The 122,660-nt window shown below is 38.1% G+C and overlaps 4 protein-coding genes across 20 annotated transcripts; 2 read left to right on the top strand and 2 right to left on the bottom strand.

The window, feature by feature from the left end:
- The first annotated feature begins 4,029 nt into the window (after positions 1-4,029).
- LOC130565792 (RAC-alpha serine/threonine-protein kinase) lies at positions 4,030-23,122 on the top strand. 5 transcript variants are annotated; one of them, XM_057352861.1, is made up of 14 exons: positions 4,030-4,202; positions 9,998-10,121; positions 14,208-14,336; positions 14,479-14,590; positions 15,307-15,427; positions 15,946-16,077; positions 16,235-16,300; positions 16,680-16,748; positions 16,919-17,044; positions 17,410-17,538; positions 20,231-20,445; positions 20,574-20,661; positions 20,742-20,844; positions 21,117-23,122. In XM_057352861.1, exons 2-14 carry the CDS (start codon positions 10,076-10,078, stop codon positions 21,194-21,196), a joined length of 1,416 nt encoding a protein of 471 aa, XP_057208844.1. In that variant the 5' UTR covers positions 4,030-4,202; positions 9,998-10,075; the 3' UTR covers positions 21,197-23,122. The 5 variants fall into 5 exon arrangements, with proteins under 5 accessions (XP_057208844.1, XP_057208847.1, XP_057208845.1 ...); XM_057352862.1 differs by lacking the exon at positions 4,030-4,202 and adding an exon at positions 7,533-7,736; XM_057352860.1 differs by lacking the exon at positions 4,030-4,202 and adding an exon at positions 7,533-7,740.
- A 675-nt stretch (positions 23,123-23,797) lies between these two features.
- On the top strand, positions 23,798-43,015 carry cep170bb (centrosomal protein 170Bb). Of its 5 annotated transcripts, none has more exons than XM_057353224.1 (20): positions 23,798-24,042; positions 25,699-25,813; positions 25,983-26,072; positions 27,053-27,133; positions 27,766-27,822; positions 29,486-29,600; positions 30,960-31,076; positions 31,177-31,677; positions 31,795-32,894; positions 33,276-33,452; positions 33,583-33,700; positions 33,787-35,448; positions 35,553-35,784; positions 35,876-36,035; positions 36,295-36,333; positions 37,075-37,206; positions 38,534-38,622; positions 39,054-39,147; positions 39,236-39,287; positions 39,359-43,015. In XM_057353224.1, exons 2-20 carry the CDS (start codon positions 25,709-25,711, stop codon positions 39,523-39,525), a joined length of 5,088 nt encoding a protein of 1,695 aa, XP_057209207.1. In that variant the 5' UTR covers positions 23,798-24,042; positions 25,699-25,708; the 3' UTR covers positions 39,526-43,015. The 5 variants fall into 5 exon arrangements, with proteins under 5 accessions (XP_057209207.1, XP_057209205.1, XP_057209210.1 ...); XM_057353222.1 differs by having other exon boundaries at positions 25,679-25,813; XM_057353225.1 differs by lacking the exon at positions 36,295-36,333 and having other exon boundaries at positions 23,799-24,042; positions 25,679-25,813.
- A 3,542-nt stretch (positions 43,016-46,557) lies between these two features.
- LOC130565604 (pleckstrin homology domain-containing family G member 3) lies at positions 46,558-101,639 on the bottom strand. 8 transcript variants are annotated; one of them, XM_057352479.1, is made up of 21 exons: positions 101,452-101,639; positions 100,849-100,914; positions 100,353-100,465; positions 93,688-93,753; positions 71,301-71,734; positions 66,712-66,812; positions 62,124-62,193; positions 60,364-60,410; positions 59,164-59,314; positions 58,673-58,804; positions 58,363-58,545; positions 58,126-58,218; positions 57,948-58,034; positions 57,833-57,866; positions 57,432-57,527; positions 57,309-57,341; positions 55,797-55,807; positions 55,234-55,554; positions 53,948-54,046; positions 51,249-52,794; positions 46,558-48,376 (listed from the first exon to the last, which is right to left on the bottom strand). In XM_057352479.1, the coding sequence occupies exons 4-21, from the start codon at positions 93,695-93,697 to the stop codon at positions 47,469-47,471; spliced, it is 4,356 nt and encodes a 1,451-aa protein (XP_057208462.1). In that variant the 5' UTR covers positions 93,698-93,753; positions 100,353-100,465; positions 100,849-100,914; positions 101,452-101,639; the 3' UTR covers positions 46,558-47,468. The 8 variants fall into 8 exon arrangements, with proteins under 8 accessions (XP_057208462.1, XP_057208464.1, XP_057208463.1 ...); XM_057352481.1 differs by lacking the exon at positions 100,353-100,465; XM_057352480.1 differs by lacking the exons at positions 100,353-100,465; positions 100,849-100,914.
- Positions 101,640-107,997: 6,358 nt separating this feature from the next.
- On the bottom strand, positions 107,998-121,511 carry spint1b (serine peptidase inhibitor, Kunitz type 1 b). 2 transcript variants are annotated; one of them, XM_057353799.1, is made up of 10 exons: positions 120,889-121,511; positions 119,628-119,809; positions 119,165-119,306; positions 111,131-111,301; positions 110,949-110,987; positions 109,788-109,919; positions 109,659-109,706; positions 109,267-109,437; positions 109,106-109,171; positions 107,998-108,922 (listed from the first exon to the last, which is right to left on the bottom strand). In XM_057353799.1, exons 1-10 carry the CDS (start codon positions 121,292-121,294, stop codon positions 108,735-108,737), a joined length of 1,545 nt encoding a protein of 514 aa, XP_057209782.1. In that variant the 5' UTR covers positions 121,295-121,511; the 3' UTR covers positions 107,998-108,734. The 2 variants fall into 2 exon arrangements, with proteins under 2 accessions (XP_057209782.1, XP_057209783.1); XM_057353800.1 differs by having other exon boundaries at positions 119,628-119,785.
- Positions 121,512-122,660: the final 1,149 nt, after the last annotated feature.

The raw sequence follows: 122,660 nt of genomic DNA, 5'->3' as shown, positions 1-122,660 counted from the left end.
AGCAGTCTTTATAAAGGGAAATATTAGGCTTACTTTAAATGCAGAACTAAAACGGCCAGTAGGTGGCGTCAATTTTCCACTGAGTTAGTGAATCATTTAACCAACTCGTTCAAAACGCCAATTTGAATCATTAACTCGTACGAGTCATTCAAAACACACATTCATTTTGGAGATAAACACCGCAAAAAGGCAGATGTATGTGTTCAAATAAATATCAATGCGCATATGCAACATTAACTACGGTACTACGATACTACCGTTTCAAAAATAGAGAGGCATCGCGGGTGTTTTGAAGCTTTAGCATCGCGATGCTACCGTAGCACCGGTACACCGTGCAACCCTAATATGTAGCCGACGTCTGCAAGATGTCTGCTAAAGATCTGGAGATCTGAAAAACATCTGCTGTGTAAAACATCTGATAAACTTCTCAGGAAAAGGATACATTATGAATGCATACATTATGAATCACAAACATCTTAAATATGTCTATATTGCATGAGATGAGTACGTCTCAGAGACGTATTGCAGATGGACAAAAAAAAAATGGAGACATCAAATAATCTCCCAGATGTACGTGTGCTATCAGGGATGACTCCCAAACATTTCCAGGTGGTGATCCGTGTGTGGTGTTGAGAAATGACGTGCTTTGTGTATAGTTAGCAAGTTAAATTAGTTGGTATTAATTTAGTGGTGGCTTTTAACAACAACTATGAAAATCCTTACCATGGTGTTCGCAAACACAATTAAACATCCACTTCAGGCTACAATACACTACAAGACTTGCTCAGATTTTCAGTCTGGAGATTTGATCAGTTAGTGTGTTTCTATCTGAAACTTTCAAAAAGTCTGCAAGTGTATGATGTCTAGTTTAAAAAAATTTGTTCAGATTTTAAAAGCCTTGTAGTGTATTCCAGCCATTAGTGTTCATTTATTTTCAAATGTAAGACTGTTGTAACGAGGTAGTTGGGTCACTAGATGGCAGTGTTGACATACAATTAATGTTGTGGACCATAAATGATTTGTGCTTTAATGGCAACCGAGTGCAAGACCACATGTCATGTCCATTCAAATACATCAATGCTTCTTCATTCAATAGGACAAATACATCAAATATGCAACATTTTTCGGGCTTATATAGACCGCTTTTGTCTGATCCACACATAAGAGTTTATTTAATTAATCATCAAAAATCTTGCCTAAAAAGTTTGATGTACATGTATTCATTTCCATTAGACACAAACATAAATATGATATATTAAACTGTTTATTATATATATTTGAAATTTTATTAAATACATTTGTAATATATTAAATAATAAGACATTGCTGCTTTTCATATATTGAAAAATATAAGCACTTAGTTACAATGTATGGAAATGTATTATTTAATATATTGCATTATATTTTCTAGTATATTCCCATACATTTTTCTTTTGTAGGTGATTGGCATTTTGACTAACTGATTAATATCCAAACTTATAACTTGGCAAACAGTGCTGTCAAGCCATACATTACAACAGTTTGTGAAAACATTAACAGCATTGACCTCCAAATGTAACTTTTGCTTCCCTGGAAAATCAAATGTATGCCTGTTACAATACCTGAGGGAGCCTTAACTACAATTTGCAGTGTCCAAAACACATAAATGGATTAGTGTGAGTGGATTTGAGCTCCAGGTAACAAGACGTCTTACATTTGACCCTGCTGTTCTTTAGCAAGATGCATTTTTGAACCATTAATGTAATGTTATGGTAGAAACCACCAGAATAAAGGCCATGGAACTATAGCCTTAGGTGTTGATGAAATCTCTACACAGGGCTCTGGGGTCACAGATGTACCAACACACATTTCTACCTAGAACACAGTCTTTATGACAGCATTTTTATTAAAACGTGTTTAATTTTAGCAAAATATTAAAATAAAAAAACAAACTGATTGAGCAGTTGCATGGAAAAAATTCTAATAATTGTGTCTTCAGTGATATAGGTTTCATCATAAAGATACACTTTATATTTTCTGTCATATTTAAAAACATGCTTTAAATGCTTTGCTGTTGTCATTAGTATCTAAAAGGTGCTTTTTTTGACATCCACATCAGGTTTAAGCAAAATGTAGAATTTAGAAATTGGCCACACAATGACAAATCATTTGGCAATTTGCCATACAGCAAGACAAAATACGCACCACATGGTTCATAAAAAAAAATAATAGTAAGTTAAAAGGTAAAAAATAATCTCAGTTTATCACAACATTTTGGTTATTTATGCTGGTTTAAGAATAAGAACTGATGGGGCACTTAAATAGTTGAAAATAAGAGGTCTAAGAGGTCTTAGCTCTAATTATTATTCATTATAATTTTAAAAGTCAGTCATGATTTTTGTGTTATAATGGATATGGGATTTATCATCAATCGAGTACTGTCAAAAACAGCGCTTTCAGTGGAAAAAATAAATATTTTATGTGAGGTTTTGGATTCTGAACGAATTATTTGAAGACAAATCTACGTGAACTTGATTTAGCGAATAATTCAATTAAGGTTCTATGTTCATGCAACTTAACCTGTTTAGTTTCACTGTGTAAAAACGTTTGAAGGGAACGGTTTTCCACACAAATTTCAAACATTTCTAGTCAACATCTTCGAGTTAGGAGAGTATAAAGTTGCATAATGTGTTTTACAGCATAATAACATTAGCCTATTTCAAACAGAAATTTAAATTCTTTAAAATGTAATTTAGTAGTCTGTGTCATGTTTACTAACTATCTGAATTCTCGACACAAGAAATCTGTTTATGTTTTCTATTTATCTTCTCTAAACGGATACACTGAACATGATTGGAGTACACTTCTGATTTAGGTAGAATTTGTGTGCATAACAAAACAACATTCGGCATTAGTTTCTAACCACAGCACTGATTCCATCAGCTCTTGTCCTGAAGAGGCAGGAGATGGTAATTTCACTTTCAACAATGAAAAGGGCATACGTGAGACAGGGAAGCAGTATTCTCTGAATAGCCTGAAGAGTAGCTTTTGTAACTACTGTTCAGACGAGCAGTATGAAGTTAAGTGCCATGGTGTATATACAAAGTATAAGGGAAAACATAGTTTTCAATTCTTAGGACACCCCTTAGGCCAACATCTTATCATGAAGTGCAGAAGACACATTTAGCGAGTTGCAAAAGGTTCCTCTTTAAACAACAAGTGGCTTTCATACAGGGGTTTTCCAATGGTATCTATAGGTGTAGATGGTGTTTTACTCCACACTTCATTCAGTGAATATTTCTCAAGTATGCTCAAAGTGAGTTTCTGTTTAAGCAAACACCTTATTTTGAATCGTTTTCTTGAGCAAGAATGTAAAAGGTAACAAACAAAGGCAAAATATCCAAGCATATTTATTTAATAATGAAATAAATGAATATGGATAGCCCACATCATATAAATTAATAACAACTGAAACACGTAACTTGAATCAACAAAGTGCCCAAACAGAATAGAATGCTTCCAAAATTTCAGTTTGAGAATAGAATGTTAAAATAATTCACTTATTTTCATTTCTTTGGACTAGGTTCTGAAAACCAACATACAAAACAACTGCTCTGAAAATGTTCTTATTTTTTAGCTCATTTTTAATCGTCATAAATTAAGATGAGATTTTTTGTTTGGTTGTATGTTTGTTTTAGAAACTTGAATTTTGTCACTGATGTATAAATTTTACACAACAAAGAGATCTACATTCTACACATAATGCATAAGCACATTTATTGATATTTTGGGATCACATTTCGTAGTTCTGAAAAGTTAAGTTGAAAAGTCTTTCATAATCAATAGGTTTTTAGCACTTGTGCAGCTTTTTTTGTCTTAAGTAATGTGACCAGCATCCTCTGATTGCAAAGTTGTTCTTTTTTACAATGCAACATAAGATCTTCGAGGAAATGTGTAGGTCTGTATAATGAAACCTGACGTCACTTACATGCGCAACTCATTGCCCTCTGACAGCATCCCACTGAAATCTCGTGAACGCGCGGAGGAAAAGCTATGTGAACGAGCAGGAGGATGATGAACACGACAGGCTGGAGAGAGGGATCATAGAAGCGGGACGTGTCGTGCAGCACCGACAACATTGATGGAAATTGGATGCACGATAAGACGACTGAGGACTCTGTGAAGTGAAGTTAATGAACCAAAGTCGCGTCTGAAGTGTTGGGGTATGATGCACATATAGCCTATATGTATTTTGAGATATCATTGCGTTTCAAACGACGAATTTACGTTTGAAAAGTAGCCTATGGGTTCTGGTCTGGTATGAACATATGTTCAACATGGGTTCTGAACTAAGAAAAAGCGTAAACGATGTTCGGAGATGTAAAAGCTCAAACCAAATGAACAAGAACTTCATCTTATGACGGACAGCGATCCGTTACAATAGGGAGTTCAGAAGTGTTGAAGAAGAGGAGTTTAGTTCAGATGACAAGAACGAGGTCAGCGAGTTCATTATGAAACTACATTCAATGCATTGCGTTGTTTGGCCTGCTGTTTAGTTTGTTGTCGTCATTTTTGAAAACACCACAAATATTTAAAAATAGTATTGAAAATGCAAACATTTATCATGCAACAATTTTTATTTTGGGAACTGTAACAAATCGATGTTTGTTCAGTAAACTGATCTTAATTCTTCTTCACATAATCGGGACTGACACATTTAAAGCATTTCACTGAAATTGTCAATTAGTGCTGTTCATTTATATGTTCAAAGGCATATTATTTTTATGAATATGTTTACAGGCAATTCAAGGCAAATTAACATTAAAACTGTTGTGAGTTTTGAGAATCATGTGGATGTTTTATATAAAACGTAATAAAAATTATAATCATAATAATTAATAGAAATGCACCGATATATCGGACAGTAATTGGTATTGGCCGATAGTTAAAAAATATATCCTGTCAATCAAAAAAGGACAGAAAAATGCAATTCTTTTTTGCTCTGTGTAGACAAAATGTTAAGAAACATCACCAGCTTGATGTTCGATATTAATAGTCATTAAATTAATTAATAATAGGGCTGTGCAACATATTTCGAAATATCGCAAATGTGCAGATAGCAATATGCATATAGAAATATTTTGCAATTACTGAATTATTAAAAAATTCAAAAAGTTACGTATAGACCACTTTGGATGACGTATAACGGTGATCTAAAGCTAGTCCAAAAGAACTTCCTCTTTCAGTTTAACACTATATAGTGTTGTCACGATACTGGAATTTCTATCGATATTAAATACCATTTTCGATACCACAGGAAAAAACTGCCATAATAAGGCCCTACATTTTTTTTGTTTTATTAAAAGTTAAATTGAACAATCCTAAACAATGAGGTATATTTTTACATTATTTATTAATTGTTAATCTAATGTTTATTTTACTAACTGTCACGATTGAAGGGGTCAAATAGACGAGCATACCACGGAAATCCAGGGAAAAGTGTTTAATGAGAGAGTCAAAGTGAAAACAAGGGGCTAGAAAAAACAGGTAAATCAAACAGGTAAGTGTTCCTCAGAAAACGTTCAAAAACAGACTTAATTCCACAGATAATCCAATCATGTCTCCAAAACAGGTAATTCCGAAAACAGGTAAGTATTCCACAGATGACAGGTACCGACAAGAAGTAAACAACACAGGACAATAATGCTTGACAAAGAACAATGGGAAAAGGCAAACATATATAGGGTCCAGATAATGTGTGTCAGGTGCAGGTGAAATCAAGGATGGGCGATGGAGTGCAATGCATTATGGGGAATGAAGTCCATGGGGAAAAAGGTGCAATGAAAGGGAGTCCAAGGTGTAAAACAGGGGGAAACTGACTGAGAACACAAGGGGGCAGACAGAAGCGTTACAGTACTCTCCCCTCCCAGAAGGCGTGACCTCTCGCCCACAAGGCAACAACTGGGGAGGGGGGTGGGCATCCTGGAGGCTAGTGCAGGGGACATGGGATAGAATGGGACAGGAAGCCTCCAGGACGAGACTCACGGCCTGAAGGTCTAGGGGGATCCGGCGGTTCGGGCAGCAAGGATAATGCCGGGACCTCGGAAGGCCAGAGTCTGGGGTAGCGCCTAACCACCATGGCCGTCGTGGCCGTGAAGGTGTTGCCGGAGAAGCAGAGGCTGACGGCTGCCGTGGCTGTCAAGGTCTTATCAGAGAAGCAGAGGCTGACGGCTGCTATGGCCGTCAAGGTCCTATCGGAGAAGCAAAGGCTGACGGCTGCAGTTGCCATCCAGTTCTTATCGGAGAAGCAGAGGCTGAAGGCTGCCTTGGCAGTGATGGTGGAGCCAGGAAATGAGGAGCTGGGAACGTCCACCGCGTTCGTGGCCAGGAGACTAAAGAGACCCAACACGACTGCGGCGTATCGAGGTCTCCTAAGGCCATCGGTCCTCATGTCCATGTTCGTGTATCCCAGGACGGTCATTTCGTCCCTACACTGCCCCCCCAAAAAAATACTTGGGGAAATTCCAGGGGCGAGGTGGCCCCCCAGGCACAATCCAGTGCCAAGGCTACTACAGCCCTTTCAGCAAGCTCGGGGCACTCTGGGGTAACGGATTTGGGGTATACCGGGTTCACGGGTATGTAGTTCAGAAATGTAGTATCGATGTGGAAAGTTGATCCTTTGAAAAAAGTGAAAGTGAGTCCCCATGCCATTTCAAACCCATGTGATTACATGTGAAATTCATGCATCTTTTCTGTAATTGGAACTCATTGTTCAAAGGCTGTCTCAAGTTGTTGAGAGAACAAAGCACGTCCGTCCTCCTTTTGGGAAATTCTTAAAGGAAAACCCTCTCAACCTCGGACTGAAAAATCTGGCTGTTCTCTCAAGGTGGTCCGTTCTCAACCAAGGGGATAGCGGTTGCCTAGAAACCCAACATAAAAACAAACAGCCGTCTAAAAGCAGTAATTCAGGGTTGTGTTATTTGCCTAGAATAATTCAGAAGTTGTATTTGGAAAACAGTTTTCCATTTGATTCCCCCGATTGTGGAATGACCTAGCAGCTTATATCAGGCTGTCTCCGGATATTGGAAGATTTAAATCTCATCTTAAAACGTACTTTTTCTCTTTAGCTTTTTAATCTGTTATCATTGTATGTGTACTGTGTTTCATTTTCTGTATTTCTGTGTAATTTTGTCTGCGAACCGATGTTTTATTGTACAGCACTTTGGTCAGCTGTTTTAAACGTGCTATAGAAATCAATTTCGCCTTGCCTTGCCTTTGATCTGGTACAGTAGATCATGCCCATTAATTCACACATTAATTGCGTTCTTATATTCTGCCTTATGTGTTACGTGTTTTCCTCGCACGCTTCCTATCCTGAAGCCACGAGCACGTATGAAATGTTGAATGAGACGGGTGGCCTCAGTGGCCTCCCCGGGGGCCTCTTTCTCTCTCTGTCTCGCTTCATCCATGCCACGTGACCCTCTGTGAGGCCATTGAGTTCATATGGAGTGCTGCAGTGAGCACAAGCTTGGCCGCCCGCCCACTTTTCTTTTTTACTCCCTCTCTTTCTCCCGCAGCATGGTGGCTTTTGGGAGGGGCCGTGCTCAGAGACGGGTTGCAGTGGCAGCACTAGAGGTTGACAGTCAATTCTACGCACATGAGACTTTCCTGGCGTGTGTGAGACTTTGTGTGTGTGACAGACAGACAGAGAGATAGGAGGTATTAGTGTCTGGGTCTGGTATTTTCTTGACATCGTTGTGAGTAAGTGATTCTTCAGTGTGTGTTCTCGTTGCATGTCGGCTAGCTTTTCTTTCGCTTCGCTGTCTTTTTGCTCGGCAGTCTCGGTGACGGTTTGCTTTGTGCTAGCATGTGTGTGTTTGTGTCAGAGGAATACCTGCGTTTCAGAGGAGCTGATTTTCGTTGCAGAAGGCAGGGGGAGGGGAGGGTCACGTAAGGTTGTTCCAGACGGTTCCAAAGCTGGGGAACGCCAGTCGTTCTAACCGCATTCCAAGCAGCCAGAGGCTACATAGCTGTGGGGTGCATCAAGGGCGCAGGTTTCTATTGACAGACCTCAGAAACTTTACTCAGCTTATTATAAAACTGTTGTGCTTTTTAGTTGATTAAAACTGCAATGCAACATTTGGATACGTCATTTTTGAACGGGCTGAACATTTTTGAAAAGACTGCTGCTCACCAGCATACAGAACTGTATGTTGCGTTATGTTATCTATGCTGGTGCATTGATGTTCAGGCCACTGTTTATAACTAGCTTTACAAGTTCGGGTTAACAAATTTAACTCCACTTCAGATCTAACTAAATGAAATCTTGTAGGCATAATTGAGAAAACTGGATAGGTGGAGTCGGGGTGCAGGTGGGATTCTGGAAGATAGTCACTGGTGAGTGGGTGTTTTTAGTGGCAGAATTTTAGTTATCAGATATTAAAATGCAAACATGTGCCATAGTATAATGCCACGCCAACACAAATGCAAAGGCAAACATGATTTTATTTTAATTTTGCTAGGCTTCATACGTGACAGAGAGAAAGTGAAATAGCAGATGAGTAACTGCTATTGCGATTTAAATATGACAGGAGCGTAACTCATTAGGACATATATTCACTGTCCTTCCAAAACCTTGGATGTCCAAATTTGCTGTTTTTCAGGAAACGGAAAAACCCCTGTACTTTTTAAATGATTAAAGACTGTGTTGTCAAAGTTGACAAGCACTTTTAATACTTTTTATTGTTTATATATTTGCAAAACCCATTGAAAATCATAAAGGGTGACTTATAGTAGTGATTTATTGCACAATGAAAAATATGTGACACTGGACCACCAAACCAGTCTTAAGTATAACACGGGAATATTTTTGTCAAAAGCCAATAAAACATTGTATGGGTCAAAATTATAGTGTGATTATAATCATGTTCTATTAAGATATTTTGTAAATTTCCTACCGTAAATATATCAAAACTTTATTTCTGTGATTGTATGCAGCTAAATCGCTAACAAAAATGGCCGAAAACACGCCTACAAACTTCACTCGCTGCTGCCCGCTCTTTGGGAATTACCCACTCAAGTTTGGTATCTATGTAAAGCTTAGAATTTCAGCTTTAGGGTTCATCTACTCTCCACAACGTCATTACAGTGGTAAGCCAATAGAGAGCATAAAAACAAACATGTTTCTTCTTAGCAACAGCCTGCAACAGCGCCACTGATGGACAACTTTAAAGGCGATTTTTTTGCACCCTCAGATTCCAGAGTTTCTAACAGTTGTATCTCGGCCAAATATTGTCCAGTCTTAACAAACCATACATGAATGGAAAGCTTATTTATTCAGCTTTGTTTCAGATGATGTATATGATATCACAATTGACCCATAAAACTGGATTTGTTGTCCAGGATCACATATGGGGATACAAGGTATCAGATGGACACCAGTGATATGAAATACAACTGTGCTTTTTTGTTTGAGCACTTTAAAAAATGCCCAACGTTGGGTAAAAATTGTCTTTTTCATATTGTCTTTTAATGGGGGCCAACTGCAGATGCTTAATTTCTGGCAATTATTTGATTACAACAGATGATTGATGTGAATTAGGGCTGTCACAATATCAGATTTGGTTAAGAATTTATGATAACAATATAATTGCGATCATTTTTGCAGTGTTTTTTAAAAAGACATAAATAATGCCATCAGTAAAATTCAACTTTAGTTTATTTTGTGTTTTGGTCAATGAATCAAACTTAGAGTACAAATTTATGGAGGCAGAGAGAGTTTGTAACCATTGTGACTCTTAAAGCAATATTTTGAATGGTTGCTGAAGATTTTACCATATTACAATATGAGTAGAATTAACTCTATAATAATAATCGTGGATTTTAATATCATGTTTTTTGTCAATATCGGTATATTGTGACACCCCTAATGTGAATCTTTCAAGATCTTTTTCGTGCAAGCCACAAAAATGAAGTTGGGATTGTTGTTTGTTTGACTGTTGTCTTCTGTTTCATACAGGCCACCAGTCCTGCTGAATGTCCAGACTGAAGACATCAAGAAGTTCCCACCTTCAGCTCCAGGTTCTGTCTGGCCACAATGAGTGAAGTTGTCATTGTGAAAGAGGGTTGGCTACATAAGCGAGGTAAAGTTCCTGTTGTTGCTTTAATGACTGTTTTTTTTTTAAAGAAAACTAGCCAATATTTTGCTTGCATTATTACTTTTGGATCATGTTGTTTATCGAGGTGATTATGATCCTTGTGAACACTCAGGGGAATGAACTGAATGAACTACGTTGTTTATTTGCATGCTCTTGGCTGTATTGTTTTAGCACCTGATTTACTACAGAAATGATGCAAATCAGTTAACAGCAAAATCACATCCAAAATATAGTGCTTGATGGAATTTCCCTTCTTGCAGGCTGCTTCTAAGTGCTTTGTTATATTAGATGCAGTAGACTAGTTAAATTGGGCAAACATTGAAATTATGAGGCGTGTCTGTCTGTCACTGCAAACCAATGAGCATCAGATTCATCTCGCCAAGGTGGCAGACGCAACAACATGCTTCGTAAATGTAGAAAAATGTGCTGTGCAGAAAACAGTAGGAGGGCTGAATATCGAACCCTGCGGCACTCCGGGTGTTTACCAGCCACAGTTTGCCTGGCCCGTGAGGCATTAGCTGCTGGACAGTGCAGAGCTGTGTGCTTCTGTAGTGAAGGTCATTCCAGTTCAGCTATGCAGACAGACACCACCCGTAATGGAACTCTGGGCCCAGATGAAAAGGAGCTCTGCATCACCTGGATTTATGCTGCTTAGTGTGGCGGCAGGCTTGTTTAGCCCACAAGGGATTTGTGGAGTTATTTTTTCTCTATGTGTGGCCTGGGGGCACTCAGGATTCTGTATTGAATTTTTTTTATTGAATACCTGTTGATGTTATGCAGAATTTTTTTAAACATCTTTTTGTTCATTCTTTTAGTTGGGTGTGTGTCATTCAAAGATGTTTACCTAAAACTTTTTAATTCTTTGTATTGACTTAAGATCAGCTCCCTACAAATCAAATTGTTGTTTTTCAGTGGAATGAAGCCATTAAGTGTTAGTATGTGGAACAGAACTACTTTCACACAAACTTGTTGATTATGTATACTCACAGAGAGCTGTTTAAATCAAATGCTAAACCCCTCTTGTTAGAGTTTAACATTTTTAGGGGAAGGTTCTTAATTTTTACCTGATGAAAGAAAAAGCATTGCTGACACTTATTTGACTCTTATCTGTTACTTGAATTTTGGAGTTTCCCCTAACAGTAAATATAATCTTTTTCTAATAAACTAAAAAGCAATATTTAAATAGATGATGGAAAAATGGTCTCATGCTTTTCTTTCTTTTTTTAAAGCTGAGATTGCTTGTTTATTTTGTATTAGATATTTAAAAAAAATTCAGGTTCTGGGCCTGCTCCAACACCGTAGAAAAGGAAATCCCAGAACACTGGTTTTCGAAAATATTAGCCTAAACGTGAATTCATGTCTATGTATAATCTATATGAATCATTTATGCTTATTTAATGTTCAAATGTAGCAGTTTTGTTTTGGAAGTTGCATTTAAAATACACTTGACGTGGAGGGTGCACAATGTGAGCGATGTTGGATGTGACATACAGTGTGTAGATTTGAAGAACAAATACCAAAAAATCTCTGAAAAGCTTTAAAACACTGAATGTGTTTTCGTATGCATAGAAATCTATAATCTACCACAGGTCGGCCAACTATATTAAATGTGTTTAACCAAAACTTTTATTCTGTACAATGTCTTCTGCTTTAATTTAAAGTTGCTATATTTGAGATATTTTAGTTAACCAAGTATATAAAGAGACATTGACAAACACAGGCATTTAGAACGCAGACACTCGCTGGACGATGGTGTGATATGATTGGACTGTGCGTGTGTTTGGATGTGTGTATCGGTGCAGATATGAGTCAGCAATAGCAGTAGCTCATTTTTAAACTGCTTATGTGGCCACGTTATCTTCCGTGTCACTTCCTGTTTTCAAGAATCTGACTGTTGGTTACCAGAAGTCTCACTAATGTGGCTACATTAAAATACAACCATGAAAACCCCAAACAACATCATGACCTCCTACTGTTGCTTTTGTTTTTGTACATGTTTGTGTGAGTGACAATGACAAATGACACCCTCGCTCAGTTAGATTAATAATGTGCTCTTGCATTTGGTTTTTCTCTGGTTGGGTTTATATGAAGCTTATCTTGAAGGAGTTATTCAGAACTTAACAGCAGCTTCCTGTTTGTTTTGATGGCCGTAGGTAAGCTGATCAAATAAAGGCTGGCTGGGTATGATGAAAATTCTATTTCTTCTCTTTGTCATCGCTCAGGGATGCCCCTTCACAATTTACCTTAAAGTAGTGTTGGTACTTCCCTGATGAGAAGAAATGGACCAGTCGTAGGTGTTTAGTTGCAGCCTGTGTGGTTAGCCAGAATTTGAGCGGCGACTATTGATACTGACTGCCTATACGCAGAAGTATAGAAATAGTACCACCCTTTCCAACTCCTACCTACAATTAAATATCCGGTTTTTCACGTAATGTAGTTTTATATGCGAAGCGTATTACAGTACTAAAGGTCCAGTGTGGGATTTTTTGGAGGATCTATTGACAGAAATCCACAATATAATATACAAAACTATGTCTTTAGAGGTGTATAAAGACCTTACTTAATGAACCGTGATGTTTGTATTACCTTAGAATACGTTTTTTCTATCTACGTACAAAGCGGGCCTACACACATGGAATTCGTCATGTTGCACTGCCATGTTTTGTACAGTAGCCATAAACGGACAAACAGCTCTACAAAGCACGTTTCGTATATATGTTGTTCTTCTTCGTGTGTTTTTTTTAGAGGCAGCTTGCATCATCGCTAAGTTGAAGATGCACGAAGAAGGAGTAGTAGTAGGAGGAGAAGGAATAACTTACTAGTAGTAGTTGTCGTCGTCTCGCTTATTTGAAACATAGATCGTTCTTTGTTAGAAGTTTTGATCGAATAGAGGACCATGCGTATTGTGCACAAGAGCCGAATCTCTTATATGCTTATAACCAGACAGATTTTGCCCCCCATTGACTACCATAGTAGGAAAAAATACAATGGTAGTCAAAAGCACCCCAGAACTTCAAAATGTCTTCTTTTGTGTTCAACAGAACAAAAAAAAATGATAAAGGATTTTTTCCTACTATGTTAGTCAACGAGGGGAAAAATCTGTCGGGTTATAAGCATACTTCCAAATGTTCTTCATCAGAACAAAGAAATTTATACAGATTTGGAATAACTCGAAGGTGAGTAAATGTAAATGTTTTGGTGAAGTATCCCTTTAACCAGATTTTGCGTTGCATGTAAACACATTTACCAGTTTTCCCTCAGTTTTGTTCATGTGCACGTGTTTGACAGCGTCTCAAATGGAATTAACAATAAAATAACACATAACAGTCCGCTCTCGAATCATGCAGTTGATTGAGAAATGGCGAAATGAAAAACTATTGCATTTGTTCTGCAGACATGAGGTTCTGAAGAAATACAGGTTCTGTCAGATTTCCCGCTGGCATTTTGAATTACTAGACGGACTTTCGATGGATACGCCACTGCATGCGCGAAACCTGATTAATTTCAAAATAGAGGGAGTAACTATGCACATTACTCCCTTGGAAGCTAACGATACGGGATTTTCGAAAAAAAACAATTTGATGGATTGTAGGCGGATTTAGAGGCTGTTTTTCTTTTTACATGTTTATGTACAATAATAGTCATAGCGTCTTCAGTCACCTTTTTTTCCCTTTACTGCTAATATTCTCTGTAACGTAAGTGTATTAATAGCTGTAATGTTACATTTGTGGTCTATGAAAGTCAATGTTATGTTCTATACTGTAGCGTAACCATAGCAACCGCTTCTTTATTCCGCATATATAATATAGTATGTATATTTTATATGTACTGTATATATAATATACATACTGTTAATTCCAACTGTCAACGTCATTAAAATAAAACATTATTATAAATTAAAAAACATTCAAATATTGTTTGTTTTATGTTACGTTATTTGTCAAATCATAATTTACTTACACATGTTAATATAGTTTAATATTAAAATTAATATTAAATGTGAAATTTTAATAGTTCTTTTGATTGTTAAAGATGTTCTACTGAGGAAAGTGTTTTCTTTTGGATTTGTAGGCGAATACATAAAAACATGGAGGCCAAGATATTTCCTGCTTAAGAGCGACGGAACATTTATTGGTTACAAAGAGCGGCCGCAAGATGTTGACCAGCTGGAAACTCCACTCAATAACTTCTCAGTGGCCCGTAAGTAGTCGTTTTCCAGGGGTGATTTTAGAGGTATTGTGTCCTTTTCTCTAATTTGCAACCTTTCCTAATCCCTCCTTGACAGACGTGAACTCAAAATAGTTGAAACCCACACACGCTTCTCTCTTTCTGTTATCCTCAGAATGTCAGTTGATGAAGACAGAAAGGCCAAAGCCAAACACTTTCATCATTCGGTGCCTGCAGTGGACAACGGTTATTGAACGCACCTTTCATGTTGAGACGCCAGAGGAAAGGTTGGTGGAGTCAAAAGTTTGAAAAGTTTATCCCAGGGCTCTCACACTACAAGTCGAAAATATCAAACCCTGTAGTGGTAATAGTTTATCATTAAATCCAGTCTGCAACTATGTTTTCATTTAGTGTTATTCTATGTACTGTAGTTCTCTTAAGGATTGTAAGACAGAAGCCTACTTTACTGTATGTCCAATGTATTTACACATGGCATGGTTAGCACCAAAAAGTCAACAATGGAAGTGTTTGGGTCGAAAATGCCATTTTCGGTTTTCGTCTAAAACGAACACAATGGAACAGATCGGACAAGAGTAACGTTGACATGAAGAGAATGAGTGTAATCACTTCATGATTTAATCACTTTGATTTAAGCCATAAAAACACAATAAAAACATTACGTATGAGCATATGAGCTATTTTACGTTACAAAAATTAACATCAAAATCATGTAAAGTATACATTTTTGCTTTTACTTATGAGCGATGAAACAAAGTATTACATGGCTAAAACACACATGTAAATGCTTTGGTTTTACTTGGTGATGCCCAAAAACACATTTGTTTGTGTCCATTAGATTTGGTAATGCACGTCTACTATTTCCTTTTTAGTGAATGCTGCATAGAGTGCACTATATAAGCAATATTGTGTGCTGCAGTTCTAGTATGTATGTAAAAAAAATTCACACTTGTAATGAGGCTTTTTAATAAGTTTTTTTCTGCAGGGGGGAATGGACAAAGGCCATCCAGGCCGTGGCAGATAGCCTACAGAAGCAAGAGGAAGAAAGAATGGACTCTTCACCTGATCCAATGGAAATGTACCTGTCCAAACCTCGACTCAAAGTGGTTAGACACCAGTCAAGTTATTCCATTGTTACTGTTCGCCAATGTGTTTTCTTTATTTTTGAAAAGTTTGTTTTCTCAAGTGAACATTGGTATCCATTTAAAGGAGTAGTTCACTTTAAAATGAACATTTCATGATAATTCACTCACCCACCTGTTATACAAGCCGTCCGTGTGTTTATTTCTTCTGTCGAAAACAAATTGAGGCTTTTGAGGAAAGCTTTCCAGGGTTCATATCCATATAGTGCACTTAAACGAGGGGCTGTTGGTTAGGGTCCAAATTTCAGTTTCATCGCAGCTTCAAAAGGCTCGAAACGACACCAGTCAATGGGTGTTGTCTAGCGAAACAATTGGTCATTTTCCAAGATTTTTTTTTTTAACTTTTTGAACAGAAATATATGGCATGCACTGCCTCAGAGTGCCTCCATGTAGCGCGTCCACGACTTCACGTACTACATAATCACGTTGGAAAGGTTACTGTAATACAGTATATTGCAATGATTGTTTTTTATGTTGGGTAGACAATGCATGACTTTGAATACCTCAAACTCTTGGGCAAAGGCACTTTTGGGAAGGTTATATTGGTGAAAGAGAAAGCCACGGGAAAATACTACGCCATGAAAATCCTCAAGAAGGAGGTCATAGTAGCAAAAGTAGGTCCTTTATTCTCTCTACCTTGTATTTATTTTAAATCTTAATCCAGTGTGTTTTAGTTATAGTGAGTCCAATATAAAACGAAAAATAATTTCTCTACAGTATGCATAATATATCATTATTTACATTGTTTTTTCTTAATTTCCTTGTTTGTAGGATGAGGTAGCTCACACACTTACTGAAAACCGGGTCCTTCAGAATTCCAAACACCCTTTTTTAACAGTAAGCGGTTTTATCATATTAAGGCATATTACAGGTGTGCTCAAGGTTCAGTACAAAAATAAAGCTTTTGAGCTTTACAGTTCATCCTCTCATTAATCAACGATTAATCACTTTCAGAATTACAGTTTGTGTTTACATAAAACGTCTGTGCACTGTGTATTTATTTTGTATCTATAAACGTATACATGTATATATTTATATTTATATGCAATTTAAATGATATATAAACATTTATTCATTTTTATATATTTTTTAATTATATACAATTATGTGTATGTGTTTATAAATACAGAAATAATGAATAACTAATAAACTTTGTTAAATTGAGGGATATTTTTGTCGTAATCCAAATCAGATTTTTTTATTTCTCTCTTTACAGGGTCTCAAGTATTCCTTTCAAACTCATGACCGCTTATGTTTCGTTATGGAGTATGCAAACGGAGGAGAGGTGAGCTCTTGTAAAGGTGAAGCTTAGAAAGATTCGTTTATAAAAGCTAATCAAATTATTATCATTTCTATAATTCCCACACCGTGTTGAAATGCAGTAAGCAAATGTAGGTCATTCTATATAGTAAATAGATTTTAGGTTTGATGTTTTAATGTTTTCTTATATCGCAGCTTTTCTTCCATTTATCGCGAGATCGAGTATTTTCAGAAGAGCGAGCACGGTTTTATGGCGCAGAGATCGTCTCAGCCCTAGACTACCTCCATTCTGAGAAAAACGTAGTTTACAGAGACCTAAAGGTGAGATTACTTAAAACAAAAAGAAATTGTGTTTAATATTTAGAATTGTCAAAGCTAAAGGTTGTAATAAGTGCAGGGCTAAACGCTAAGGATTTTTGTCTACTGGCCCGGTCCGGCAAGTGATTCAAATTTTTACTGGCCCTGCCACATTTGTATGTTTGTTGATTTTTAATTATGTAATCTTAATAAATAAGGTTATGATACCACAACTCACATACATTTCTAATATTGTTGAAGACAACTGTCTCATTGGTCTCTCCTGCTGGCCCCGTTCCGTCGGGCAGTCCTTATTGTTGAGCACTGAAGTGTAATGCTGCTTATTTCATCACTGTGACATTATGACGAATGTATTTATTCTCTGGTAGCTGGAGAACCTAATGCTGGATAAGGACGGCCACATAAAGATCACTGATTTTGGTCTGTGTAAAGAGGGAATTACAGAGGGAGCTACAATGAAAACGTTCTGTGGTACACCGGAGTATCTTGCTCCTGAGGTATATAAAATGTCATGAGCGATGAATGACTTTTTTGATGATTTGTTTTTAAGACGAATAAAATAAAACATTAGACAACAGTCATTTTCTAAATATACACAAAAAAATATTTTAAATGCATTTACAATTTATTTAAAATTAAGTCAAATATAGCCTGAGCCGCAGCCAACTTCCGGTTTGTGTTTGGCTAGTGTCTAGTAATATAATTTATATTTTATTTCATTTAATTTATGTTATTATATTAGTATTGTTATTTTATTGTATAATAATTGTATTAAGTAAGCGATTTGTTGAATTTTGTTGTGTTCATTTTATATAAAAAACAATTTGTAGAATGGGTCCTGTAGTTTTGTCACATTTAAAGAAACCGTATGGTACATTGACATCTAGCGGTTGAGGCTGGAATCGCAGTCTAAATTCAAAATATTGGAGAGACAAGTTTAGCCAAGTAACGGTTCTTCTCGTCTTGTTTTGCTTGTTATCAGAAATAAGCTACAGGCACTCTATTATTTGTGAATGTGAACCGGAAGTTAAATGCAGCTCACGAATGCACGCATGCGCAGTAACGTTTATGGTGTCAATTTGAAACCGTCTATACAGCCACGTAAAAACTTAAGAGACCATTCCAAATTTTCATTTCAAATCATAATTTCTAGATGTATTGTGGTCATTCCAGTCCAGTGTCTGTTGAATTTCAACAAAATCAAACCTCAGGAGTGACAGAAAGTCACCCAACAGCAGTGTGAAAGACTGACAGCATGACACAACACATGAAAAAGAAAAAAATGTTTTGAACTTATACATGTAGAAATATTACTGTTGTGTTGCTTAAAAGTGGATCAGAACCCCAGACGAAGCCCAACCAGGCATAAACTTACCAGCAACCCGGAGACTACCCAGCAGTAGAAAGGAAAATGGATGGAAGACCTCAGATACTTTGGCCTCAATCCTGCAACAAAGAATGGGCAACCATTGACTCGGATCTCGTCCAGCTTTTAGCAGGCCGAAAAGGAGATGTCGAAAGAAAACTGGAGAAGATGGGGCGGATCATCTACACCTATGGGGTGGAGAGATTTGGAGTGAAAAGCAAGAACCCAAGGTCACAGAAGGAGACGACGGGCCGACCTTAGTCCAGGAGACAAAAAGAAATCGACAGACTTGTCAGAGAAAGGAGGAGCCTGAGGAAACAGTGGAAGAAGGCCACAGAAGAGGAAAGGAAGGGCCTAGAGGCACTACAAGGTGATATTAAAAATCGCCTGGCCTCGTTGCGAAGAGCAGAGAGCTTGAGAAAGCAACATAAGAAGGAGCGAACCAGGACCGCTTTCTACAAAGATCCTTACAAGTTCGTCGGTAGCATCTTTAGCAAGGAGAAAACTGGGACCCTTAAAGTACCTATAACAGATATTGAGGAACACCTACGGAAAATGTATTCCCACAATCAGAGGCATGAGCCAATCTCCATTCCAGAGGACATGCCACCAATTCAGCTACCAGAACACCAGATGGACACAAGACCCCCTAAATGGAGCGAAGTTGAGTGTGCAGTAAAACGGGCAAGATCAGCTTCAGCTCCTGGACCCAACGGTATACCATACAGGCTCTACAAGAAAGCCCCTGGGATGTTGAGGTACCTTTGGGGATTAATGGCTGTGGCATGGAAAAAGCAGGTGATACCAAAGGTCTGGAGAAGGGCCGGCGGGTAACGACTGTGGTGCCTTTGAGCTGCAGTGATCTTCTGGTGTATGTGTGTTCACGACTTGCAGTGCATGAGTTCACTACTCACTGGACGGGTTAAATGCAGGGGTCACCATAGCTGACAAATAGGTCACTCTCAGAGGACAGGTCCAGTGGAGGATTATCAAGAACTGGCCAGTGGTGCAGAAAGAAGAAGCCAATGGCTGTGGTGCCAGATGACCTTGTAACAATGCGACACACACACAGGTCTGATCAACTGAGGTGTGGGCCTCCCTTGGCTGAGGGTGTCTTGTGATAAAGGGCCGAAACACCCAATGAGGCTGAGGTGCACAACTGATGAAGTGTCGAATTGATGGGAACCATACAAAGGGCATTATCAGCAGCACCTCACCAAAAGGCATCTTTCACTCAGGATAATGTGATGAAAGTGGGACACACAACTCATCAGATGTCTCTCTGATAATGGCAAGGAATGGTAAGTATGCTATGTATTATACTATACTATACTATACTATACTATAATCATTTATCCCCCAAACACAGAGGATGCCTACCCGACGAACCAGTGAAACTCAGACCTTCTTTCCTCTATTCATATTCTTGACTGCTTCCCCTGTCAGGCATAACGCGTGGAAAATGTCCTATTGGGCAAGTCAACTGTGCTGAAATAGTGGGATTATAACACCTAGTCCTATTAAGAGAATCTGAACTTGTTTTCATTTGATGTCTGAAAAAATACGGAGCATCTTCTCTGTTACTTTCACCTGTTTCTCCAGTTTTCATTTTCTGCAAATAAATGCAAATAGAAAAATTATTTTTATTTGACATTTGGAAAAAATAAAGTCAGTAGTTCACAGAATAAAACATTATACCTAAACACGTACCTATAAATAGTAAATTCATAAAAATGAAATATTATTTTGGAATGGTCTTTTATTTTTTCCCGTGGCTTTCCAAACTCAATGCTCATCACTGAGAGAGTGCTGTTCCCACTCAGGTTCTTGAGGACAATGATTACGGTCGGGCAGTGGACTGGTGGGGATTGGGTGTGGTCATGTACGAGATGATGTGCGGCCGGCTGCCCTTCTATAACCAAGATCATGAGAAGCTCTTCGAGTTAATCCTCATGGAGGAGATCCGCTTCCCCCGCACGCTTGGCCCAGAGGCAAAATCATTGCTATCAGGCCTGCTTCAAAAGGACCCGAAACAGCGGTGAGAGACCTCTCTGAATGGCCACAAATGGGATAGTGGACCGAAAAATGAAGGTTCTGTCATTAATTACTCACCCTGGCATCGTACCACAGCCGTGAGACCATTGTTCTTGTTTTTTCATTCCCCAGGTTAGGTGGAGGACCAGACGATGCAAAAGAAATCATGTTGCATAAGTTCTTCGCAGGCATTGAATGGCAAGATGTCTATGAGAAGAAGGTGGATAGTAATAACATAAAGTCTTTGTGTCACAGCTGGAGACAGCAAAAATAAGCCGCTGTTTGTGTTTGTCTCCACAGCTTGTTCCACCCTTTAAGCCCCAGGTGACCTCAGAAACAGACACTCGCTATTTTGATGTGGAGTTTACAGGGCAGACCATCACCATCACACCCCCAGGCCAAGGTGCTGCCCCCTGTCTTACATTTCACGCTAAAACACCTGTTTTTATTGCTTAATACTGATGGCACCACCTAGTGGTGATGCGTTTTTTAAAAATAGATGGATGCTGAACTGGAATGAAAATTGAATGCGTTGGTCATCTATGATTCCATTATCTGTGGCACTGTTTTTCAAAATTTGTCTAGTGTTACCCAACAGACTCCTATCATATAAATACAATAAACAAATACAGTCGTTGTTATGCAGATTACATTGTTTTCTTTCTTTTATCCCAGATGAAAACATGGAGTTGTTTGGCAGCGATAGAAGACCCCACTTCCCACAGTTCTCATACTCTGCCAGTGGCACGGCGTGACGAAAACTCTTTAAAGCACAAGTGCACACTTCTCCTGTAAGGCACTGCTGATCATTTATCCACAGCCATCGCTGTACCCTCTTCGTTTACCTCTTTTCGGGATTCACAATGTTAGCAGCGGTGGTCTAATTTGATTTTATCAAGCATCGAGCATTGCAGATTAGCAGGCTTGGTTTAGGACAGTATTGGTTCCTGTTTCCTCGAACTTCTCTATAAGTAATACATCGATATTTATAATTGAATTCATATACACGCTCCTTTATGTACAGTAGATATTGTGCATTATGAATGTCACACTTCTAAAACAATAATTGGGTACATTTCTGACACCAGGATACCTGGAGAGGTCAGATGGAGAGAATGAACACTTGGTTACATTTACTTGCATCTCTACCTGCACCAAACCTGTTCAGTTTTTACTTTAAAATGCGGTCCTTAAGTATGACTTAATGTAGAGGTTCACTGTTTGTGTCCTGTAAGGACATGACATTACCTGTATACCAAAGAAACTATGATTTACAGTACGATTTACAATAAAAACCAAGTGGTACTTGTAAACTGTCAGGTTTGATGAGGAATGAGGAGACTGTTATGGCATCTGAAATACTTTTGTTTGTAAAATGCGTTTTCAGATGATTAGATTTTATTTTAAAAGGATTTTAATTCCATTTGTACATTTAATCATTTTCTAAGCATATTCAGTACATGTTCCAGAATATTGCCTACTCACATTTTTCTAATGCAGATCTTTTTGATCCATGTAGAAATTCTGTAGTGCTGAGCAGTATTGATGCCTTGAAACATTGCGGCATTAAGGGCTGCACTATTCGCATGAACTTTCAGCCATGAACTGAAATTCGAATCAAATATACAGAACAAAATTTCAATCAAAATAAAAAAGCATAACTGGTTTTAAAAACCAGACACTATTTGACAACATTCTTTTTTATGTCCATGCAATTTGTAAAAGATATTTACTGTCAATTAAATAAAAGCCACACTTCATTTTTACACAATTGGGATTGACAGGAAATTAAAGTACATTGACTATTTATGAGAATATGTTGATACAAGCAGACAATGTCTAAAGATTGCCAAAACAATCCATGTATAATCATTAGAACTTTCCTTACATTTAGTAAAATTTTAAGGTTTTTAATGAATTTGAACAAGAATTGTGAACACTGTCACCAATTTCAGCTGCCTTAAGTTTTGAAGTTAATCAAATTAGCTTTATGAGTCAGTTGAACTTAATTATATTGAACTGACCCAAAAAATCCACTTGTATTTTTAGGTCAGTTCAATATAATTAAGTTCAACTGACTCATAAAGCTAATTTGATTTAACTTAAAAAATTAATAAAGCTTTTTAACTTAAGTTTTTTATTTGTTGTTTTTTTCAGTGAAAGAACAAAAATTCCAACGTCCTTTATTGAAAATGGTACCGCAGTTCTATATTAAGACATTTGGCAAGTTTTAAACTTATCAATTGAATAAGCTGCAAGTTAAATTGTTTTATGTTTAACAGTTATTATTTGTCAATGTGTGCAGGCCTCTGCAAATACATATTTAATAAGTTGTATCATAATACGATATGAACATTTGAAACTTTCTGCATTTTGCCTAAAAAAATAGACATTTCATGACCCAAACACAATATTGAATGTAAGTTGCTGGTCTATACGTATTACTTTTATTTTTCTACTTTGCTTTTATATTTTATATATGTTTTCTAATTCATGTTAAATTTATGCCTTTTGTATTGATACACCCCATACTCAAATTACCAGAGCTGGTTTTGAAGGGAATTTTCCACAATTAAGTTATTTTCATAATGTACGTCTTAGCAGACGGCTGGCTGAGAGACAAAATACAATGTACAAAACACACACACACAAAAAAGAAATAAACATTTTTTTTAATTGGAGACCACATTGTATTATGTTTATTGTTGTCATCTCTTACTTTTAGAAGAAAAAATGTGCACGATGTCATGCTAAACAATGCAAAAAGTTCATACATTAAAGCACAAATTAAGCAATGTTATTCATTTATATAGTGAATATAAAATCATTTTAAAACATTAGTAGGCTAATCAGATGAGTATGTACAGTGGATGGCTATTATTTTAATAAGGAGTTGTGTATACTGGTTTTTAATGCGCATTAACAATATTTCCCGCATTACATAATCCAACAATGTTGAATGTTTGTTAATGTTGTTGCCTTAACATTTTTTTCAGTAGATGCCTCTATAGGTTCAGCAAATAGCCTAAATAAAAAGCACGCATACTGATGACGTCATTGGCGTTAGTAATATAGCCTATTTACGAGTTTAACCTTAAAAAATAGTTTAACCCACTGCATATTTCAGCTTGTTAGATACATTCAAAAACAACGAAATGCTACACATGTTGCTGAAATTAAACATACGTGTAATTTGTGTATGTATTATATACTTTTAATGTAAAATAGCTTTTTTAAACCTGTATGTTATGCATGTCATTAATGCAACTATGTACCTCTTTCCAAATTAAACATAAAGAAGCATAACAATAAAATAAGGGTATAATCTCTGGATTGAACAAAACGAGGCAGAACGTTGGCAGACGCTGCTTGCTCGGTTGTGATGCAGTAACCTGCTGTACGTACACATGTCTACTGGTGGCGCTGGACGCAGATGCCGAAGAGGGTGTTGTCTACGTGAAACCACGACACTCATGACAACCAAGGGCATTTAACTGGATATTTAACAGAATACCAGCATATGCTGAAAAGCAAGAGGAAGACGCCGATGGTGCCACCATTTGTTTCTCTACGGCAGACCAGCGCATCTGGAGTGTTGTAGGTGGGTAAGTCGGAGGATGTTTAGCATCATCAGGCAGCTGGGGTGTAGCTAGAGACAGTGCGAGGCCAGATTGCAGCATTTCGTCTATTTAAGACTGTAAAATGTAGCAGAAAATGGTTGTGATATAAAGCAATGTAGCAATAAGCTGTATGATATTGATCCGCGCACGTATAATACTGTGATAATGAATGAGACGAATCATTGATGTGATGTCTCAGCCTCTCTGATCAATATGTGAACGTTTCTTTTTTTCAGCCTATTTGGTTTTCATCGTGTAGGCTGATGTCACATTAATGTGTGATGTACTGTATATATGATATGTCAAATATGTATCTGCGCGACAGCAGCTCGCGCTGCCTCACCAAATCATTTCTGCTCAGATCTGTGTCGCTAATGGTGATGATCATGGAGGTATGGACCAGCTGTATAGGCCCGACTTAATGCAAGGGTATTTTTAGGAATGTTACGCATAACATACACATCCCACCTGCGTTCGGTGTTGTTGCCATAGAACAGTGAAATAACGGATTGCGCGAGAATGGCGTCAGTGATTCATTTTTACGTCGTCTTCTCAATTACGCGTTTCCCTTATTGACAGGAGCTCAAGTAATATGTATATGATCGGCATTTTCATATTTTTGAGAACGTAGGCCTATTCGTTCAAATTATTAGGCTAAGAAGAGCATTTGGTTTTAATAGGGGCCATGCAAACCGGTTTCGAAAGTGTTTTACAGTATGTAGACGTTGTGGCCATATTGCGATACCACATACAGTATTTCCAAAAACAAATATGCTTTCAATGTCTGTAAGCCTCTTAACAGCAAAGCTCATATAAATTATATTGTATATGACCTGCTGCATCACATCCAGAAAACAGAACTACCCCCTTATTTCAAAATCCCCACACACTATGAAATACATAGTGCGACAAATGTATATGAATATGCACATTGAAATAATGCTGTACTTGTTAACATTATATACACTGGTTCTCAAGCTTTTTCGTTGCAAGGCCACCTTTGTGTAGGGTGCATCGCTTTGAAGCCCCCCAAATAGAGACTTATAATCTTAAACTTAAAATGTTAATTAAACCAATAACATATTCAGTTATACAATGCTAAAACGTCAGTTCTTTTGGTTGGTTTGATGGCACCACAAAATCTGTGCCCCCCTGGATCCATCTTGAGCCCCCCCCAGGGGGCCACGGCCCCCAGTTGGAGAACTATTGAGCTAATGCATTAGTTAACATGAACTAAGAATTAATAATACTTCTACTTCTTTATTAATCTTAGTTCATGTTAATTTCAGCATTTAGTAAAACATTTTAAAATCAGAAGTTGTAACTAAAAATCCCAGTGTTTCTATATGTCTAGACTTCATGTCTATTAATGAGTTTAAAACTGTCAGCAAAGATGCACTGGTTTAAGCATCCATTTTGTAAACATATCCACAAACTGAGTTTCACATAAAAAGAACGCATAACTGTTTGTCGATTGTATGTTTGTTGCAGCCCTGCACAAGAATTAAATAATTTGTCCTGTGTGGTCAATATTACTGCATTAAGGACTTCAAGCAGTTGAGTTTACACAGCCAGTGTTCCCTTTTCATTTGAAAGTCTTTTTCATCTATGTCACAGGATGCAACGTGTTTTTTCAGCGAAACAAAGATGAGTGTGACGTCATGGTTCCTGGTGAGCAGCTCTGGTACCCGTCACCGTCTGCCGCGGGAGATGATTTTTGTTGGCCGGGAGGACTGCGAGCTCATGCTCCAGGTAAAAATTTTCCTTGAATGTGAAAAACATCCCTCAACACCTTTGTGAGGGCATCAGCAGCTGTTGCCATAGTTACGGCATTTTGCATGACTGCCTGCAAAGAAGCATGTCTAGGTTTTTAAATCACGTGCTCGATACAAAAACTTCATGTCACATTTTCTTCCTTCAGTCTCGTAGTGTGGATAAACAGCACGCTGTTATCAACTACAATCCTGCCACAGATGAGCACCTGGTCAAGGATCTGGGAAGTTTAAACGGGGTAAGCCTTAAATTCAAATATCGCAATTTTGTCAGTGTAGAGAAATCGGAATATAGTCACAAAAATGTGTGAGCTTTGAGACCACGGTTACATTTTCTGTGAAAAAAGCCTTGATTCTCTCAACTTTGAGAATACACCGTTTCATTCGGATGCCATTGCAGGAGTCAGCCTAAAGATAGTGCTGATGTTTTCACTGCAGTACAGAAGAGATCAATTAACCCTGTAAAGAGACGTAGGATGGGGGCCGAAGAGAGATCTTTCGCTTGAAGCATACTGAAGCATAGCTTTTAGTCCTTTGAAAAAGTGTTTTTTAATCCTGGTCCTGGGAACCCAAAGCATTGGACATTTGAAATGTGTGTATTATCTGAAACACCCAGTTCAGTTTATATAGCTCTTTGATAATGAGTTACTGATGTGACATCACAGTCAAATGCTGTTTTTAATGCACAGCCACTTTGTCTAAATGTACAGTAGATACATTGATTCGTCTTAAAGGGGAAAGTTCACCCAAAAATGCACATTTGGTCATCATTGACTCAAGTTGTTCCAAACATGTAGAAACTTCACTGTTTTGCTATACACAAAGCAAGATATTTCAAAGGATGTTTGTAACCAAACAGTTCTGGGTCACTATTGACTACCATTGTAGGAAATAACACTACTATAGTAAACGGTGCCCCAGAACATTTTGGTTCCCAACATTCTTTAAACGATCTTCTTTTGTGTTTGACAGAACTAAGACTTTTATACATGTTTGGAACAACTTGAGGGTGAGTCAATGATGACCACATGTGCGTTTTTGGGTGAACTGGCCCTTTAACGTTGCAAGATTTCTGTAGCAACAAAATCTACAAAAAAAACACGCTTTTGTCATATGCAATTTTATTCAATTCAAACTGACATTGAATCTTGCATCTGTAGTATTTCAGGTTGTCTATAAAATGCTTACAGTATTGTTTGTGCATTTTTCCCCCTTTCAGACCTTTGTGAATGACCTGAGAATTCCGGATCAAACATATATCACTCTCAAGCTGTCAGACGTTGTTCGGTTTGGATATGATATCCTTTTGCTCGTTGGTAATGTGTGACTAAAATAGTGTGCAGATAACAAACATTACATAGTATACAGTTATAATCTCAAACGCTTTTCAATATTTTGAGTTCAGTTCAGAGCTGCATAGTACAGAGATGTCTAAAATGTCAAACCGTATTTCTGCCATGATTTATGGTTATGCTTTGTTGGCATTGGTTCATTCTTGTAAATTGTATTTCATATCAAACCCCATCAAATGTTACATACTGTAAAAGACTATTATTGTCTAACTGGGCACTTTTTGGCTATAATAAGATATAATGGTGGTAAAAGTACACTGTAAAAAAAATCCATGACATTAAAATTTAATGTCAGCTGGAGCGACAGAAATATACCATAAAATATTTTTTCCTGTAAAATTACAGGATATAAGGATATTTAATAAATGATCTTCAATGTTTTTCTTGTAAATTTGCAGTCTTTTTTATTTAAAAAATACATGAAACATCTGTGAAAAAACAGTACAATGCTGTTTTACATGTGGAAAATATGTAAAAAAAAAAAAAAGAATAGAAAAATTCTGCAAAATTACGTTTTGTTTTACAGTGTATAGTTATATACATTTGCAAAGTGGTGTATTGGGCTTAACTTGGAGCACATTCCCATGTGTATGTTCTTGAGAAAAGTCAACATAAAGTCCCTGAAGAGGCACTTAAGGTATGTTTGCATGTCGTTGTTTGTGTGGTTATGTTCAAACAATTAAATGTTTGTTAATAAGTGTGACTAGTTATTCAGTGTGCCTTGAAGATAAATGATTTGAAATGACTTTTTTGTTGAAAAGGTTATTGAGAGTGATCAATGGCAAACTTGTGTCCCTGTATATTTTATCTGAAATGTTGTCCAGAGAACAAATACTCACTTTTTCTAGTTCAATAGATCCTTCGCCACATTTTTTTACCTTGGATGCACTGTTATTGTAGATCTAATACTGTCAGGTGCGGTGGAGACTGAACCCAAGTGCAGGCAGTAGAAGGGAAAACCAAAAGACTTTATTACAAAACACGAACACAAACACCCTCGATGGGGGAAAAACACGATAAATAATATAAGGCTTCAAACTAATAACCTCCCACAAGGGGAATAAAACAAGCACGATGAATAATCCAAAATAATAAGTCCAACACGAAAAGGGAAAGTCCACAGGAACACAATATCCACAAGAAGACGAATGGGAGAGCACAGAGGAGTAAACAATGTCAAATGAATCGGCCAAGACTGGGGAAAGAACAGGACTATATAAAGGGAACCACTGATGAGGGATAATTATAAAGGGACGGTGAAGGACAGGTGACAAGACTTAACATTAAAGGAGACTAGCGGGAAGATGATGGGACAGGTGAGGGAGATGAAACACTAACGGGAGGCTAACGAGAACAAGGGGGCGGAGCTAAATGAAAGACAGGAGGGCACGCGGCGAAATGTCAAAACAAACCGCCACGTGTCTCCACAGAAGACGAAACACATACACAAGACATGGTACTGTCACGACCCTGTCCACAAGACATGAAAACTCGGAATAGGAAGGACAGGATCCTGACAAATACATAAAATGTACAATATACTGTATGTAAGCAAGAGTAATAAATAATAGGGCTGCATAACGATTAATCGCGACTAATCGTTTGCAGAATAAACGTTTTTGTTTACATAATATATGTTGGTGTACTGCGTATGATAATTGTGTATTTATAAATACATGTACATGCATGTACTGTATATAATTAAGAAATATGTAACTTTTTATATGTTTTATATTTATATATATAATTTATATTATATATAAATATTAAATATATTTTTTCTTAAAATCATGCATCCATGTGTGTGTATTTATAAATACATAATTATCACACACAGTACACCAACATATATTATGTAAACAAAAACTTTTATTCTGCAAACGATTAGTCGCGATTAATCGTTATGCAGCCCTAGAGATGCACCGATACTAAATTTCTCCACCAAAACCGATAGCCGATTTTTGAGATATCTGCCGAGACCGATTCTGAAGTTTAAATGAATATTTCTTTACATTCTGAATGTAATAAATGTATATAATGACTATTAATATTGAACTTCAAACTGGTGATGTTTCTGAATATTTTCTATATATACAGATCACAAATTCATTGCATTTTCCTGTCCTCTTTTGATTGACCCCGATATATCGGCCCTGATCATCGTCTGTTTTTAAACTATGGCTGATAGTTTGAAAAATTGCTTTTATTGGTGGATACTGATTATTGACCGATATATCGGTGCATCTAAAATAATAAATGATTAACATCTATTTCCTTGTTTTGGCGTCCTGTGGTTTTAGCATGAGAAATACACCATTCAGCTGCAGATGGGTCTAAAAGCCACAGAGGGGAAACAACAGCATGTGCAAGAAGAGAAGTCAAAGTTAGAGCGTTCTGAACGCAAAAGTGTCACTGGTGAGTGATGAATAGAGGTAGTAAATGAGCGCCACTTGTAAATGCTCTGTGATATGACATGAAATACATTTAAAAGCGCAGTTTATCTGTGACACTGTGACCTGATGTCTTTGTGGACCCCTCCCAGATCATGGTCAGCTGACAGAGGCTAAACATAATCATCATGCTTTAATCATGGCTGCAAGCACAGCACTCACAACCTGTGATGGGCTTTTACCGCGCACCATATGACCCATTGATCTTTCAGCCTTTTAGCCCAATACTGAATATCTCAAATTCTATAAAACATATACATTTTTTTAAATTCTAAAACCGCTTGTAAAAACGTGCGTTTAAACGATTTTATAAAAAGCAACTAATTATTAGTCATAATATCAACATAACCGTTTGTGTATAAAGTCAATCTACAAAATAGATTTTTATCATTATTGACGAATTACTGATATATTGACCCAATATGAGAAGAATGTCTCGAAGAGCATTTCCAGCGTTATGGATGTGACATTTTCAGTGAAATCTGAATTCTCAGAGAATGTATTCATGACCAATACTGCATATTAAAGTGACCATTCACTTACCTGACTTTAAAAAAACTCTGCTTTAAAAACACACACAAAAAAGGCTTTAAAAACTTTAAGAGAGACTTCACATGGGTATTTAAACCACCAAATATTGAATTCTGAACTGTCAGTATAATGAAAATCTAGATTTTTTTCATCTTAAGGTTGACATTTGCATGGAATTGTCCATTTGTTTGCTTAAACAGCAACTTACGTTCCTTGTTTAATTAGCAACCTAAAAACAGGCAAGAATTTCACCTCATTTCTTTCAAAATTATATTTTGGTTTTCACATTTTAAATGTATTCTCAGAGTTTTGGATCCGCTTGTCTACTATATGTATCTTATTGCATCTGTTGTTTTATAGTAGATGAGATGTCCAAACAGATTACAAAAGTGAAGAACTTTAGAATTGCTGGTAACACTTTACAATAAGGTGCTATTTGTTAACAGTAGTTATTGCATTAGCTAACATTATAGAAAACATGAACAATTTAGTTTTCAGCGTTTATTAATCTTTGTTAATGTTAGTTCATGTCAATACAGCTATTCATGTTAGTTCATGGTGCATTAACTAACATTAATAGTGACAAAGGTTGATTTTAATATTGTATTAGTGAATGCTGAAATGAACATGAAACAACATTAATAAATGCTTTATTAGTGTTACTTCATTTTAGCAATTGCATTAGCTAATTGTTAACAAATAGCACCTTATTGTAAAGTGTTACCGAATTGCTTGCTGAATACACAGTACAAACCCTTTTTTATAATTTCTGTTTTTAAATGTGGCTCATTAGAGGCACCTTCACTCCGGCCCACACCACTGTATGGCCAGCCATCATGGTGGGGAGAAGAGGACTCTGTAAACAAGGGAACACACAATGAAGTACGTCGGTCAGGTGACAACCATTCAGGTAAGCACTTGTCCCTCCTCACACCAACTTCCACATGTTATTCATATGGGCATCTGTCTCAATACCACGATTACAGTTTGGCGTGGGTGTTTGTTGACAGAGGTCACTAAAGAGGGCCCGATGGCTGAGGATGAATTCAACGGTTCCGTTCAGGAGATCCGTGACAACCAGGCCAAGTCAGCCTTCCTGTACAACCGAGAGCACAGCTATTTTGAAATCCCTACAAAAGAGTCCACCGCGCACCCCAAGTCCCCGGCGGGAGACCTGATCGACATCCCAACCAAAGACACCAACGTTCCTCTGACATCCACACCTCCAGTTGTCCAGAGTCATGCTTCTTTCACTATCGAGTTTGATGACTGCATGCCAGGCAAGATTAAAATCAAGGATCACGTAACCAAGTTCTCGTCCCGGCAACGGAGCAAGCAGCAGCCCTCCAGTAAACCTCTGGGAGCCACACCTACAGAGGTTCTGTCAGCTGAGAGCAAAGTAGCGGATTGGCTCGTGCAAAGTGATGTCAGCATGATGTGCAGGCGGACACCTTGTGAGGATGCGTACAGCACCAAAAGTGACTTGGCGATGCACATCAGGACACTCAAAGGTAGGCAGAACAATGCTTCTGTGCGTTCTAGTGAATTTAAAGTAAAAATGTGTCAAAGTATGTTCCACAGTACTATGCTTAAATGTTTGTTTGTACACTTCAACATCTGTCATACAGGTCACCATCATGAAGATGGAACCCAGAGTGATTCAGAAGAACCAGTAATGAAAGACAAACGCAGCAAGTCTCATAATTCGGTGCAATCCCAATCATCAGTACAGTCACAGCAATCGGAGCGGTTAAAGACATCTGAACCGTCTGAATCAGTGCTGTCTCAGCAGTCCATCCCAACGCAGAGATCTTATTACCCTCAGTCAGTCTCACCGCCCAAACACCCTCAAACAAATCTTGAAGAAAGTGAGACCCATCCCGTCCAAGAAGCCTCCTCTCCATCCCAGGCAGAGGTTAAGCCCGTTCACCCTGAGCCACACACCCAACAGGCCTTCATCATTGAGTTCTTTGACGATAACCCTAGAAAGAAGCGGTCGCAGTCCTTCACACACAACTCTGCCCATGCTGACTCCTACTCTGCATTGAAGGCCAAACTAGAAAGACGCAAAGCTCATGGTGAAAGGCCAGCTTCTGTTCACGGGCACATTCCTCCGACGCAGCAGATCACTGTTCCGCTAAAAGGTTCCGGCCATGGAGGTTCACAGAGGTCAAGCTCACTGAAGAGAGATAAGACAGGAGACAGTGGAAGCAGCACGTCTCTTTCGGGGACCTCATCTCGCTCTACACCAACCATCACCATCAAGCCTTTCGGAAGTGTGGGCAAGAAGTCCAAAATAGCTCAAGAATTTGCTGCAGTGTTCCTAAAGGATACAGGAAAAACATCCCCACCTCCCATGTCTGCACCACCTGTAATGTTGTCCCCATCCCACGCTCATTTACCCTCCCCAGTAGAGCCATCTGGACCCTCATCTGTATCCTACCCATCTTCACCGTCTCAGCTGCAGGCATTATCCCAGTCTCTTCTTCCATCGTCTCCTCCGGTCTCTGTGCCTGAAAGGGGTGCAATTTCTAATGCCTCCCCAATCTGCTCGGCCGGGTCATTGGTGCCCCAGTTTTTTCAGCACGGAATCAGCGGTGTGGACACTAAGGGCTCAAGAGTGTTACGAAATGAGGAGGAGGATAGTCTAAGTGATGCTGGTACCTACACGATTGAGACGGAGTCACAAGATAAGGAAGTGGAGGAAGCAAGAAGCATGATTGACCAGGTGACAGCCTTTTATTAAAACAATTGAAATGAGGTTTTAAAGGGGAGTTCATTTGATCTAGCAGTTATTGTGTTATGTTTAAACTAGTGCTGTCAAATCGATTAATCGATTTCAAAATAAATGTTTGTATTTATATAATATATGTGTGACGTGTATATTTACATGTATATATAAATACACAAACATACATGTATACATTTAAGAAAAAATGTTATAATAATCACGAGTAATCGATTTGACAACACTTTTTACACTTTTAACAACAGTTTAAACACTTTCTCTTGTAAATACTGTGGTTACGTGGCAAGTTTATTGCACCTGACTGAACCAACTGAATGCACAGAGCAAAGAAAACGATATCTGGTTTTATCTGGTTTAAAGGTGTTTGGAGTGTTAGATGCGCCAGAATACAGCGGTCAGGCCATTGGAGTTTATAGACCTGTGATTGATGATGGGAAAGATGAGCAGGCATTCTTTGGTCATAGCCATGGTGTGACAGCTGATGTAATGTCGACATCATCACATGGCCATGGGGAGGACCAAGTCAGCTCACAGCAGGTATTGCAATAACAGACTGCCTAGAAAGTAATACCCTCTTTTAAAATGGAAATATTATGCATAGTAAACAATGAATTTGTTACCTCTTACATGTTACAATTATAATTAGCTGTTACTCTTTGTAATTTAGGCACATCCTGATGCAGGAGGACCTAAATGGGTCTCACGCTGGGCCAGCCTGGCGGACACTTACAGTGACTCACAAGGATCCGTGGTCACTCCATCCCAAGGCGTACTTACAGACAGAGGTACATTTAGTGAAATGTTATTTTGCTCTAAGCATGAAAACATTTTATAAATACTAGTAATCATTTTCACTGTTTTGATTTTAAAGATGTCCGAGTGACATTAATGGTAAGTCAAAGCATGGACATCTCTGAATCTGAGGGCAGTCAAGGTTCCAGGACAAGGAGACTACTTCCCCAGGTTCCACCTGGAGAAAAGCTTGAGAACACAACCCCTAGTATCTTGATCCGTCATGAGACGCACATGGACCATGAGCCACCAGAGAGGGGTACCAGAGCACCACAGCAGCAGGACTGCACTCACAGGCTATGTGTTCAAGATGATTTAGAGCCGGATAGTCTGAGTGACACCAGCCGTTCAGATGACAGCTCTATCCTCGATAGGAGTGGAAGAAGTCAAGGAAAGAAAGGAACGGTAGCACACTCGCCATCTGAAGGTGCAAATCATTCCAAAACCTTAGAAATGCCTGCGCCCACTCCCACTCCCAAACCCACATCATTTTATATTGGCTCTGAAGATGGTTCATACAGGTCGGAGGCATCTAGAAGTCCTGTTCTTTCACAGTCCGAAAGAGACACTTCTCCCAAAATGCCTCCGACCACTGTTTTGATACGACATCTGAGTGGCCATGAGCCTAAGCGACCGGTGAAGCCCAACTCGTCAGCCCCAAATCTTCAGACCCATGACAGAGATACTGTGCCCACCAAAGAGACCTCTACCTCCTTTGTTCGACAGGAGAGTTTTACCAAAGATAGGCCAAGTGACATCATCCAAGTCAAGAAGCTGCCACATATTTCCAGTCACCCCGCTTTGAGAAGCCTGGATTCAGGAGAACCTGTCCGAGATACGTCACTCTTTTTTAAGGAAGCAGAAAGATCACCGGAAGAGAATTTACCTCGACGATCCAGAAAGGGAAGCACTCCTGCACAAGACGACTCTCTCTCTGGTGAATCAGATGTTGACACTGCCAGTACTGTAAGCATGGTCAGCAGTAAAAATGCCCCTGTCAGTGCACCTAAGAAGCGCGCCGCTTCAAATGAAAAACGCAAGGATAAAGCGTCTACCAGTGCACATGACAAAGGCAGACAACCCACGGCCCGCGAGCGACTGTCAGAAAAACGCAAAACTCATTCCTCTGCAGACAAAGCTGAAACCAGCAAAGCTGAACAAGCTCGTCGCCTTCAACTTCGTCGCAGTGCTGGTAACCGTGGTTCCTTAGATCTTTCGGAGAATCAGCATGGTCAACAGCATTCTGATCATGAGTCAAGTTCAAGGCCCAATGGTCGCAAGAAACTCACGACACCCTTGCAAAAGGAGGACCCCAATAAAGTGGCGAAAGGCAACCATCAGGTGTTGACCCGATCCAATAGCCTTTCAGCCCCGAGACCAACTCGTGCCTCCATGCTCCGTCGAGCCCGGCTGGGTGACGCGTCTGACAATGAGGGGGCAGAGACAGACCGTGCATCCCAGAGCTCCGACCACACCAAGACTCCTAACGAAGGAAAGAAACTCTCGAGGCTCGACATTCTTGCCATGCCTCGGAAGCGGACTGGGTCCTTCACTGTTCCGAGTGACAACGAGTCTACTTCAAGCAAGCATGGAAATTCTAACCGTCCTGCTGAGGCAAGCAGTGCGAAAAAAGGAGCATCGGGTGAGGTGAGACAGACTGCTGGGAAAGGAGCTTCATTAACAGGAAAGCACTCCTCTGCTCGTACCCGTTCTAACCAGGTTAAACACAGTAGCACCGCTGGTAAGTGTCACAAGATTTCTTAATGGTTTAAAATATGAAATTGCCCATGTTTCATTTCACTCCAATCTTTATTGTTTTTATGTTTATTGTTATTTAAACACAAGGTTCCCATCGCAGACAAAAGGATTCAAACTATTCCTCTACCTCAGAGGAGGAGTTTGAGACTAACTCCAACTCTAAACACAAACGCTCCCACTCCTCGGCGGCAACTCAGACTCAGACACCAAAGAAGAGCATTCAAATGAGGCTAAAAAGTGTCTCTTTGGAAACAGAAGAGGATGAAGCTCAGAACGAACACTTCCAGAACTGGACTAATCATAGTGCAGAGATTGCCAGGTTATCTGATTTAACTGTTGTTGTGATGCTGTCATTGCTAATGATTTAGAATTATGAATAAAATTGATGACCTCATCCTTATTCATGCCAGGCTGAGTCAAGACCTGGCCAAAGATCTTGCCATCCTTGCACGTGAAATCCATGATGTAGCAGGGGATGGTGACTCCCAGACATCATCAGGCATGGGAACTACCACCTCCCCAGGCTCCATGCCCAATACCCCTGCATCCAATATCTCAACCAGAGAGGAGGTGGGCCTGAAAGATTTTTGTTTGTTTCTTTTGAACATATCTCATCATATACATTGACCCATTCCAACAAATCTTATATTCTCGTTGTAACCTTATAATGAGGTGATGAAGTGAATTGTGGAAAAGTCCTGAAGGTGCCATAGACCAGGAGCATAGAGTGATACTATATTAAACCTCATGAATATTTTGTTTCAAGTTAACAAGTTTCCTTTTGCATACATCTTGCATACATTTGTTATATTTTATGTCTTCTGTGCAGAGACCATATCCATCATTACAGAGGTTCCTGTCACCTCAGGTGCTAAGTTCATCACTCATTATCACCAAGTGGTGTTCAAACGTGAAGGGATAGTTCACCCAAAAATGAACATTCTTATGTCATGTACGTACCCTCATGTCGTTCCAAACCTTTGTGACTTGAGTCCGCAGAACACCAAAGAAGATATTTTGAAGAATGTTGCATTGGCCCACATTGACTTCTATGGACACAAAACCACTGATACATTGACTTCTATGGACACAAAACCACTGATACATTTCTAAAAAAAATCTTCTTTTGTGTTCCACAGAAAAAAGAAATTCATTACAGGTTTTAAACAACATGAAGGCGAATAAATGATGACAGATTTTTCATTTTGAGTGAATAACCCCTTTAAAACACTTTGAGACAATGTACTAACAGCTGTCAGATGTCCACCTCGGGAACCTGTTGTCGATGATTTATTTGCATGAAGGAATTACCAAATGCATGGAAAAGCACTCTTAAACTCACACTCAAGGCTGTATGTTCACAGGTTATGAAGACGCATTTTCCAATTACATCTCAAAGGAAGGGTCAAAATTGCTATGCTGACTGTGAACATAGAGCCCTTCTCTATTCACAATGAATTTGCATGATCGTACAGTTGAATCTCTCTGAAGCTAAATTCACAGTAATCTGTGAGCTCAGAGGTTTGTGTCTCCTAACATCAAATCTCCTAGCCGTTGTCATGTCCACATTTTCTTACTTGGTGCTTTTCCATCCCTGATTAATCCGCAGCTGGTACAGCACATACCCGAGGCAAGTCTGAACTATCAAAAGCTTCCACCAGGCTCAACTAGTCCAGTAGACCAGGATTCAAATATGAACGACCATGACAGTTCCAGACGGCGTCCCTGGAACCGTGAAGAGGTCAAATTTGGTTGAATCCTTTCCTTATCACACTAATAAATAGGGCCCTATGAAATCCGTTTTATTTTTTCAAATTCCATTTTTTCTGTTCAATTTTCTTTATTCTGCGTGGATTCTTTTTTAATAGCCTAATATTTCATATTTAAATATTTTAGTAATATAATATGTTTTAGTAATATATTTTGCCCACATGAAAAATACTTTAAAAATACTGGGTTATAAAATACCCAGATAGTACAGTGTTTGAACCTTATGGACAAAATCCATAAAAGATAAGGCAGAATGCACAACTATGTTAATATAAAACAGAATCTTATCTGTACATTTTCTGTTTTACTTTAGTTTTTTCTTAAGTTTACTTGCATTTAAAAAGTAATTTTTTATATAATTTTACCTACGCATTAACTTTCATTTACTGAGGTGAATAATATAGTATAGACGATTTCATCGGATGTACAAGCCTGGCTCAACGTTAACTTCTGTTATGTATATTTATTTTATATTAAATGTATAAATATATTACTATTAATTGATATAGTTTTTTATTGTATATTAATTGTATTAAATTTAAACTCACATAACGTTTATGTTGTTGCCGCTGAAACGGTCTACATTATACATTTTTTTTCACATGGGTGTATCATAATTTGTTCAAGCTAACCAGACTTTTATTTTGACGGCTCGCTGCAAGTCCTTTTCAGTGCGTGTTTGACAGCAGCTTTTCTCAAATGAAAGGGGGGAATGCCAGTGAAGTAAACGTTTAGCGTGAGAGATGCAGTTTATGTGAGACACAGAAGCTAAAAAATCCAAGAGCGTCACATTTGGAGTATGCGAAACTGCTCCACTCTTTTATTTAGAGACATGCAGAACAAGCACATTACATATTTAAACCGCAGTTTGAATAATTATTGACCACAATTTGAATGTAAAGCCGGCTCGGCTTTCTTGTAAAACATATACTGTATATAAAATTTGCCAAATTTCGTTTTTAAGCCTGGATTCTGCAATTTGTCAGACTTTTCCAATCTGCATAGCGGAAATCATAGGACCCTAAATAAACTGAATCACTTACGGTATAGCTTACAGTACGTAAACTGCAAAAAATATATATATTTTCATGGTTTGTCTTGTCTTCAAGTAAAAATATCAAAACACCTTAGGAAAAGTTTTCTTTACCAAAAACAGTTCTTTGTAAAAGTATTTACTTGAAAACGAGACAAAAATACTGATTAAAATGAGTATTTGCAGTGTAACCTCTCATCCTGTGCAGATAACCTACGGTTGCATGATTTTTCATTTTAATCGATGTTTTTTTTTTAAATCGCAGGTCATTCTGGACAATCTAATGTTGAACCCCGTGTCGCAGCTCTCACAGGCTATCAGAGAGAACACGGAGCAACTCGCAGAGAAAATGAAGTAGGCGCTTTACAGTACATTGACCTTGTGCTCACTCTGCTATTAAAGGGATAGTTCACCCAAAAATAAAAATTCTGTCATCATTTACAGTCATGTCATTCAAAACCTGTGAATGACTCTTTCTTCTGTGGAACACAAAAGAAGATATTTTGAGAAATGACAATGGGGATCAGTGTTGTTTGTTTACCAACGATTTTTTAAATATCTTCTGTGTTCTGCAGAAGAAAGAAAGTTGGTTTAGAATGACGTGAGGGTGAAAAAATGATGAAACAAATTTCATTTTTGGGTGAACTATCTCTTTAAGTAAAAGGATAGAGGGATAAAGGTTACAATCAGCTTTTTTTCAACTGCCTTGAAGCGTGTGAAAAAATGATTAAATGTGACTATTATGTCAAAGAACTGAACCCACAGTATTTCTTCGTCTGTTTTAGAGTTATGTTTCATAACAAGACAGATGTGTGGGAAGAAATAGAGGCAAAAATCAATGCTGAAAATGAGGTTCCCATCCTTAAGACATCCAACAAGGTATACAACAGGCAATTTTAAGCAACCAAACATTTACTGAAGACACGTTTGTTGGTTCTGTATTATATTTTTACATCCTTGTATGCAGGAAATCTCCTCTATTCTCCAGGAACTGAGAAGAGTCCAGCGACAACTTGAGGGTGAGATATTTTGATATTACTGTTTGTGGGCCATATTCTGGGGTTATAATAACTATTTTATCATGTTTTAGTGATCAACACTATTGTTGAACCTGGAGGAACCCTCAGAATTCCCTCTGTGGCAACTTCTCCAGGGGGAAAGACCAAATCTTCTTCCAAGGAGTTTACCAGCCCCTCTTCTACTAATGCCAATGCAAGTGTAAAGCGAGGTGCCCGCGGGTCTGAGGGAGGCCGATAAGGAGTTTAAGCGTTGTTATAACGAATGCACATCTTTTTAAAGCCTGCCATCTTCACAGCGTCTTTGTTACAGTATTGTGAGAGGATTTGTGGTGCAAATATACGTCACGTGCTTTCTATAAGACACCGTCGCGGCACAAGCTAAAAGTAGGCAACACTGTATTTACAACAATTGTAACCCGTGGCTTGCTTAGACCGTTGTTCTGTATACCATGGCTGAATGAATGAGTGGGTGCTGTGTCACAGTTTTCCTGTGCCATGTCTGTTTTAATTGTTTAAAAACCTTTGTAGCATTTTCTTAAAGTACCAACTCCGACATTATGTGCACTTGGCTGCTACTGATTCACAGCATGAAGAAAACACCGCCCTTAAATGCTTACCTTGTGAAATTTGACTGAATTTGTCAAGGGCACAGCACTTTGCAAAAACAAGCCCTTTAACCATTATTTTAAGTGGGGAATGTTGTGAAAGATTAGCACACTGCAAAAAAATGAATTTCTTACTTATTAGTTTTGTCTTGTTTTTAAGAACAAACATATGCACATTCTTAACCTTCCTGTTATGTTTGGTGTTGGTAAATGCTAAGTAAAGTGCGTGTAAAGAATGAAATAACAATTCAAATTTAAGTCATTCATTGTGTATTAAAACATTTGTGGGATCAATATAACCTCAAATAATTAATCATAGCTCAAATTTGCACATAGGATGGTTTAATCAAGATAGATTTACTTGAGAAGCTAAATGACTTAAGATATTAAATAATATTCAATTATATATATATATACACACTGTATACTGTATATAGCCTACTGTGTGTGTATATCCATGGGGGAAAAAAGGTTGATTTTCAGTCATTTTTTTATAGTTGTGTGTTTAAGAGTAATCATAATTTTGGTTTCATTTTGTTAACAAGAGACGGTATTTCTACCAAATTACAAATGAAAATATTGGGTTTTTTTGCAGAATATTGGGACAAACTGGCAAACAAAATATGAACAAGTTCTTATTAAAACAAGTTATTTTAGTTTACCAGAGTTCAAATTTTGAAACGTTTCTGTTCATTATTGGAAAACCATAAACTAAATTAAAAAATGAAATGTAGCCTCAAAAATAAACAATGAAATAAGTTTATAGTAGGGATGTAACGATTCACCGTGAGCCGTTTGAAAATCGGTTATAACGAGTGACGATTCAAATCGGTTGAGGCTTGAACTGAATCGCAATACATTTTTTGAACAGCAGGGGCCGCTATTTTCACTGCAAACCTAAACGTGGACATGCTGATATTTCTTAAATGCAAAAAAATCCAAGAAAATCTCAGAAAGTATTAGTTTGTTTATATTAAAGAGACTTTTTCTATTATTAATTTGTTATAAAATTGCAGTTTAGTTTTGTTATTTGAAATAAAACATTATTTTATTATACAAAGAAACGTGAAGCATTTAAGAAATAATGCAAGGGAAGTTGTTCATTTCTAATTTGTTTCAACTCATTTTGTAAAAATAAATCGTGAATAAATCGCATCGTGAGATCAGAATCGTGACTCGCATCGCATCGTGAGCTGAGTGAATCGTTACATCCCTAGTTTATAGCACTAAAATTATTATAATAAACAAAAACTGAAATAAAACTAAAATAAAAATTAATTAATCTTATTTTACAGACGAAAACATACACCAAAATTGCTAAAACTTTAAGCTAAAAATAAAAGCAAATTTAAAATATGAATAAAACTTAAATCAAAACTATAATAACTGAATGTTTTTATTTTAGAATCAGTTCGAAAAGGAGTATATGATGGAATGTTTTTTTCACGCCGCTATATATTTAAAACTTAATATCTTAAGTAATTTTGCTTCTGCAGTAAATGTATCTTACAGTAAGAATATTTGGATATTTGTACTGGAACACAAGACAAAATACTGTGTAAGAAATGATTTCTTTGCATTGTCTCTAATGTGCCTCTGAGCATATGGCCACTACAGTATATTGCTGAATTCCAGTACCGTTCGTACACAAGTTAAAGTAATGTTAAAATCTAATCAACCTTTCGCAGATTGTTTAAATGGGCTATGAGTGTATTGTAAAAATTGTTAGGCGATTTAACAGGTCAGTGAACAGAATTTGTTTGAACGTTCTCCCATCACTGACATAATTCTGGTGTGTGTTGATGTGTGTTGAGAGTGATTTATCCTGTGATGCTGTGGAGTGTTGTTGCTGTGTGTTACAGGTAAATAACGGGTTCCCTTCACCCTGCAAGATTATACTGTATGCTGTTATGATTGTATGCAACAAAGTGATTGTTGTTATTCATTTTCAATCACAAAGAGCTATTTTTGGGTTTGATTGTTGCCCTGCTTCACTCGAAGGAACAAAAAAACACAACTGGATGTTATCAGCTAGCGCTGTCTTGTTTGTATTTCAGTCCTTTATGCTTTAGATTTTGTGAATGTTTTGCAAGTATCAGAGTGGTCAACGTTTAACCAGTGAAAAAGATTTATGTTGCACTAAATAGTGTTATTTAGGGAATTTGAAATATCAGCAACAGTTTTCGTGACGTTAGTTTGAGCGCAGTAAATACACGCCACCGGTAGGCCTACCACGGTAATACAGATAAGGAGGGCACAAAAAGATACACTGCGTCACAAAATGCAGTTGAAAACATCTTTCTGTCCACCAGGGTCCCATCAACAACACATTATTTCTCAGAATCAATCTGCACTATATGTTAGTATTGTAAAAAAAACTGCTTCTTCTCAGTAATTGTGACCTTTCATAACAGCACTTTTTATGTAGTACTGTTCAACATGAGATTGAAGAGTCTGTGCAATCCTATTATCTCAGCTAAATATCTGCACTAAGAAATGATTGTATACTATATATATTTTGTTTTTAGCAGTTGCTTTAGTTTTGGCTGGGTGTTCGGATTGGTTCAATGTGTGTGTAAACTGCAAACGAAAGACTTGTTTTATGAATACTGCATGTCTGTCATATGTAATGAAGGCGGGTCAAGACTAAGACATGTTTACCGGCTGTGTGTTTGTTTATGTAAAGAGCGGTACGTTGACATTTATAAGGCCTAGTAAATACAGAAACAAATAGGTCGACAGTGCAAATGTGAGTTTTGTGCAGGCGCACCATGCTCTCCGTATGTATCTCTGCAGTTATTGTACAGTTTTCTTTGCATCGTCATCAGTATCAGGCCTGTAAATTCATTGCCAGCATCTATCTGATGTATCTATATTCAAAGGTTTTCATCTTGTACATCTCATCTCGTTTTTCTCATTTCTATACTGTTTAAAACACTTTAAAGGTTTGCGTACAGCTGAAAATCCAAATCCAACTGATTTTGCTGAACACTGTTTATTTGCATTTTTTATTTTTTTACGTGTAGTTGCTTTTATTAATAAACTACAGAATGTCTTATGTAAATCAATGCACCATACAAAGTGTATTACATTTTTCATCACATTTGTAATAAATTGATTTGAGCCATAAACTCCCTTTTTGGAAGATTTTTTTTCAAAGGGAAAGCCACACAAAAACACGAATTTCACGTTTTTTTTTCAAGTGTGACCGCATCTGTCATGTGGCTTTACTGTAAGGACAATGCTCCAGGCACATCAGGGTACCTACCAAAAACCAGGGACCTGATCAGAATCGCTTACAAACTGACAATTCTGGGCCATCATTGACTACCATAGAAGAAAAAAATATTGAATCTTTTTTTTTGTTCTGTTGAAGACAAAAGAAGATATTTTGAAGGATGTAGGAAAGCAAAAAAAAAAAACGTTTGGGGCACCATTCACTACCATTTATTTTTACAAAGAAACGTATACAGTTTTGGAACAATTAAACAGAATTTTCATTTTGCGTGAACTATCCCTTTAATTTTTATCCTGGGGACGCCACAATTGTGTGGTGCTGTTTCCTCATCGTTTGTAATTACTGTACAGCAATACAGCATCTAATCTTTCTACAACCAGTTAAAGGTGGGGTGGTTGATTTGGAAAGGTGCTAACTTTAACCTGCTAGCACTGAAATTATAATCTCACCCTCTATGTGATTCGCCGTCCAAAGCCACGCCTCCTCAAAACACATGAATGTATTTTGTGTACCAAACATGGTATCATCTTTCAGACCCTTTGCCTGCCGGAGCTGTCTCCATCGTGTAAAAGCTGAACCGATGTTAATTCCAGTTTTTCCTCTTTCATGATCCAGACGTTTTTTCGTCACTGCTTTTTCAAAAACGTTCCTTTTGTAGATTTACTTGTTGTCTGTTCCGCAGGAAAGTTTAATTTTTGCTGATTGTCCGCCATTCTCCCTACATTGACGCAGCGGACGTGAGCGCGCTGATGACGTATGATGTCTGCGTGAACAGGGTGCGCAGTGGTATGCAAAATACGTTGGCTGAAAATGTACACATGACCAGTCACAGCATTCGGCCAGAACGTTTTGATTGGGCGAACGTTTTTTGGTCCTACGCCTTTCACAGACGATAAATAATTATAAAAATATTATTTGACCACTATACTTCTTGATTGCTATCAGGATGTAAAGAGATTTCCAACCAACATGACAAAAAAAATTCTGGACAGGATCACCTATTCTGCCTTTAAGGCAACCTTTTTCATTGCACTGCTACTTAAAACACCTAGTCGTCTTGTAATTATAAGGTTCTATCTGACATTTTTGTCAAAATTGAGTTATTCACACATTATTATTTACATTATGAGATGTTTTTTCTTCATGTTGTGTAGCCTACATTTGGGACTTTTTTAGGAAAACAAAAGGTTTTATCTACTAAGTCAAAAGGAATGCAAAAACTTTGAAGGACTATATCTCAAATCGCCGCATCAAGTCGAACAAGCCTATTAGTTTCTTGTCTAAAACAGTACAGACTTCAGAAAAAACTAATGGATGAAGTCTAGAGCTGAGGAATGACATAAAATAATCTGCATGCATAACAGCAAAAGCTTTGTTTGCACAGCACACACAATGCAGATATAATTACATGTATCCACACATTGAACAAATCATATACAGTAAGTGTTTCTTACTACAATTTACGGATTATCGATCTGTCTATCTATATTCCGCAAGTACTTTTGTGTACACTGCTGAATAACTTTAAAAAGTGTTAATGGTATTTTGACCTGTGCTTTATTTTGTAAACAGCTAGTAAATAAAAAAATGAGAATGATTATTTATGATATTATTAATTGCCATTGGAGAGTGCCATTAAAATAGCAGGACAAGATCGAATTATTTCGTTAAGGTTTTTGTTATAGAAACAGTAAACGATTAATACATGTAAAAAGTGACAGCTTAGAAAGTTGTATTGCATTAAAAAAGTGTTCATTTTGTAATTACAAATAACAATCTGTAGTAAAACAGGGAATTGAACAAAAAACAGCAGCTAGGAATCGATTCTTCGACTCGATTCTTTCGATTCCCAAACCAGGAATTGGAATCGACTCCAAAAAAATCAGAATCGAACAGCCCTACTTGGAAGTAAACGCCCACTGCTATGATTGGATAGCAGTTTGTGTATTGTAAACTTAGTTGGAGCCTTCTGTGAATTTGGTTAGACTCGTAACGTTAGGTTACACATTATCAGGGCACATCAAGCGATCTCTAACAAAGCAATAGTGACGCATAGTACAAATATGTTTTACTCACATAAGATTGCTGCGCCATTCCTGTCGGATCCAATACTGACGGCACAGCACTGCTTTTTAATCTTAGTCTCTCCGCAAATCCAGCGCCTTGTTCACAAAGGAATCTAAATGAAGCGAACAAATGCTAAATGTTTCACCCACGTGAGCAGGAAGGTACTTAAAAATAAACTTCAACCACGCATTCCTTATCAGAATCCGAAGGAAGCGACTGTGTTCTTCCACATCTAGGCGCTGCACAATGTTGCATGTTTGTTGCGTGGTCGCTCTGCTCTCGAGAGCCTTTCGCTAAAGTGACAGGGTTGCCAGATCTTCACAGAAAAAAAGCAAATAGAGACAAGACAATAATAAACCTTAAAATGCAAATTGTTTATATATTTTTTAAGACCAAAAATTTTTAAAATCTGCAACAGACCATTTATTAAGACCTATGGCTTTTTGATCTAAGACTAAACAACAAGCATATAAGCGCTTATTAATAACAAACATGGCATCACAGCAAAAGAGCGCAGTGTGATGTAGCCTTCCGAGCATAAACACAACACAGCGCATATCAGCAGTTTAGTTTAAACTGATGGACATAACGAATCTTTAGCCGAAAAATATGTCGCTATGGTTACCAGTTTGTCAATCATCACAAATGCAGGAGTGTGTACTATGTGTGGCTAAAGTCATTCGCGAACCAGTGGGCGGGGCTAGAGAAGTAGTCTTTGATATTTTTCTGTGGAGGCGGTGTTCAACCTATCTATTTCTATAGGTGCATTCCAGGACCTGGCGTTCGCTGAGCCTTGTGTCAATAACAGTTGTAATTTCAGTAACAAGTGCATTTTCAGTTCTGACACTTACAGGATGTTCGCTTGAATACGATTCCCTCTTATATAACTAAAGCTCGGGTTAAAATTGAGGTCTTAATTCATTGCCCCTTTAACAGAGCATGCCATCCTCTTCAAATGTGGTAACCCGCAGGTTTCTACGAAATCGTCGCTCGGAGGTACGACCTGTCAAAGTGTGACGCAATGTTAAGTCACTGGCATTTTCCCTATGCCTGAGCACTTATACAATTCATAGCACTCCTCTCCTCAATAAGCCACTCGATTCAAGCCCTCATTCATGGGACTACGACAAACGGTGCGGGATGAGTTACGCGCCAAAAAAAAGTGGAAAAAGAATAATAAGCTCGCAAGATAATAATAGTGATACTTTGCATTCTGCAAGCACCACTAATAGCTATTAAAATACTACTAATAATAACCACTTCAGATTTGACTTAACCTCTCAAGGGGTAGGGTACTTCAAGTAAATAATAAAGGTCAAATGGGGTTCGGCTGACAAAACACTCCAATCAAAAGGCAGAGTTAAAATTGCACTGTTTAATCATTGCTTGATGCATTCATGAAGTCAGACATGTACAGTATGGAAATTTACAGCTTAATAAATAACACAAAGACACATGATGAATCTGACGAGAGCAGACATTTAGAAAAGTACTGAATACACAACAAATCAGCATAACTCGTGTGGTTAAAAGAGTTTCATTAAAAAATGTATGTTTGTCTTTACAAACCAATGCTAATGCTACTGTAAGCACAAATGACTGCAATTAATGCCATACCAAATCAAAGTGCAATACTTGTCCCTTGTTTGACCTATAAAGCTATACATGTGTCTTTTCCCACTTGTAAGATTTAAATCAAAAGAGGTTTAGAGAGTAAAGGTGCCAAAGCACAAATGTGAAAATAACACCCCATTTAAGTGGTTTATTGCATTTAAGAGTCTTTGTTAGACTGGAATCCCACTACTCCGCCAGGGCTTAATATTGTAGTACAGAGTAGATTTTATCCCTTGTTAGTGAAACCCTAGCTAAGTGATGTCGCATTAGCCTGAAAATACAGTATAACTGCTTTAAAAACATTTCCTTTACAATTATGTAAAGTGACTTCCATTCATACATGTATATCTACAATCGAGTGTGTAAATGGGAAAACAGAAAAAAATGCATGTACAACCTTATTTACACTTTAGGTTTTTCAACAACAGTAGGCAACATGACTTATACAGTGTCTGAAATACCAGTGAAACATTGAATTAATTTTCAGTTTTAAATATGATTCATTATGCTACAGTACATTATACTCCGACCATATCTTCAGTGGTAAATGACTTAAAAAAATAAAATAAAGCAAGAATATTTCATAGCCAATGTTTTGTCATTGTTTAAAATGAAAGTAAAGAAGAGCCAAAATATACAAATATAAACTGTCTCCCTCTATCTTAAGCTTTGGAATTTTTCTCGGAGGTTCTTGACAACGCTCTGTTGACTAGCATCCGCCCTTTTCCCAGAATCCACTGCGTTTTTAAAAGCCTCGTCTACGTGTTCGCAAGAGGACGGCGCTTTCTCAAGTTCTTTCCGCCTCTCATTCTTAGGCAGTTGTTCTGCCCTAGACCCCGCCCCCTCTTGTCTCAGACGGTACTCCTCTGACTCCTGATAGGCCCGGCAGCGGTCAAAGACAGCCATGAATGACAGATTCTCATGAGATGTTGGTGAACGTATTTGAACATAGCTATCACTCGTTCCATCTGTCATCATTTCCTGTTTATTCGGTTGTTCCGTCTCTGGCGTCGCTTCTGGAAGTTTCTCGATCACTATTATGCTCTTGTCATTGGGGAGGGTGGCCTTGGCTGAGACGTAGTAACCACTGCTAACGTTTCTGCTTTGAAGATTCTGTAAATCACCTAAAGACAATTCTCCCAATTTACGGTCCAAAGAACCAGCACGCTGGGTCCGATTTAACCCATCTTCACTTCCTTGATAGCCCTTGTTGTGAGTTGACGGGTCCGAGAAGCCATTAGGGGTGTAAGTGCAGCTGGACCGTCTACTTGAGCCGCTGTCAAACATCCTCTCTGATGCCAGACGACTTTGGTTTACCGGTGGCTGCGCAGACGAGGTGCTCAAGTGTGCGTATTTCGAGCAAAGCTCGCGGACGTCTGGCCAGTTGAAGTTCTCAGATGTTGTCGGACTATGAGGACTTCTGGAACGAGGCTGTCGTGGGGACAAGCCCTTCGGGCTGCTGACAGAATTAGGAGTGTGCACTGGGCTGGGAGTCATATCCTGGGCCTTCTGGTCTCCATCGGTCTGCTCATTTGGAGTCGGGGACAGCATGAGGTTTGGAGGACCTGTTAATCACAATGCCAAATATGAGTGCGGCTGGATTGTTTTAGCTTAAAATATATTGTAGATATATACATATATACGTAAAATCGTCACATTTCAATCTTATTCCAATAATAACCTGTAGTAAATAGCTATTTAGCTGGCCAATTCCATGCAAATGTCAACCTTATGATAAAAAATCAAGCTTTTACCAAAGGTTTGTGATCACATGGTAAATGTGTTTTTTTTCCTAACATTTCTGTGTGAATCCCATGTGAAATCCATGAGATCACATCTGCAACATGTGGTGATATGTCACCACATGTGATCACATGTCACCACATGTTGCACATGCGATTCCATGGGTTTTTACATGTGATCCCATTTGTTTTACATGGGAATTCACATGGGATTCACACAAAAATGTTCCAAAAACACACGTTTCACATTTGTTTTTGGCATAGACTGTATAAAACGTGACGTGGCGTCACCCGAAGGTTTGTGAAGAGCAATTCGTCGGTCGTCGCCATCTTAGCAGTGCGTCACTTCCGAATAAGGTGAAACCATGCCCTTAATTATGCAGCATTTTAAGGCTTAATATAATTGAAACGGATGAGTTATAAAAAATTCACCCCCTCACAGTTGTCATGAAGGGCAAAATTAGCTATAGAGACCAAAATGATTTTTTGTCCCAGGCTGTAAACATGTTTCTCTCTGCTATAAAGTTGGGCATTTTAACATGGTGCTCAATGAGATTCTGCTCTGTTTTGGAGCCAGTCAATGAATTGCAGTTTAAGTCACTTCCGTGTTGGTTTCACGAGAGAGACCGGAAGGTTGCCGCTCGGTTTTTGCACATGTAAAACAAAAGTTGTACACACGTGAAAAGCATGTCAAATTGGGCATCCATAACAGTCCATATTCCTTGTGAATAGGCTCTATTTGTTGGCTATTATTGCTTCTGGTTTTATCTTTAACCCTACAAAGTCTCTCAAAAACATGCATCCTTTTATTGTCACATCCACAACCCATACATTTTTCCCTCTTTTAAAATAGAAAACTTGTGCATAGACTGATATTTTTCTCATGTCTGGACTCTATCAGGGGCAGTGTTTGAATTGTGTGAAAGCTCTTGGGGGTCCCCTAACAGCCCTCAAAAAAAAATAGATGCTTGCCAGTACAAGCATCAATCACATGATACTTTGGATTCCAGTAATTTGTCCACATTACACGCAATAGGCTTAATGTTCTTAAAATGTTGATATCCATAAAATAGGTCCATATTAAGAAATGCAGAATAAAAAAATATGCAATTCCTTGGAGCAAGAGCAGGAGAGGTCGCGTCAAAGTCAATAGTGACTGCCAGTCACCGTATGAGCGCTTTAATTATCTCCTGATAGTGTTGATCAAGTGTATGAGAATAATCCATATGAACCAATGCAGAATAAGAAAAAATAATGTCATTCCTTTGGGCAAAAGCAGAAGGGTAACCATCTTGTCAAAGTCAGCTCATGTTTGCAAGGAAGCGTAAAATAATCTCTGGGGAATAAAAACGTTTTCTGAGGGAACAAAAAATATTTGTGGGGGAACGCAAAAGTTTTGCAAAAGAACACAATGTTCTCGGGAGGAGCAAAAGCTTTAAAATATTTTCGCTCCCTTTCATATTTTTTCCACCACCTCTATGTCCCTCAGTAGCACGTCACATCTGGTTGGAGAGTGTGAGATAACTTCGTAGATAAAGAAAGACTTGCATATCAAAATTATAGTAACTGAGTTTTAAGATTTAAAGGGGTCATATGGCGCGAATACATGTTTTTCTGTGTCTTTGGTGTGTTATAAGTTGCTCATGCATGTATTAGATACGTAAAATTGCACAAATGTAAGTGTCGGAACAAAATTCTATCTAAAAGCGAATGCTCACCCAGACCTGCCTGAAACGCCTCTTGTAACCACACCCCCACAAATCCACGTCAGTTGGTGGTATGATTTGACTAAGACCGCCCAAATGTATACGCAAGTAAGGTGGGCGTACCTGTCAGTACAATTGAAGAGGAACCTGATGTTCCAAATATGGTAAGAGGCGTTACATTTCCGACATGCTTGCAGTATTCCACCAATCACTACGCACTGGTTAACTGGCCAATCATAGCACATCTCGCTTTTCAGAGCCATGAGCTTTGTAAAAAATCTGCGCGTTTCAGAGAGGCGTTGCAAGGAGGAGATACAAACATGCACTGTATGTGGAAAATACAGCGTTTTTGTACCTTAAATCGTGTAAACACATTACATTACATCTAAAACAAACGATAATATTTGTTTTAGCCGTGACATATCACCCCTTTAAGCTTTCAATGTGAGAGGATCCGTGCGCTGCCAGTGTCTCTACCTGACCTTTTCTGTCTGTACATGTCGTTATTGAACACTGTGTGGCGCCTGGTGCTCTTGAGCATGCATGGATTTTTCAGACAAAAATGTCATTTTAATTTGCGTCTTATGAAATTTGGACAAATAACAGACATTAGGTTTGTTTTAGCGTGATAATTAGACCAAAAATAACTTTAGGTCTTTAGTAGACTAGTTTTAATGAATAACCAGGGGACCCCTCAAGTTCATTATTTTAGACCTTATGGGTCCGGGACCTCCGCAACCCCCCCCCACAATTCGTACACTGATCTTAGTAAAATATAAACCAATGATTTAATTTATTGATCATAAATACTGTACATTCTCTCAGAATTTATATTTCAAGATTTGACTGAAAATGTCACATCCATAACACTGGAATTGCCCCGCTATTGTTTAAGCAAACCTGTCTTGTTCACAATTTTTCAAAAGTGAAATTGGTTGCAAATAGGATTGAATTAGAATCAAATAGTTAATGGTCAAGTTTGATCCTACCTTTGGCCTCCTCCGACTTTTCCTCCACCACCGATGGCAGGTTCCGCTTTAGCGACCACGCATCTCCCGAGTCCTGGCTTCTGAGCCTCAGCACATGTTGTGGGCACTTGATGCGTTGACTGTATTTTCTTGCAAGATGGAAGACTTTGCTTTGTGCTGCATCTTCATCTTCTGCTGACTGAGGATCTGAGTCTTTCTCTTTATCAGCTTCTGCTCTCAGCTGGATAACTCGGGGGGCTAAAGGTCTAAAGGGTTTACCTTCATCCTCCCGAGGTCTGAGTACAAAGGCATCACTCTCACTGGCTGCTCTGTTGAAGATTTTTCCAGTCTCTCTAGGAGGTGATGGCGTCAAAGACTCCTCTGTTATAGCTCTAAGATCCGAACCTTCAAGTAACCTCAGTCTATCTCCACCATCTGGCTTTGAACCCTGGTTTTGACCGTTCCTTGGGAAGCCATGATTCGCCCCACTAAAATAAGGAGTCTCTCTGGATCTCAATGTCTTGCGGTCCCCTTGACATTTAGTGACGTCTCTTTCCATATCCTGCCAGATTTTGATCATCTCAGAGGAGGGGCGGAAAACCTCTTCTTGAGGTTTCATGGCACCGTCAACATCAGAACCAATAAAGAAATCTGGAGAAGCACTCATGGCGGAACTTTCCAGAAATGACACGTTTGTATTAATTTTAGGTTCTGATAGAGTGGAGGTAACCAATGAAGATTCCACGTCTGAGGTATACACTTGATCGGTTCCAGACGAACTGATGGTTTTCTCTTGTGCAACGTTATTATCCTTAGGAATGCTGTTGAAACGACTAACTGAACTTCTCACAATCCCGCTTGGAATGTAAGTGAGGCTTTCTCTACGCTTCAGGCTAAAAGTGGCATCCTGGTGTTCGGCGTTCTCATAGTAGCTCCTAATCTTGTTGATAAGTAGCTGGTCTTGCCTTGAAAGCACGGAATCCCTTCTTCTCTGGACGCTTCGGTCTAAATCGAAAGGACCGTCTTCCGTTGTAGGCGCAAATGTGAGGTCGGCTGATGCAAAGGTCTCTTGAGTCAACGGAACACCATGCGTCTCCGAGCAGGTGTTAGATAGACGAAGCAGACGCTCTTGGGAGTCTCCCAGACTTAACATGCTTCCAGTTCTGCTGGGAAGACTTGGAGATGCGCATCCAAGGGATTGTACTTCATCTGCGCTGACGCTACTACAACGTGCATTGGAGACAAAGTGTTCAGCGATGGCGCTGGCCTTGTCGAGCACAGATGACGGTAGGATGCGGCTGGAGTCTGTTTTATGTTCTGTGTCTTCCTCTTCCTCCGAAGACTCGCCGGGTGTATCGTCTTGCTGCAACAGAGGTGAAATCTCTTCTACCTCTTCTTTGGCAATTTCCTGGTCATCTTTGTCCACTGCAAGCTCCACATCATGAATATCGGTGTCCTGTTGGTCCATGACTAAAGATTCTGGATCAGAAGAGGTGTCCGGCTGTAGTTTCTCAACGGAACCCCAGTTTGGTGTAACGTTCAGGTTTTGCGACTTGTTCTCGCATGTCTAGGAAAAGAAAGCCAAATAGTACTAAAATTCTTAAACTTTCTGTTTTTTCCATGTAGCAAATAGAATTCCAGTGAATACAGCAATTGTTTTGAGCTTGATTTCGATTACATATTGTACATTTGATCAACCAAAAGTATACCTGGACTAGTGCTGTCATATCGATTAATCGCAATTGTGTTTATATAATATGTTTGTGTGACGTGCATATTTATATGTATATATACTTGCACACACATACATGTATATACAACAGATATTTGCATAAAAATATATATACAGTATATTGTACATTTATATTTAAATATAATTTGTGACCCTGGATCACAAAACCAGTCTTAAGTAGCACGGGAACATTTTTAGTAAAAGACAAAAATACATTGTGTGGGTCAAAATGATCGATTTTTCTTTTATGCAAAAAATCATTAGGATATTAAGTAAAGATCATGTTCCATGAAGATATTTTGTAAATTTCCTACCTTAAATATATAAAAACTTTATTTTTGTGAGTGGATGGTCTGCCACAGTGCCCCTGATTAACTACTTCAAAGGCAATTTTCTCAATATTTTGATTTTTTTGCGCTCTCAGATTCCAGAGTTTTAAACGGTTGTATCTCAGCCAGATATTGTCCTATTCTAACAACTCATATATCTATAGAAAGTTTATTTATTCAGCTTTCAGATTATGTAAAAATCTCAATTTCGAAAAATTTACCCGTAAAACTGGTTTTGTTGTCCAGGGTCACATATATACTTTGTATAAATATACATATATATTACTTATATAAACATGTATGTGTGTGTGTATTTATAAGCCACACATACATATATTAAATAAACACAAACATTTCATTTGGAATCGATTAATCCTAATTAGTTATGATTGATTTGACAGCAATAACCCCAACGGATTTTCATCTAACATCAGCATTTGTTCAAAATAATCCTTTTAAATTGAAAATAATAGTTATTTTAAAGCAGATTCTTAAATAGAAAAGTCAGACCAGACTGGTATCACCAAATTTACTGCATTTTACCGCTTAGATCTATGGTTCTTTAGCCTATTACTTATTAAAGACCTTTACAGTTCAATCAATGCAAATACCACAAATCAGTAAAATGAAGTTACAACAGTAGACAAGTCATAACTCACCTGTTCTGTGTATTTTTCATCAGTAAAATTATTCTCTTCCTGTTTCAGTGATGGGCCATTTTCTTTATTGAAGTTATCAGTGACCTCACCCTCTTCATCCTTACGTAAAAAACAAACATGCTTTAAGAACATGTCAAACAAGCAGATCTGTATATTTACAGCATTATTATAACAATGCAAACAGTACAAGTAGTAGAGCAATTATTCTCAGATTATTCTATAGTTATGGTTTAAGTTATTCTTGTATTGTAAACACAAACTTTTATTCTGGATGCGATTAATCGTTTGACAGTCCTAATTATTATACAATAGAAAATAATGGAGGTTAAGCACAAGTTACTGTCACAAAAAATGCTGTAAGTTATTTTCATAACTGATAAAAACGTTAATGTAGTAAAAGAACAGTTCATATTGCATGCATATCTCGGTCATAATGTAAAGATCATGATTAATGATTTAAAAACTAAACAATATTTCAAGTTCTCCTGCTCATGCCGACTTTAAAAACAATAAGCCCCAAACATCTTTAAATGATAAGTCTCAATTCATCAAAAGACACATTTTTATACCAATGATCATTTAATTAAATTAGTAAAGGTTTGAATGCCAAAAATGAGGTCTGTCAAATGATTAATTGCACCCAGAATAAAAGTTTGTGTTTACATAATATATATCTGTATTCTGTGCATATCAATTTTGCATTTAGAAAAACATTCACATACATGTATATATTTAAAAAATAGTAAACATTTATATATATTTTAAATGATTGGTAAATATAAATAAACGCATGTAAATAAATATTTCCTAAATGTGTTTATAAATACAAAATGAATATGCACAGTACACAGACATATATTATGTAAACACAAACTTTTATTTTGGGTGCGAATAATTGTTTGACAGCCCTAAAATATTCCATTCAGAAATAGTAAAATACAGCATCAATTGCTTTGATTGCAAATCCCAACAACACTATTACTAGACATTTCTCGCAACTCAACAAATGAACGGCAGCAAACCGTTAGTTCAAATGAAATGAGTGATAAGCACATGTTCTCTGTGATCCATGCATTGTTTCACTACTGCAAAAAGCGAAAGGTGAGATTCATGCTCCTTGTTACAATTCCGGCGCCGGGCCATCTACAGCGTTAGCATCGGGTGATTCTGGTGAGTTGTTAGTGCATTCTGTTACGGCACATGCAACGTAGAAGGGAGGTTTGGTGGGCACAATGAAGGTTAGGTAGAAGTATCAACAAAATTCCCGTGGTGGTAGAGAACCTCACCGTTGGGAAGCCCATAGAAAGCAAAGCCCTGGCTTTATAGTGCCAACAGGAAATGGCAGCCAACATGGTGCTCGCGAAGTCAGCTACCTGGTTGTCCTCCATTAGAATATCGTCAGATTCACTTCCCTCCCCTTCAGCTTCTTCCTCCTGATTCAAGCGTCTCTTTAGTGAAGTCAAGCTACAGGCCTGTTCTTCATTATCGCTGGTTTCAGGGCAGTCCTCGTCTACAGCGGGTCTGTCTGAATCCCTTATGTTTGGGATGTTAGCCGTAGCCTCTAAAGGCCTTGTGTCAGCAGGCAAAGCCCCCTCACTGTCTGAATGCTGGGGCATGAAGTCATAAAAACATTTCTTCATGTTATAAAGCACAGGACATGGCCCAAACCCACAGCACTGGTAACATTAGAAGAAAAAACTGGCCCTTTTTTATTGCCCTTAGGGAACAGTAGAACTTTTCATCTTCATTCTAAACCTAGAACAATCTTCCTTCAACAAGTAGTGCATTTCTGAACTATTATTATTGACAACTGCGTCAAATCAAATTGGTTGATTTATTGGTTTCTTACCTTTAGTATTGCTGATACATTTTCCAAACAGCAGATCAGCCATCAAAGCAAGAAGAAACAGAATGTTAGTCAATTTAAAGGCAGATTATACAGTACCCCTAGAAAATACGCATTGACGATAAATACTAAATGAGCAATGTTTTTTTACAACTTTTAAAACACCTTAAGACTACACAATGGCTAGACAATTTCTCTAGTATGTGAACAAATCTTTAAAAATAAAATATGAGACCCTGCTGTAAAAACCCGCCTAAAACATTTGACTTGCAATGGACTCTTTTCTACATGAAATAATTCTACATAATGTACAAGACATTCTGTAAAACATATTTACTTGATCTTTAATATTGACTAAAGGCCATGTGAAATACTGAAGTGTTAATAAAATCATATAATCTATCATTTACAGCAATGAACAGATGTCATTTTATGGCCATGACTACTCCCAATTTCATAATTACATTTTACAACTGTGGCCTATATTTCACAGACAGGGCCTCATTTCGTTGCTGTTGGACTGAACCCTCATATCTCCATTTTTCATGATTTTTATTTTTTAAATAAATCATTACTATCAACTTTGACAACACAGTGTACAATCATTGAAAAAATGCAGGGTTTTTATGTTTTGTAAAAAGCATCAGTTTGATATATTTGTGTAAATATATAGCATAAGTTCCAGAAGTATGAAAGCACAATAAAGTTTGGAATATGGAAATGGGCTTTAAGGATTTAAAAAAGAATGATAAATATAACTGCAAGCAGCGATGAAGGGCCCAAGCACCACTGTGCCACCGCAAAATGGTGGCTCTCAGAAAGGCCGATATCGCTGAACAAGTTTCAAGAGTATATGAGCATGTTAAAGGACCATTGTGTAATTTTTGCGGCATCTAGTAGCGAGGTTGCGAATTGCAACCAGCGGCTCGCTCCCCCTCGCTTTCGAAGCCCTACGGAGGCTGAGAGAGGACTAAGATGTCGTCATGTTTTCATTTCTTTTCCGAATGAGATAACATATTAATGAAACGCTTTCTGTAGAGCAGTTTGTCCATTTAGGGCTACTGTAGAAACAACATGGCGACATGGCAACAACATGCCACGCAAGCAGACCCGTGCTGTATGTAGACAGAAATAGCTCATTCTAAGGTAAGAAAAACATAACGCTGCATCATGTAAGGTCTTTATACACCTCTGAACACATAGTTATGTATATTATATTGCATTTCTGTCAATAGATCCGCCAAAAAATGACACACTGGACCTTTAAGGGCCCCAAAATGCCCTAAACATTGAAAAAAAGAATCCTGAGAAAAACAAAAGGGCTTCGCACCTACGGCGTCTGGGCTTGGGCCCTAATAATAAAACAGGTGAAATAAAATTTGTGGGGTAAAATTACATTTTAGAGACACTAATCAAATGAAAACAAATTTGTGACTTTGATGATGTTAACTCTTTTCTGAGTTAACATCAAAACACTGAGCAAAAACATTCTGAGAGACAGGTTTTGAAATGTACCTTTAGTGGTCTTTAAAATCTCTTTGGATGGTTCTGTTGACAGATAAAGAAGTAGACCATCGTTGTACATCACATGTCAATAAAGAAAACATGTTCAGAAGAAGAATGAGTCTGAGAACCTACCTGACCGTCTTCTGCCCCGTCCAGAGTTTGTGAACTCCTCTGCTTGGCATGACATTGACTTTTTTAGTTTCTCTGGGCTGTACCTGTACTTTTTATCTGACAGAATAAAACAATGGACAAAAACAATGTTTATTATTGGTAACACTTTATAACTCAACGTTTAAAGTGTATCATTTCTAAGCAACTTACTACTAGTACTACTTTGCAACTCACACACTAAACTACACATCATAGAATATACATAGTATAAAATAAAACTTATGTTAAAAAATGACAACTTTCACTTAACAGTTCAAAACTTTGTGGCTGTCACAAAAAGCTAAAGATCTTATATCATCAAAAAAAAAAAAAAAAAATGAAATTGAGCTGTCATTATAAACTCATCTGATATCAACACTTACAAATAGAATCCATCTCCAAAATGGCTTCCTTTGCCTAAAAGTGAAACACCAAAACATTCCAAATGAATTTGAGATGCTTTAAAACACAAACATAGGTTGTTTGAAGTTTGCTTACCTTCTGTGGTATGACAGCCTGATGGTTCTCCAAAATGAGTCGTTTAATATGATGAGCCCATAACTTTTTTTCCTCCACTGTCCTGGCCTAATGGAAACCGAATGTTAATAATTCTTATGATAAAATCAGGTACAGCGTTCCTTAAAAACTCACTGCTCAATAGACCACGAGGACTCACCTGGACAGTATGAGGTTGTTTGGGATGCTTGTAATGAGTGACACTGAAGCACAGTGAGTCCTTGGCACTCTCGATCAACATCAGCGTTGAGCACTGCCGAAAGAAAAAACAAAGAAAACAACCTCATTCCCATATGGCAAACCAGCACTTACATTAATCCCCAAGTGCTGACGTTTCAGATGATATATTAATAAGCAATAATGTACTCCTCAGATATGACGGACGATGATGTCCTACCGAGATGTGGGTCTTATATACGTAATGTTCTCCTCTACGTTTAGTGATGAGGATCACACGGTCGAAGAGGAAGAGTGTACGCTCGTTCTTAGCGCGATGGACACGGAAGTTGCCTTCTAGCACCAGTTCTCCGTAAGTGGTCAGATCAGGACCCTTCCAGTTAATGAGAAGAGACTGGACTTCCTACAATAGAAGTTGAAGGTACAGATATAGTCAAATTGTTGAGATAATTATGAACAGAATGTAATAAAGAGAATCAAATCGTCCACGTGATGCACACACTATATTTGCATGTGTGTCGTTCGCCCACCTGGAGACGGACTGCGTGCTCATGTTTTCTTTTCATGTCGTTTATATACCACGCCACACCTGTCATCGTGTATATGGCCTCCTCTACCACCTCATACCCCTCCTCTCGTTGGTCAAAGTGCTTGGCGATCTCCTACAGAACAACATGCCCACAAGCAAAATAAGACAAAGACCAGTAGCTTCATCATACCCCGCCTGGAATCATTAAGATACTTTTGTTTCTGTCAACCTTTGAACAGATTAAACATGTTATATGGCGTTTAACCACTTCTAATTCTCAGTTTTTCGAGAAACGTTCTCGAAACAACTTTTTCCAAGTAAACAGACAACAACAAGGTGTGCACAAAGAATCGATGATGTGAAAAAGGCATGTTTGTGATCCAAACTAACAGTATAGAAATAATTGTTTACACATTAAATACCATACACAAATAAAACACAAAGTGATTTGCTCATCCAGAAAAGAAATCGCTCGTGTAGCAGCTGGTTAACCTGAAGCAAGAGATGATATTTGAGTATCCTCTGGACGGGCTTGAGCAGGTAAGATCCCAGAGGTAAAGATCGTTTTAGTGTCGCCTGTCTCTCCCTGAAGAACTTGGCCAGAGTTTTGTTTCTCATGCAGTCAGTGAGAGCAGCCACAGAGCTGACAGGAGAAGATGAACGGTCAAAACCCACAGGTAAAAAAACTTGTTACATTAAAGGGGTCATATGTCACGGCTAAAACGAATATTATTATTTGTTTTAGGTGTAATGCAATGTGTATACACGATTTAAGGTTCAAAAACACTGTATTTTCCACATACCGTGCATGTTTGTATCTCCAGATTTTTTACAAAGCTCATCGCTCTGAAAAGCGAGGTGTGCTATGATTGGCCAGTTCACCAGTGCGTAGTGATTGGTGGAATACTGCAAGCGTGTGACGGAAATGTAACGCCTCTTACCATATTTGGAACATCAGGTTCCTCTTCAATTGTACTGACAGGTACGCCCACCTTACTTGCGTATACATTTGGGCGGTCTTAGTCAACTCATACCACAAACTGACGTTGATTTGTGGGGGTGTGGTTACACGAGGCCTTTCAGGCAGGTCTGGGTGAGCATTCGCTTTTAGATAGAATGCATCTTTTGTTCCCACACTTTCATTTGTGCAATTTTACGTGTCTAATACATGCATGGGCAACTTATAACACACCACAGACACAGAAAAACACGTGTTCGCGTCATATGACCCCTTTAAACATTAATCTGATCATTCACAAAGAAGTCTTGCTTCTACTTTGAACCTGCAGGTTCGATTTCTCATATATTCCTGTTGTTTAAAGTTCACATTCAAATGAGGTTGAAAACAGAGACTCAACTGTATGTGTTGTTTGCACTTCACCCCCACAGAGGTAATGTATCAGATACAACTATAACCAAATCATTTGTTTACACGTTATGGGGGAATCAGTGTACATTGTGGCTCTGTGGTGTTATCAAGACGTCACTATGTTTGTCTGAGTATTCTGAGCATTCCGACACGGCAACATGGGTTTAACCAATGGACAGTTTTCCCTCAGCACCCCATTGCTATCATGTTACTAGGATGTTTTATCTTTAAGATTCTTAGGCCGCAAAAACGAATACAAATGCTGTATTATTCATGCCAGGCCTAATCCATGCTCTTCACCATACTGTTAAGTTTATACTTACTTTGGGTAGTTGGTGCAATATTGTGTGTAGATTTCAAAATATTCACGCTAAAATGTGGAGGAAACTACAGTTAGTAATGCCTTTCCCAACAACACAGTCACATTTCACCATGCAAAGAATCAATATCATTGATCATTACTGAAGCTATTTTGGAGTATAATCAAGTTGTTTTTAAATACTAAAGAATTGAATGACATATATATGCATTCTACCACACCAGATTTGTAAATATTTTTTATGATGTCATGAACGGAAAGACCCTTCCCAAACATTCGCCACAAAGTTGGAAACATATAATTCTACAGAATGTTTATAGACGTGAACGCATGGACTGCAGTTAACTTCCGGTCTGTGTTTGTTTATCGGTCTGGCTAGTGTCTAATAATGTAACTTTTTATATTTTGTTTAATTTATGTTACCATTTATTTCTGTTATTATATTATTGTGTAATATTTTTTTATATATATATTTTAATGTATATAATTTTGTTGTATGTAAACTTTATTAAATAAACAGTTTGTTGAATGGGTCCTGTAGTTTTGTCACATTTTAAGAAACTGTATGGGACATTGATCTCGTTTCAGAAGGCTGCGTCCTCCGGAGGTCTCATTGGAAGCCTGCTACGTCATCGAGGCTGTCTCGTTTCATAAAAGCAGGTAGGACACTCCGTATGCACCCTTCTAATATGACCTACTTTCACGAGAATTCGGAGGACACATGAGATGTATCCTTCGTTGCTAGAGATAACCCACAATTCTTTGCGTCGGCCAACGTCTGTTATTTGAATAAACGGCAGCAGATTGATTCAATCAAATATGTGGCGTTTAAATGTTAACAGTTTACAATTTGTGTCACGTTTTTTTTTATCTTAACAGGCATATGTAGTAAATAGATTTACAAGTTCTTAGTGATTTTAAACATTTTAAAACAGTAAGGCAAAAAAATGGTACATTTGTTTAACTCTTTTGGCATTGTTTAGGGTAGAAAGTAACCAACTTTTTAATTAATTTGACAGGTGTGCGAGTGCAATGTATTGTCAACGTGGAACAGTATGTCCTACGAAGGACGTCTCGTTTAATTCTAAATTGAGGATCCTCCGTATACCACATCCTTTAGAGGATGGACACAAGGACGCAGCCTAACGAAACGAGACGCAGCTTATTTGCGAATGTGTACCGAAAGGTTAAAGGCAGTCCACAAACGCGCGCATGTGCAGTAACGTTTGTCCATGTTGTTGCTTTGAAACCGTCTATACCAGTAGTTCTCAAACTGGGGGCCGTGGCCCCTGGGGGGGCCCCGAGATGGATCCAGGGGGGCCACAGATTTTGTGGCATTTTATGAAATATAGAAATTGATCATAGATTTTATGCAATCAAACATCAGAAAAATAAGACCACCAGACAAAAGAATTGATGTTTCAGTGTTGTTTAACCGAATATGTTTTTGTTTAAATAAAAATGTAAAATTTAAGATTATAAGTCTTTATTTGGGGGGCCGCAAAGTGATGCACTCTACACAAAGGGGGCCTTACAATGAAAAAGTTTGAGAACCACTGGTCTATACAACAGTATACTGTATGTTGCATTAAGATTTTGAGGGAGTGTTCACATATTTTAGATTTAGATGTACTGTACTACAGTCTATTTCTAGTTTAGATCTATAAACATAATATTATTGAAATATGATTAGATCTGACGCCAAAAATAGGGTTGTTGATATTCTGATACATGCAAGTCTCCTAAGCAAATACCGAATCTCACCTTAAGTACAAAGCATCTTGCGATGGCCACGGGATCATTGTCACACATGTCCAGTGACTGAAGCAGCTCACTACAAAATAAGAAAACATATGCACACATATTTCAAACATGTGTCATTTAACTTATGCATGTCATATGGTCTGCACACTTTAGCTTCAGGTTCATCACTGCACATTATTGTGTCTAATAAAGCAAAGGAGTGCCTGCGCGCACAGTCGAACGCACAACCTTGCGAAGTATACAGTCAAGCCAAAAACATTTCAGACATCAGATATAATTTTTGATGTTTTTTTACTAGGGAGTGCAGGACGCTGTAGTTCATTTATGTAAGTGAGGATAGCGTTAATAAATAAACTGTGACATATTATACCCAACAATTCTTCATACAGTTGAGTACCAGTAAAATCGATAACAATTTGGGACCATGTTTTGCTTACGTGTTTTTTTCTTTATTTGCTAATGTGAACTTTTTACACCCAAGACTGAACAAAATTAAGCATTGATTTGTAATTGGTTGCCCTAAATTGGTATTATTTAATCATGTACTTAAATTTAACAGCTGACAGCTATTCAACCTAATCCATTACATACCTTTCTATCAAAGATATCTGACATTATCAAGATAAATTTGTTCTTGTCATATTTTATTATCATTTTCTAAACTATAGCGAATAAACTGTGATATTGTGAGAAAGTGTCTGAATAAAATTTGGTTTGACTGTACTTCACTTGACTCTTAGACGTACACAGGCGTTCGGAGCATGCGCATTGCGACAAATTGCAATACCTCTCTTGGCCTACAGGGGTCCGTAAGAAGAATGTAAAGCAGGTCTTACGGTGTAATGAGTGACACAAACACATGGGCTACTTTGTGGATAAACTAATTACTGAAAAAAGTTAAATGCACATGTGCGACCTGCGCTTACAAAGTACTATTCTGATGACAAAATCTGCGTCACACGCACTGTACACTGACCCTCGTGTACGTGTAAAAAGTAAAGTATACTTTAGGCTTAACAGTAAAAATAGTCAAAATTACCATAGCAAATAGGTATTCCATTTATAAAATGGCAGCAATAGCAATGCGATAGCAATAATTGGCTTTCACCAGCAGCCATTTGTATGTTAGAAAATATATTCCCTGACATAAAACACACCACAGCAAACAAAGGAAATGAACGTCACACTTTTTGTAGGGATGGGCATTTTTAATCATATTTCATTTCGAGTACTGGACATGGTTAAAAAATAATCGGAGCGTGTGCGTCATGGCGATAATGAAAATATTTTATTTACAATTATTTAATTATAAAACCATGACAAAATGGAGTAAATAACTAAATCAACAATGTAAGATTATTACAAATTCACCATCAATGTTTTTGAAAATACAGTAAACATTTAAACGAAATATCAGGTGAAGCGTCATCTCCTCTGACCTGTCGCATTTCTGTCTGTCAGTGTGTGACAGTAACGTCTTTTATGCTCGTCTGTCTGATAATAGTAGTAAATTCTGTCCCCACTGGATGCGGCGCTATGAAACGCAACAAACGCCTTGTTCTTAATGGTTTCTATTTCATTTTGCTGCGTTGCATCGCGCTGCTCCCATGCATAAGAGTGTAAGATGATAACGAATCGAACTTGTTGTAGTTTTGTATGATTTGTATGCGGCTTGGCGCTGCACATTTTGCACTTGACTATATTTTCGTCAGTATTATCAAAGTGAAGCCAGACATGGCCGTCAGCTTTCAAAGCCATTTTCCCTCTGTGCTCCAGTTTTGTCTCTGGACAGAAAACTCTCGCAATGCAACCAATCAAATGTCAGGGTACCGTCCGAGATGCCATCATAATCAGAAATTAAGAAAATTATTTTATTTTTAGACCCAAACGATTATCGTTTTCATGACCGATCGTCACTGTCGCGTCCGAGTACTCGTGCCCATCATCCCTAACTTTTGTCATGCATTTATGGCAAACCACTCCAAACAGAGCCATGGCATTTGTACCCTCACTTACAGGAATGCACCTTAGGAACGTAAAAGGTTATCTCTGGTGTAGCCATACACCTGACAACAAATGAGCAAACAATTTTTAAAATAATTGACAGATGACAGGTTAGGTATGTGAAGAGTCCCTATTTATTCACAGGTGTTCTGAGAGATTGTACTTGTCTGTGTGCTGACAGCTGGTTGGCTTTAAATAGGAAACTGATTCATAACAAGATATATGGAGAATTTTATATTATTCACTTTTAGTCCTCAACAAAATGATGATAAAGTTCATATTCTTAGGGTAGATAAGCTACTGTATAAGACAGTTTCAGGGTTTCTCTTTTACTCTCGCAGATGCAGGGAGCACACGATCTAACAAAGGCACTCTTCTGTAAACAGACAGGCCTTTGTACATGTCAATATTGTGCTGTGTGAATGGATGAAATACAACACAACAAATGTGGTCAAAGCTACAAAAACAAGGCTTTAAACGCAACAGGGCCCTGAAATGTATAGACTAGCTAGTGTGGTGACAGCATTAATTATAGCATTTTCTGATGAATAAAGTGCCTTTATTTATTTTTTTCTGTTTCATTTTTTACAAATTATTTTTTGTACATTTTTTGGTAGCACTTTATTTTACTGTCCTGTTTTACATAAACAAGCAAGGGCAAGCTAGCTTTGGAGCAAGTGTTGGTTTGTAGTTGCTGAACTTATATTTCCCTTAAATTACAAAAAATATTTGTTTGATTTTGACTATATAGATTGAGTAATAGCTAAGAAGGTACCTGAGGAAAATATGTATTTATGTTATTTATGCTTAAATTTATGCTTATGCTTATTTATGCTTAGACCCCCTGCGGTAAAAATCACGTTTTTATGTTGTTCTTATGTTTAAGTGGTGTTTTTAATGTGCTTTAAGACAATCCATGTGCAAATTTTTAATTTTCAACCATTGCTGAGTATTTTCTTCATAAAACTGCAGTTTACCAAAGACAATTAAAAAAATGCGGTTTGAAACAGTCCCAGTTAATGATGTCATAAACCTGTAACCAATCACATCAACTCATTTGACCCCTGTGGATCAGCATAAATATGCAAAGATAGCGCATAGATTCGGGCTAAAATGATCGCTGCACTGCTGTGTCAGTTCTCAGTTTCACTTTCAGTTTTGAACTGCCGAGTGTGATTGAGTGGAGGCTAGGGCTGTCACGATTATGAAATTTGATTGACGATTAATTGTCTAATAAATCATTGCGATTATGGCGATTAATTGTCTGTTTTTGGGCTTTGACGATTATGACGATTAATTGTCTGTTTTTGAGCTTTGACATTTAATTCTCATGCATTTTTGATTCAGCGATTGAAACTACCATATTGTTCTCTATACAAGAACAAATATGTTTTTTTCTTGGAAATACATCGGAAAAAATTGGGTCATCATATATTTAAGGTTTAGGCTTTTACCTGTCAATAATACAACCACCAAATACTTGTAAATTGATCAGGTGTGAATTGAAGCCACCATTAAAATACTATCAGTCATAGAAAAGCTTCTAGTCTGTTTTTTTCTCACTTGCAAGACTACAGTAAAATTTAACTTGTGTGTTAGTGAAATTTTGGTAGACTGGTTTTCATACTGAGATTTGCTTAAATAATATCAAATTGTACTGCAGGTAATTTGTATATGTTTTAGTTTTTTTTTTAAGTGATTGTGTTGTGGTGGTACATTTTACAAGTATTGCCATGCTTTAGTAACAATATATACACTAAAATATGCAATATGCAGATGCACTACAGCTCCCCCTAGTGTCTTCTATAGAGATGTGCGATAATTGCGATGATCTGAAACCATCGCGATGAGGTCAAACAATCGCGATGAGATGATTATTTAATAATCGTGACAGCCCTAGTGGAGGCGGGGCTAATTTGCATATTCATGAGTCCGTGTATACTTATTGAAGCTGAGGAGTTACATTCAAGCTATTTTAAGACAGGAAAAATAATTTTCACAAGAAAAAAAACTTTAAATATGTCCTTTTGATGGTCAAAGATTAGTTTTAAGGGATAAAATTATCGACCACAAGGGGGCCTTTAAAAAACTATTTACATGTGAGAGCACTGAAGAAACAGGAAATAATGTGAAAATACTGAACAGTATTTGAACTGATGCCAAAAATGATCATTAAATTGTAATGAATAATCTTATCAAGGAAAATATATTGGCACCCATAAGTAGCAACAGATTAGTGAGCTGCAAATCAACTTTTATTAGAAAATGACCAAGCACATAAATGTATCAAGTTGACTTTATTCATCAATAAAAACATGTCAGTAATTTTAAGATTTAAATTATGTCATCGGCTAGGAGGCCAAACAGCTGTTTTGTGTGGTTTTCCTATCTGAACTTCTACAACACTAACTACCATTGAAACATAGTCGTACAGATTCTAAAATAAAACTGTAACAATTTGGTAATACCTACTGTCATCAATAACAATTTGAATTAAATAAAACGTCAGTAAGTTCCACTGTTTTAAGTAGAACCCATATAATAAAAGGGTGCCTGTGTTGGCTAATAATAATTTAATTCTTACCTGTTAAATTCATAGATGTCCTCTATGTTTCCAAAAAGAGCACACACCTGTTCTGGCTTGATGGGAAGATCTCCAGTGTCTATAATGTGAGCAAGGTAGTCCTGCAAAAAGAACATTTTTTGTAAATACAGCATAACTGCTTTTGTGTTTATGGTTGGATCATAAAATTATCTTTTTGTGTTCTGCAAAACAAAGATCATGCATGCGCTTTATTATGATAAACCAATGCATTGCAAAACCACAGCAGTTTCAGTCAAAAATCATATGACCAAATACATAGTTGCCTGGCTTATATTATAATATTAAAGTATGCTATATCTATACATTCTATGTCATCAAGAATGTCAGTCAAAGTTAAAACAAACGGGTGCAATATGTTGGCTCTTCGTGACAAAAGCAGATGCCAGTTTCATATCTTCATGTTATGTTACTTTTCATTTACTGCACTATGAAAATTATTTACAAATGCCACATGACAAATAAAAGCAATTACATCATTACGACTGACATTAGTCCACCTAAAAAGCTCTTGTTTATTTTAAGCTGTGAACAGAACTAAGCCGTGGCAATAAGTAGAGCTGACACAAGCCCTTAATGCTATTCGTCATCAAGCAGGTCTCAATGTAAAATACGCTCTTGGCAGGTGCTGAAGGACTCGATGCCAACAGACACACTTTACTCCAGCAGTTTCGGTGTAATCCTGCCAACTGAAATGACACAGGGCTGAAAATGTGCCGACACAAACATTACAGTCACAGAGTTTAGATGCCTAGTGTGCTGATTCAAGCTAAGTTCAAATAAGGTCTAATAGCTCATTTATGTCTAACTACACTTCTTACTTGGCATAGTGGGAAAAGAAAGGGATTTATGCTGGGTTCACACCAAATGCGAACAATCGCATCATTATTTTCGCGTGAGTGACGTGAGCTGACAAATATTTTCAACTTGCATGGAAGACGAGATTGATACGCGTTCGCGGCAATCGCATCTTTGCATTGACTTTGTACTGTATGTAATTTACTCGCCCAAATCGCTTAATTCGCATTTGGTGTGAACCCCCCATAACATTGCAAGCCACCGGAATATCAAAAACACTTCTTTAGGCTCTTTTGACCTACAGAGTAGAGTACAGTAACAGCTCGTAACCAACTACCCAGAAAGCCCTAGCAACCACCTAGCAATGCGCTAAAAATGCATCGCATGATTAAAAGTCTGTCAGAATGCCTTAGCAACTGCACTGAATCACCCTAGCAACCATTCGCAATTTTATATGGACTCAAATCACTCACATTCTCATTAAACTTTTATCATTTATTAATCACTGAAGAGCCAATAAATCATTAAACAGCATTTTTTATCATTTATGTTATTTTTAAAAATTGTAAATTATAATTTACAAGGAAACAAACAAATGCTCAGTTGAAAAAAAAATCAGTTCACCCAAATATGAAATGCCTCTCCCCCTAAAACATGTTGATGTCTATTTACACCTCATGACTGTTCTTAATCTCGCTTCAAGCTGTGACATTGTGTTGTACTTGAAGGACAGGACAAAATCCAATTGTCAAACCTGATGTTACATAACGCTATAATCTCATCACACTGGATGTCTGACCGCTAACAAGTTACAGTACCCAATTCCTCCATCTCATGTCTGTCTCGGAACTAGTGTGTGCTGTAATTAAAACAATCCAAAATAAATCTAGAACTTCATTATATTCTAGCATCTTTAAAGTAGCCGCGCTTGGAATTCTCATTGATTTTGCAATACATACTCCTTTAAGGGATAATCCACCCAAGAATGAAAATGTTCATTTCTAGGTGGAGTATCCTTTTAGAATCTCACCCTGGGATGCGTTTTGAAGAGTATTAAAAGAGCTCCAGACTACTGTGTGCTGGGCTCCTATTGTCCGTATTTTGTTTATTATTTGGTCCAAGTCATCCATAAACCTTTTTTATCGTAGTTTGTAAACATTTGACGGAAGTGTATTTTATTTGTAAAAACTTTCGACTGTTGTATCAAAAGCAGCTTAGGTAAAGCATAAACACCATCTAACAATTACCAGAGCAGTGAAGCATTTTTACTTTTAAGCACAATATAGTATTTTTACTTCACCACGTTATAAAGCAAGTATAATTCCAACATAGTATTTATTTCACTTAAATTTCATCAGTGTACATCGTATTGAGAAAATGTGGATTATTACCATCAGAATCAGAATCAGAAGAGCTTTATTGCCAAGTGTGCTTGCACACACAAGGAATTTTCTTTGGTGTTGGAAGCTTCTAGTACAGACATTCAACACAATGACAATACAATAACAATACAATATAATACGATGTCTCCATGTCTCCATCGTCCTCCAACACCTACGCCAACATAAACTATACCTGAAACTCGAGAAATGCCAGTTTCACCAATCCACCATACAATTTCTGGGTTATATCATCTCTTTCAACCAAGTTACCATGGATCAGGGGAAGGTAGAGGCGGTCCAGAACTGGTCACAACCCCATACGGTGAGGGAGTTGCAGCGGTTTTTAGGATTTGCTAATTTCTACCGGCGCTTCATCGCTGGATTCAGCTCTATTGCAGCTCCCCTCACCGCCATGACTGGAAAAGGCTCGAGATCCCTGTCCTGGAATCCCGAAGCTCTCAAAGCTTTTGACCAGATGAAGCAAGCCTTCTGTACTGCTCCTACCCTACTTCTACCCGACCCAGACCTGCCTTTTCTCGTGGAAGTGGATGCCTCTTCGACCGGGGTAGGAGCGGTGCTCTCTCAGCGGCAGGGGAAGCCTCCTAGACTCCATCCATGTGCCTACTTCTCCCGCAAGCTATCCCCGGCGGAGTTAAACTACGACATCGGGAATAAAGAGCTCCTGTGGTTAGGTTTGAACTTCCTCAATTGACGGAGGAAGTATAACCTCTGCTGGGCCTTCTTTACAATGGAGTCTATGTGGGACTCCCACTTCAGGTCCTGAGAGATGGTGGAGCCCAGGAACCTGAATGACTCCACAGTATCCACAGTGCTGTCCAGGATGGTGAGGGGAGGAAGTGATGGATGGGTTCCTTCTGAAATCCACTATCATCTCCACTGTCTTGAATGCATTCAGCTCTAGGTTGTTTTGACTACACCAGGCAGCCAGCTGAGCAACCTCCTTTCTGTAGGCAGATTCATCACCATCTTGAATAAGGCCAATGACTGTGGTGTCATCTGCAAACTTCAGGAGTTTGACAGAAGGGTCTGTAGAGGTGCATTCGTTTGTGTAGAGTGAATATAGCAGTGGAGAAAGAACACATCCTTGAGGAGCTCCGGTGCTGATGGTACATGTGCTGGATTTAAAATGTATTATGTATGTATTATAATAATATATATATAATAATATAACATGTATTATAATAATACCTTATATTGTGTCATTTGTTTGTTTATTTATCTATTTCTTTAAATTTCTCTTTACTACAGTAACCACTGCCTAATTGTATGTAAAGCTGCCCTGCAACAATGCAAAACTGTGAAAAAATAAATCAATTAAATGAAATTGAACTGAATATATGATACTTTTTACTCCACTACATTTATATGTGCCGTTTTTTACCTTTAATACTTAGGTACATTATAAATATAGTATTTGCTTACATGAGTATTTTTACACAAACATTATACTAACAAATAAACATTATAAAGATTAGAACTACTACTTTTAGGTATTAGGTATTAAGGATAAAAACGATTATATGCTATTATAATGTAGTGAAATTTAAATTTTCCAACGTAAAATCAGTGATAATATACAGATGCTTTAAAAATATACTTACAACAATGCAAAGTTACAATGCATTCAAAAGAAGATATTTTAAAGAATGTTGTAAACGACACAGTTCTGGGGCACCATTAACTACCATAGTATTTTGTCTACTATGGAAGTCTATAGTGCCCCAGATCTGTTTGGTTACAAACATTCTTCCGAGTATCATTCTTTTGTGTTCAACAGAATGAAATTTACACAGGTTTGGAACAACTTGAGGGTAAATGACGACAGAATTTTCATTTTTGGTTAAACTGTTTCTTTAAGGGAAGATTCCTTTCTTTCAGGTAGAAAACTGAATCCAAATGAAAGTTTGATGTAGAAGTGTGTCATCTGATGCAATGAAACTTCTTTAATCTTGTTTAATGACTTAGCCTTTACCCACATTTACGGTTTACCAGATATAGCCAACCGGTTCATGTTTGTAATCAACACTCTTGGTGACATTTAACATGCAATAAGATTCATTGTCCTCAACTACTTCCAGCTCTGTCATGTTCCAAAGCTTCAGTAATCTGCTTTCCTTTCTAAAGAGCCTTTTTTGGCATTGCTCCATCACGACCGATCTGTGACAGCTCACTGTTTGTTTGAACAAAGTGTCCGTCTAGCCCAATATGTCAGCAAATTCTGCCCGTTATCACCAACTGATTCTTACTGCACTAGGGACATAAACAACTGTCTTCAATTTCTCAACCATGCTTTGTTTCATAATCAACATTTTCTTTGATAGGGGTCTTTCTCAGCAAATATCGATATATTAATATATAACAATTCATTACCTCTACGATACTTCGCAGATCTCTCACGTACATGCGCTCCGTCTCAATGATCTCCATGACCACACGGTCCAGGTAGGTGAGTTCAGGGTTGGGTGCCATGGTTTTAGCAGCAAATGGAGAGAAAGATTGTTTAGAATTATGGATGTTGTTAATAGCGTAGAGACTGGATTCCTGGCCAAGGTTCTGAGTGTCCCGGGTCTCACTCGGATTCCAAGCAGGCATCAACTCCAAGTCCACATTGTCCTCGATGGGTGCACCAGCAGATGAGATGCCTGAGGGTGGAACGTCTTCCCGAGAGGAACCTGACCCAGATGAGATGGTGGACACCCCACTTACGGGTCTCTGGACATCTGGGAAGTCAGAACAATCAGACAGCGTGGCTGTGGAGGACCGGTTATTACTGCCGACAGAGGCAGTGGACAACCGAGGAGATTCTAAAGAGAAAGGAGAAACTTTATTCATTTATCAAACTGAAACTGCTTGATTTGCTTATCACATTATTATTATGTGTATTATGTATATAACGTTTAGAGGTGTGGTTGTAAAAGCACATCATTAAAAATGACTGAAAACTAATCTGGCCATTAAACAAATATAATAAAAGTATTGATTTTTGGTTTCTCTTTTTCAGCCCACAGCTAAGATTATACTAGGGCCATGTTTCCCACGTCTGTTAATGTTTACACATTTACTCTACTTCTGCCCTCAATTGCCTTTAAAGCTATTTTTTCCATTGGAACAGCAATAAATGAGCCATCAATTGCAAATGGTGACAACAAAAGGACGGATGTTTTATGGGAGAAAGATGTGAATCAAACAATGTATGAGTATAATCTGAAATTATTTAAGATTATAAAGAAGTGTGCAACCAAAAGATTAATTCTGAAAGCACATTTGTGAACAAAGTAAAATGACAGCAGTAATATTATAGAAAGAAACACGTGTTTAAAAAAATTGGGTTTTTCAAAATACACACAGTATAAACACAAGTTAATAATTAATTTAACTGATGTGGAGTCCCGGGTGTGTGTATCTCAACAATATACAATGACTTCAATTATTTTGAGTCTTTTGTTTGTTTAACTCGTTAAAAGTGTTAAGTAAATAAAAGGCAGCTGCTCTTGCATTCATACCAGACTTATATTTGAATTGTTTATTTTATAAACTAAAAACGATATCTTATATTTTATATTACATTTTATTGAATGATATTATTTTGAGTTGCATTCAGACAAATTAAAATGACACCTAAAGATAAAGTACCTTTAATTTGTAAAGTTTTTAATTCAATGCATTGTTTAAAAATATGAATTAGCTGTTGGAGGCATCATATAATTTACATTTTAAATACAATATGAAGCTAATATAAGAAAAATGGCGCAGGGAATGAAGGGGTTAACAAAAACTTTATTTTACAAATAACAAACAAAATACCCACGAGGGGGTGTCAAAACGAGAACAGAACTGGTATACAAAACTTGAAATCAAATACTTCCCTTGATGGGGTAAAAGTAAACTAAACTAGGTACGACACAACGTCACAAAACAGGAAAAGGTAAACCGAATAAACAAACATGGCAAGGGGATAACACGAAGCACACTAGGCACAAAAACTCACAAAACTCAGGACGAAGACGAAACGCAGAACCATACAAGTACATACAATGCACGAGCACAAGACAATAGACACGAGGGCATTATATAGGGTGACAAACAAGGGGAGATAACGAGGGGCAGGTGTGGAACATAAGACACGGCAGGGAAGCAATACAGGAAACGAGAGGGGCGGGGCCAATGACAAGACACGAGAAAACACATGGAATGTCTAAAGATAAACATCCCATGGCTTCCTCACACAAAACATAAGGGATCTGTCCCGATCCTGCCACACGACTAGAAAATCATGAACAAGAAGGCAGGACCGTGACAGAGCCCCCCCCCCTTAATGAACACCCCCAGGTGTTCACCAAGGGGTCAACTAACAAGACATGACAGACGGGGACATAGACAAGAACCAGACAAACATGGTGACCAAGACAAGGGGCAGACAAGCAATAATCACAAATGGGTTGGGGTGTGACAACAAAAACAACAAACATGGGAGGGGGGTGGGGACAGACAAGGGCTTGTGGAGGGAACAGTCCTAGTCCCTGATTGCGCCTGAGGGCGCGGAGTTCTGGGGGACTTAGGGGAGGAAGTCCTGAGGGGACCGCCGACTTGACAAGGTTGGGCGCCGGCTGGAAGGCCGGCTGAATCACCGGCTGGACTGCCGGCTGAAGCACCGGACTGGATGCCAGACTGGACATCGGACTGGACGCCGGACAGGACACCGGCTGCACCGGACTGGACCCTGGACTGGACACCAGACTGGACGCCGGCTGGGCAGGGTTCAGCATCTCCCTCCTCTGCTTCTTCTTCGCCCGGCCCACAGGACGTGTGGCCGGCTGGAGAGAAACGATGGGGAGCCCGGTTAGCTCCGTACCGGAGGAGTCGGACGGGGAGTCCCACGACTCCTTTCGTCTACGTCGGCCACGGATGCTGATGGGCGGAGGAAGAGCTGCCGGGGGAGAGATGGACGGTGCGGTCGTGCTGATGACCCCGATTTGCATAACACGACCCTCCGGGATCGCGGGCAGTGGGGGAGAAAGATTGGGTTGGACTGAGACCCTGGGCTCCGGCCGATTCATGGCATACCTAATCATGTCCGTGAAGCCTAGCGGTCTCAGCATCCTCATCTCTTCCCGTGACAGCGGTTCTTTCAGACCGCCGTTAAACATCGCCATCTGTTCCGTTTCGTCGTGGACCATCTCCCCTGCGGTCTAAAAGAATCGATCGGCGAACTCCAAGACGGCGGAGTAGCCCTGTCGCAGACCGCAGAGGAGATGAGCCTGCATGGATCGCCTTGCCTCCATCTTGCCTGCCGGGTTCGGCTCTGGCTCGTGCATTCTGTCACGATATGTGTGGGGTGGAAGAACCCAAGCGCAGGCAGCGGGAATGAAGGGGTTAACAAAAACTTTATTTTACAAATAACAAAAAAATTCCCACGAGGGGGTGTCAAAACGAGAACAGAACTGGTATACAAAACTTGAAATCAAATACTTCCCTCGATGGGGAAAAAGTAAACTAAACAAGGTACGACACAACGTCACAAAACAGGAAAAGGTAAACCGAATAAACAAACATGGCAAGGGGATAACACGAAGCACACTAGGCACAAAAACTCACAAAACTCAGGACGAAGACGAAACGCAGAACCATACAAGTACATACAATGCACGAGCACAAGACATTAGACACGAGGGCATTATATAGGGTGACAAACAAGGGGAGATAACGAGGGGCAGGTGTGGAACATAAGACACGGCAGGGAAGCAATACAGGAAACGAGAGGGGCGGGGCCAATGACAAGACATGAGAAAACACATGGAATGTCTAAAGATAAACATCCCATGGCTTCCTCACACAAAACATAAGGGATCTTTCCCGATCCTGCCACATGACTACAAAATCATGAACAAGAAGGCAGGACCGTGACATTTATTGGTATTACTATGCAGCATCATTTTGGTACCATAAAAACTATTCTGACTCACAGAAATATCAAATATTTTTGAAGAACAAATAAAATAATTTATACCTCCATATGTTATTTTTTAAAAATAACTACAATTTAAAAAATAATTCGGAGCTAATATAAAAAGCGGTTAAAGCTCTTTTTGGTACCACTATGCAGCATCATTCTGGTTCCATAAAAACTATTAGCCTGACTTACAGAAATATAAAATATTGTTGAAGACAATATAGCACAAATAATTGTAATAAAGCAAACAAACAAATTAAAATAATAAATGTTTTTCAGGTCTTTCAGGATGGTATACTAGTACTTATCAGGTACAGAAATTCAGTAATATAGTAATTCAGTAATAGTTTTCACTGTATAAATTAAAAATTGGCCAATTATCAACTGGCCCAAGGATCTCCCATGCTGACCCCGGGCGGTCCTTAATGTCGAGCCCTTAGTTATCTACACACCCATCTTATGACATCTCTCAAAATGTGTGGGACGCTGTTTGGGATTTATGTGTCATTTGATTGCAATGCAATATTTATTACATAATTTACACAACACAGCACATGAAAAGAAAAAAGATTTAAAAAAATATAAACAAATGCCTTACAATAGTAAATATAGGATCTAAAGTATGTCAGGTAAGGTCTATAGACTCTCGTCTTTCCATATTACGTCAGACACAGCAGCCTATTCAAATGATCAGAAAGTATGCAAAAGCAGTACACAGAACCATGCCCGCACACTGCTTAAAAAGAATGTTTTTAGATATACACGGACACGACAAAGGCATGAGTTAAATCACAAAAATGATCATTCAATTGGCTGCGACTGGAAGGCATATATTTTGAAAATTGGGAACAGGAGCAGTCCGTGATTTAAGTTTAAATTAAATAAAAACACCCTACCATAAGTGGGCCTTCCTCTAAAATAGCAAAGTCAAATAATCCTATCCAATGGTGCATTTGCCCTAATAAAACTTTGATTTATTATAAATAGGGATGTAACGATTCACTCAGCTCACGATACGATGCGATTCACGATACTGATCTCACGATACAATTCATTCACAATTTATTTTTACAAAATGAGTTGAGACAAATTGGAAATGAACAACTGCCCTTTTATTATTTCTCAACTGCTGCACGTTTCTTTGTAAAATAAAAATATTTTTTAGGTCAAATAACAAAACTAAACTGCAATTTTAAAACAAATTCCAAATCAAATAAAAAAATTAATAATACAAAAGTCTCTTTAAAATAAACAAGCTAAGACTTTGTCTGTGCTTTTCTTGGATTTATTTACATTTAAGAAATATCAGCATATCCACGTTTTCCAAGTCTGTAGTAAACACAACGGCCCCTGCTGTTCATAACATGTATTGTGATTCAAATAACATCTCAACCGGCTTGAATTCTCACATTTTATGATTGAATTTTTGTTTGCTTCTAAAAAGCAATTAATCCATACACAGGGCTGTAATTCTCTCTCACTTGCCAATACAAAACATTCACTTCTCCCGGACAAGCGTTAATGTCGAGCCCTGCAAAATATTGCCATATTTCAGACGTAACGTACCGTTCTTTTTAGGCACAAGTTCGTCGCTGTCATTTTCCTCGCTCGTCTCTATTCCTGCCATATTTATTTTCCGCTCTCTTCTTTGAGCCTCTAGGTTCACCTTTGGGCCCGCGTTCTAGCCAATAGTATAATAGCACCTACTTGGCGGGTATAAAGATAGTAATGCCCCTTCTGATTGGTCCAATTTGGACAATCTAAGCATGCAACACACAAATGATTGACACATGAAACAAATTAAATTTATCGCATCTCTCTGCGATATGGATATCGCATATACTATTATCGTGATAACGATAATTTTTCGATATATCGTGCAGCCCTAGTGCATATATATATATATTTTTTTTTTGCTTTTTTTATTTTTTTTTTTGTTTTTTTTAATTTTATTTTTTTTTTTTTTGTTCGTTTTTGTTTTTTTTTTGTTTTTGTTTTAGTCATTTTTTTTTTTTTGTTTTTTTTGTCGCGGTGCTTGTTTGTGTGTAATGTAAATCAAGGGTGCACCACTATTTTGGTTGTTTTTGCGTTTAAAATGCCATGGTTCTGTCTTTTCTTGTCATGTCTTTCTTGGTCTTGTGGCAGAACCATGGCAGAGCCTCTTGTTCTGTGTGGAGAGAAACATATTATTGTCGGCCTCGACATAAAGTGCGTTCTCTCCGGTGTCTTGTCTCTAAGCCCCACCCCCTTGTTCCCTCGTTAGCTTCCCCTTAGTGTATGATCCCAGTCACCTGCCCGTCACCCTCCCTGTGTAATCATCCCTCCTATTTATAGCTCCAGTTTCTCCTTGTCGATTCGTTCTTCGTACCCTGTTCGTGTAAGTCCCCGTCCAGAATATCTTGTTCCTGCCTTGCCTTGCCCTGCGTTGTCCCTTATTGTTTGTTTTGTTTGTTTTTGCTTTAGTTTTTGTTTTGCCCTCTAGAGGGAAGTTTTTGTTTATAGTGTTTGTTCCCCCATCGTGGGTTTTTGTTTTATATTTTAATAAATATTTCTGTTAACCCCTTCACTGCTGTCTGCACTTGGGTTCTGTCCACGACACACCCTGACACAAAACTTGTTTTCCTGATGCAGTGAGTCGATACTTAGAGCCCTGTGATTTCCCCGCGATGTGGAAATAGGGCATGAAAAGCGGAGGCGCTATCCGGCTTTTTAAATGTCACCTGCTTGTTTTGCGTGAATGTGAATGAGCTGCACAGTTTAACGCATTATTACCCGCGTCTGACGCTCGTGCATTTGTCTGCATCTCTGTATGAGGACATGAACTCCATCTCCAGAGCTGATCTGAGAGTTTATTTCATAAACATTTCACTGTTAGAGAAAAGATATCGTCAACCAACCATACACTCTTTGCGACTACCCGTCAAAATAAAAGTCTGGTAAACTTGAACATCCAGATTAAAAACACTGTACTCTAATATTTACTATAGTAATTTGTATAATTCTAGCAGTAAATTGATCAACTATAAACACTAGAGTATACTTATATTTACTAAACTAATATTTATTATATATATAATATTATCTCAAAAACACCATTGTTTCTGCAAAAGGAGGAATTTTACTGCAGTTTACCATTGTAAATAACATAATAGTATACGTGGATGAATATATCATTATTGTTTAGTAAAAGAATGGAAAACTTAAAACGGAAAAAAGGAACTTGGGAAAATCTAAATTATAAGGCCCTAATTTACCCAACTGTAACATTAATGTCCTTCGTCCGTTACCTGCCTATTTATGTGATAAACTACACATAAATATTTTTTACAACTTTAAACCTCAAAAAAAGTTAACGCACAGCCGGTGTGTCCCATCTACCACTTAGCCTTTAAAAGCAAAAGTCAAAAGCTGGATAGATGGAGGAAACTCATTTTCTTCTTCATTTCCATGGGTGCAGTAAACACTTTCAGATGCACCGGCGTCTACTGCCGGCCCACCCCATTTGCACTGGACTTTAAACTCTATGGTGGTCAATGATAACATGCTTTCAAAAAGATATGCCAATGAGGTTTGAAATCACAAATAAACAATGCCAGAAAAACCATAATCATACCAAATTAATACAAATATTGTATGCAAACAGAACCAAGAATGCTAGTAACCGAATAACGGCAGTACCCATTCACTTCAATTGCATGGACACAACATTAATGGAACTCAATGGGTACCGCCTTTTTGCAATGCTTTAAACATTTAAAGTAAGACCATAAAACATTACTGCAGAATGTATTAAAGCGGTCCTCCTGGACAGGTGAAACTACTTCCGTAGTATAAGAACCACACATGGTTGAGATATTCCCACATGTCCCCTATACCAGTTGGTATATTTGGTTCGGTTTTTTAAATGACCAGTCTCAGGTATAAACAGCCGCAAGGTTTCAATATTATGAGTTCCAGACCATTGGCATCCCTGGATGGTGATGCAGTTCTAAGGACTTTTTGCTTCAGATGTCAAGTTTTAGAACAGAACGACTTTGAAAACATTACATTGTTGATAACAATTCATCCTTCCAAATGACCCCCCCCCATAGACAAGAGAAAAGTGCCCCTGGACTCACCAAACCATCTCGATAACCTGCGATTAAGACTAGTAAACCGGCTTCTCTCCTCCCAAATACTCCTAAAGGTGTCAACCTCCACATTCGGCTGGAGAACCATTCCCCAAGAGCTGTCCTTGTTCTGTCCCCGAAAACTCATTGCTTGATTCTAGCTTAAAAGGAGCTCTAGGTCATCAGTTTTCTCTCTGTTGTGTCATCATCTTTGCTGTTTCAACCCCTCAAAGGTGTCCAACAAAGCTCTAGTACCGGCTTTTCCTGTGACCGAAAGTCAAGTGAGCTAAAGGCATTGATTTCTGTTATCCACGCCTTCACGTGAACACACAGAGCACGCCTCCTTTCTTAAGGAGGGAGCGACTGTTGCTTGTGTTTGGCTGTACTCATAAAAGGGTTGAGAAACTGAGAAAGTAATTTGTAGCTCAGTAAGACAGAAGGAATTTAAAGGGAGTAGTACGGAACCGGTCTTGGTATCTCCCTTCATAGTACATTTGTCAAAGATAAGGATAGGTGGATGGACTCAAATAATATACAGCTGGTGACATGAACATTCTTATGTAACCTCTGCATTTTCATATTGGACAGGGGTTTGATATTGTTATCTGTTTAAAAAATGTATAATGTAAAAAATAATATACGTATACATATATATATATATATACACACAAAGCCTAATATGAAATAACAGTCAACATCCAACAGTACGCTCCTGGTTTTCTCCATATACTGTAGGACACATACTGTAATGTTCACCTGTTCGGAGTTAAAAGCAAGCTTTCTATATAATAACCTTTTCCTGGGGCCAATGGGGTAACAGAGAAACGTCATTAGTGACCTATAACAGACTTTGAACTGTCTAGCTGCCCCTAGGGGCACAAATGGCATGTGGACCACATGTAGGTGGTTAGAAGGTCACTGCCATCCCGCTAAGACCTGTTTTTGCCAAGTTCTGTTCATTCATGGTGGTCTATATGAGGGAAGTCAAACGTATCAAATTAAAATAAAAACAAAATAAATCATTTTAAGATTCTCATATTTATATCTATGAACTATAGGGTATTTTCAGTACAGGTACCAAGGCTCTGGAATATTTTAATCTTCAAATCCTCCTCCACAATATCCATAATGAAATCTTTTTTCTTATGTTAATCCATGATCCAAGTTATCACCCATGACAAAACTGGTTTTTAGTATCGTCCAATGTCACTGGCGTCCAGACAGCATTTGCATTATTGCATTATTGTTATTTGTATCATACAGTTCAACATTTTAGGGCATGTGTTGGTATCTAAATATAACAATTTGATGGAGAATGAAACTACATTTAAAAACAGAGACAGAAATCACAAAGACCACAGGAATCTGACTGAACCCCAACTGTACACATTTAACATTCTTATATCAAAAGCTCTTACAGTATACCTCACCTGACCTGAATATCACACCTAATCACATTTGACGCAAAATCTGTGAAAATTATGATGAGTGTGAATGTTTCAGATGCCAACCAGATTCCCTCTTGCTTTAAATATAAAATATTTGTAATATAATATCAATATCACCTCCTATCCCATCTAAATAACTTGTTTTGGGACAATCAGAACGTGGCTCTGTTTCTTGAAAACCCCAACGCAGCAACACTGCACGGCTAAATCAATGGTGGGAATTTAGGGTGGGATTATCTGTTTGCCCAATCACTCATGTAAGGTAAAAATGAGTAAATGATTATATTTTTAGATTGTGTGTTCAGCAAACTTGTCTGAACATTATTTTGAAATGACTGTAAGACTAATGGTACAGAAATTAGAGAATATAAAAAAACTGGTTGTGTAATCAGTATCCTGCTCTATAAAAGCAAAAACATATGGGGACAAAAACATTACGAAGGCAAAGTGGTTTATAAAGTGCAGTTAGGATTATGGTTCTCATGATGGATATGATACCGGGATTATGCTATCGTTTCTATGACCTCTTGGAGCTGACCACCCAGCTGTTACTAAAAGATAAACCTATTTAGATGGCAGTTCATTTACCAACTGTATGCAAACACATCACAGTAAATTATGCACACTTGGGTGAAAACAGAACAATACACACAGATAAAGTATACGCATAGGGCAGTGGTTCTCAACAGAGGGGCCGGGGCCCACAAGGGGACCCCATTTGACTTCTAAGGGGGCCTGAAGATTACTAAAATTAGACTAAATGAGCTTTGAAAAACATGAAAAATCAATATATTTTATTATTATTTGGCCACTTTTATAATTAATTAAACGTTTTTCTAGTTAATGACAAGCTCTAAAATATTTTATTTGGTAAAAATATGAGTTTTTGTGAGTTGGAGGGGGGCGGGGGGGGGGCCTTGGAGTCCAAAAGGTTGAGACCCCATGGCATAGGGGCAAGGTTTTACCTACAGTATATACCGCCACAGAAAAAATTATGAGACCATTACAAATTTTCATTTAATCAGCATTTGGGTAGTTGACAGACTAATATGCAAATTTGTCCAATAATATGACGGCAAAAACTAAAAACTAACAATGAAGATAAATATCTCTTATGCTGTTTTATATGATAAATAGAAATATTTAACAATGTAATATTAACAGTTTTCTACATTTTGCTATGTCACACAATAGTACACATGTACGTTTAATTCGTCAACTACCCATTTCTAGATGTATTGTGCTCATTCCAGTCCAGTGTCTGTTGAATTTCATCAAAATCCAACCTCAGGAGTGACATAAAGTCATCCAACAGCAATGTGAAAGACTGTCAGCATGACAAGACACATGAAAACTGTGAAAAAAATCTTTTTTTTACGTTTCCTAAATACATATTGTATTGCGTAAAAGTGAATCTGAACTTGTTTTCTTTGCAGTATCTGAGGTCTGAAAAAATACAGAGCTTTTTGTTATTTTTTTGTTAGTTTTCATTTTCTGCAAATAAATGCAAATAGAAACGATATATGTATTTTTTTAATTTGGGAGAAATTTTGTAAGTAGTTCACAGAATGAAACAAAAGTTATAATTTTACCTAAACACATAGTAAACTCAGAATAACTGAAAATATTTTTTAAATGGTATCTTAATTTTTTCGACAGCTGTATTGTCCTATGAGGTCTTTTTTAAACTGTCATATATAATTTGTGTGGACAAGGAATGGACACTTTCCTTGATCTATGCATATTGGCCATTTGTTTTTTAGGCCTGATAGGCCTACTTTAATTTTGAATTTGTTCAGCGCTTTCACAATACACATTGCTTTAAAGCAACATTACAGAACATCATGTTTAAATGTCTTTAATGCACTTCTTTATTGGCACTGCTGAGCTGTCCAAAGATTATTGCGCATGAATTTATGTACAGCTTATGCAGAGTCATTTCTTGGTACTTAAAGGGATAGTTCACCCAAAAATTAAAATTGATGATCATGATCATTTACTCCCCTCAAGTTGTTCCAAACATGTATAAAGTTTGTTGTTCTGAACACAAAGATATTTGGAAGAATGTTTGTAATCAAACAATTCTGGGACACTATCGACTTCCATAGAAGGAGAAAACTTCATTGGTGCCCAGAACTGATTGATATTCCACATTCTTCAAAACATCTTCTTTTGTGTTCAACATAAACAAAGAAATTTATACAGGTTTGGAACAACCTGACAGTGAGTAAATGATGACGGAATTTCCATTTTGGGTGAACTATCCCTTAAAGGTGGTCATATGGCGCGAATAGATGTTTTTCTGCGACTTTGGTGTGTTATAAGTTGCCCATGCATGTATTAGACACGTAAAAATGCAAAAATTAAAGAGTCTGAACAAAGGGGGCATTCTATCTAAAAGCGAATGTTCACCCAGACCTGCCTGAAACGCCTCTTGTAACCACACCCCCACAAATCTACGTCAGTTGGTGGTCTGATTTGACTAAGACCGCCCAAATGTATACGCAAGTAAGGTGGTCGTACCTGTCAGTACAATTGAAGAGGAACCTGATGTTCCAAGTATGGTAAGAAGCGTTACATTTCCCTCACACGCTTGCAGTATTTGACCAATCACTACGCACTGGTTAACTGACCAATCATAGCACACCTTGCTTTTCAGAGCCATGAGCTTTGTAAAAAATCTGTGCGTTTCAGAGAGGCGGGGCAAAGAGGAGATACAAACATGCACGGTATGTGGAAAATACAGCGTTTTTGCACCTTAAATCGTGTATACACAATGCATTACATCTAAAACAAACGATAATATTCGTTTTAACAGTGTCATATGACCCCTTTAACTGCAGTGAATTAAAGCGGACATTCCCCGTGATGCCAATTTTCAAACTGTAGTTAGTGTGTAATGTTGCTGTTAGAGCATAAACAACATCTGCAAAATGATAAAGCTCAAAGTTCAATGCCAAATGAGATGTTGTCTTTAACAGAATTCGCATTTCAGGGACTACAGAGAACGGCTGGAATCGGACTACAGCCCTTTACTTTCCGGGTAAATGATGTCACTATTCCGAGTTTTTGAATAACCTCCGCCCAACTGAATACGCCAAAAAAGGGACGAAGCCTTCCTTAGAGAAGAGTAAGAGCCGCTAGAGTAGTGTTTGGTTATCAGAGATTGTAAACATTTGACTGAGCTGCGCGCTTAATTACTTTCACTTTCATCACAGTCCTACAGCTGGTAATAAGAATTCAGCTGCACACATTCTAAGATAACCAACGGTCAAATAACAGCTTCCATGACTTTAACATCGCCTGTGAAAGCTGTTCTGTGTAACACACTGATATTGTGTATGTGTGCGCATACCTCTAAAACACTTCTATGAAACGTCCTTTGAAGTCCTGCTTGCAAATGTCTCCTGGTCAATCTGCTTGTTTTATTATCCAACTTAGGTCCATTATAAAAAGGCAAAACTAACGCTTCTGTTATTAGTGTTAATTAATATAACCGGTCTGACCCAATCGGTACGGTGTCATTTCCCTTGCCATAGTAGGGTAGTAGGGAAAAAATTGCAATGTCTAACAAAGATTGACGTTTGCACATGCACTAGCAGACCTCCGCTACACTTCGATCGATCCGCATGTTTTTAACTGACGAAGTGAATTTTTTTGATGAAGTGAAGTTTACGCCATTGTTACTGTTTATTGCTAAAAGCCAAAGCTTATGAATGTGCACTGAGAGAGGGACCGACCAATCACAACAGCCTGAGAAGCAGAAGCTCGCTGATATGGTGTGGGTGGGACAACTTCAGACACACGCTCTAAGTGGGGAACCAATCACGACAGACCTGGTCAGCTTTACCAATCAGAGCGTTTCGGAAGGAGGGACTTTATAGAAACCAGAAGAAATCCTGTCGTTTTGTGAGAAGAGGGACAGCGGTGATCAATAGACTTGAAATATGTCAAATATAAAGCGCTTTTTGAAACAAGAAAGATGAACATCCTTTGTTAAACACCCAAAAAACATACTCAAAGCTTCAAAAACAGCAAAAGAATGGCCTCTTTAATACATTGAATAAACAGTCCTACTAAGTATTTTGATCAGGTATTTGATGTGTGATTGCATAAACTTTACAAAATACAGTTTTTAAAAGATGAGCACATGTCTTATTAGAGTTTGGATGCATAGCTATAGGCAATGCATTTTCTGGATGTTAGAGTATTTCTTTTCACAAATATTGGGGCAAATGAAAACACATAATTGTCAGCTTGTCTGTGATGCTGAGCACTGCCAAAGTACAGCAATTCTTCAAATTCCTGGGCTGTGAATGGAAGTCATGGTAGAGCAGACGTCTACAGTGAAATAACACAGATAGTTGCAGCTTCAGAATAATGTGTCTTGTGTATGTGATAAAGATTTAAATCATTATGTAAGAATTAAGCTTAAGAGAAAACCGATGGCTCAGATGTCAATATTTGGTGGTTTTAAAACCCACATGTCTCTCTTGACGTTTTTAAAGCATATTTTTCCATAGTCATGCAAGTCTAAAACAGAACTGTCACATCCTTAACAATCCTTAAATGGACATATAAAAATGAAAATAAAATATGTGGTCTATGAAAAGCCATCCTTTCTCCATGTGTTGGGTATTACTGCTTGAAAACTCCAGCACAGACTGATATTTTTCTGATGTCTGGACTCTATCATCAGGAGTATTTATATTTTAAGTTTTGTCTAAAAATGTCACATCCATAACGCTGGAATTGCCCATAAACTGACATCTTTACTAATCTGACCTAATCAATCTAAAATGAGTTTGACAGCCTTACTCTAATGCGACAAGCTACACTTCTTAAGACGGGCATTTGCAGGTAACGACAGCAAAGCACCCTAAAAATAGAAAAAAATGCATAAATAAAATGAGCTTGTTTTTAAACTATCAGACGCAACAGAATTCGTCCTCGTCCAGTCATTTGCCATTGTCTAGAATTAACAATTGGTGACATGGTTACATTTTTGCTATGCATCAGAAGAGAATCTTGCTAAAGCAATTCATTGTTGCCTAGAAAGGACAGAGACGGCATTGTTTACAAGGCAGAACATTACTGGCTGATCAACAGGCCTGGAATGACCTAAATGACAACAGAATGTTATACATAACAAATGAATCGAAAACCAAATGAATCGCAATGGTTTTGCGAAACATTTTAAAAACAAACTGCAAGCTGTATTTGCGATTGTGCTTTATACTTGTAAAAATAATACTCTCGCCCCCAACATTGATTGACAGTTTTTTGTACAAGGCATTAAAAACGCAAATGTAAAGGGAATTGCAATTTCACTTTTATTTTGTTTTTTTTTTAAGGCCAGAGGAAGTGAAATCGCATGAGGGAAATTGCTATTGCGGTTAAAATATGGCAGGGTTGTAACTCATAAGACAGAGAAAGGACTTTGCTTTTCCATTCAAAATTTGGCAGACACTGACGTTTCTGTAAATGGAAATGCAAAAAGCATCTGAATTTGAGATGCACCGATATATCGGCCAATAATCGGTATCGGTCGATAAAAGCAATCAGACGATAGTTTAAACACAGTCGATGATCAGGGCCAATATATTCTGACAATCAGAAGAGGACAGGATAATCCAATGAATTTGTGCTCTGTATTTAGAAACTGTTAAAAACATCACCAGCTTGATGTTCAATATTAACAGTCATTATATAAATTAACAACATTCAGAAAGATAAAAAATATTAAGATAATCTTCAGAATCGGTATCGGCAGATATCACTCTGAATAATCAGCTATCGGTATCGGTGCATCATAATTATGTCAAAACTTTTACATACACAAATAGACAATACAATTTGCAATTTGTGTTTTTAAAATTGTCCGCGAAATCCTTCCACAGAACCAAAATACTGTAAAACGCAGAATCAAAAATAAATGCATAACATAAAATTGTGTGTGGACAATGGACATGGACAGATCTAACCACAATCTTCAATTTTACAGCGATTCATTCTAGGGATGTAACAATATTATACATTTAATGGTATCGCAATAGCAAAATTGTGTCAATATTATCGTGGTCACATGACTGTATGAAATGATAGGTCGTCCGGGCTTTAATATAGAGAATGTTAAACAATATAATAGATATTACCTCTGTCAAGGTCCAGCTGGTGCAGTTTTTCTTATTTTATAAGAGGGAGTTTTAAGTCATTTGACCTATCTCAAACTATACCTCATAACTCAAAGCAACAGTTATGATTGGAGGATAAAGAAAAGAGGACAGGATATGAGATTATGATACCGTTCAAATAAAGAGATTACAAATGGAAGATTCCAACCTGACTAAAACCGAAAATAAACCAAAAGCAAATGTTCACGCACCTTCATGTGAAGTTTTTGCCTTTCAAATGAAAGATTTCCAAGACTCCAAGGTACACACTGGACAAGGAAAATCCTTCTGAACAAATCTAAGCAAGTCTACGGACAAGCACCCTCTCCTGCCATACGGCTGACAAATCAAATGGTTTGAAGTAAATCCACCTTGCTATGTTCCACAGCAAGGACGTAGACGTACAGGAGAATCTCTTCAATTAGTTCAAGATTCTCGCCGGCGCTGCCGCTGTCACGCCCCCTATCAAAACAACACATCACTCACGGCTCAGCTGTGCAGAAGTGACAACACGGCCCCGTGGCACGCTCACACTGTCAACAGCACAGAGGGACAACTCCCTATTCACCTGAGAACTCATTAACACTTTAATATGCTAACATAACGCTATGAAAACTGTACTGTTGCATAACACATGTCGTGTGTTTATGTGTTTTGTTACAAGAGCCTCTCAGGAACAAATCCTGGTTACCACCAACAGGAAGTGACATAAATGTTTTAACTGGACAAAATTAGTATCGATCATGTGACATCAAGCATAAAAATAGAAATGTGCCACATTCAAAAACCTAATGTTCCTGACTGGATTTTCGCAATGCATTTGTCTCCAAACCAAACGTTAAGAATGGCTAACTTAAACTTTGCTTTCATGTACTATGTTTTTGTGAACCCCTTTCAAAATTATAGTACAGTCAGGGTTACCGCTTCTCACTCCTGGCACTCCCATGTGAGGGTTATGGCTTTACGGTAACCAAAGGTGACAGCGGGTAAATTCTCTCCATTCACCTCCAGCTAATCTAATTTGTTAATCCATTTAATCCATCTGCTTTACAAACAGCACTGAGTCTGAACAGCAGAACAGATATACACATATCTACTGTCATTTTTGCAGTGTGACACATCATTTTAAATGTTACACAAACAGTCTATTCATTTGTGCTCTAAATTAATTTTAGATCATAAAAATGTCTGTCATAATTCTGTAAAGCTGCTTTGCAACAATGCACATTGTGACACTACAGGACTTGAAATTCAGGAAATCCCAAGAAAAGATCATATTCCCTCTACCGGTAAAGACAGAAACTAGTTACATGGCAAATCAAATGTCAACAAAAACTGCTCAGGACAAATAATGTTACTGGTGTAAACATAAATGCCAAAGGCTGTGACACACTATTCGGTCAGAAGTCTGGTTAATAAATTCGAATCGTAACATTTCAAGCACTTGAATAAAAGGAAATGATGTCATTTTGGTTCTTTAATGAATGGTTTCATAATAGGGATGTAACGATTCACTCAGCTCACGATGCGATGCGATTCACGATACTGATCTCACGATACGATTTTTCATTGGGTTTTTGTACAAGATAATTTGAGACAAATTAGAAATGAACAACTGCCCTTTTATTCTGTCTCAAATGCTGCACATTCCTTTGTAAAATAAAAATATATTTTGTGTTAAATAAAACTAAATTGCAATTTTAAAACAAATTCCAAATGAATAATACAAAAGTCTCTTTAATTTAAAAAAAACTAAGACTTCATCTGTGCTTTTCCTAACTTGGATTTTTTTTTCACTTTTTAAAAAGAAATATCAGCATATTAACGTTTACCAGGTTTGTAGTAAACACATCGGCCGCCGCTGTTTAAAACATGTATTGCAATTCATCGAACACCTCAACGCTTTGAATCGTCACATATTATAAGTTGATTTTCAACCGGCTCACAGTGAATCGTTACATCCCTATTTCTGGTAAAGATCGTAAATTAATCTTATTTTACCCTTTGATCTTGTGCTGATAAAACCCTTTGTGTTTGCGTTCAATACTTTGTATGCATATTTGTTCAATGCAAATAAAGTTGGCAAATAAGGCAAATAAAGTTGAACATACACAGGTGTTTTACATAAATAAACAGATACCAAATGTCCTTTGCTACATGAAACGTGAAAAACCAGGCTCAGAGGAGAGCAAATTTTCAACTTTAATCATTATTAAAGAGTAATGTCTTCATAAAGATAAAGAGCGCAATTTTTGCTCCACTAGTGGCATTAAGTGAAATTGCAATTTGTATATTTGAGCATATTGACAGGGCATTGGGCATTAACATAGACTCGACCAATGGAGTGAGTTTAGGATGTGATAATCTGTTTGTCTTACAAATGGAAGAAAAAGGTAGTGTTGAAAACTTGTTTGGAAACACAGAATCGATCTGGACTGTGATCTTCCAAGACCTTCCAGTGTTGGCAAGTCCTTCAGTTTTTCCCTGTGTGCGGTTTTTTGGATAACCTTGAATGGCCCTTTGGTTGAATTTTCTTTACGCAGATTTGGCAACCTTCCCTGCTAAACTGATCTAAACATCTGCGCTACTGCACAGCGGAAAGCACTCTAAAACGCAAACAAGATAATAAAAGACGAAACAGGCACTTGTTATAGCGTGGTGTGATCATCTTGGGTTCGCCATATAGATAATAGTGACTTGTGTAAGCCAACTGCTATGATTAGTCACAGAAGACATTGTTAAGATGACAAATGATCGGCATAATGGCTGAATGGTAAAAATAGGCATCACAAACACCTTGAGCTACCTGAGAAAATGTATCATTTGTATTTCGGTGAAGTCAGCCAGAGTTAATGGAACGTGCATGTGTTAACTTGCGATATCACATTTAAAGCCCTTAGGAAAATGAACCATGATTTTACTACAGGAACCATAGTTGAACTATGGCATTTGTGGTAAAACCACAGTAACCATAAATGTACTATAGCAAGTATGTGGATACAATTTTGGGGTGAACTATTCCTTTAAATTGATTCCAAGCAAAATGAACACAATGTATTTGCAGGAACATTGCCACAAAGACAGGAAATTAGAATATTTCGTTTTTATTATGTATTGATAATTAGCTACAGTGTCCTGTATTTGATACTATTAACAGTTAAGTTCAAAGTGTACCACTGAACATCCAGTGTCAAACCAGAAAAATGACAAGTGGTTATACAGGTTACCAAACAGATACTCTTCTTACATTCATAACGGCACATCACTGTTATGGTTTCCTTATCAACTGAACTGGAAAAAGTAATGACCCAGATTTATTTTCCTGGGTCAAATTCTGTTCGTTCAAAAACATTTGTAACCCTTTTGACACGAATACTGTTCATTTTGGCTATAAGAAGGCAGATTCAGCATAGCTCAAATGCCTTGAAAATGCTTTGGATTTTTTTAACTAGAAAAACCTCATTTCAACATGAGGATATCAAAATTCCTGCATACTTGCGTATTAAAGGGGTCATATTGTGTGAATACATGTTTTTCTGTGTCTTTGGTGTGTTATAAGTTGCTCATGCATGTATTAGACACGTAAAATTGCAAAAATTAAAGTGTCGGAACAAAAGATGCATTCTATCTAAAAGCGAATGCTCACCCAGACCTGCCTGAAACGCCTCGTGTAACCACACCCCCACAAATCCACGTCAGTTGGTGGTCTGATTTGACTAAGACCGCCCAAATGTATACGCAAGTAAGGTGGGAGTACCTGTCAGTACAATTGAAGAATTGAGGAACCTGATATTCCAAATATGGTAAGAGGCGTTACATTTCCATCACACGCTAGCAGTATTCTACCAATCACTACGCACTGGTTAACTGGCCAATCATAGCACACTTGAGAAAAGATGGAAAGCAACATGTTTGCAAGTATTGTGGGAATATTACAAATAGGTTAGGATGGTTGAATAATCATCCAAGTCGTTGAACAACCAACGTAGTTTATGAGTCAACTAGTCAGTTTATCTAGATCGGTGGTTCTCAACCAGGAGGACCTCTGAGACCCCCCGGAACGTCATTGCGAATGAATGGGGGGGCTGCCAAATCTTTCAATGGGTTTACAGGGGGCATGACCTTAAAAAGGTTGAGATTGAGAACCACTGATCTAGATGTTTTTCTAGCATTAATAAGCAAGTGCAGATGTGAGCAGCAAGTCATTTAATTTGGGTGCATCTATATTTTAAGACCAACCAGTACGTGACCCGCTAACCACTAGGTTTATTGAAATTGACAATATATCCTAAACAACCTTGTTTACTTACGAACAAGGTTTTAAATCACGTACTGGAAGAGCAATTATACATTCAAAACGATGAAGAAACATATTCATAGTAATATGAGCCTGCAGAACTTGTTTTGCCATGTAAAAGCCCTTTCCACTAAATGACACATGTGTTGTCCCAAATTCTGGTCTGTGACTGCAAAAACTCATAAACATGGCCAACTAAAGAACAAAGAGGATGCTCTGGAAAACACCCCCCCCCCAAAAGCAAAAGATTCAGAAACATACTGTACATGACTCATATACCCTGTAGTCGAAGTCAGAGAGGTTCTTCAAAATGACACATAACTGAATTTACACTACTGAATTTGACTAAGTACTGTACAGATCTCTAGACTGCAACAAAATAAGTCTTCATTTTAGGGATGTTCCGATACCCTTTTTTCCTTCCCGATACCGATTCCGATTCCGATAGGGTATCAGCCGATACAGAGTACTGATCCGATACCAGGGTGTGTATCTGTATACAGCTGTATATACTAGCCCTGTGTGAATTGATATAATTATTTTATGGTGTGCTTTAGACTTATCCCTTAATAAAACATGAACAAAAACATACAGTAAATATTTTTATTATCTGACAGACATTTGACAGTAATATTATTTATTTTTCTTAAGTCGCAGTTTTACTGGCTGGTTGGTCCACTCTGAAATACTGCCAAACAGCGCTAGCACTGAGGATGGGCATTTTTCAATAATTTCATATTAGAATATTTGAGCTCATAAAAACGAATATTCGTTTATTTAAATTAAGTGAAAAAATACGTAATTTGTTTCATTTTTATTTAGTCACAATTTCACATCAAGCTTATAACTATCATTAAATATTCATAATGAACTAATATTAGATCCTGTATATAGGGTTTTTAATGTTGAAAAGATTAGCAACGTTGGAAAAAAAATACATAAAAACTGCATTTAAACCTGTGCAAAGCGAAATCATACAAAAACCAAACGTACAAAACAAAACACATATTGAAAGTCTGTGATATATGGTTATCTTCTTTATTTTGTTTAACATGTTCTTGATAAGAAAAACAAGCATAATACAGTAGGTCTATTTTACTCTGTTGAAAGTCTGTTCAACAAGCCGACGGTTTACAAACCGACAGCGGAAAATGTGAATAATGCGTTGCGTGGCTCTTCTCTAACTCCCGGTAACAAAACCCATATCTGACAAGAATATCTGGCTTTATTGTTTATAATGTTGATAATAAATAAAGTAAACAGGCTTCTTGATACCTCCATACCGACTGTTAATTGATCCTAAAAACAAAGACGGAGCCATTTTACTGCTTGTTGTTTATTACGTGACCGGCATTTGAGGAAGAATGAATAATTCTGCTGATCACCATCGCAAATATTGTTTTCTTTGTCGTTTCATGGTCAGTGTCTGTCTTATTGATGTAAATGCAATGCAAAGCTAAACAAGTAAATTCAACTAAGCCTACCTAAAGAATTTCAACGCGTTTTAAAACAAACACCCGTGCGGATTTATTTACAGGCTATAACTTGAAGGCGACGACCCTGAAGTTCTTTTGGAGGAAAATGCAGGTTTTAGGTATGGAGAAAGGTACCAGTCTTATGCTAAGGCCAAATTTATTAACATTAGTTGCAGTGAAATGTACATTTTAATGTTTAAAGTTATTGAAATCAGCATTAGTTAGCCCAACATATTTCTAACGAACAAACAACCGCTTGAACAAGTCATGGTAATAAATAAATGAATCATCGAATCATTTAATATTACGTTGGTATTTTTATACCAACTTATATATAAGTAATGTAATGTTAACGAATTCTGTGGCTCACCAGTTTTTAAAACACGTTTGGTGATGTGAGCTGAGCATAACACGCGATCCGTCAGGCCGCCCTGTGTGAACTTAAAATATTTAAACTAGCTTGCGATCTGACTGTAGAAAGATTTGGACACATGCAAACTATTTTTTATATTTTCTGTACATTATAAAGTAATTATAGATGAAGTGAAGAAGCGTTAAATAAGACAAGACAATTCTAAACCTGTGGTGATGCAGTTTTTTTATGAAAAATAAAAATATTCAAATAGCATTTTTAATTTTCTAATAATTATTGCGGATCGAATATTCGTGCATGTCCCTAGCACATTTTCATTTCTTCTTCATAGCACAACTTTCTGTGTTTGCAATATGAGCAGTGAAGAAGCCTTGCCATTTGCAGCATTAAGCAAAGCTAGCGGGCATACCTACGTCCTGTTTAAGAAATTGGTATCGGATCGGTACATGGATTCAAGTACTCGCCGATTCCGATACCAGAATTGTATGTGGTATCGGCGGATTTCCGATACTAGTATCGGTATCGGAACAACCTATTCATTTGGTCGCAGTCGCTCTTTGACCTATGACATATTAACAACAACCTATACGTGAGCGTTGATAAAACATAATTTAGTCACTAGAAATTCCTTTATTGGCACTTACATCAAAAACGGACGACCATCTTAAAGTTTTCCGCTATATTTATTTGATTTACTTATGACATTTAACCATTGCTCAGCTCCCGTGGCATCAAGGGATAGAGAAGTGTCCATCTGATCCACACTCGGCAGAAGATTCGGGTATTTCTCTTCTACTGTTTTTTGCATACTGAGGTTTCGGACATACTATTCATGACTCACTCATTTTCGCCTACTATATACTGTAGTATGGAAGTAGGCAATTTCGGACAAAGAGATAGTGAATATACTCAAAGGAGACGTGGGGTCTTACCTTCACCCATCGAGATGTCATGGGTCGGGCTGTGGGATTCTCTGGCATGTCACAAAGGGCTCACTCCTGTGAATCAGAAAAAGATTAAATGAATCTGAGCTCCATCACGTAAAATCTGCCATATTACTGTCTATTTTCTGTCACGGACTGGCGTGGAAGAGAACCCAGATGCAGGCAACGGCAATGACGGGGTTAACGAAATAATACTTTATTTAAACAAAACACTGCACAAACAAAACACCCACGATGGGGATGACAAAACTAAGAATACAAACAAAAGACTTCCCACGTGGGGGCAAAACGTAAAACAAGAATAGCAAAACTAAACTAAAAACACGACCAAACGTCTAAACACACAGCAGGGTAACTAAAGCAAAAAACACAAAACTCACAGTTCAGGGACAGGGCAAGAAACAGGCTTACGGGCAACAACATGCGAACATGAACATGAACATGAACAAGGTACACGTACAAAGTACAATCCACGAGCACAAGACAAAGAAACATGAGGGCATTTATAGGCAAGACAAACGAGGGATAATTACACAGGGCAGGTGAGGAACATTAGACACGAGAGGGAAGCAATACATGAAACGAGAGGGGCGGGGCCAATGACGAGACACGAGAAAACACATGAGATGTAAAACATACACAACTCATGGCTTTCTCACATAAAACCTAAGGGCTCTGTTCCGATCCTGCCACATGACTAGAAATTCATAAACAAGAAGGTAGGACCGTGACAATTTTCTGTTCGGATTTCTTTAGTGGGCCTATGAGGTATTATTTTTATTGGTGCCCAGAGAGTGCAAGCACAGATAAATGTCTTTTAGAGCTGAATGACACACATACTTTCCACCACTAACTTATAGATATTATTTGGCTGTCAATCTTTTTGAGGTTTCAAATCAACATACAGCATTTAAGTCTTTCAAAATCCAAATCACTAAAGTTTTGTCTTACTGGGTTTTTATAAATGCTTACAATGATTACAGAAAGAGAAAAGTGCTGGACAGAGCAATATTCAAGCATAAATGCATCAACACACAGCACACCTAACCAACCCTGTGACGGACCTATGAAAACAAATCCATTTCCTTTGATTCAGGACAGGCCATAAAACAAAGGGATCATTAGGAGCCCACACCCAGCCAGTGTTTCCTTAGACACAAATGATCCTGCCAAGCAATGCTGCCCATCATTCATCCTTTTGTGCCGTGCTTTGTTTGACCTATAGACACAGAAGTGATGGAAAATAGACATTCTGCATGTTTAACCTGGGTGTAATTCATTAATTTTACCTAACACATTGTGTGTTAGCGACTAAACCTTTACATGAGTCCACACATTTGAACTTCTCATTTGCAAGTGTGCCAATAAAATAAACAACCTAAGCATACTCTTTCTTTTAGGACATATTTGGGTATTTCTTTGCCTCAAATTTTCCACTCAAGTACTATAAACGCTTATATCCATGTACTGTGCATGAGTAAAACGTAAGACAGTTCAACCTGTATCATTTCTGTCAGGGCTTTATTTACTTTCTGATTTATTATTTTGCGGCAATGTAGAGGAAAGGCACATCGTTGTTTTAAATGGACTGACAATAAGGTAGGGATGTGGTGGCACAAGACTATAAAGGTGCATTTATATAGTATATTAATATTTCCATACTCAGGGTTTTTCCTGCATAGAGAAATTGGAGGCGGCCGCCTCTGTCAAATGTCGCGCCGCCTCAGGCTCTCGCCAAAACTATGTCGGGTGTCTTCACAAGAAATGGTGTGTGCATTTAACACTGTCATTTGTAACTGCAGTTGCGGCATTACGCCACAGTGGAGGCGCTGTTTCGTTATCAGCACACTGAGGTGCTAAAAAGAGTTGCAGAACAAGAGCTGGCTGAGTTTGTTTTTCATCCAAGTACGTTTAATTTCTTGAATTTTTTTTATTAACATGACGTACATCATTGTAATGTCTTTAGCTGTGCAGTTGGATCGTTGAATCAGCGTATACTGTACACAGCGAGTTCGCCAGTATGAACGCACATTGCGTTCAGAACGACTCGCACACGAATGACTCATTTGAACCGATTCATTTAAACTATTGAACTTTTCAGTCACTACTAGCGAATATAAGAGATCATTGAATCATTTAAAGTGAACCACAGAGAATGCGAGATGTGAATGAGCCTTGCTCATTTTAATCATTTAGTAAGACTGGTTAATTCAGCTATAGTGGGCTGTAAAAAAAAATATTTTTTTTTTTTTTTTTTTTATTAATTTTTTTTTTTTTTTTATTTTTTTTATTTTCATTTTTTTTTTTTTTTATTTTTTTTTTTTTTAAGTCACTTGCGGTAGGCCTACATGTGTGTACAAGATCAGGATGGCACCACCTCTGCCTCATTTTGAGCCAGGAAAAACCCTGATGCTGTTGCATTTCATTTCCTGACGTACAACAGTACAATACAGTATCTTCTGGCTGGATATACCATCATACCACTCAGCCCTTGTGAGACCAAACAAACTTTATCACTTTGTTTAATAATCAAGAACAAACACCTGGACAAGAAGTGCAAGCAATATAACCAAATGTACCTATTATGTACTGTAAGAATTGAACCCTACAGTAACACACACTGTTAACACCCTTTCCTTATTAAGCTCAAAAGCTAAAAGGGAAGTGATTCATAATATTATTCATAACAACAGCGCCGTGATCTACTAAAATGAAGTGAATCTAAAACTTCATCTTTTACCATGTTAACAAAAAAAAGCTTTTCTTGTTTTATCCTTCAACAACGGTCAGGCATAACAGAAGGATCTGTCTGGCTCTCCTCAAATAAAAGGTTTCATGCTGTACCGTTTAGACATCCTCTAATATCGACAATGCAAACCTTCCTCTTGAGTCCACCCAAACTAAATTTCGCGTTCATTCAGAATGCATCACTTTATTATTGATGTTTCAAACAGAATTCTTAGAAAATAAAATGAGTAACACTTTACAATAGGGTTGTATTTGTATCGCGTGTGAAGTAGTCTCATTCTCAAAAAACAAAAATGTGACTAAATTAAATATGTGTTATTTAATTTATATAATTAGCTCACAACAACAATAAGCTTGGATTGTATTGACCAGAAAATGTTTTGTGCAGTAGCTGCCCAGAGCATAAATCCAGTAAAATGCAAATACATGGTCAAATTTTCTATTCATCATTTTATACATTTTGGCCTATACAGTTCTTGTATATTCAAGGTTTAATTTTACCATATTTTTGCACAAATTTATATACCAAATGTCTGTATTACATGCGTTACCACTTCATGTACAATCAAAGGGTTAAGTCAGCAAAATCAGTCAAGAACCATGGATGCTACTACTGTACAACAAATTCTACGTAGACAAATAATTGATATACAACAAGATGAGTTGACTAAGAAAGATAATGAAGCTTCTAGCCTATAAAAATGTTTCCAACACTCACCGTGCTAAAATGTCCCTTAGAGCTTGTTAAAGTAGCCATGATTCCATCGTGTCTTAAGAAACAAACTCCTTAAAGGAACGAAGGGGGTTTAATGGCACAGCTGGAGAACAACAATGAACAAACAGCCCCTCACAGCCCAGCGCTAGATCACATGACAAGGCATATCAAAGATACAAGAGGGCCTATTCTGAGAGCATCTTTAGATGTGGCGTTACCAATCAATGGCTGGGCACACAAAACTTTGCACATTACGAATATAAACAAACAACAAACCCAAATAGTGACATTTCAATTTATCTCAATTTATATGCCGCTGCTTGTTGTTTGTTTTGGCACAGCATTGTGACATCAGAAAAAAGCCTTGTGATTGGAGGACACAAGAAATTGGCTGTAAATTGAAAGTTTGGAGTGCAGGAAAGTTTGCACTGCAGTGTAGATAAAAACATCCCGTCCAGATCTAATAATAAAATTAGAATATTACCGTATTCTATTACATTTTGACATTATAAGATTATATATATATTTTAACATTATAAATTCACCTCAAGGGAAATACATTTATAATTTGAAAGCTATTTTATTTCATATTTAAAAATATTCATGTAAACATTCATTTGTATAAGCATGACAAACACATTCCACTCCCTACTGTGGGGCAGAAAGAGTTCACTAATCACTAACATTCCACAGTCTAAAAGCACAGCAGACGGCACACATGGGGTGTGTCTGCGAGCATCTCAAAGTAACTCTGTCTAGTCATTGAAAGGATGATAACTACAAGAGGAAGTAGTCATCGAAGAAAAAATAGAAACAGATGACTGAAAATGCACTGATTCGCATCTGTCTGCATGCTTACACACAGACGAGCTTGCTGCTTCCAAGAAAATGATAAGATGCATACTAATAACTTCTATTACTTTATTAGTATGAATCCATAAATCAAAGGTTCCTAAATTTATTTTTGTCAGCTGAACACTGCACTGCCTTTTTTGTTGACTTTTTGAAAAGAGCAGCACGCTGCGTTTTTTTTACGTTGCTATGCAACCACCTCAACAGCTGTCCTGTCAGTCAAGGATTATAGCGGAGAGCCCTCTAGTTGCTGTCAACTGTCATATTAGCATAAACTAAAACAGGTACAAGCAAAAGGCGCTTGCTCTGACCTTGCTCGGTTAACCACGTCAGCACAAGTTTCTCCTTCATCATTGCATTGCACTGTCCGGACGTTTTAAGCAGCTGTAAAGTTAAACTGTAAAACGCGAGGCGCCCGAAGAGCATAAGCAGCGCGCAAAACGCTCCATGCCAACTGAAAACAATTCAAAAAGAGGCGTGTCTAACACTGGGTTCACACCAAACGCGAATTAAGCGTTTTGCGCGAGTAAATTACATACAAGGCTGTGCGAATGACGCGAATCGAGCGGCGCGATTGCCGCAAACGCACATCAATCTTGTCTTCCGTAAAGGTTGAAAATATTTGTCAGATGACGTCACTCACATGAAAATAATGAACTTTTCCGCGAGTAATAAAGAGCGTGGAACACGATTGTTCGCGTTTGGTGTGAACCCAGCATAACAGCAAAAAACTTGTTCTGTCTGATCGGCCCCTTATGCTGGGTTCACACCAAATGCGAACAATCGCGTTCCACGCTCTTTATTATTTGCGGGAAAAGTTTGTTATTTTCGCGTGACGCGATCTGACAAATATTTTCAGCCTTCGCGGAAGACAAGATATATATAAGCATCTTCGCACTGACTTTGTATGTAATTTACTCTCGCACAATGCTTAATTTGCGTTTGGTGTGAACCCAGTGTTAGGTTGTCACTATTGATTCTACTGATAATGACAAATATTTTATGCAGTTTGAGATACAGTTTGAGAAAAGAAGCATTTTTTTGACTGCCCGAACCACCTAGAAAAAAACACTTAAGATGTCAAAGTACTGTGAAATTCTTTCCTTTAAACAGAGAAACATCTGTTTCAAGCTGTCCAAACAAGCACTTGCTGTAGATAAGATGCAACACTACAGATGTAGTAACTAACACCTGTTTGTGTTTCCGCTCATTTTTTCCCAGTAGCCTTGTGGTTCAGAAAATCTAATACAGCCAACACAATGATAAATCTACACACTACCAGTCAAATATTTGGACACACTTGACTGAATTTGTTTCTCATTATGTAATAAACTTTAATTAATCAATTTTATTAACTACTTACTAAATTTATGTAAGTAATATACATGAAATAACAGCATATTGTTATTACTATGCTTATGTGTTTGAATTTATTTATTTTTACAGATGGGCAATTCCATGCAAATGTTACACACACAATACCAATATACTGACAGCTTTGACGTAAAGGCTTTTGTTCGTGTTCGACATTTTAGATGTTTTATCATGAATCCTCTGACATCTGCTCAGTGCTAGAATTGCTGTAAATAGAAGCCTGAGCGATAATTCTACCAATAAGATTTGCAATAGCCGGTTACATCACTCATTTGTTCGATTTTTTGGCACAGACTTTTATACACACAATCCTATGATGAAAAAAAAACACGTTTTACCATACTGATAGGTCAGATGTCAATATTTGGTGGTTTAAATGGACTCTATTATCAGCAGGTTAGAAAAAAACACAAATGGTTCAATATATTGGTAAAAAATACATTCTCTGAGAATTTATATTTGAAGTTTCATTGAAAATGTCACATCCATAATGATGGAATTGCTCAGTTATAAACTGGAAACGTTGGTGAACGAGAGCCTAGAACACACAAGAAAATGCGTAGAGCGACTTCTAATATTCTAAAATGTGAAATAAGTAACAATACAGAATGGGTAGGTGTGTCCAAAATGTTTGACTGGTTGTGTGTACCAAAGAGGAGCAGATTTAACAGTCAAATAACCAGCCTCCAATATCAGGCTAACGCAAATTTGTGTCTGTGAGCTGAGTTGAGTCCCGTTTAAAAAAAAAAGAGGAACTGTGGTAATAAGTAACCAAGCACTGCATCATCTGGATCACTGACCCATAGCTAGTTTAACGTCCCATGCTGGAAGCCTGCCAACAATGAGGTGGTAACTTGAAATATAAACAGACATTGATATAAAAGACCCACGACTCCTTATTTAGAAATCTGGCATTTTTTAAACAGAGCGGTTCTTCCTTATCTATCTAGGATCAGGAAATTACCTCGTGAGGTGTTGGCCACAGGCCTGACTGGAAAAGGAACTGGGTGTGTTGTGTTCTATCTCAGGCTCAATTTCACATGGGACCCAATGACTTCCCAAAGAATCAGTGGCTGGCTGCATATAAAAAATCCTAGTTAGTAACATGGTGACTTCATAAACAGATTCAGAGTAACCAAGCTCATACTCATTTCAGCGGAATCTGGGCTTCTCAAAAATGCGGTAGTCAGCTGACTAGATTTTTAGATAAGGTCTGTGTATATGAATATAATCCTGATTAAATCTAAGCATGTAGTGACATGATATGTCATCTGGCAAGAACTTTATTTTTGTAAAGATGTTCTAATAGCAAAAACATTCCTCAAAGATTAAGTCATATATCCTGCTTCTTTCACAATCCTCTGACTGAATAACAGCTTTTACATTGGTTATAACATCGAGGGTCTTCCAGCAGACCACTGCATTTAACATCTTATTTTTTACCCTAGGAAAACTTTTACCTTGTGTGATATCCAAACTGTGGTCAGTCTTCATTCTGTTTCCTTTTGGTTATGATACAGATGATACTAAAACAGAAAAGTAACTTTGTTTTGACAAATAATACTCTTACCTGAATACTAATGAAATGCTTCTGTCATCATTTAGAACCAATCCAAATGGAATCGTACAAGTATACTCTAAAAACAAAGTTAGATTCTATTGGAAGAACTAAATCCCTATATAGGCTATTTGATTTATAGCCATTACCAAGATGTTGATCTGATTGTACTATCAATTAGTATATGCACATAGGGTAGCCAGTATACAGGTAGTTGAGTTCTCATCTAAAGACAGCAAGCAACGAGACTGACAGCTTCGTAGCGTTGTAGTTGCCGCGTCGCGTCGCGTCCAGATGACGGGCATATGGTATTTAGCTCAAACTTCAATCTTTTGTAGTTTGCTTGTGAAGACAGTGTCCAAATTCTTCACATTCCATCACCAAAAGCATCATGCATGTATATAATTTAACTTACACGCAAACAAAAAGACAAAAACATGACATTGCAAAGAGTAAACTTTTTAACTGGAATAAAGTAGAAGCGTAAACTCTAGCAAGCACTTACCAAGACAAGATAATAAAGTTTAAAACCTCAGCGGACGTAAAAGCGGCAGTCCCAGACAAAGATGCATTAATGTCAGCGAAGTCTCTCTAGCATTAAAAATGTCCAATGAAAAGAATGTTCTTCTCAAACTCAGCCGTTTGTTGCTGTAATAATGACAGGCAAGATCATGTTCTCCTACAACCCACCGCTTTTTTCGAAAGTCAGCGAGTGCGCATGCGCAGCAATGAGTTCGGTCCTCCCTGTGCGTGCGTGCGTGCGTGCGTGCGTGTGCGCGCGCGCGCCATACATTTTGGTTGAAAAATCAAATATGTACAGCCGTGGTCAAAAGTTTTTAGAATGACACAAACATTAATTTTCACAAAGTCTGCTGCATCAGTTTTTATGATGGCGAATTGTATACTCCAGAATGTTATGAAGAGTGATCAGATGAATTGAATTTTATTGTGAAGTCCCTCTTTGTATGGGAGGCAAATCCTGCCAAATTTAAATAAATTAATTAAACGATGAAAATGAAAATGAAAACCAGATTAGCAATTTCATTATACACAACTGCGTGCACAATATGTGCCAAAATGAAAAATAAAATGAAATTATTTTATTTTCATTTTTACACTGACAATGCGTTGTCCCTGTCAAATTGAAAAAGAAAATGCAATTGGTGATTTGACATTTCATTTTCACTAAAATCTCGAGGCAAGACTGCCAATTTGAAAATGAAAAGGCAAATGTGAAAAATAAATTGTAAAAACATTTTTTACAAAGGTTTTATTAATGTTCACGCAATAATACTGACACAATTCAAATTAAAATGTAAACTTTGATTTTCATTTTATTCTATTTTCTCTTCTCTTTTATTTCATTTTCGTTTTCATTTCGTTTCGTTTTCATTTTCTTTTTCTTGTTCACAGTCATGCAAATTACATGTTAATTAGTGGGTGTGGACGAGCGTCTGCATTACTGGGAACGCCCCAAAAAACGTCATATCCGTTTATTCGAACGAACGTGTGTAGACCTTGTCAGGCGCTTTGGCCTTAGCGCTTTGTAATATGACTGATGACTGTGCCTGGTGCAATACCGAAAGTTGTTGTGTGTGTTCTGCATCTCTGATAAGTTAACAGACGAACAAACTAAAGCATTGGAGAGCCCGTATCTCTAGCGTGCCCTGAAACATGCCGGAGCGCGATTGTCCACTCCGCCGATGACCTGCTCTTACACTGTACATTACCATCCGCACCCGAGCACGCTATCATCATTACACTGTGACTGCTTTTAAGAAAACATAAACAAAGCGATCTTTCTCAGCACAATAGAATCCATCGTAATGTTCGGTTTGAGGTTGATAAGATGTGTTTAACGCGCTGCGCTGTCGCAAAATGAATTCGCAAAAACATCTAATACGCACAGCACTATTAATTATTCGAATGTTTTTTTTTTGTCCCACGGCGCGGTGACACAGGCCTGCACTTATAGACGTGATTGTAGGTATTAGATGTTTTTTGGTATGACAGCTGAACTTCAAGGAATTTAAACAGGCGCATCATTTAAAACATGCATTCATAACATAGTGCAGCACTTTGTATAACGATTGGCTCATAATCATAATGAATGAAGTACGCGGGGCTGATTTAAACACATATGAGCCGCTCTTGTGATACCATAAGCGAATTGGTCTGCGCACAGCGCGCGTGAGGTTAAACACATCTTATCAACCTCAAACCGAACATTACGATGGATTCTATTGTGCTGAGAAAGATCGCTTTGTTTATGTTTTCTTAAAAGCAGTCACAGTGTAATGATGATAGCGTGCTCGGGTGCGGATGGTAATGTACAGTGTAAGAGCAGGTCAGCGGCGGAGTGGGGACAATCGCGCTCCGGCATGTTTCAGGGCACGCTAGAGATACGGGCTCTCCAATGCTTTAGTTTGTTCGTCTGTTAACTTATCAGAGATGCAGACACCACACAACAATTTTCGGTATTGCACCAGGCACAGTCATCGTCATCATTACAAAGCGCTAAGGCCAAGCGCCTGACAAGGTCTACACACGTTCGTTCGAATAAACGGATATGACGTTTTTGTGGGCGTTCCCAGTAATGCAGACGCTCGTCCACACCCACTAATTAACATGTAATTTGCATGACTGTGAACAAGAAAATGAAAAGAAAACGAAAATGAAATAAAAGAGAAGAGAAAATAAAATAAAATGAAAATCAAAGTTTACATTTTAATTTGAATTGTGTCAGTATTATTGCGTGAACATTAATAAAACCTTTGTAAAAAATGTTTTTACAATTTATTTTTCACATTTGCCTTTTCATTTTCAAATTGGCAGTCTTGCCTCGAGATTTTAGTGAAAATGAAATGTCAAATCACCAATTGCATTTTCTTTTCAATTTGACAGGGACAACGCATTGTCAGTGTAAAAATGAAAATGAAAACTAAAATAAAATTTCATGTTATTTTTCATTATTGGCACATAGGTTGATGCAGCAGTTGTGATAATGAAATTGGCTTACAAGTCTGTTCATTATTCATTTGACGGATCGGTTGTAATTATTTATGTTTAAGATTTGGCAAGGATGCTTCTCATTAAAAGGAGGGTGGTGCTGGAAATCATTCTTCTTCCTCTGTTACCTGCAAGGAAACACGTGCAGTCATCATTGCGGTGCACAAAAAGAGATTCACAGGCAAGGCTATTGCTGCTAGTATATTGCACCTACATCAACCATTTATCGGATCATCAGAAACTTCAAGGAGAGAGGTTCAATTGTTGTGAAGAAGGCTTCAGGGCGCCCAAAAAAGTCTAGCAAGCGCCAGGATCATATTCTACAGTTGATTCAGCTGCGAGATCGGGCACCACCAGTGCAGAGCTTGCTCAGGAATGGCAGCAGGCAGGTGTGAGTGCATCTGCACGCACAGTGAGGCCAAGACTCTTTGAGGATGGCCTGGTGTCAAGAAGGGCAGCAAAGAAGCCACTTCTCTCTAGGAAAAACATCAGGGACAGACTGATATTCTGCAAAAGGAACAGGGATTGGACTGCTGAGGACTGGGGTAAAGTCATTTTCTCTGATGAATCCCCTTTCCGATTGTTTGGGGAATCCGGACAAAAGATTGTCCGGAGAAGAAAAGGTGAGCGCTACAATCAGTCCTGTGTCATGCCAACAGTAAAGCATCCTGAGACCATTCATGTGTGGGGTTGCTTCTCAGCCAAGGGAGTGGGCTCAATCACAATTTTGCCTAAGAACACCGCCCTGAACAAAGAATGGTACAAAAACATCCTCGGAGAGCAACTTCTCCGAACCATCCAAGAACAGTTTGGTGATGAACAATGATGAAGCATGATGGAGCACCTTGCCAGGCAAAAGTAATAAGTGGCTCGGGGACCAAAACATCTACATTTTGGGTCCATGGCCAGGAAACTCCCCAGACCTTAATCCCATTGAGAATTTGTGGTCAATCCTCAAGAGGCGGGTGGACAAACAAAAACCTGCAAACTCCAAGCATTGATTATGCATGAATGGGCTGCCATCAGTTAGGATGTGGCCCAGAAGTTGATTGACAGCATGCCCGGGTGAATTGCAGAGGTCTTAATGTAATTGTCAATAGAAGCCTTTGACACCTATGAAATGCTTGTAATTATACTTCAGTATACCATAGTAACATCTGACAAAAACATATAAAAATCACTTAAGCAGTAGACTTAGTGAAAATTAATATTTGTGTCATTCTCAAAACATCGGAATTCATGACAATTTCAAATAGAATACTAAATTAGTTTGACCATTGCTTTCATACATAATCAACAAGACCATTATGACAGTTATTGCAACAGGTATTCATTTAAATATAGACGTCTTCACACGTTGCCACAAACCTGGCATTATCAAGATTGCAACAAAACATGTCAAGACATGCTATCTCTCACAATGCCACCGCCCTTACCAGAACCAGCTATGAGGGACATTGTTCTCGCAGTGACAGAATGGGCGAGATTATAGACTTGTGTTTCAGTAAAGGAACAGCTATGCATTCCTTGTCAAACACAATACAGATCGACCAATTTCACAACGATTTACAAATGGTGCAGCTCAGTTCACATAGTCTGGCTGTTTCCGAAATCACCAACTATACCCTCATTCACTATTCCCTACATTAGTTCACTAATATAGTCCACTTTATATTGATTGACTAAATTCGGACACTCGGTGCACTGGAAATGCTGCGGGCGCCATCTTCTGCCGAGACACGGGAATTCATTCAGCGCGAGCATCACGATGGCTCTCCCTAAATCCTTGGCGTCAGATCCGTGGGCGTGGCTTGTTGGTTTTAACTACATCCTTGGTGTTTCAAGTCTTACGAAACCTTTACCCTAACCCCAACCTTACTCTAACCATCTAAACTACCCATAATTGTTAAAATGGCCTAAAAACACGGTTGCGTGATGACGTCAGATTCGAAACACCAAGGATTTAGTGAGAGCCGCATCACGACAGATGGCTAGCAGCAGATTGCCGTGAGTGTACATCGGTTGTACACTCGTTATTATGATGCATCATGAGATTGAATGAGTGCACTCTATAATGTCCACTATGAATTCGGACACCACTTAAATAGATGTCCCCTCAAATAGTGCACTATAGGGTATAGGGGGCTATTTCGGACACAGCCTCTGACTGGGTGGAGCCATAACCTTGAAATTTAAGTGCAGCCAAACTTCCCCCTCAGCTCAGGTGTGTTTTGTTATGCAGTAGTTTCACTCAAAGAGCTGTGATTGGCCAAGACAATTCATACAAGATGCTTAAATCTAAAATACACTACAAGACTTTTGCTCAGATTTTCAGTCTGGACTTGATGCAGAAAGTCTGTGCCAGTCTGCAGATTTTATCAGTTAGGGTCATATGTGATTTTATTATGACAGAATAATTAGCTTAAAATAATTTTTCATCTCTTTTTCAAAAACATCTGTTATGTTTATATTCCGTCGACGAAAATGAACCACGTATTTTTGATATTTGTAGTAAAACTACGGTAAAAAAACATAAATTCACCAAAAGCATAATACACATATTTACTGTAATAAACACGCGTAAAAGTTAGATTACGTAGTGAATGGATATGAATACTGGGGATAAATGACATGGTATGACATCTCCTCGCAACTTTTAAACAGAAAGTTCACAATGCATAGCTCCGCCCACTTTAGACAGTTTAAACTAGTGAACCCCAAAATAAGGGTGTTTCTCAAACGCAAGGACGCGTCCTGGGCAGGTTGCAAATCTCGGCTGCCACGTCATCAAGTGCCGCCGAAGGACATCTCAAAGAGAAGTATGCTTGGAAGGAAGCTTTCGCTTTGTGTCCTTCGTTCTGGCTGTTTTGCAGGATACAATAGCTGTGTCCCAATTCAGGGGCTGCAACCTTTAAGGTCGCGGATTTAAAAACGAGGACTTGGTTTTCAAAGCACGCAGCCTCAGAAGTTCAAGAAGCGAACTGAAATGAGACGGTCTAGCCTCGCGGAGGATTTCCTAATTGCGTGATTTGCGTCACCTGCTGCTCCTGTTGTGTGGTGCCAGCAGGACACAGCAGAGACGTTTCTGACTTTTTTAAACAAATACGGAGCCAGAAAAATTATATTTTATTTTCGAGAATATGTAGATTAAAACAGCCCAACAGTATATTAAATTAACCAACCAACCGTACAAATTCAAAAAACACAATAATGCACCAATAATGTTAATTAACAACATCATATATTATATTAAAACACTGAAATTGACCGTTTTTGTGAATTACATACTTTTATTTAACTAACGTTTTGATGGATTATTAAAAAATTTCAAGCCGCTACAGGCGCGCAATGAATCTCGGGATAGCCAAAACTGTGAAGGATACATTCGTTGTATCCTTAAAAACGTGCGGAAATAAGGTCGCATTTTGGGGCTGCATTTGAAGCAGCTGTCGGTACACGATCCGGGATGCCTGCACGATCCGTCCACGCATGCGCATAGCCTTACCAGCCTTCAGTCGCGCTGCTGTGACGCAATCGGTCTTAAATGCAGACCTGAGCTAAAAATGAACTGTTACGTTATGCACGACTGAAAATAAAATGAATAGATGCTCTCTCTATGATTTTATTTATTTTTCTGTTGTCACACATGACTTTTACTAGACCGTCTCATTCTAGCGTTTAATGTCGAAGAGGACTCTAAACATCTACCTCTAGAAGGACTGCTTTAAGCAGGAGGCAGACTCACTAGTGTCCTTGCGTTTGAGAAACACCCTAAAGCATAATCTGAGGCAGAAACCTCTATATTATCGGCGCAATAAAAATGCTATATTTTTGTGGGCAAAGTAATTACTTAGGAAATCGTGTTATCTTAAACAGCCACATTCGCCTAACCGCGTTGATGCACTGAGGGAGACATACAGTACCCCAGTCCTGCCTGTAGAGGGTGCTGCTATCGAGCTGTTTTTCATTCACGCTAAACCAGACGCTGAATTTGACAAAATACACGTTTAAAACATATATCACTTTAATATTATAAAGGTACTAGTGTTAATGGATTCTCTTTATTACACATATATAGAAAAACGGACATTTTAAAAACCAGTCCATCAAGAACTCAACATTAAACAACTCCACAGCCAGCTCCTCTGAGATACACATGGCTTTGTGGTTCAAATAAAACACATTACTTGCATTTCACATGAAACAGCATAATTACGTCACGCCATAAAATATAAATCACTGTCATGAAAATAAAAATATAACACAAACATTAACATGTAATTCAAGAAATTCACCCCCTCAAAAACCTTTAAAATGCTAAAATATGGCTTTAAGTTAAACAAATTCTTGTTTTTAACAAAACTGTCAACAGTAAGAAAATTTCACTAGCCATGGCTTTATTCTGACCCGAGTTCTCCCAGAAAGCAGGATTTAAAATTCTCCAAGTAAAAAAAATATTTTACAAACTTCTCGTTCTCTCACCATTCCTCTAACATACACACTATTGTTTTTATTTTTGTTGTATAGTGTTCGGGCCCTGATATGTTTAAAACGTTAAGAAAAATTATAAAATGCTCATAAATTGCCTTTCGCATTTACACACCTGAGACAAAACACCCAGACTAGTGACTCAAGACGCATCATGTTGAAGTCAGGATCTTGTTTTCTGAGAATTATTTTCATGCATAGGAGTTGCCATGAGCCATCAGTCACCACAATTATTCATACTGAGCAGCAGACCATGTTGCAGAAAGACAGATATGAAACATTTTTAAGGAGTCATGCTTTGGAGGTGGTGGTGTTGTAGACCAGCTGGTGGGGATCATCAGTGTAGACCACTGGAGGACTGGTGGTGGCCACAGGCTGATGTTCACGCTTCTTCTTCCTGTTCTTGAGGAACCAATAACCCAACACAGCCAGAACAGCCAAGACGGCCACAACCAAAACCACAGCCAAAGCAACAGAGGCTGAAAGAACAAGACAAACCTTTTAAAATATATCTTTTTGATATATATTTGGACACTAAAACAACAAACTTAACCTTGGCATTTACGATCCAGAAATTGATCTGGATAAATATGGACATAGCCTAATAACGTTCTTTATTATATGACAAGTCGTTTTTGCAACATTGTAATTTAAAAGACTACCTGACTGGCTTTCACCTAGTTCTTCATCTCTTACACTGTGTAATCCTCTCGCAAACACATCATTTTCTACAAAGGAATGAATGCACATCAAATCTGAATTTATTTCAGCCATCATTACTAAAACATCATGTAGCTTCGACTTAGAATCACTCATACAGTACCTGTGACACCAGAGCATTCCTCTATGCAAGCATCTTCGTTCTCAAAGTTGTTGTCGTTGCCATCACACCCACCATAAACGAACCGATGACACTTCTCGTTAGAGGCGTCATAATACCAGTGTTTAAAACTGGCTCGACACGGGCCTGTCTTTGGTGGTTCAGTACAGTGAGCTATACCAATACCAAAGAAATGAAATGGGTTAAAATGACAATTAGGATAATAGCACAAATTCAAATTTTTATAAACATAATAATTACAAGAACATTCATTCTAATACAATCTAATATTCTATATTTTCTAAGTCATGTGGAAATCTTTAGCAATGGAAATAAAACTGAATTGACATTGTGTGCAATGCTTATATTTCTCCTGCGAAGTGATTAAAACTCACCATTACGATTTGCTTTAATGGCAAGAAGTCGGGATAGGCTTGCATTCCCTAAAGACAAATGTAAAATCTTTTGTAAATGTAAAACCTCATTTCATCACGTGTCTACGATTATGGTGCTGCAGGTCTCACATTTTGTGCAGCTGGCCTCATCAGAACCATCCTTGCACTGCGCCTCGCCATCACACTCAAATTCTTTCTTTAAACAGCAGCCATTAGAGCATTGAAACTGGTCTTCCATACATGGAGAACGACAGTCCGTATCTGAAAAAATGAAGAAGCTTGTACATAAATCTCACAAAATATTCAGGTATTTATATTTAACCCCAAATTAAAATACTATTAGAAATATTTTGCTCAAAAATGAAATGTAATTGTAACATTATTGTACAGCCATGGAAAACAATTAAAAAAACATTACAATGTTTTATTTAATCAGCATTTCTACATGTGGTCATTCCAGTCCAGTGTCTGTTGAATTTCAACAAAATCAAACCTCAGGAGTGACAAAGTCATCCAACATCAATGTGAAAGACTGACAAGCATGACGAGATAAAAATCCAGGTTATCATATAAAAAATATGACTGTTGGATTGCTTAAAAGTGAATATCGTGAACTTGTTTTCTTTGCAGTATTTGAGCATCTTTTCTATTATTTTGACCCGTTTCATTCATTTTCTGAAAATATTGGGAGATATATCCACCAAAATCCACTCTTTAACATAGGTGTAATCGTCAGAGATGAACAATCGGCCTCGTCCTGGAAGTGTGCGGTTATGGTAAGGGGCGTAACATTTCCGCCACATGCTTGAGGTATTCGGTCAATCACAGCGCACTGCTCATCTGGCCAATCTGAGCACACTGCGCTTTCCAGAGCGGTGAGTTTTGTAAAAATCAACGTGTTTTAGAAAGGCGGGGCATAGAGGAGCTACAATAATGTACGGTGTGTGAAAAATGAGCTTTTTCAACCTTAATAAGTATAAACACATTGTATTACATCAAAAAAACAAGTTAATAATGTTTATAATCATGTCGTATGACTCCTTTAAAATAAAGAGACTAGACGCAAAGGTGCAGACACTAGTATGACTCTGAACACAGCTGAGATGCTGTGATGTCACAGATATGTAGAGTATTATATATTATATTATAATAGATTCTGAATCGATGCGTGACCCAAAGAATTAATGTGAATCGAATTGTGAAGTACCAAACAATTACCAATAACTGTGCATGTATATGGAGAAAAACATTTGTCATAATGTGATCCCCCTTCAAATAGATCAACTTTACCTTCATTCAACACTCTTCTTGCCTCACCACTGACCGTCACTGCAGACAGACAACATTTGATCATTTACAGACATTATTTGGTCTGCGACATATTGAGGATTAAGTAAAACAACCTCAACTAACATAAGTCCGTACAAGTTTTCAATCACCACACACACTATAGTCTATATAATATGCATTACCTATGGTGTTTTCACAGGCCTCCAGACACTCCTCCTCATTGAGATAGTTGTTGCTATTGGCCTTACAGCCTCCAAACATGAATTTCTCACAGTGGCTAGAAGCAGCGTTGTAATGCCAACGTGGGAAAGAACCTCGACAGGGACCCACCTTTTTAGGGGTCAAACAGTGACCTATTAGTGGGAAACAATCCGTGGTAAGTTAACTCCATTCTGATGAGTGAAAGTATTGAACATTTATTTTTAATGGTCAAGTGAAGAAATAACATCATCAATAAATTGTAATAAATATGCATTGCTTTAAAGGGCCTTACAGTTGCTCATGACATAAGACCTGATGCTGACATGGAACATACTGTTTATTAAATGAGCTTTTCACATTTTCTGGTTGGTCTCTGGTGGTTCTTGACAGTGTAGACTCAGGGCTGCATGACAATTTATCGCGATACCACTAAATCCTATTGAAATCAAGCTGGCTGCGATATGCAATGTGTTGGTTTTTTTAATGCGTAGCTTGTCCGTGAAGCACGGCTCTGGGATCAGTAGGAAATGCTGCTCGATCTAAAAGCAGTGCGAGTTTGAGTCGCTTATAACGTGCATTTGAAAAAGCAACACCAGTCAAACATGATCATTATAAGTATACTTTATTATAAAAATACCCGATGAGGCTTGAGTAACAGTGATAAAAAGATGTCCATAGGCATTTCCTAGATTCTACAACGCGTTATGGTCTTCTTCTGCAGTGCGTATTTGGAGTTTCCGCACGAGAGCGCCCTCTGGCTTTCGGATGCCGCAGCATTTTCCCGTACTTCACACAAAAGCTGTGCATAAATCACGTGATATTTATCGTCGGTTTATCGCGACAGCCCTATTATGGTCAGGTAATTTGAGTCAATTTTTCTTTTCTAATACAATGCTCTACCAGTTGAGCCACAAGGAAGATGGATTTAATAAAAGCACAGCAAAACAGCAGCATAACCCTTCTGGCAACTCCTATGAGATTATGATCCCTCAATCATGTATGTAGCATAAGAAACTGTTTATACGAGACCGTTTTGAAACTTTTGAAAACGGTCTCAAAGTGCAAGTTTTTTTTTAAATCGACGGCATTATCGTTTCTTTGTAAAAGGCGGTGTTTTCCAAAAACGATGATGTCATACGCATGCGTATTACGCGTTCAGTCTGTAGGCATGCGCGAGTAATAATTGCGGCATCCATGCTGCGTGGTTGTACTGCGTGACAAACTTATTATAATTTCTCCAGCAAAAAGTATATTTACTGCACCACAACAACCAGTGGAGACATAATATGTATTAGGGCTGGGTTTTGCGACCAAATTGGCGATTCGGTTCTTATTTATATGGTTTCGATTCGATATCGATTAGTTATCAGTACTTAGCTTAAAATGCTAGTTTTGCAGGCATGGAATCCACATTTAAGTATATATGCTGGTAACTGAAACTCTCCTTGCGTGTCACCATTGCGTATCTCGGCTCCAAAACATTGATAAGATTGTGAAAGCCCTCGTTCTCAACTATCGCGTATGGGCGTAAATCCTTGCAAATCAGCATTACTGTAAATATATTATATTATATTATACTGTATAATATTAAAGACAGTGCTCCCCAAATTTCACCAGCATGTTTCCTGTCTCACCAGAGGAAACAAAACTTTGGACCACGTCTATACAAACATGGCTGAAGCTTACGCTGTGACCCCCCTCCCCCACCTGGGTCAATCTGATCATCTTTCTCTGTTCCTTACCCCCAAGTATTCACCCATCATTAATCGTGTGAAGCCATCAGTAAGGACCATCAAAGTGTGGCCTGCGGGGGCAGACTCCACACTCCAGGACAGGTTTCAAGACACAGACTGGAGTATGTTTGCTTCTCAGGCTACCTGTGGCTTTCATATGGACATAGACAGCTACACCTCCTCTGTACTGGACTACATTAACATCACCATAGACAGTGTTACAACCCAGAAACAGATCACTACATACCCAAATCAGAAGCCATGGATGAACAAGGAAGTGCGCCTCCTGTTGAAGTCACGCAACACTGCCTTCAGCTCAGGTGATGCACAGGCCTACAGCACTTCCAGGGCAAATCTGAAGAGGGGCATCAAAAAGGCCAAGCACTGCTACAAGCTAAAGCTAGAGGAGCACTTTTCCAACTCTGATCCTCGACGCATGTGGCAGGGCATCCAGGCCATCAGCGACTACAAACCCAGCCACTCCACCCCCGTAGCCACAGATGTTGTCTTCCTGAACGAGCTTAATGACTTTTATGCTCGCTTTGAGAGAGACAATAAGGAAACTGCCACCAAGCTCACACCCTTAGATGACCACCCGACCATCACACTCACCTCCTCAGATGTCTACACGGCACTGAGCCGGATCAACGCACGGAAGGCTGCTGGACCAGACGGCATCCCCGGTCGTGTACTTAGGGCATGTGCAGAGCAACTCGCTGGGGTCTTTACGGATATTTTCAACCTGTCCCTCGCCCAAGCAGTTGTGCCAGCATGCTTTAAATCCACCTCCATTGTGCCAGTGCCGAAACACTCTAGCCCTACGTGCCTGAATGACTACCGACCTGTAGCACTCACACCTATTGTTATGAAGTGCTTTGAGCGGCTGGTCCTGGCTCACCTAAAGGACTCCCTTCCATCCACACTGGACCCATACCAGTTTGCCTACCGCAGCAATAGGAGCACAGAGGATGCCGTCTCCATAGCACTGCACTCTGTACTCACACACTTGGACAATAAAAACACTTATGCACGAATGCTGTTTGTTGACTTCAGCTCTGCATTCAATACTGTCGTCCCTTCCAAGTTAATCACCAAACTTGGGAACCTGGGTATTAACACCTCCATTTGCAACTGGATTATGGACTTTCTGACAAACAGACCTCAGCTTGTTAGGTCAGGCCACATCTGCTCCACCACCATCACACTTAACACTGGCGTTCCACAGGGCTGTGTTCTGAGCCCCTTTCTCTACTCCCTCTTCACACTCGACTGCAGGCCTGTGAATGGATCTAATGCCATCATCAAGTTTGCAGACGATACTACAGTGATTGGTCTCATCAGCAACAACGATGAGACTGCCTACAGGGAGGAGGTCCAGCACCTGGCCACATGGTGCTCAGACAACAACCTGCTCCTTAACACTTCCAAGACAAAGGAGCTCATCGTGGACTTCAGGAAGGAGAGAGGAGGCACACATGACCCCATCCACATTAACGGGATGGCTGTTGAGCGTGTCCCCAGCTTTAAGTTCCTGGGGACCCATATTTCGGAGGACCTGTCCTGGACCACCAACACCTCCAGCCTGGTCAAGAAGGCTCACCAGCGCCTCTTCTTCCTGAGGACCCTGAAGAAGAACCAACTGTCTTCAGCTATCCTGGTGAACTTCTACCGCTGCGCAGTAGAGAGCATCCTAACCAACTGTGTCACAGCCTGGTATGGGAGCTGCTCTGTTGCAGAGCGCAAGGCACTGCAGCGGGTGGTGAAAACCGCCCAGCGCATCACAGGGACTCCACTTTCAGCCATTGAGGACATCCAGAGGAAACGCTGTCTGCGTCGAGCTCGCGGCATTCTTAAGGACTCCTCTCACCCCGCCCACAGACTGTTTTCTCTCCTGCCTTCTGGCAGGCGCCTCAGATGCCTCCGGACAAGGACTAGCAGACTGAGAAACAGCTTTTTTCCCAGAGCTGTCTTGCTATTGAACTCTACCCCCCGCTGATTCCACAACCCCCTCATATACCTCTACTCAATGCTGCTATATTGTTTTGTTTATTGCACTACAGGCCTGTCAAGTGCACGACTGGACTGTCTACACATGTACTACATGTTTACTTGCTCTACCGGACTATTTATACATATACTGCATCATTTGCACTCCAGTACTATGTACTAATGTTATTTGCACTACTGGATTATTACACATATACCGCATCATCTGCACTCCATTACTATGTACTGAATACTGCAATAACTCATCTACTGCACTGTTTACTTTAACTTAATAACTGCTGTCCATAATTTATGCACTTTATATTCATTGCACTACTGTTCTGCATAGTCTAATTTATATTGTACATATCCATCAGTAAATTTCTGTTTTCAGTAAATAGCCATCTGTATATAATGGTCATAGTACATTCCCACTTGTAAATTCTTCATAATTTTGCTTTATCCTGTATTTATGTATTTATGCACAACTGTATATCCTGCACTTGTTTATTGCACTTCTGGTTAGACCTAAACTACATTTCGTTGCCTTGTACTTGTACATGTGTAATGACAATAAAGTTGAATCTAATCTAATCTAATCTACTATAGCGTCAGTTATTTTCTTAGCGAGAGGAGAATCTGACTGTAATTTGCAGGAAAAAGCCACGTCTAGCCGTTGCCGTCCAGAATCGCATGAACCAGATATTGCGTCAGGGTGACATCTCGACAGGTGGTTTCGTAGGTTTGTTGTGTTGTTGCAAAATCGTAGCTCTTGCGGGCACAACTTTCAAACGACAATTGTTTTTTTCCACCTCACCTTTGCCGTCATTGCCTTTAAACATAAAGTTTCATTAAATTGAAGATCGATTAAAATCGAAGAATCAATATTTTTTTACCCAGCCCTAATATGTATATACACAAACTATAAATGCACATACACGCCGACAAAGTGTATTAAAAGCGTTTTTAGCTTAAAAAAGGGTTTGCGTATGTGCGCAGGCACGTAGGGTTTCTTTAAAGCGCAACAGCGCAATCCACTGGCCTGGCATGCATAATACAGCATTTTTCCTCGTTTTCCCAGATCCATGTAAATGCAGATAGTTTTGTCAACGCTGTCGTGTGTACGTGAAACTTTTCAAAAATGCAAAGGAACTAATTTTCAGTTTTTCGTCGTGTAAACGTACTCTGACATGCATGCCAAAGTTTAATATTAAGGTTATGTTCAAATCCCTAACTATACAATAATAGTCAGTAGCAGACAATGGGAAAATAGATATCACTCTCTTTTAACAGAAATAAATGTGCAACGGGATGAGAAAATGAATGTATGTAGTATATGGTAATCTAGTTAGCATGACATGACAAGCCCCGTATTCAGTTAGTTCTTTGGAATTTTAAAGCTTTTGTTGAAACACGCACGTGGGATCACTGATTTTGGCACATGTTCAAACTGCGGGGGCGGAACCAAAGACTGTAAAAGACTCTGGGATTGTTTGAATTAATGTTCGACTCAGTGGGCAGTGAGAATCTCATCATCCTTAAACCTACAGTACCGCCACACACAGAGTTGAGAATTCAGCCTCGAGAGTTAAAAGAGGAAAACCTTAAAGAACCTTCATACAGTAACATCTTGATCTCCACACTTTCTGTATAAAGACCAAAAAGCAAAAGGCTTAAGTAATAATCGCATGGCTCTAACACCTCACCCCAACGTTAAATATTTGGTTGAAGTCATAGTTGCATATTTTAGTGTGGTTTAGCATTAACAGTAGCACAATAATCAAGCTTAGGGTTTGAAAAGAGAGATTACATATCTTTTTCTTTGACATCAAGGGCTGCATGTCCAGTTCGCATGACATGCCCTCATCCATGAAAACCCAGAACAAAACAATGTAAAAGACAAAGCCCACGTATTTTTTTGCTAAACAAAACATGCTTTTTTTGGCAATCAAATCAATAGAAACCCAACAGAAACAGTCACAGAAATTCTAATGGTTTCCATTAAAATACCATTATGAACCATTAGCTTTTTCCATTAAAACCATTACAAAATTCCTTTCTGTAGTGTGTTCTGGACATTATTCCAGTAGGATTTAACATCCCACCAATATAATCCATCACATACCAGTAGAACCATTACAGTTTCCATTAAAACCAATACAAATCCCTTTAACACCAATAAAACCATTATAACTTCTTTAATGGTTTCTATTGATTTTTTCAGCAGGGATACCATACCACCATTAGAATCCATTACATACCAATAGACAGACACTGTTATAGTTTCCATCAAAACCAATAAAATTCCCATTAGAACCATTAAATCCATTACATGTTCTATCGTGATTTGGACAGGGTTCTATTGTTTTTTTTCAGCAGGGATGTAAGACATCACAACAAATGATCTATTATGGAGCAGTACAAGCACACCCGACGGCCGTTCTCATCTTTCCCCTTTATTGTTGCTTCTCTAAACTTTTGCAATAAAAGTATCCAAAACAACAGAAACACCAGAATTTTATTCTCTGTGGTTAGGTTGAATTTTTTCTCAAAGTGAAATAAAATGATTGATTTAAAGACTGATACTATCGGTAGCCTGTTTTTTTCTGCTGCATTGAACTTGTCCCACAGAGACTATCCAAATCTTGGTGTATGACAAGAACACCAGACACGACCTTATGTCAAAAGCTTAAGTATTGTGTATCCAAAGCATTTATGCTTTTAAAGCTGATCACATACTGCATCATAGAAACAGAATATGTGCTGTTGTAGTCATAAACCAGACATGAATGTCTCTCAGACGGCATGAATAGACAGCCAAACAGCACTGATTCAGTGGCTTTTAAAACTGACCTCATTTACACAATGACTCACAGACAACCGCGTCTTCATCCAAAAATGCATCAATCTGTCTTATCTGTAACACTGCAATTCCCTGTCATACACTCGGTTCTCTTCAGTTCTCATGAGGTAATGTGTCAGAAGTCTTTGGGGGGTGTTGTCTGTTCAAACACGGCACGCTTTTCCATACACTGTGAAACTACGGTGAATCACCGCCTTGACGTGCCAAACAGGTTCAACGCATTTGTAAAGGGAGAGGTCTTATAACGTGCTAAAAAATGGAAAGAGCCCATCCTCAACTCATCGCTCCTGGGATTACTGAGCTACTAACAAGAAGAAGTCTGAACGAAAACGCAAGTCCAAAAGAACTTCCTGTTTCAGTTTTTTAACACTACACAAACGTTTGAACAGAATAACAGAGCATTTGTAACCCAATCAAAATGAATATCTATTAGATTTAAGTATATATGTAAAGTTTTTATAAATAAAATAATGAAACCGGAAGTGCTTCTGGACCAGTGTTTACATCTTGCGAAGAGGTCTATAAGTCATCGTCTGCTCAGTAAATCACAGTAAACACAGGTATAGTTACATCACAAAAACTATAGATGTTCTACAAAGTTTGACAAACAGAAAGTGTCCAAATTATTATTACAACCCAAAAAATATTTTAATAATAGATGGCTTCGTCAGACTTCGGGTCGGTGTTTGGTTATCCGTCTGGCTAGAAATATAACAATTTATTTTATGTTTAATTCATACTAATATGAATTTATATTACTATTTGATTGTATATTAATTGTATTAAATTAAACTACTCAACGGTTATTGATTCTTTGCGGAGACCTACCGTAAGTTAAGTTTGGGCCACATAACGTTTGTTTATGTTTTTTGCTGAAACGGTCTATTATAATGTCATTTGCATGATAAAGCCCGTGGTAAAGGTCTGTAAATGACAACAACCTACATTGTAAGCAAAAAACAGTAACTTTACGCAATTTTACCGTCTTATCACACTGAATTTTCACGTATTTTAGAAAATACGGCAAAAATGACAAATTACAGGAACAGGTGGCAAATTTACAAGCCGGGTGCAAAGTAACATGCAAACATGTTTTTGGGTGCCCCAGCTGCCGTTCTTTTTACAGTTTTCCCCCCGTGTAGCGTTGACCTTCTGTTTGGTACATGAAAATGTAAATTATGATTTCAAGTACTGATAAAACCATTTTGACTACGGCCTTTCTAAACACTTTCATTTGTCTTTATTTACAGACACAAAGATCACAGGCAAAACCACAGCTAATAAACTTCTTAACGTCTTTACAACCATTGTGAAGTGACCTGGGTTGACAAGGTGATCAACACAAAATGATTCAAAGGTTTACCGAAGTAACATCTATAATGATTATGAGTGTGACAAGACCAGCTGATGTGAAAACAAACAGTAATACTCACGCTCAGATTGCTCAGAAGTAAGAACCAGCACAGTGACTTGAGCTGAATTAGACTGATGTGCTGAATCAGTCACTGTCAGTCTGAAATCATACACCCCAGGAAACAGGTTGGACACTCTCATCTGATCCCGCAGATTAGTTTTCTGTGAAAACATTCACCCTTCTTATAATGCCACAAAACTATTTTCAATGGTTTTCGACTGCTGGGTTAAAAAATATTGGGTTTGTATTGCATTTCTGTGTTTGATTTATAACATAAACATCATAGGTACTGAGCTGGTTGGCCAAGAAACAAAACTAGTTTCAAACTACATTATATTTTCATTAAGATGACAGAGAAACTCATTTCCTAACAGCATCCTATTTTATCTTAACAACATATTACCCTTCCATATCACTGAAAACAGTATTATAAGAAATAAACAAAAGAATCCTTGCTCTTATTCCAAAAGTAAGTGTAATACCTCCATCACAACAGATTTGTTTCCCGTAACGAGGGTCCATGTGTAGTTTACGATCTTATTATCATCCAAACTCTCTATGCCATTCAGCATGACCTCATCATTAGGCTGCACCACCACATCCTTCCCAGCATTGGCAATGGGAGGTTTGTCCTTCTCATCTTGGGCAAAAAAGAGCAAGAACTCTGAGAATTTGAATAAGAAGAATTTAATATTTTTAGGTAATTATAACTAGAAGTGCCTGAAAAAAATAATTTGGTATTATCAGCAGAGTTTAGAAATTACAGTAGTAACAATTTTTGTGTTATACTGATTATTGACCACTGGATTATAGGTTCGAGAAACAAAACAAGCATATGTAGCCTAACAGTGAATTAATTTGAATAAATCAGTGAAACACTTTCATAGTAGAAATGTTTCTTTAAAAATATATTGCTGCTTATGCTTATAAATAAGAATTTTGTTATATGTTTGAATACATGCCATTCCCTAAAGACTAGGAGTATGATGAGTATTATTGTGATCCCCTTGTAATTTCAAGTAAAAATATTTTCATAACTAATGGCAAGTAAATAGTTTGTTACCTATTCGGTTCCATAATTCAAGAATCAATGTGTAATTTATCAAAGAACTTCATCAGAATATGTCAATTCATAAACCAAAATTTAGACAAATGTCTTTAACAGCAGCTATAAAGCTACTATAGGTTAAGCTTCGAAATGATAATTCTGTCATCATTTAATCAAACTATTATCATTTTAACCTGTGTGATTTTCTTTCTTCTGCAAAACACAAAAGGCGATATCTTGAAAGCAAAAACCGTTGGCGCCCATTGACTTCTTTGTATGGAGACAAAACCAATTCAAGTCAATGAGACCAACGGTTTTCTATAACCAACTTATTTTTCAAAATATCTTCTTGTGTGCTCTGCAGAAAAAATAAAGTCATACGGGTTTGAAATGACAAGTAAAGGATGAAAACATTTCCATTTTGAAGGCGAACTATTCCTTTGATATTAGTAGGCTATTAACCAAAGCTCAAGTATAGCCCAAGGAGTGTGAAGTTCATCAATGTAGGCTATACCATGTTACAAATGTTTGGAATTAACGTTTCATGCCCCTCCCACATTTAAAGAATTAAATACATCAATGCAAGCAGCAGAGGCTTTCATAGGTCAGGCATTAAAAACAATTCTCAATCTTATGCAACAACATTTTATGTTCACCATCCCTGACTTAAAAGGGTTACATAGCTTGAAATTTACCATTCTTGCCTCCGTTCAGGTAATGCTCATACACTGAATTCTGGATATAACTAGTAAAATTCGCAGTTTTGATAAATCTACAGACATATCTCTGCTTATATAAGCAGTCGAAGAGAAAGCAGTTGCCAAATTCCTGCTCTTTCACGGCTTCTACGAGGGCCAGGTTACACTTGGCATCACTGCAGCACGCAGCAACACACTCATCCGTATGCAGGACACTCAGGTTCGCCAGGAAAGTGGCACCCTCGCTGATCGACTCTTCTGTATCCAAAACAAACCCTTCCCGTCCTGAAATAAACTTTTTATCACACTTTTGTTCTTGTCCGGGTGTATCGCTCTCGGTTCCTGCGCCATAAACAGCCGGGACCAGAAGCAAGAAGACAAAACCAAAACGACACGAAGTCATTTCTGACGGATCCTGATGTGTTTGTGATAGTCCTCAAAAATTCGTCAATCCCTTCAGCTGTACTTAAACAACCAACCTGAATTATAAAGATCAAGAAAATTCGCTTATCATCGTGTTCTGTCAAAAAGATTTGCCCAAAATTAGCGCTTTATTTTCGCGTTCATTTGATTCCTGCTTCGGCGCTCAGGTGTGTTGTTTTTGCTTGATCAGGTGTGTTTTCTGTGAACGGGAGGAAGTAAAACAGTGACGTGGTCTGCGGGCGTGGCTTCAATCCTAGCAAGCTGACTATTTAGGGATTTAGGACTATACGTTCACATTTCGCGTCCAAAACCCCCTTGCGAAAATTAACCATGTTTTTTTTTTGTAGCACAACTGTAGTAACCATGGTTTTCTATATGGTTTTTACAAAAAATATTGGTTTTTAAAACCATGGTTATCTTGTGATAACCATTGTTTTACTACAGTAACCATGTTTTTTTGGTTTTAACTGTAGTAAAACCATGGTTTTTCAATTTTTAACTGTAGTAAAACCATGGTAAATTTTCGTAAGGGCCGCGCGCAAAATGCGAGCCTCGCTGCTTTCTCCTTTTCTTCAAGAGCGCCAGGGATTGCGCTCTCTTTATAATCCAGTCTAATTATAGTTCACATTAAAGTGCCAGTGAAATTAAAAATGACTATGCACATTTTTTTTCATAAATATTGCAGCATTTATTGAAAAATGTTTAACATATTTAGGTCCTCTTTTTAAAATTCGTATGCCCTCATAATCTTCAATTAAAATCTGAAAATGCGCTTATGTCCGAAGCGGAATAACAAACCTTTGAATGTCGTGACTGGCCAATCAGAATCAAGCATTCCAACAAGCCATGTAATAAATGTTAATGTTTTCATGTGTTGCAGTTGTTTGATGAGGTTGACCGAATTCACCCTTCAACTACACTGCAAAAAGTGATGTGTTAAAAATGACACATGTTGTGTCAAATTTTAACACATGTAGGGAGTGTGTTCAGGGACAACACATGTTGTGTCAAATTTAACACAATATGTGTGCAAGCCATTTTAACACACAAATTGTGTCCGATAATTTAACACACAAATGTGTGTTTTCGAGAAATTAATGTGTTACCATGTAAAGTATTTTTAGATTTAAAATTACGCCCTCCCTTCAGGAGATAACACATTTACTGTGTTAATCTTTCCAGGGGTATTTTTTTAATAAAATGCACACTATGTGTGTAGAAATCTACACAGCATGTGTCATTATACTATTAACACAGTGATGTGTGTTGTTTTTTAACACATCAGTTTTTGCAGTGAAGCAGCTTCTGTCATCGCTTTCGAGAGTGCTTCACCACTGTTTTGACAA

The sequence above is a fragment of the Triplophysa rosa genome, linkage group LG15, assembly GCF_024868665.1.
Source record: "Triplophysa rosa linkage group LG15, Trosa_1v2, whole genome shotgun sequence".
Lineage (NCBI taxonomy): Eukaryota > Metazoa > Chordata > Actinopteri > Cypriniformes > Nemacheilidae > Triplophysa > Triplophysa rosa.
Note: the sequence above shows the minus strand (reverse complement) of the source record. Positions and strands in the feature narration are given on the sequence as shown.

Coding starts and splice junctions, on each gene's coding strand:
- spint1b (XM_057353799.1), bottom strand. CDS start 121,294: ATGACTTCGTGTCGTTTTGGTTTTGTCTTCTTGCTTCTGGTCCCGGCT. Junction 119,307..119,627: donor ACAAATCTGTTGTGATGGAG/GTATTACACTTA, acceptor ATGTTTTCACAG/AAAACTAATCTGCGGGATCA. Junction 109,920..110,948: donor AAGAAGAGTGTTGAATGAAG/GTAAAGTTGATC, acceptor TCATTTTTTCAG/ATACGGACTGTCGTTCTCCA.
- LOC130565604 (XM_057352476.1), bottom strand. CDS start 79,137: ATGAGTTTTCGGGGACAGAACAAGGACAGCTCTTGGGGAATGGTTCTC. Junction 60,411..62,123: donor CAAGATGCTTTGTACTTAAG/GTGAGATTCGGT, acceptor TCCACATTTTAG/CGTGAATATTTTGAAATCTA. Junction 57,867..57,947: donor AGGCTGTCATACCACAGAAG/GTAAGCAAACTT, acceptor TTTCACTTTTAG/GCAAAGGAAGCCATTTTGGA.
- LOC130565792 (XM_057352861.1), top strand. CDS start 10,076: ATGAGTGAAGTTGTCATTGTGAAAGAGGGTTGGCTACATAAGCGAG. Junction 16,301..16,679: donor CCAAACACCCTTTTTTAACA/GTAAGCGGTTTT, acceptor CTCTCTTTACAG/GGTCTCAAGTATTCCTTTCA. Junction 17,539..20,230: donor CGGAGTATCTTGCTCCTGAG/GTATATAAAATG, acceptor GTTCCCACTCAG/GTTCTTGAGGACAATGATTA.
- cep170bb (XM_057353224.1), top strand. CDS start 25,709: ATGAGTGTGACGTCATGGTTCCTGGTGAGCAGCTCTGGTACCCGTCAC. Junction 26,073..27,052: donor ATCTGGGAAGTTTAAACGGG/GTAAGCCTTAAA, acceptor TCCCCCTTTCAG/ACCTTTGTGAATGACCTGAG. Junction 36,036..36,294: donor ATATCTCAACCAGAGAGGAG/GTGGGCCTGAAA, acceptor TCTTCTGTGCAG/AGACCATATCCATCATTACA.